The following is a 138,229-nucleotide window of genomic DNA, read 5'->3' as shown; positions in this document are numbered from 1 at the left end:
GATTTCTAACGTGCATAGTGATCCAAGTCTTGTATAAATATGATGTTTCTCATCCTTTTTTTTTTTCTTCAAAACACCCAATATCAGAAAATGAATAATATCTTCACCTTGCATTTGTGTATTTCAATGGTGAGAAGCCGTCACTTCAGTTTAGGGTTTTCGAGGACATAGCTCGTGCCGACCTGATATCCTAACTGAACACTGTGTTGCGATATTCAAAAAATTGACGTGCTGTCGAGCTCGAGTATCGTTCTCCCTCGTTTGACAGCGATGGGAAGATACAGTTCACTAACTTCAAACTGAAGACGGATGCAGATTTAGAGGTTATGTGGAGTAATTTTTGCCGATATAAAAAAATGGTCTGGTTAAAGTGGATGTGAAGATTTCAAGATTCGTCGAAGATATTATAACATTTTGCAACGTCCGGATACCCATTTATAGCGATGTGTAACATTAATTTTTCGATTATCAATTATTTGTGTAATGTTGTGTGTTTTAATGTAATGTCAAGTTGTTATGATTATCAGTTATAAATTTTCTCTTTCTGTCTCTGTTTTTTATCTCAGACATATTTTCGAATATATATTTCCGAAGCGTATCAAATATAAATTTAAAGATACAACTTCGAATTAAAATTAAATAAAATAAAAAAATGGTACATTCAGAAATGCATCTCCAAAAATATGGCGTATTTTTTACTTTTCATTAGAGACTTCAAAGAACATAAAAGATATTCACAAATCGGATATGAAATGCCTAAAAAATGTTCAAAGTGTCAAGGAATGAATTAGGGACAAAAACTGCTTTCTTTCTTTTTTTTTTCTTTTTTTCTTTTTTTCTTTTTTCAAAGGATATAATTTTCTTAGATTATGTGTTTGATTTATGTGGTTAGATATTTTCTTTGCCCCATCATCCTTCAACGTTTATTTCTGAGTAATGATTATTCCTTATCATTTCGTCTATAACCAGAGATATTCATTGCCAGAAGAGCTCCAGCATATGGCATGACTATTTTTAACATATAGATGGTAGTGATTTTGACCGACTAGGGCTTGCGTTTTTGTGTTAACTTTCTCGTGCCAATGCTAAGCAAGAATCTCATATGCAAGTTTTTTCTAATAAAAAACAGATTATGTTCCAATTATAGATTATAAATTTTATTACATCCCCAATCATAGCTATCAAAAAAACACATTTCCAAACAAATATTTAACTCCTTTAAAAAATTAATATTATTAACTAGAGCAATTAATTTAATAAATAAATTACAATCTACAAGTTAACCATTCAACAAAAATTCACAGAAGATATCTAGTTTATACCAAAAATAAATAATAAAAAAACCCTTAATCACTTATACAAGGTACCTCCACAAAAATACCCACCCACTCAAAGCAGAACCTCTAGTTTTCTACCAAAGAAAGCAAGAAAAATTATAACCTCAAATTTGTCTAGACATTACACATCAGATGACCCAATATAAAGTTTCAAATGTCCTTTATAGCCCGATAGAAGACAAATCATGCAAATGAATGGAAAAATATAAATCACAAGTAGAATCAGGACACTTCTATCCTCTTATTTCCATCTGAACCAGTATAGAAATTTACACTTCCCTTCCTCTGCGTATCTTGTAGGAAAAAAGCAGGTTTATGTGCCAGGAGCAGTATTGGAATCATCAACACTACCAGCATTACCATTTCCATTGTCACTACCATTCAATTTGTTGTAAAATTCCAAGCCATACGCGTGCCCCATTTTCACACGTTTGGTTTCCAAGTATTTCCTGTTTTCTTTAGTTATAAGTGATAACAATGGGATCCTACCAGAAATTGACAAACCATAACCTTTGAGCCCAACATATTTTGCCGGATTGTTTGTCATCAGCTTCATAGAACGAACACCCAAGTCCCTCAATATCTGCAATTACATTTTCAAATTCTAACCGTTTTGAGTGAATGAGACTAAGTAAAACATCTAGTTCTGTTGTATGTAAACTAACATGCCAGAGAATTTCCATGAATTGAATACGGTAAAATAATTGAGTATTAGATGTTCAATATTCAAGTAACTAATGGTTTAAATTATAATTACCTGTGCACCAATTCCATACTCTCTTGAGTCAACAGGCAATCCCAACTCCTCGTTGGCTTCTACGGTATCCCTTCCCTCATCCTGTAGGTTATAAGCACGAAGCTTGTGGCCTAATCCAATACCCCTTCCTTCATGTCCACGAAGATATACTAACACGCCTCTACCAGCAGCCTCAATCTGTTGCATTGCAAGAGCAAGCTGATTTCCACAGTCACACCTGGCAGATCCAAATATGTCTCCTGTGAGACACTCTGAATGTACTCTCACAAGAACATCACATCCATCCCCAATGTCACCCTGGTAAGAAAGAAAAGTCCAACTATAACATAGGCTAGAATGTTGAGTATTGAATCATGCAATGTACAAATTTAAATTGGAATAGTTCTCCAATTGGCAAATCCTTCAGGCAAAACCTTAAATGTTAAAATAAGAGATATACGTCAGTTAATCACTGAAGGAAAAACACACACTGATAATGTCAGCTATAAGATAATAAGTAGACTGACATCCTAACTTAGGTCAGAATTATAATTCAATTTCTGGGGGAAACATTCAAATCTGGAGAGATGGCTTGATCCCCGAGACTGCCCAAGATTTCACTCAGTTTTGTGTGGACTTTAGAGCGGCCTAAACTCAAAGCTTACCTATTAGTGGACCATGGTTCAAGAAGCTCTTTACCTTTTTCTTTTTCCATTTTGAAAAAATCATGGATATTCATCTGCCTGCTCATGCATTCTATATCATATTTATTTTGTTGAAGCCAAAATATTTTGGATCAGAATTGTACAAAGCCATTAGGACCACTATGCAGAATTTCAAGTTATCTAACAGGAACCCAAAATTAAGATAAATGGAAAATATATTCTTGATTGAGTTAAGAACTAATGATCCCTATAATCCTAGAGCAAGTGCTCCTCAGAAGAGAGATGATTCTCTCTCTGCCCAACCCAAAAGGTTTCTAACATAAAATATACCCTATGAATTCTCTCTTGCCATTTGTGTCCTTATATAACAACCCTTCTCTTCTAACATAAGCAGGTATAATCAATTTCGCTTCTAACATAAGCAAACATAAGCAGTTATAACCAATTTCACCTCTAACATACTAAGCAGTTATAAGTTATAACCAATTCTTATTCAGCCTCTTTATTGGGCTAAGGGCCAAACCCAGTATCCTATCACTATCTCATTGGCAAGTTTTTTGGGACTTATAGTTTTGGCAGTTGGCAGACTAATTTTAAGTAGCTCAATATCTTAGGTTTGTTCGGTTCAACGTAGGGGAGGGGAGGGATTTTAATGGAAGAGGTGTAAAACTATATTCTTACCATTCTAATATTAAAACAGATTAAATAAAGGGGTGTACAAGTCCAAAATTGTAACAAGTTTTCTCTCCCCTCCAAATCCCCCCTTTTGGAAGAGAGTTAGGATTGGCTTAGAAGGGATTTTGATCCCTTTCCTTTCCTTTCCTTCTATTCCTCTCAAACCAAACACACCCATAGGGAAGTCATTTCTTTTAAGACATTAGCTTTAGCTTCTGTTCGCAAGGTACTGATTTCATAACAAGGTATACATTGGAATATTGTGAATTCAAAACATAGGATTGAACTCAAGTATGGAAAACAACAGCATCAATGTGTCTCAGAAAAAATTTCCAAAATAAATAAATTATACCCTTGTTATGTTTAGTTTTTTAAAATTTTAACAGCCGCAAACAAATGTAACAATAGGTCATTATCTATATATTATTCCTAAAAAAGGTGGGATTGAATAATATAAAATAATGCACTAATGCAGTGCTGAATGCTTAACATAGAAGAAGTGCTGATTGAACTAAATCATACTGCCCTACCGTATAGGTATCTCTCCCATGCTTACACTTTTTCATCATTTAGTAAAAATCAAAGTCAAACTAACTAGAACTTCATTTGTATTGCCTTCCATGTATATAAATCCATATAAATTCAAGATTTCTCACCTTTACCATCGCAATATGCTCCATCCCGTCTAAAAGTGACCTATAACAGTTAGCTGTGAATGGCCCCCACATTGTGGGTATTAGTGCAGCACCAGCGCGTTCCACTAATTTATCTCTCTTTCTTCTATACCTGCCAGACTAATAGGTGTTAATCCCCTTGATGAGTAACCAAAAAAGCAACAAAAGTATCCAGGAAGGAAAAAGAAGGTAACGGAGAACTAGGTAAGGAACGAAAAAAATTAGAAGTGTAAAAAGGTAAAATAACCATAGAAATTTTTAAGGTGCTAAAAGGAGTTTTTTGTTTAATAGCTGGGATGCAGGGAATGTAATGGAAGATAAGCAAATTAGGATTTCAATTTTTATAATGGTAATTGAAAAATACATACAGTGATTGCACAGATTAAAATTGACTGATAGCAACCAATAATATTATAAGTACTAGTACCACAGAACCCATATTGATGAATTTGTAGTTATGCAGCTAGGAGGTTTAAAAGACAAATTACAGTACCAGACGTAAGGGACTTAAATTATGGTAGGTGTCACCAGGGACGGATCCAGAAAGACGATAGAAGGGAGGCCGAAATTTGAACTTCGTCCATTATAAGGTCATACTCATATCAGAGCTGAAACCTCATGGATGTTTGGGAATACTAAATAATAAGAGTTGTTTTTTATTTTTGATATTAAAAAAAAACAACACTTGGTAACATTATTATTTAGATAAAGGGAAATGCTAACCAGTAACCAGTGCCCTCAGGGCAATGGTTAAACATTCTAAAATAGTAAATTTATCTCGGTAATCCGCGCATTTAATGTCTTGAAAATTGAAATATTAAAATTTCTATAAAATATTTTCTTTTTTTAGAATGCTTAACCATTGCCCTGAGGGCACTGGTTAGCAAGACCCTTAGATAAAACATTATTTATCACATCAATAAATACTACTCTCACCGTCCCACCCACAATGAGTGACTCATTTGAACATTTGACATTGTTTAAGAAAAATGTATAAACGAAAAAGAAAAAATAATATTTATTTTTATTTATCATATTAAAGTTAACCCAACATAGAGTATTGGTATTAGTTATGGATGTAAGAGTCAAGAGGAGAACCAAGAGAAGAAACAACAAGGAGACTCCACGGATCAAGTGGTGGCATTTAAAGGTGAAAAATAGAAAATTTTCCAACACAAGATCTTTGAGGGAGGTTTCAGGCAGCCCGTAAAAAGTGCAAATGATATGTGGGACAAGATGGCACAAGAGATCAATAAAGTAGCAAAAGAGACGTTGAGTCTTTATTTGCTAATGGTTGAGTCTTTATTTGCTAATGGTTGAAAACATTGATCATATTTTGGTTCCGTTGCTTCAGCTCTCTATTAACATCTTTGCCATCATTTTATTTCTCTAAGTATGTAATCTTTGTATTCTTCAATGGTATTTGATGAAAGGGAGGGAGGGGTCAGGACTCATGCCTACCCTCCCCTTAGATCCGTCTCGGGCTGTAACTGAAAGTAAAATATAAACAAAATCTACAACATAAAATTCAAGCAATGTATTTTACTACATCTTTCCAAAAATGCTACCACATACCTTATCAAGTCAGCAATAGATATAATTTTCAAATTTTCACGCTCAGCAAATTGGCGAAGCTTAGGTAATCTAGCCATGGAGCCATCATCATCCACAACCTCACATAGAACTGCAACAGGATCCAAGCCAGCAAGTACTGCCAGATCAACTGAAGCTTCTGTATGTCCAGCTCTCTTCAAGATACCACCTTCCCTGTATTTTAGGGGGAAAATATGGCCTGGGCGGTTGAAATCACTTGGTTTTGAATCTCTGGATGCAAGGGCCAAAACTGTTGTTGCCCTATCTTGAGCTGACACCCCTGTGGAGGTACCATGTTTGGCATCCTACAAATGTCATGTAAAAAGTTGATACATAGCAAATTACATAGATAAATTCCTGAATTACATAGGGAAAATCAATCTACGACAATTACAGTTTATTAAATTTCAATAACTTTTAATGACAGGATATTATTCTAGCATATAAGTAAATGTCCGTTAAATACTGGGAGACAAGAGATACTAAATGCAACAAAGTGAAGTAGCACTGAATTTTGGTCGAACTTAATGCCTACACAAGTGCAGCTAAGATGAGACAAATTATTTCCTAAAGTATACAATACTATAAGGTCAGTATATACAGTTTTTAGAATATGTAACAATGGAAGACCAAGATCAGAGAGATACAAAAGTAACTCCAGATAAAAATATGCACGCACCAAATTGTACATACCACAGTCACAGTGAATGCTGTGCGGAGTTTCTCATCATTATCCTGACTGCTGACCATCAAAGGAAGCTCTAATCTCTCTAGATCTTCCTCTTTCATGCTTATACAAACTATACCTGTCCCATGCTTCACAATAAAAGCCATAGCCTCAGGTGTTGCCAACTGTGCTGCCATTATTAGGTCCCCTTCATTTTCTCTATCCTCATCATCTACAACCACTACCATCTGAAATACTAATGTCAGTTAATAACATAATAAAGCTAAGTAACAGAAACCAAAACTTAGAAGTTTTAACAATACAAGCCTTCCTTGCATTATCGATTAAAAGAATACCCAGAGAGAAAGTAACAACCTTTCCATTACGAATGTCTTCGATGGCCTCGGGAATGGAAGCAAAACCTTTAGTTGGACTATCCGAATCAAAGTCATCGTTATCATCAGCAAAACCACTGCCTGTTAAACCCGTGTCTACTCCCAGTATTCCAAGTGCTACTGGATCAGGTTGTGCCGATTCCACACCAACCATATCTTCGTCTTTTAAGTCTCCTCCTCCAGACGTCAATGCAGCTTTAATTCTACTTACAGCATTGAGACATGAAGAGAATTTAGAGCTTAGCCGAACAAACGCCAAATCTGAGCCACGCATGTGTAGCTTAGATGAATTTATACTGCTCAACTGATTGAACAATTTGAAATTTTTGCATGCCCTATATTGAACAAACAGGAGACAAAAACTACAATTAGTAATTGTTATATGTTAAACATAAGGTCCATATACTACAATTAGGTTTGAGCTTCAATTCAACCAGTTCCCAAATTGTGAGCAAAATTGAACCTAACAAAGCGGTTTCAACAAAACTAAAGATAAAGCCTTATACTTTTTATACGCCATAACATCGTTTCTATAAGGAAATATAATTGTGTGAAAATGAAGAGATATTGAGAGGGTGGAACTGACCGTGGACGCGAGAGAGAAGGTGTGGAGAGATTGAGAGAAGAAGCCATGGTTTGGCGGTTAGGGTTTCAGCGAAAGTGATTTATCGGGTTAGGTAATTTGGTTGGTGCTGCATTCTGTGTTGGATTGGGTGGGGGACGAGAGGAATAAAGAGTCGTCAAAGATGATGACATTTACTGCAGTCATAATCGGAAATTAAAAGAATTGGCAAAACAAAATAAATGCAATTTCTTTTGGTACAATGCAATTTCGGACCTGGACCCTGACAATTAGGGTGACAAACGAGTATGTCCGCTTTACAAAAGTTCGAAAAAAATAAAATGAGTCGGTCATAGTTAAGAGTGCGGACCTAAAATTTTGTTTTATCTATAATAAGATGAGGGCGGAGTGCAAAATGTCTGTAGGCTTTGGACCTTTTAAGTCTAAAAATGAAATTTTATGTAAATGTTTGTGCTTGCATAAGTCTCGAAAAAACGGGGCGGGACGGACGTATTAGAGGTGGCGAGCCTAAAATCTTGGATCGTCCCTGCCGAAAAGTGTGAGAAAAACGGGCATGCCCAACAGGCCGGACCCATTTTGCCACCCCTATGGCCGCCCCTCTCCGAATTTAAGAGAAAAATTGATATAATCGAGAGTGGGGGTGGATGCGAGCAATTTTTTAATTTTTAATCACTGTAGCGGGGCGGAGGATGCTAGTACTTACCCGTATTTATCACGCCATGCCTCACACCCTTAATCTTAAATGATCAAGCATCCTGATTATTTTAAAATATCAATTATTTAGTTTAATTATTTATTTTTATTCTTATGAAAATATATGCATTTTAAAAAAAACTATAATTTATGCAGGGGCAGGGAAACCCATTTCTTATTTAGAGCGAGAGCGGAGGACAATTATTATACCGATTGGGTTTGAGGGCGGGGACAAGGTTGACTCTAGGAGGTAGAGGCGGGGTTGGTAATGCTTAAACCCGCCCCGCCCCGTCGTCTGTTAGAAGTTGTAATTCAATATTTTGTAAAAAACTAGGATTCGACTGTGTTGAAGAAGTAGGAGTCAGTTGTATTCGACAGATTCAAATACAACATTTAGCTGTTGTGTCGAAGTTAAAATATAACTCAGTATGTTTTGGGGCTTGGGTTGTAAGTTTAGGCTTGAGCCTTGATCGCCTAAAAATAGGTATGCTATGTAATAGTTTTGTACAATTACACTCCTAATAGAAATAATAAGTTCAGTTTACAGTTTTCTCACTTTTCTCTCTTCGTCTTCTTCTTTCATCTTTTTTGAAAACTCTTTTGTCCCAACAAATTAGTATCACAGAGTCCGAGTACCGACACTTGAAGCAAATGCGGATGATGAACAAAAGATTGCACACAAGGATAAAATGATGAAAGATGGAAAAGTTTTGTTCTTGATTCACTGGTGTGTGGATCCTAACGTGTTCGAGAAGATTATTGAAGAAGAAACGTCTAAAGGAGCGCGGGACAAGTTAGAGAACTTATATGGCAAAATTGAAAAACTAAAAAGGATGAAGTTGCAGAGGTTGAGAAAGCAAATCGAGATGACTCAGATGAAGGAAGATGAATCATTCTTGGAATACTTTCACGTGTGATGCTGTTAACAAACCGGATGAAGACATGTGATGAATCAATCAACAATATCTAAATCATTCACATTCTCCTTACCCTTATTACACGAGAGCGATCACAACCACCAAAACATTTTAAGCTCTCCAGTTCCAGCTTAGCAAGTGTGAGCTCAGCAAGTAGTTGAAACAATTATTGACGGTTAGCATCACCAGATTTCTGCAAAATTGAGTTACTTGTGGATGAAGCAATGTAATTCTCTCATTGTAGACATAGCATACACTAAACCAGTGACTTCATGATTGTACAAATACTTGTTCCTATTACAATAAATACTAAAGGATATTATGTCTATAAGTTGTACATGTAACTCAAGTTCATGTTAACCAAAATTTGGAAGCAGATTGGCTGAGTTACTATTACATGTTTGAAGTATGCTCTATGATTGTATTAGTCACCGCCAAAATCTCTATGTTCTGAAGGTGGACGTTTCAATCTCTCAAATATATCATCAAGAGATTCGAACGAAGATTGCGAATTTAGATACGATGTCTGTGTACTATTACTAAGAGGAAGGAATCTCTTGGAGTCAATGTTAGATTTCAAACTTTTAAATCCATTCACCATTGATTCCCATTTTGTGGCTACCACAGACGATGGCGCTGAACTAATGTCCTGAAGAGAATCATTAGCATCATTTGTCAAAGAGGAAGATTCTCTTTCCGGGGCGAAATCTTTACTCGACCCTTCTTCGTTCGGGTTTGTCCTTAAGGCTGAATACTTTCTGCCACCAATTCTTTTACTCATGTCAATCTGATTTTCTTCATTTTTAGCCTCTACCATGATGCTCGTTTTTTCTTCGCCCGAGGTACTCTCGTCCAGAGCCTGTGAAAGTATCATAAAACTAGACTTGAGACTGTTTCTTCAAATCTTTGATAAGATAGTTGTTACCTCTTTTTTTGCATTACTAAGATTTGAAAAAGAAAAATGACGAAAAAAACAGTGGTTTTCGATGTGTACCTTGGTTCTGTTGTTGACAGACTCGACATCCACACTTACGCTGAAACTTCTAGCTAAAGGGAAAACAAGTTCACCAACATTGTGTCCTTGCTGAAGAAGATAACGCTCTGAGGACAAACGAGACGGTATTTAAACCTATTCAGGACTAAAATGGTACAAAGAATTTGGTAATGAAAAGACTTGAGCATACCTTTCTGCAAGATTATTACTCCAGACGGGTCGAATCCGTCCATATCTTCTGCATCTTCATTATTAACTTTGAATATTTTCCAACTCCCACAATAGTCGATTATTCGGTTAAAGAAATTGCCCGCTATTAGCGAAGTGTATATAACCATGATAAGCGGGTAAATTTTGTTGAATCCTTTGCCAAAGAAAGGAACAGCATCATCAATGTTTCCCATTTTCTGCACAAAATATTTGTATCACTGATAGAGAAAACATCAATGTTTGTAGCACAATAAATGAAGCTGGAGAGAAAACAGTAAAATACTTTTTCAAAAATGGTTTTTCTACCCCCGCCGATATTGATGAGATTGAGAAAGTTGTATGAAATCGGTGCAGCATATCTTGCCACCATCCTGCAAGAAGATGTGCATTGCATAGAGAAGAAATTTAGTATAACCATAATACGCAGGAATGACTAAAAAGATACATACATATATACTAAAATAGCGAAAACTTACGAGCATATCATAAGCAAGCTTACAGAGCTTGTTTGTCTTGGCGTCAATGCGTAAAACATCAACATTCCAATTTTGAACAAGGAATAATATGTACAAACACACATATACATCAAAGGGACAAAAGCAGCTAACTGAACAGAAGAATCAAACAATCAGAAACATGAAGAGATATAAGAAAAATGTGTAGCCTTAACAGAAAGGTCTACAAAACTCACCTGCACAAGCACTTCTTTCTGTCCTGCAGCATGTACTAGGATAGAGAAAAGTGATAAGTCAACTCCACTCGGTAGTATGGTAGCCTCTGCTAATAGAATGAAAAACGACATGAAGCCTAATATAACAGCCAATGATTTCTCAACTTGTTTCTTTAATATACACCGCCATAGAAACTCTGCGATAAATCAACATATTTCAGCTATATAAAATTGTTCTCTCTTTGGTTAAAAAAAATTTAGTACGAACAAATATATGGTGAGTACCAATTGTATCCAAAACTGCACCTACTTTGCCTTTTCGTTCAGGCCTCAAGCATGAAATATATTTCCTGCAAGATTGGAATAGAACATATTTAGATAATGACAAAGCAGCACTATTACTTCATAGATATAACACTTGAACACATATTTTCTTCAACCAATGAAATTTGGGACTATAGTTCATATAAAAGTGGTACAACAACAATCGGGAATATTGGGCCCTTCTCCTCCCCACAAACAAATATGTGAAATTCAAAATGATGAGAAGATAAACAATGAGAAAAGGAAATGTAGATTAGGAGCAAACCATCTTGTAGCATCACGACTGTCACAGTTCTTTACGGTATCCTCCAGCTCAAGGGCTTCTAGGACAAATTTGGTATATTCACTGTAAATAGTATTAATACCAATGTTAATCATAATACTTCAAGAAAACATGTTTAGTACATGAAGAGAATTGTATATACTAAGTCCACCAAACATACGCTAATCATTACATGATCCTTGGTTTTGATAGAACTCGGAACTCAGTACGAACTTTGATAGCAAAATAGATCAGTGTCTACCTTCTATATCGATAGTACTGCACACGAGCTCTTCTAAGACGACGTCTTAGTGATGCCATTGATTTCTCATCTGTATCATAATCCATGTCTTTTTCTCCTAGTGTCCCTCCCTGTGGTTTGAAGGAAGGATCTTCTTTCAACTAGAAAAACAAAGACTCAATGTTACATAAACACCTAGCAATAGAACATTTAGAATTTATAAATACCTGAAAATACTATGAAATCATAAACTTTACCATCTGTTGCATCATTTTGTCAATTATATTCATGTAGGGTCTCAAAGAGTCTCGCTTCGACATTTGCTTTGATGTCGCCTGTGTGATCTGACAATGGCACACCATCAAAAATCATATCTGCAAAGAATAAAGGATAAAAAAGAAAGTATTTCTTTTTTTCAATCAAATGCAGATGTTATATGTTCTACTAGACGCTTACATACACCGAACTTCAGAATAAATAGGAAAAGTCAATCTAAATCATCGATATGCAAGATGAAGTACACTAACGATATGCGAATTTAAGTGGTAAATTGTTGTGATATGACAAAAGTATGGATGACTTACAACGATGGCATTTGAAAAATCTTGATGAGCGTCATCTAGTTTGACAGCCATTTTTGCAACTTTGTGGGAAAGAAATTTTTGCTGAATGGTCCAATCTGCATTTAACCAAATACCCTTTGGAATTTCACTCATACCGAATCCGAGTAAAAATGCACCAGTAACAAGTCCAAATGTGTTAGAGCAAGCCATAGCAAAACCCATAATGCTACCAGTCCTGCAAATTATTAAGCATAAAGTTAGATATAGGGTAGGTTAACTTGCAAAGATTTGAAAAATCTCGCAGGGTATAGCATGGTTTTAAATTGCATTCTGCAACCGCAATTGAAGATGAGTGGTTCACAATCAATGATTCAAGTAAAAAGAAAGAGAAGCGAACCAAAATTTGTTAAGAGCAATTAGCAATATCAATCCAGAAAGTGCAACAGAACCAAGGGAGAGATAGAAAACAAGGTTTCCATGTAAGCTTGTTCTTAATCTTGCTTTGACAGTAAAGTCTCCAGCATCTTCATAACCCTGAATAAGGGGAACCACAGCCCTGTTTAGAGAAATAATTTAATACAAAACTATGAGTTTCTTTCTCTATTAACCTAGTTTCCATAAATATCCTAAAAGATGAATCACATCATATTCAAATTCTAGGGTTATATAAAAGGGAAGAAGAAGAAGGAGAACCTTACCATGTAAGCAAGAAGGTACTCCAATATGATAAGCTCCATAAGAAGGAAATGACTCCATTGTAATTACCATTTAGCGTCTAACAATCAATGAAAACAAATTAATCAATCAAATTAAAGCAATAAGGTGTATAAGTTTATGAATAAATTGGAGAAATACCGTCCATATGTCGGCCGGGACAAGGATGATGATGGAGAGGGAGCAGAACCAGGTATAAGCAACGGTGAAAAACACATATTTAGGTACATCAGGTCCAGAGAAATATCTCAATGTAAAAATCACCATGCCAATTGTCATTGGTAATGAGAACATATAGAACACCCTCATTTTAATTTATGCTTTTATTAAATGTTACACTTTCTTTTCAATTATTATTAATATTATTCATTCATATATGTAATGTAAAGCAATTTGTACAACCTTTTTTTCCCTTTCTTTGAAGAACATTACATTAGAAGATAGAAATTCAGAAAAGGGAAACCAGAGAGACTATGGTGAATGTGAATGTCTGATAAACTGATCACGGAGAACCGGTCAAAATGACCCTATTTTCACTCAACATTTTCTAATTCTTGTCTTGATGAATCAATAATACATTTTAAAATAATCCTATTTTTATACAATTGTTACTACACTTTGATGACATATTTTCTTCATGATCCAACACATATATAGCTCTTGTGCCACATTGCGCCGCGTCCTTGATCCTCTTGAACAAAATCATTGCTTCATTTAATTTCCTTTTACCAAAACTCTATGCTCATCTGAATAGTATCCTGTTATTAACCATTCTAGCCAATACCAATCCAAAAGCCAATGCGGTACCAAATAAAGCATGCAACCTCACACAAAAGTACTTGGCCATGAAAATCTTGTTCTTATCCTGCAACAACACAACACAATACAACCTAGTTTTAATATTAAAAAATATAGAGAATAACATACTATTATTACAAAGACTCACTACATTCTTTCACTTGCCTTGTGATTGTCTTGGACAAATCTAACTACCAGGTTTCCGACCGGTAATGTCAATGCACAAAGGAACTAGTACAACCATAATTCATAACCAAAAGATTAAATCGTAAGTTCATGCCCCAAAATAGCAACTATACGTGCAAAGAAAGGAAGAAAGCGTAAAATTACTCACAATACTAGTAAGAGGAAGTGTTCTGCTTATACCAAAAGCAACCAAAAGAGCATAGAGCATAAAGATTGCCACTTTCACTACCTCTGCACCTCTTTCAGTGCCAAGTCTAACCAAAGGCGATAATTTTCCGACTTCTTTGTCTCCATCAACCTGTATTATCCAGAAAAAAAGGTCACATACTTGAAAGTACTCTCATAATTGGAATTAAGAAATAACAGTACCTGATGGAAATGACTGCAAAAAAGGATAAGAGATGTGGTGAAGCCAACAAGGATTGATGCTGAAAAAACTGTTCCACTCAACGGGAAATGGTTCGTCACGCTACTAAAATCATTCAAAAACAGAAATCAAGCCATGAAAAATATATATTACTATAACTCTAGTCAGGTAACTGAGATAACCTTGCACTGCCTTGTACTAAATAAAAAGCAGTAGTGGCAAAAGGACCAAATGCTGCAAAACACAATGGCTCTCCCAGTCCCTGATAGCTTAACCGAAATGGTGGACACTACAAAAGCAACGCGTTGAATTCATAGTTAGCTTATGACTTATGACCGAATAAGTTCTCCCTAAAACAACACAATTCCAATATCAGCAGCAATTTTACCTGATATATGTAGCCACAAATAATTGCACAAGTAAGGAACAACACTGAACGCACGTTTCCTGCCTCAACAGCAGCCCAAGTCAGGCCAACGAAGCCGAGAGAAAGGCATAAGTAAGCAACAACAAAGATTCCTGTACGGCTTTCCGAATTCAACAAGCCAAGTTAGTTTTAATTTTTTATTTATTTCAAACATGTGCAGAAGGAAAAGAAAACAGGCAAATACCAAATACAAGTTTGAGAGAAACTAACCTTCCAACCAGGTTTACAACTGATTCCTTTTTGTTCTTGTCAACTCCAGTGTCAAAATCATAAACATCGTTGCTGCAGTAAACACATACGGAGTTACTATCAGTGATTCGAAAATGAAAACAGCATCTAGAAAAGCAAGAAGTTGGCAATCTACCTTAAATTGAGCCAGGTAATAACAAGAACGGAAGAAGCCAAGAGAACAAAATAGCATTTCGCCGAGAAGATGCCTGTCTGTAAATAAGCTGCTGCACTTCCTACCTATTTGTGGATAATAATGATATCAAACAAAACCGTAAACACCGGTGCATAGCTTAAAATGACACGAATTCACAATGCAATAAAAGTATATATAGAGTTTAGTTGATTGAGAAGCTCACAGTGAGAGGGACTAAAGCGACAGAATAAATGGGCAACTTGATAGCCCTCCAAATCAATGTTTCCATTGAAATGTCCTGATCAACTTCTTCAAAGGTAGAGGAAGAGGACAATTCTGCTCCTCCTGCACAACACACATGTAGGGTGTAGTTTTGTCTTCTTTGAAGTTGAAATCTCCTATGTAAGACTTTTTGCATACTAGTACTACATTTTGAGCTTTTGGAAACTAAATGACACCTGAAAATGAAAGAACATGACATGTTATATTGTATGTATATGATTGTTTGCATACAGAAAGGAAAGATGAAGAGAATGAAATTGCCTTTTGAAGTAGTTAAGTTGGTTGTTAAGGAAAAGAGGAGCATGTGTGAGGTTACAGAACGTAGCAGCCATTGAAGCACCTCCTAAGATTACTCATGTTTTTTTAGAAGGTGTGAAAATGGAGATATGATATCCTCTCAACTACAATCCATCCGTGTATGTATGTACCACTAGGATAATGCCACCTAAGATTACTACAGTGATAGTGTCATCCATCACAAATCACAATAGTTGTATTTCATTTATTTAAAATAGTTACATATACATTTTTAATATTTTCTATTTTACTGAATTTTAAAAACACTCCTATCATATATTTTTTTTCATAGAAAACCATATATTAGACACGGTTTATTTTGTAAAAGTATGTTTGTTTTTTTGAAAGTTGTGTTAGTTTATTTAATTGATAAAGAGAAAAATAAGCTATTAAGGTAATTTGTTAGGTGTATTATAATGTCAAAAATAGTTATTTTTATTATTTTTTATAGGTGTATTATATCTAATGTGTAATTTTAAAAAAGATTAATTGTTATTCACTCTCAGTATAAAAAATTTTACACAACTATTTATAATTATTACATTAAAAAATATATTTAAAATAAAAGTCAAACCTGATTTATGACTGGCGATTATCATTTATTGACGGTATAAAATTTCTTTATATTATGTATTTTAATTAAATTTATTTTAAAAATATTTTTTTCTTATCAAACAAAACTAATAGAAAAATGAATATGGAAGATATTTTTTCAGAGTAAATGGTGTTATAAATTTTTAATCGCTATTTTATTAGTTTTTTGTTTTACAAATAAAGCATATACAAAATATTTTTTACTTGTTTTTTTCCCACTAAAGTTAATCTTGTTTGAGACATAATCAAACATTAAATTAAATGGAAGAGATTAAGAAGGATACAAAACTCTATAACTTGTTATTTAGTAGGGATGACAATTTAACTCATATTTTATCGATATTTGAAAAAAATTTTACAATGGGTAGGGTAAAAACCTGCAAAATGGATACGAATACAGAAACAGATAATTATCCATTAAAATAAGCGAGTATGAATATGGACACGAGTATCTTACTACTCACACTGCCCCATACCCGCACTATATATTTATATAATGTCATTTATATTATTATATAAAAATACATGTTTATCAATTTCTAAAAAATATATCGCTATTAAACTATTACACATTTTAATAAAAGTGTCTATTTATTTCTTAACTCAACAATAACATCTATAATTTTTTATATGGTTAAAAAAATTTAAAATTATATGATATTTTGTAATTGATCGATTTAATTTTATTAAATCCGGGGGTAAACGGGTACGAGTACGGGTATTACAGTACCCATAGAGTATGGATACGAGTATTAAGGTACCCATAAACTACGGATATGAGGATGAGTATTATAGTACTCTGCCTAAAACCTGATCATTATCATCCCTATCATTTAGTAAAAAGTTAGATACATTTCTTATCTAGATGTTACAAGAAATTTTCTCTGGTCTAAATTATGTTATTTTACCGAATTTTTTTCAAATAACCAGTTTTTTCAAAAAAAACATTCCTAAATAACCACAATTTCAAATAATTTCTAGAACTAACCACTTTTCAAACAAAAAAAAAAAATCGCTACACAGAGGTGTAACTACTCTGTGTGGCGCATGCATGCATTTTAAAGAGGACACGCCACACCGGATGGTGCACGCTCATCTGTCATGCCATGCAGTGTGGCGCATGCATGTACAGCTAAAGTGCAGTAGTCATTCTGTGTGGCTACTCAGTTGTTTTGTTTTTTTAATTATTAAAATAAAAATTAATTAATAAATGAAAATTAAAATAAATTATAATAATAATACTTGAAAAAAGAAATTACACAACGGTTGGATATTTGTTTACCTACCCCGCCCCTGTCCACCCAAACGTCCACCAGTAAAATAATAACGAACCCATATTTGCCTTTGAGGCCTTTGATTTCCCTAAGGTGTTTGGGATCAGCTTTGAGTCGCTTGAGGCAGATGTGCTTGATGTGATGTTCCTGGGACATAGTTGGATCATACAACTCCTCGACCATTTCTCCCTAATTTACGTTGCTTCCAAAGAGGTCGGTGCCCATGTTGTTGAAGTTGGGTTGTGTTGGTTGAGTTACGTGTAGGTAAGGTGGGTGGGGTGGTTGGTAGAATTGGGATGTTGAATCATTGTGGAAACAAAGTAATGGTTCTTGTGGTGTTTGAAAGACATGTAATGGAGATTTAATATGCTTTGTGGTACACATGATCATGACATGTGTTCCAAGTTAGCTGGTTATCCCGTTGCTTGTCGCCTTATGGGCAAAGAGAAGGGAAACATTTCTGACATGACATTGAAAAAGGTGCAGCTGAAAAATATACTTGCAACTTTGAAACAGAAAGACCTCAAAATATCTGAAATATCAAGCAAGTATACAATATTCGTGCCTGAAACAACAAGGTGAAAAGAGGGGATAAAATTGAAATGCAACAATTGTTGAAGCTTATGGATGATAACGATTATGTATCTAGGTACCAAGTGTGTGAGGATGGAGAAACCATTCGAGATATATTTTAGACTCATCTTGATTCCATAAAGTTGTTTAACACATTTCCTGGTGTACTCATTATTAATTCAACATATAAGACCAATATATTGTTGGAAATTGTTGGTGTTACTTTTATGGAAAATACATTTTCCACTGAGTTTGCATTTTTTAAAAGAAAAAAAGAGAACAATGTTACTTTGGCCTTTGAAATAAGTAGGACAATGTTGAAGGACAAAGAAAACACACTGATGATCATTATCACTGATCGCGATACCAAATTGATGAATTTTGTTGCAAAAATGTTTCCTTCATCATATGCACTACTTTGTAGGTATCACTTCACAAAGAATTTGAGAAGTAGACTTAAGCCTATGGTAGAGACCAAACAAATAAAGTGTGAAGATGGAAAAATGATGAAAGCTAGTGTGATATATGAAAAAATAATGGAAGATTGAAATGCTATAATAAATTCTTCTATGAAAGAGCTATATGTTAATTTTATTATACTTTTCAGGAGGATGTGTGAGAAATATCTAGATTTCTTGAAATATGTTTAAAGCACAATTGTGGACCAAATGAAGAAAAATATTGTTTGTGCTTGGACCGGTTAGGTTAGGTACTTTGGAAATACAATAACTAGCCGAGTTGAATCATACACAACACTATATGGAAAAAAAGAACATTTTGATGCAATTCATGAATATCTTATTTCTTTTGTTAGCCGTCCGACACCGGAGGAAAAATGGATATGATTCCTTGAAATCGGTCGTCTTATAGCAAGTGCATATAATTGGGTGTGTATTAATCTGAAAAAGATATGGTTTCTTGAAAACATTTTTTCCACTTCGAAGTGCCCCACCTCAAAATACAACCAATCAAATTATGTGTATTAGGTGATTTTCTAAATCACTGCGTTTTGTTCAAGCTTATTTGAAAATGGGATGCCCTATACCACTAACATCACCTAAGTGGACATTTCATTCGACAAAGAAAACTGAAACCTGGCCAAATAATTTTTTGGATAGGATAAACCAAGACGGAACCACCCATAGATATCGGTTTAGGTGGTGACGCATGTTTTGATTCATTTTATCTTTTTATCTAACAATGTATTTAGGCGATGAAACATGTTTTTAGATGTAATGTTGGATTGATATTAACAATGTAAACTTGATACATTTTAATGTATATTTCAGCTTCTTACATTTTTCAACATTTTTGTCCTTCTTAATATGTTTTGTTTCTATAACAGGTGCTTGTGTGATCAATTAAAGGTGAATTTGGAAATAGATTTCTGGGGCACCCTAATTTTTTTAAAAAGGCTAATAGGGGTTTGCATTTACGAGCTTACCCATATTATTAAAAAAAATTATAGTAAGAGTTTATTCAGATATATATTTCCTGATGCACCTAATTTTAATAAAACGAAATAGGGTGTATCCGGAAGTACACCTTCGAAATAACCTTTGAGACAGGATTGGGGTTTCTAAGTTCCATATTGAGCTAAATCTTGTATAAATATGAGTTCTATTATACCTGTTAGCACAAACACACAACACATACAAAATGTCTCAATATGCATATTTCATTTTTGTCTATTTCAACGGCGAGAAACCCTCTCACTAGTTTAGGTTCACAGAGATCATCCATCTTATCGATCTAAAATCTATAATAGAGAATATGTATCCAGACAATCGAAGAATTGTGAAGCTCTATTGTCGTTTACCCTTAATTGACAACGAATGGAAGATACAATTTAGCAAGTTTGACCTGCAGACAAATGAAGATTTAACTGTTATCTAAAGTAAATTTCACCTTTACGGAACAAAAGTCCGATCGGGGTGGATGCGAAGATTGCGAGATCAAAAATATTTTGAAGTTGTTGAAACGTTCTACTCGATGATGATATGTATTGTTATATTTAAGTTAACTATTATCTAAGTAATATTTCATTTGTAATGTATGTCATAATAATGATTGATGTTAATTTATCTTATATTTTTTGCATCTTTTTTTGGTGTTTTTGACTCTAACAGTTTTCAAAAATACTTCTCCGAATTCATTTGAGGTTTAGGTACGTTTGGGTGTGCCAAAAAATGTATTTTCGAATTTGAGGGGCATTTTAAGATTTTTACAAGGGTGCATGAGTAATCATTAGGGTGGGAAAAGTAACCCCCCAAAAAAATATGGACATTTCTTAATCCCCTCCATATATTTCTAGACACCTTAGAAAAATTTAATTCTATCTCTTTCAAAAAAAGATCGAGAGACATTCTTAGACATGGCAACTGAGCGGGTTTAAGCATTATTAGTCTTGCCCCTGCCTCCGCTCTCAGTCAGGGATAACAATTGACCAGACTCCTTAATTAAAAATTGTGTTTTTCCCGCATTCACCCTGTCCCCAGTTAAATCAATTTTTCCTATTAGATTCGGAGGGGGGCGCCTGAATCCAACCGAGTTCAGATTTTTTTTTGTCATGACTAAGCACTTGGTTCAAAAGCCTTCTTCCAAACTCGGGTTGACTTAAGTAAGATATATTAGTTTGAAAAGCCCTTTTGTTTTTTCCTTATTCTTAGACTAAATTATTTTTTCTGCATTCCATTAGCCTATTTTCTCACCACAATTTAACAACTATATAATTGTGTTGCTTGTATAATAATTGTCTAATATATTGAATTTTAGTTTACTAAATTTGAAGTAAATCCGCTTTGACTTGCTAACTTATCTAGAACTCTATATATTACGTAGGGGTGAGGTTAGAGGTAGTACTACAAAAGAATAAAAGTGTGCGGCAACAACAGTTGTTCATTTTCTCTCTATCTTGAAAATGCATAAAATATATTTTGGTGTTGTGCGTCCAATGAATGTATTTTGTACCATTCTAAGCTCATGTTCTACTCTCTTGTCGTGCCTTCCTAGGAAAATAATCAATTCCAAAAACAGCTATATTTCTCTCTGATATCAGTGACCATTGTTTAAATCGCCATTCCTTTTCATCATGCACTATATTGTACTTAATCATCACTACTACCAGAAAACATGACTGTAACTTTGACACCTTCACCAAAACTATATACTCCTTTTATCTTTATCATAATTCATACCTTCTTTTTCAGTTCCATGATCATAAATGGCTACCCTTTATCCACTTGTTCAACTTATTAAAAGTGGTGATGATGTTCTAAAGTCAATAGAAATAATGAGTGCAAATGCTGAGGGAAAGAATAAGGAAGGAAGCATAACAGTGACATGGGAGAATCTTAGAGTCACTGTTCCAAATGGAAACAAAAGAAAACCTATTCTTGAGGGTCTTACTGGTTATGCTCAACCCGGAAGACTTTTGGCTATAATGGGCCCTTCTGGCTCTGGAAAATCCACACTTCTTGATGCTTTAGCAGGTTGTTATAGTAAATTTAAAAAAAACTACTGATTTTGAGAAGTTTTTGGTACATTATAAGTTCCTTTTGGAGATTACTTCTTAAACAAGCAATCTCGCATGTTTATGTTCCTATGAAATTACACTTGCAATACTTTGTACATTTGAAAACTAAGTTTCTTTCTTTTGTTATATCTATAATATAATTGATTTTCACTTGATATAATCGATATGTGACAGGAAGATTAAGCTCAAACATGAAGCATACAGGAAAAATTCTAATCAATGGCCACAAACAAGCACTGGCTTATGGAATATCAGTAAGAGAAATTCCCAAAAAGTTACAAAAGTCCTGCAAATAAAATTGTTTAATTAAAGAAGATTTATTAACATCTTCATGTGAAATCAGGGCTATGTAACACAAGACGAGGCTATGCTGTCAATGTTAACGGCCGGAGAAACTTTATACTATTCAGCTCAGCTTCAGTTTCCAGATTCTCTGTCCATAACAGAAAAAAAGGAGCAAGCAGATCTTATACTCAGAGAAATGGGCCTAATAGATGCTGTTAACACAAGGGTTGGAGGATGGAGTTCTAAAGGTCTAAGTGGAGGACAAAGGAGGAGACTTAGCATTTGCATTGAGATTCTAACGCGACCGAGACTTCTCTTCCTTGATGAACCGACGAGCGGACTCGATAGTGCAGCTTCATATTATGTCATGAGTAGGATTGCGCGGTTAAATTTAAGTGACGGTGTTCGAAGGACTGTTGTTGTATCCATCCACCAACCTAGCAGTGAAGTTTTTGAACTTTTTCATGACCTTTGTCTTCTGTCTTCTGGTGAAACTGTATATTTTGGTCCATCCTATGATGCAAATCAGGTTAGGAATTGAAATCCTTGTAGCACATATTGATTTCAAGTTGACAAAATACATATATAGTGACACTTGATTCAGTGCAGTTTTTTGCTGCAAATGGTTTTCCTTGTCCAACACTCCACAATCCTTCTGATCATTACTTAAGGATAATAAACAAAGATTTTGAAACGGTAAGCAACCTCTATAGTTTGGCTATTATGAATGGAAAATTTGGAACTTACATATGATTCACTGTATTGATTATAGGATGATGTTGAAGAAGGCTTTGGTAAGGGAGTAACCACAGAAGAAGCAATTGATATCCTTGTAAAGTCTTATAAATCATCTCGAATTAGAAAAAAAGTTAAAAAAGAAGTTGCGAAAATAAGTAAAAGTGTAAGATTCATGTTACATTCCTCACTCCCTCCCACTAACATCAATAAAATTTTTTTGCTAAAACCAGGACCTTTTTAAGGGCGTGCAAGGTGGGCAGGGCCTAAAAGTTGACACGGTTAAACTATTGCTGAAAAGGGTCTCATTAAATATTTGTCTCAGTTAAACCGTGGCAAAATAGGGCCCAAATTTCTGTCACATTTAAACTGTGACTAACCTACATAATGCCTCCGAAAACTTAACATGACCCTGGCCAAAACCAAAAGACTATTATGAATCTATGATTTTTTACATGAAAGACTAACATTTTCTGCATGTGTTTAGGACTCTGGTGCAATAGGGAAGAAGAGGACTCATGCTGCATTTATCACTCAATGTCTTGTTCTTATAAGAAGATCTTCTCTGCAATTGTTTCGAGACGTAGGAAACTACTGGCTTCGTTTAGTTGTCTTTGTTATAATTGCTATAAGCATTGGTTCTATCTTCTATAACATTGGTTCAGCTAGTGGATCAGGATCAATTCAGGTAAGATATAGATTAAGCAATAAGTTTAGTTTTATTAAACAAATTTGGTAGGTTATAATAGCACATAACTAGTTGCTAAAGTTTCTTCATGCATGAATTTTCAGGGTAGAGGTTCATTGCTCACATTTCTTATTTCAGTTCTAACTTTCATGACCCTTGTTGGTGGATTCTCTCCTCTTTTGGAGGAAATGAAGGTAAATTTACTGATACGCGTCAGACACCAGATACCAGACGCTAATATGTTTAGCAATATCCGAAATGATTCTTTTTTGCTTTGATCTATCAGGTATTTGAACGAGAGAGATTGAACGGACACTATGGTGTAACTGCATTTCTGATTGGAAATATATTCTCAGCTGTTCCTTACATTCTAATGATCTCTCTAATTCCTGGAGGAATAGCATACTACCTTTGTGGAATGCACAAAGGACTAGAACACTTTGTATACTTCATTTCATTGCTATTAGCCATTGTGATGTGGGTTGAGAGTCTCATGTTGGTTGTTGGAAGCATATCACCAAACTATGTAATAGGAATGTTCATCACTGGTGGAATTGAAGGACTCATGATACTAACAGCTGGATTCTATAGATTACCAAATGAACTACCTAAACCACTATGGAAATACCCTTTATACCATATATCATTCCTTAAGTATGCATTTCAAGGATCATTCAAGAATGAGTTTGAAAAGTTGAATGTTTCTATGGAGACCAAAACTATGAGTGGTAGGGAAATATTGGATGAGACATGGCATGTTGAAATGGGTTATTCTAAGTGGGTTGATCTTGTTATCATGTTTGGTATGATTGTGTTGTATAGAGTTTTGTTCTTGGTCATTACTAAGAGTAAGGAGAAGTTGAAGCCTTTTGTTGCAGTCATAAGTGGTCTTTGAGAGTGAAGTTTCATTTGTCAATGATGAATGAAGAACAAAGGAGTAAATACTCCAATTACTTTCTGAATTCTGACAAATATGATTGTAGATACGTATACTAAATCTTATGTTAATTTTTAAAATTTTAAAAATGTTTGTCTCGTTAATCTTTCTTTTTAAAGATGAATGAAAAAGTTCACATTTTGCATGATAAAAATAAATATATTCAACCCAAGAACACTTAGATGAAATAACCGATGTCTCTTTTAAGTTTAACATAAAAAAAGCAAAAATTACATATTATGCATAACAATACTAAAAAGAGACAGGAGAGCGTTGATTGTTATTTATCAAGTGTACTAAATCTCGTTGCAAGTAATTAAAAATGTTCGGACCTACATATATTGTTTTACTTTAACAAACTAATTAATGTGCTATAATAATAAAATTTGGGGTTTTTCAAATTTTGAATTGATAAAAATGCGTAAATAAAATAATGAAATTTTTTTAAAATTAAAGGCGATTAGGTTTTGTTTTGAATTCTTTGAATGTCGTTGTTGATGTTGGTGTCTATTTGTCCTAAGTTGATTTATCATAAATTACGATGGTTTAACCAGCTGTTATACCCAATCTCTTTGTGTATAATTCACTATTATAAACTACAACTCCCTAATCCCTTATATCAGTTCAAAGTTAAAACAGACAATTTGAATCTTTAACCCTTTAGATCACAATTTGTAATTTCTTATTCCTAATCAATTACTAAGTTGGACACTTAATCTAGTTTAGAATCATATAGTTAGGGTCAATAATCCCTACATAATTCTAACACATCTCCGAGCTCTAGGTTCAACCTTGTCTTTCCTAATATGAGCATATGCTACACATCCAAATACTCTAAGTTTGTCGAGGTCTCGTGGATGATCTGACCAAACTTCTTCAGGTGTCTTCATCTCCAAAGGAGTCGAGGGACACCTATTTATCAGGTAAGCTGAAGTCATGACTGCCTCACCCCAAAAAGCCTTCTTTAACCCAGCACTAACCAACATGCACCTCACTCTTTCCAAAATAGTTCGATTAAACCTTTCTGCTAAATCATTTTGTCAGGGAGTACTTGCAATAATTTTGTGCCTTGCAATACCAGACACACCATAATAGTTGTCGAAAGTTTCATTGCAAAATTCAAGATCATTGTCAATCCTCAACCTCTTGACTTTTCTTCCAGTTTGGTTTTTGACCAGAGTCTTCCAACTTTTAAAATTTTTAAAAGTTTCATCCTTAGCTTTCTAAATGAATACCCACAAATTTCGTGAGTAATCATCAACTATGGATAGAAAATATCTTGCACCTAAATATGAAGGATTCCTTGTAGACCCCCAAAGATTAGCATGAACATAATCAAGGGATCCATGTGTTCTTTGTTTACCTCTATTAAACTTCACCCTACAGGATTTACCAAATACACAAGGTTCACAAAACTCTAGTTTTTCGACCTTGTCACCACCTAGCAGATTTTGCTTTCCCAATTTGACCAGGCCTTCTTCACTGACATGGCCAAGTCTCATGTGCCATAACCCGGTCTTCGACACATGTTTTAAGGATTCTACATCTGCTAAAACACTTACAACCTCAGCCTCAAGGGTATACAAGCCTTGCCTCTTGATGCCTCTCAAGACTTCCTTCGTCCCCTTTATTACCCTTAGGATACTTTAGTCTCCTTTGAAAACATATCCTTTCATGTCGCATTCACCAAGAAAAATTAAATTTCTCTAAAGATCGGGTACATATTTGACACCAGTAAACAACTTTATTGACTCAACATGAAGTTTGAATTTGACAGGCCTAGTTCCTGCAATTTTGCAAGCTTTGTTGTTTCCCAGCAACATTGATCCCCCATCTTGATCACATAATTCCTCAAACACATATTTGTTTGGAATCATGTGACAAATACAACCTGAATCCATAATCCATTCCTTGCTAGAATTTCTGCTAAAAACCACTAATACATTAGATGATTCATAATCATCTTGAACAATGGTTGCATTGCCATTATCCTTGCCATCGTCATAACTCTTCAATCTGTCAGGTCACACTTTTCTAGTATGACCTTTCTTTTTATAGTGGTAACACCTGTCATACCCTAATTTTGAACCCCCCTTAGATGTCACATCATCTGACATGTCACAATCTCCCAGTCAGATTAGCATGGATACCCAGAACAATCACCTACTCACTAGGTATTCTATTAGGGCTCCCAGTATGTTAGATTCAGGAAAAGGATCAATCAATGGTCAACATGATCCTCAAACACAATCATAGGGCCCAAGATGTTTCATCCATCCACCTATGATCTCCCATCCCCAAGCATCAGGCCTCAGATCTACCCAGGTCACCAAACTAGGGTCTTAAGCTTATCAAGGACTAAAGTCAGGGATCACTTTTGGGAATACTTGCAGAGCTTCAGGATATGATCTAAGAGATCCCATCATATTCAAATAATACCTATATCAATATCCAATGGAATTTGTACTTCAATTCAAGATCCATAGTCATCAATTTCACCCGGTCCACATTTAGGGTTTTTGACCTAATTCTTCTAGACAGTTGACTTTTAATCAGGACATGGCTCCACAACTCAGACCATGATTCAAAGACCTCTAATACTTCAATAAAATCCATTCACTTCATTTATTCGAGGAGGAGGGCTTGACTCATCACAAAAATCCAAGATTACCCTTCATCAGGAAAAAGTCAACTATACAAGATTGGCTTTAACTTTTAAGAAATTTGGTCAACCATGGACTTTTAAAGATCAATATCATCAACATATGATTATTAAATTCTTTTGACCAAGAAAAATCAAGAAAAACCAATCAAGAATAAAAAAGTCAACAAAAGTCAAAGTTAGGGTTTTTCAAGGGCATTTTGGGAACTCAAGATTTTGCCTACACACTCAAAAATCTCAACATGAAAGTTATAGGTCTTGAAAAAAGAAACAACTCTTCAAGTTTGAACTTTTGGCAAAAAATCAATCATTTAAGAGTTATGGAATCAAGAAGCCAAATTAATCAAGACTTCGAAAAAATTTTAAGTGTAAAAAACCTAATTTTTCTTCCAACTTCAGGGCCAGTTTTCACAAATTTTCCAAGTGATTCTGAAGAAACACTAAACTAATGAATTGAAGTATATACCAAGGGATTTCCAAATTATGCTCAACCATCTCCAAATTCATTTTGAGCAGAAAGTTATGCATGTTCAAAGTTGGGCATTTGAAGTTGTTTCAAGCCATAACCAATTTTTGCATCTTACCAATTTTATGCAAATGCTCCTACTAAATGGTTATACATGACACCTAATACATCAGTAGAGATGCCATGTAATCATTTTCATTATTACATAAGGATTGGGGAATATTCCCAAAAACAAGAACATGTGATTATGTAATGATTATTTTTGGGAAATTTATGGCCAAGTGGTGAATCATCAAAAGAATATCTTCCCAACCAATTGGAACACATTTCTGCAACAAAATTGTCCCCTAAAATCAAGCAAAACCGAGGGCTAGGGAGTGGTATCAAAAATCCATCATTGCATTTTGGATATTCTTTGAATTCCTTCATAGCCAAGTAACTCAAAGTGACTTCACTAAGTTAGCTCACTCCCTCAACTATTCTGATCACTTTGCCTATATATATAGAAGTGCTCTCCTCAGTATTAGACACACCAAAGCAACTATAATCCTTTCTTTCTCCTTCTCCCCCTCTTGCTTAATGTTTTCTTAGGCTCTTTGGCAAGAAGAATCGAATTCTTCAAACCAAAGCTCTTCATTTGAAAGTAAGCCTTCTAACATCTCAAGGAGGTTCATTAGAAGTGATCCAAGCACCTGGAGCACTTCTAAAAGTGGAGAATCACCATATCCACTTTCAACTTGGAGCTTAAGCAAGTAGAGTTGTGTGAGCATTTCAGAGGGTGTCAATCAAGTCTAAGAATTCCAACACGTTCCTTGGGGTGTAGTGAATGTAACACCCCACTTTTCCCAATTATAAATTACGGTAAAATAGTAATAATATTATCAGAGTAATTCAACACAAGTGGAATGTCACACTTTTCCAATAAACCAGAAACTAAAGTCTCAATACTTTATTTATTCGTTTCTCACAAAAATCAATAATACAGCGGAAATAGTTTTTATTTAAAACAAATTATGGCACACTTGCCACTAACAAATAAAATCCACCTTAACTTGTGGTTCTCCAAAAATTAGAATTTAAAAGCGATACGTAACAAAATTCAATAAAATAACATTTGAAATAAATTCCCAAAAATTCTGGTGTTACGTATCAGAGCGACTCCTAAGACTTGATCAAGCAACACGTACTCTACGTACAGATTAAGTACCTGAATTATTTGTACTTCCGAAGAAGCACAGACACAGCAAACAAGAAAGAAAGGGGTGAGAACTACATTCAATAAATAATGGTGAATAATACATGCTAAAGAGTAGTACTCACACCTATCACACAATATCACATAATCATAATTTAACAATCAATTACAATAATGCAATATGACTCCATGTCTTGACACAAATGCATGTGGTACCAAACTCGGTTCATTCAATCGAACCCGATTCACTAAGGAATCCGGATAATTCACATACACTCCACTGAGCAACGAATTATCTCCACAACGACTCCACAAGTGAGTCCGGACCTACTAGGCACCTACCAAAGATCTTCACCTAGCAGTCTCAATGCGATGATATGCAATGCATCAAAAACAATATACATATTAAAATATACACAATATGCATACTACACGATCCGCCCGATCCACGACCCCCCTGATCACTCGTAAGCAACACTTACCGTAATTCACATCGGAATTACAATCGCTGTCCAAATACAACACACAACCAATAATAGCATTATTTCGACTAAAACTTATTAATTTGTCAAACCACACCTGGACTGATATTCAATACTGATAATACACTTCCACTGATATTATTTTTCTGCTAAAGTAATATTGCTGCTAGTATAAACCAACTTCCATATTTCACTGCTACTAAATATTATGCTAGATATGCAAATAATCTCTATAACTTAATGTTATTAATTCAGCCCCTTAACAATTATCTTTAATTCCAAACTCTTCAAATATTATCCTATTAATAATATTAAGCATTATATATTATCATGTAACTTAATTAGGAAAATGACTTCTAACTAAAAAATCATGTTTCCTATAATAAATAATTCTCATGGCTAACTGGTACATTAGTGAGATAAAACAACACATTACATTAGTATAATCAAAGCAACACTATTTATATAAGAACTAGTATGGGGCGGTCATCCCATTTATGGGGCCTCCATCTCCAATGAATTATATTTCCTATTAAATTAATCTCCTAAGGTTAACATATATATTAATGTGATGCACTTACAGTAACTAAATCAAAACAAAAATACAATGAACTAAGTGTGGGGCGCCCACCCCTTGATAGGGGGCCCCATCCCAAATGCACACCATGGAGCGGCCCTCTTAACCATATGGGGTCTCACCATTTTTTTCCAATTGCCTTTAACATCCAGTAAATCCTAGAATCTCTACGATCAGTTTATTTCCTTAATTCTTATTAGTATCAATTGCCAACATATGATTCCCAACAATAGCATAATATTTTCACAGACACCCTATCATTGACACACAACATTTCCAGAGCACGATTCACAATGGATTCACAACAACAACATCAAACAGTATGACCACAAGAAGAATACAGATTTCACACCATTCAATTCTTCGATTATACAAGTTATTCAATTCAAATCAAACATTCATACCAGACAAAATTAACATATGAAATTCCTACGAGGGAAAGGACCCCTCACTACCCTCTCATGATTAAATCACCTATAATGAACTGATTCTCCCCCCTTACCTCGATTCCGGAAAGCTTGACTCAACAATGGTGAAACCCTCTTGCTTGGCCTCCTTGCTCCTCTCCTCTCAATGTTACGGTTTTTGATTCTCAATGAAAACTAACTTCTCATATCTACCACTAAACCCTTATACTCTTATTACTAAAATACCACTTCTACCCTTAACCACTAATGACTTAGTTTCTCCATTATATTAATAACAATAATATTATTAATAATAATACTAATAATATTAATAATAGTAATAATAATAGCAATATTATTAATACTCTCACTGATAATTAATCTATCCAAGTCTAATATTACTAAATTAATATTATATCGACATTTCTAATTTATCCGTTCCGGTAAGGGTACTTCGCCTACGCGCTCGATCACACACCCAAAACAAGGACAAGCAATTAAAATATAACGTACTGACTAAATAATTTAAAATGGGGTGTTACAGTGAAGCTATCCAGATACTTACAACACATCTGTAAGTACAGAATCACCATCTTCCATTTTCACTTGGAGCTCAAGCAAGAGGGGTCGGTAAGAACATCTCAGAGGCTTTCAAAGGGAAATAAGCATTCAGTTAGCATCAGTGAGCTTCCAGGAAGCTTTTGCAATCATCAATTCATTACTGGGAGTCGTCTTCCATAACCACGATCTCCACTTTCAGAGGTAAGTTTTTGAACTTCATCTCTTTAATTCATGCATCTATTGCGTTATAACTTAATACCAGTTTGTTCAACATCATCAGAGGATTAAAAACCTTCTATCACCATTCATTTATTCATCGTATTCATCATTTAATTTTAATATTAGAGTTTATGTGTTCTTAGTTTTTATGCTAAAATTCTTTAGATATACTTAGAATAATTAACTTTTGAGCCCATGATCGTGTTCCTCGTCCAAAAACGAGCAAGTTTGATATTTGAATCGTTCAATTTGGTTGAGAATTGAGAGAGATAGGATCTTCAGGATTGGATGATGAAAGGCTGAAGACGAAGATGGTCATGGCGCGCCATTTTCGAATTTTCATAAACGCGTTTGATATATTTTGAATATTATGCGTGTTAATTCATGAATGCATCGTTAGCTCACTGGGTCACCAGCGTGCCTCTAGTACCCTCTTGCCCAATGTTGTCAGAATCGAGATCTTACGTAAAATCGGAAGAGGATATCAAAATCGTAAAATATAAAATCGTAATTAAGATCGAACGATTCTACTCACTTATTTTTATAGAATCGATAGGGAAAAACAAAATCGTAAAACATAAAATCGTAATCAAAATAGTAAGATTTTACCAAAATAAAAATAATGCTATATATATATATATATATATATATATATATATATAAAATAAAAACAAAAAAAAAAGTGGTTATTAAAATATCAAAAAAATAAAATTGAAAAGTAAAAGAAATAGCAGAGATATGTGTGGTGGCATGTTTGTGCTGTCGTGTCAGTCACAAGAGAAAGGTTGATTTGTGATAAAGCTGACCTATTATGTGCTAATGTAAAATTATGTATGTAAAATGTTTTTTTTTTCAAAAAGCAAAAACAAAAATAAACAAGAAGATGAAGAACAAATCAAAATATGAATGTTTTAGAAGGTGAAAACACAGTAAACAAAGATGAAGACGAAAACGAAAATGAAAAATGCAGGTGAAGACAAAACGAAGTTTTAAGCTTCATTACGAAATGAGCAAAAATGCAAAAGGCCATAACAGAGAAACACCGGGTTGCAAACCGGGTCAAATTGACCCGGGTAATTAAAGCTCGGGATTATGAAATATTTCTAAGAATTATCTGATTTCACGACCTGTTTACCAAAACCGAGATTTATGCCACAATTTCCGCTACTATACGATCTTGCTTGCGATCCAGATCGGTGGAGGTGGTTGAGATCGCAAAATCGTGCGATTCCACGATCTGGATCGCGATTTTGATAACATTGCTCTTGCCATAAGGTCTGGGGTTCGATCCCCCCTCAGACCCCTTTTGCTCATTTATTTTCCAAACATTTTGCAAAATGATTTGTTTTCAAATATTATGAAATGTTTCCATTCCTTTGACACATTAGGAGTGTAGCACAGTTGGCTTTGATTTGTGTTGACCTCCCATGTGACACGGGTTCAAACCATGCTACCAACAAAATCAACCATTTATGCTATTTTTCTTCATTTTTTTACAACTTCACTCAATCATTTCACCTATCAAAATTAATCATTTTCACTTGATTTTTCGTACACTTTTCATTTATCATACCTATTCTATGAATATCTAAAAAAATATTATTTATTTGGTATATTTTTATTAGGTTTAAAATGGTATTTTTAAGTATTTTTAATACTTTTAAAATATGATTTTCTTTATTCTTCAAACCTAATCACTTTGTAAATATTTTGTGTTCAAATCTTGTTCATTTTCAATAAATCTTTTGGGCCTCTAATAGAGTGTAAGACCAAACCCTTTTCATTTTCAAATTTTCAAAGAAATTCAATTTCATTTTTAATCAACTGTTTTCATAACAGTAATTAATTCAAATCTTTCGGGCTTCTTGAATATTAAAGAGTGTAATACCCAACACCTTTTTTGTACATACAGTTTTTAAATCCTTTCTTTTCAAATAAACAGTAAACTCCTCATTTGTTTTTTTCAAAACTTTCTTCTCGGTATTGAAGGGCATTATTCCCGGTGAAACTCTTCATATACCTATGTGACCTAGTGTCCACCTTCACTTCTTCTGTTTTCAAAACAAAATTTCAAAACTATTTTCAATAAACAAATTCAACTATTTTCAATCAACTCTCAATCTGTTTTCAAAACAACTTCAATTTCAAATCAATTTCATATGGGCCTCTCCTTGAGTCTATGTCCCAACACCCTTTTTCTTTTTAATACTGTTACCAATAAACAACCAAGCTGATGGTAAAGCTTTGTACATACATCTTTCAAAGGCCTCATCTTCATCCAGGTTAGGCTTTACAGCTTTCAATTTACAACTTTCATTTAAATCCATGTCAAATATAGACTGTATATACACTGTTTAGAACTCCGTCTGAGAAAAACCTTAGGATAAATAAACTGTATATATATTATAAGACTATGACCTAGGATTGAGAACGTCTTCCCGATGAAGGCTCTTTCCTAATTAGATTTCTGTAGTTCAACCTCAAGATGAATTATTTCCGGTGAAACATCTTGAAAAAAGCCTTAGAACAAAAATAGGGCACATCTATCCAAGAGGAATTATTCCCGGTAAAACCTCTTACCCATTTTATTAGAGCCAAACTAAGTTCAAAGCCAACATAGCTTTCTCTTGTATTATAACAAGGACCCTCGATGACCCTCGATTAGCCTCCTCTTGGGCTTACAATCTAAGGACCCACAGGCTTCTTAAAAGCATATCTCACAGCTTTCTCTTGAGCTTGTATACAAGGACCCATCAGGTTTCTTATAAACATAGGAACAGGTCTTTAGCTACCTTTTAGCCTACCCTGGTGAGATTCTTCTATTCTTCAAACCAAAGTTCAAACAAGCCAAGTATGTCTCAATCTCAGTATTAGGTTCACCTTTTGGAATAAGAGACATGGACAATCTCTATCACCCATATTTTCAATCTCCAGTAAGTCTTCTCCTTAGTAGAGTCAAGATGTCATATATGTTTTCCTCAACAAGATCAGCCTTAATCTTGGGCTTTAAACAAGAAGTATAAATCAATAAATCCCTTGGAAAGGGTCAGCCTCCATCAATAAATTCATAAGTCCATAAATCAATAAATCCCCAGTAAGGCCAACCTTCAACTCTGGGCTTTCATTCATCAATCCCTGCTCAATAGGAGCAAATTCCCCAATAGGGTCAACATTCATCAATCTCTACCCAACAGAGTAATCCTGGGTAGAGTCATTCACAATTCTGGGCTTCATACAGAACACAAATTCCTTCAGTCAAAGTCAATCCCTAGTGGAATCATCTCCCAGGGTCAATTAAAACTCTTTTAAGCCTCAAGCTTGGGCCTTGTACCAGTTAAAAAGTCTAAATATTTCTTACAGAGGTGAGACATGATTCATCTCTATATGTAGATTTTTTAATTGTTATACCACATTCAAACATAACAAACATCATTTTCATAAAAACATCTCCCATTTAGATTGATATAAGACTGCATGCTCTGTTGACTTCACGTCCAGACTGTTGTCTTTCTCTAATGGTTGAAATCTTTTACTTTATATATGATACTGGCATACTTACACACACACAAGTAAGGTCCCTCTCTTATCATAAAGTAAACCTTTCATTATGATTGTTCTTTCATAATAAGATGATACTGGCGTACTTGCACAAACACAAGTTAGGTCTCCCCCTCTCTTATCATGAAAGAACCCTCATTTTCATTCACTTTTAAAATGTTTGTGGTAAAACAATTGAAATATATCTCCGTTAAGATGACGACTTGTCTCTTTTCTGCAAGCAGAGATTTAATTCAAACTTCAACCTTGAGTTCAAACAAGGCACCCAAAATCAATTCATTTCCCTAATTAGTTTCTTGAACTACAAAAAGCTCTGACTTCCATTAGGGATATGTAGGCATTAGATTCACAAGGAACCTTAGCGAGCTAATAAAAAACCAAAAAACAGTCAGTTCATCTGTCTTTCAATTCAATTCAATTTTCTCTCCTAACACAAAGGAAAAACTTTCCCAATCAAACAACAAACACAAACACATAGACACAGAGAAGGTTCCCATAGAGTACTACGGATATGTAGGGTGTTTAAAACCTTCCCTATGTATAACCGACCTCCCGGACTCCAGAACATCTGTTTAGGTGAAATCCACACACCTAGAAAACTCTTAGGGTTTATTTGAGATCTTTTTCCCCTTCCTCCTCGTAGGATAATTAAAAAGTTCGCGTGCTATCGTAGGAATAATTGAAATAAAATTCCTCCCACAAGGGCACCTCTCTCCTTCCAAATTTCGCTCGAATGGTCCGGCGTGCCTTCCTCCCAAGTGAAACGGGGAGGTAAAAAAAATGACACCACAACACCTAATAGAAGGGGCATCACCACCATAAGACTTCTATGGACCTTTAGCCTTCTTCGAGGATTTTCTTTTTACGGAAAATCCTTCACCAACAGGTGATAGCTTGTGCTCATTCCTTTCGTTTAAATGCTTCAGTACAAGGCTGATTGAAATTTTTCAAAGGTCAAGGACTCTTTTCCATGCAAGAGGGTTTCTTTGAAGTGAGCATGATATCTTGGTAAAGCACATAACAACAACAATGCTTGATCTTCATCACTGACGGTAGCCTCAATATTCTCTGAATCAAGAATTAGGTTATCAAACATATCAAGTTGTCCAGTCTAGAATTTTACTTCACTCATCTTGAATGAATATAGAGCTTTCTTCAGGTAGAGGAGATTCACGAACGATTAGTTCATGTACAAACCTTCGAGTTTCGTCCACACACTAGTTGTCATCTTCTCCTTCAAAACCTGTTGGAGAACCTTATCAACAAGGATCAATACGATGGAGTTGTGGGCTTTCTCAATCATTGTCGTCTTCTCCTTCATCGTTAGGGCAACATCAATCTTTTTCGATCCTTTCAACGTTTCTAACAAACCCTGTTGAGCTAGAAGGACTTGCATCTTCAAGCGCCATAGACTAAAATCATTCATTCCGGTAAATTTCTCAATCTCATACTATGTTAACGGTATCATAGTCCACGCTCACCGCACCAATTTGTTGTGAAAATGATGCCCAAAACAAAGTATGATTGATTTCTTTATTAGAAAGAAAACCACAAAATGAGAAAAGAGATAAGAGAGAAAGGAAAGATGATTTAAAGTGGTATAAAACCTTGGATTCTTGATTCAATTACACATTAGAGAATAATATTTACAATTGAATCTCAACCACACCACTTTCTCCTCCTAATTAGAATTACTAAGAAGTGAGTAATAGTATGCTATTTAAAAGAAAACTAAACCCTAGCTTTCAACTAATATACTAAATAATTTGGGCTACCAAACATACTCAATTCAACATGCTAACAATCTAGCATATTTAGACAGCTACACTAGCTCTTCGACTTCGACAGAATTTGCTACAACACTACCTTATAACCCATAAGCTACAAATATTATATTTATCCAATAGGGCGGACACAAACATCATATTAGCTATCTCCATGGATATCTATTTACATCCCTATGTCCATCTAAGGCTAGTAAATTAGTTATCTTCTTTGAGGCTACCATTGTTTCATATAATATTTAAGAATCCATGTAAATCTTTGAACCATTCATACAACTTGTGAACATTTCTACCCCTGTATTACTTGTTGTTGGTATATCAAATGTGAGTATGAGTTTCACAACGGATAAAAAAGTGAATGTTGAATATTATATAAGTGAGAAGAACCATAGATCCAATGGCTTAAGGTTTTGGGTTAGTCTGTGATGTCTCTCTTACTTGTGTGGTTGCTCCTAAGCCCGATGTGATGATCCTCGGACACCCTCATGATCCAACAATGGTATCAGAGCCTGATTCGACTACGACTCCTTGTATCGAAAGTCTTCCTAACAAGGGTGTTCAGGCAGCGTGTTTCGTCCCGTTGACATGGATGAAAAAAAACTTTCATTTGAGAGGGAGAACGCCCATATAAAAATGGACGGACTCACACTTAGTAGGGATATCATATGAAAAAGTGAATGTTAAACACTTTATAAGTGAGAAGACTTATAGACCAAATACTTTAATATTTTGGGTTAATATGTGGTGCCTTTCACTTATATGATTGCTCTTAAACTTGAAGTGATGATCCTCGAATTCCTCATATGACATGACACTTGTTTCGGGTTGTGTTGGAGTATTTAGTTATTTATTGGTGTAAGTTGCAACAAGTATTCGTGAGCTGGGCATTTTAATTAGAAAAAATAATTTTATGGACCAATTTTATCCCCCATCAACATTCTTGAATGGATTTTTTATTCATTCAACTGCCGACTTGATGAGATAATGGACGTTGCAAATCATTAAATAAAATAAAGTTGCCATATTTTAATTTATGTTTCTATAGTAGTCTTCAATCTCTTCATTATTTTGTCAAAGCCATGTGCCAGAAACACTACTGGCCGGTATGAAAATAAAGGCACCATTTTAATTTTGATATTCAAACACTACTGGATTTTTTTAATTATTTAAAATAAAGGCCATTTTAAGATACAGATAATTTATTTATTTATTTATTTCATTTTAAATTTAATTATTTAAATAAATAAATAACCATACTTATTATCAACTTACTGACATTTATATCAAAATGCATTTTTTAAAAGACAAAATTTAGGTACATTTTTAGGTGGGGTTTTTACTATTTTCCAATGAAAATATGACAAATATACTTAAATATGATTTAGTGAGTGAAAATATGAGAATTAGCATACGTGCCACAGAAAATTATACACTTGTCATAACTTTATTGAAAAATAATAAGAACCACACCTAAAGAATTATACCTAAATTTTGTCCTTTTTTAAAATTTACATTAGAATGCATTTTTAAAATGCATTAACTTCTTTAAAAATTTTAAAGGTGGCAATATCATTATAGTATTTAAAGAAGTTAAAATTTTAATTTATTTTTTATTTATTTAAATTTTAAATTAATTATTTAAATAAATAGATAATCATACATAATTGCACACTTATTATTGATTTGCGACATTTATATTAAAATGCATTTTTTTAAAATGTATTAATTTCTTTGAAAATTTTAAAAGTGGCAATATTATTATAGTATTCAACGAATTAAAATTTTTTATTTAATTTATTTAATTTAAATTTAATTCATTTTATTATAGCCTTAAATATTTATCATTTTCTCCTTTTTTTTAATTCATCCTTTATATATATTTAATATAATAAAACTTTATAAAGTAATTTATAGTCTCTACTAAAAAAATATGAATTGATCGTGTTAAATAATTTTACATCATTATGCATTTTTTTCAAATCATACTTACATTGTCTTTAATCTCATATACTAACTATTAAGATTTTTTTCATCATAATTTATAAAATATTTAATTTGAAATGCACGGATAACATACGTAATTAGTATCCATATAATGAATTTGAAGTAAAAGTGTCAATCTGAACCAACAAATACCATACTAAGACGGGAAAACTTACAAACACCGTACTAAGACGGGAAAACCAACAAACACCGTACTAAGACGGAAAAACCAACAAACACCGCACAAGACGGTGAAAACTTAAAAACACACAAAAGAAGAAACAAATCTATATGGATAACCACTTATTTAAATATAAAGAGAAAGAAAAACGGTGTTAAGGGGGTAATTTCTAGCCAAAAATGGCCAAAAATCACTCCTATGATTGAAGAATAATATAATTAAGAGTTAAAAACACAGTTTTTAGGCTAGTAATAAGAGACTTATAATTAACTTCTCTGAAAATTTTAAAAGTGGAAATATCATTATATCACAGTGCAGATACCACATGATATGTTAATTCCTAGCTTTGGCAATCCACTTTCATCTATTCTAGAAAGCAAATATCCAAATATATTACACAACTTGAATGATCCATCTTTTTTTCAAGAGAAAGCAATATTAGCTCCTAAAAATACCATTGTCGACGCCCTTAATGATTATATGTTGGATTTAATACCTGCAGAAGAAAAAACTTATTTGAGTTATGATTCTCCATGTAATGTTAGGTCAGACATTAACATGTCAGATGATGTGCATACTCCTAAATTCTGAACACCATTGTATCTTCTGGACTACCAAATCACAAGTTGAGATTAAAGTCGGAGTCCCGGTAATGTTGTTGAGAGATACTGACCAGTCAATAGGATTGTGCAATGGCACCCAATTGATAATTACAAAAATGGGAAGATATGTCCTTGAAGGTAAGAATATATCAGGCAACAATGTTGGTCATACAGTTTTTATTCCAAGGTTATCATTGACTCCAAACGATAAAAGAATCCTTTCAAATTTTAACGTTTCTATTGACTGTTTCTTTTGATATGACAATCAACAAGAGTCAAAGTCAATCACTTAAATATGTGGGAGTATATCTTTCCTAGTCAATTTTTTCTCATGGTCAATTATATGTTGCACTGTCAATAGTTACTTCAAAGAAAGTTCTAAAGATATTGATAACCAACGACAAAAGTGAAGATACAAATATAACTGAAAATGTGGTTTACAAAAAAGTCTTTCAGAATGTTCCGTAGTTAGTTATTTAGTTATTTCTCGATATGTATGTCAATTCATTTATGATATTAAAAATTTTCTAAATTTAAAAGTTGTTCAATATTTATTTATGTTTCAAAATTTATTTTATTTTATTTTATTTTTGATATTTAAAGCTATTTTAATTTCATTATTTCAATGGTTACATTATAGACATTATATATAACATATTAAAAAAATCTATGCATCGCACGGGTCAAAATCTAGTTAAATAAAATAAAGTTGCCATAATTCAAAGCAACATTTTTCCTAGGTTCTAAATTAGTGGAAAGGCCCCCAACAGTTCACGCTAGCTAGATTCCTTGTCTTAAAAGATGGAGCACCTCCTCATCCTTAATTGAATTAGCATGCAATTAGGACCAAAGTGAACACATTATAAATAAGCAAGTTGACGAAGAAGAAGCCAGGGGAATTTGATACTTAGCAAAAATAATCTTCCCTTCTTTCTTGGTACGATTATCCATCAGTAGGCAGGTCGACAAGTTGTTTCGAGCATTTATGTGAAGTTTCATCCTGACACAACACTCCCAGAGTGGTCTAGATCTTTGACGAAACCAATCAATCTCTTATTCAGATACAAATCTCCTGTGAAAGGTTGTCCCCTTTATAGACGTACAACTCATTTGCCATTAGGAAATGACCTTCGTTCCAATACTTGAGGAACAAGTTGATGCACACGTCGCCCCCTCTGTCCCTGGCGACGCACACTGTTCCATAATCTTGCGGACATAGGGGAGACTAAGAAAAATTGGTATTTGAAATGCTTCAATTTCTCTAAAAAAGCACTAAAGCCCCGAATAGGTTGCACTAGGTGAATCAAACTCGACCCCGTGCCTAAGTCGCAGGACCGTGTTGAACTTTGAAAAGGTGGAAGAAAAGGGTCAAAGTAGGTCTCCCATTTAAATATTCACACCAATATTGGAAGGCTTTTACATACGCCTAACTCGCGGCGTGAAGATGCGACTAAGCAATGATCAAATATTTAAGGACTTCCATTTTGAAACCATTAAAGGGAAGTTAGAAACCCATGATTGAAAAAACACACTCATAAAAAGGATGATACAATCACCATTCTCGTTGCAGATTCTTTCATTTTCACTAGGGGTCAAGACACCCCAATCCGAATATGAACTTATATCCAGAAAGGCTCAATCAAGACCACCCTCTAGAGAGAAGACATAAACAATTGAATAATAGAAAGGTTATACCCATGAAGTACGAACATCTTCTTTTGACTTTTGACTCATAATGGATACGATTTTCTCCAAGCACGCTAAAATGGAAATGTCGAAGGAAAAGAAATACCAATGAAGGGGGTAAGACACCTCTTCAAGAATCGTGTGATGGCATACAACGGGGAATATACCTTATCAACGCCTCAGATCACCTACACGCAACACTTAAATGTTTCATTTCTCGAAGATCATTATGAGTGTGCCTCCAAAATGACATTTGAAGCATGGGACACATTAAAGGCGCAAATTCCTAAGAGACTATAATGTCTCATCTTTACTTTCCAAGTAAGCTCAAAAACGATTGACGAATGAGGCGAATACTATAAACCCTTGCACAATCCTACAAAAAGAAAGGCTTGAGGGGAAACTGTTACAGGCTTACTAGAATGATCATCAACTGACCACTCTGGGGGGACTTCAATTCTTCTGAAGTACTTACGGCGCAAAGAATTTTGGTACACTATTTAAAACCGAATCTCCATCCAATCTTCTCCCTCACATATTTACTTGAGAATTGAAGTGCTAACTGTGCCGGTAAGCCCATCCTCCACTACATCGGAAGCTCGGATCCACTGTTATCCATCGCAACCGTCAATTCTCCAGCCAATTGTGATTCCACAACGAAATAGTTTTACAGTTTATTATTCTTATTTATAGTTGGAATAGAGAAAAAATGTGAGAAAGAAAATATAAAGGCACGGCCGGAGCAGAGATGTGTTTTATTTTTTCCGTATCTAAATTTAAATTCTATTTAAATATTCGTTCTCTATTCCAAACTCAAATATGGATAAATAATTAAACATAAAATTTGATTCAGTATAAACATCATAAATAAAAAATTAAAATAATTTTATAAAATTTCAAATATATATTTTAATTAGTAATGTAAAACCTAAAATATCAATAAATTGCTTAGTCAATTAATATTCTAAACTATAAAAGATATTTAAAATTATCAATGAGATAGATTTAGAGACGAGTTCAAAATGAGTACTAGGGTTTTCGGTCTCGCTTTAACCCATTTTTTAAAATTTAGAAAATCCAAACCCAACCTTAAACCAAATTAAAATGAATTTTGTCCATTAAATACAAGACATATTTGTACGAATGAGAAATGCTAGCAGCACTCTCTTTTTAACACTCTCAACACTCACTTTTTTATTGGTTGAAATATGTGAGTCCTACCACTTTATGTGGGATCCATTTTGAAAGTGAGAGACTCACACATGTTTCAACTAATAAAAAAGTATGTGTTGAAGAGAGTGTTGAAAATAGAGTGTTGTTAGCACTTCTCTTGTACATATTTTGTCGTGAAGTCTATGCATGTCAAAATGAAGCAAACACTATCACTATACAAAGCTTACAAGGTTTTGGGAATCTTATAACCACATCAACTCAATAATTAATTTATGCATTAATAACTCTTTTTGTCATATTGTTTTAGTTTAGATACTTCACAAAGTCTTCGGAGTTCATTTGGTGTGCAGTATATGATAGAGACATGATATGATATAAATCAGAATAAGGATATGTTATAATACAAATAGGATAAGACTTATCCTATGATATGTTTGGTTCACACAAGATATCAATATATATATATATATATATATATATAATTTGATAAAAATAAAATTAGTTTTCATATTTTTTAAATTTTAATAATTATTTTATATTTTAATATTTTAATTTATTAGATTTTAATTTTTATATTATATAAATTTAAAAAATTACCCTTATGACAACCATACATATAATTTATTTAATTTTTATTTTTATTTTGTCAAATTTATTTTTTTTTATTTTAAATTATATTTTAAGGGTAAACTAGTAAATTATTTTCTTTTCATATTATGCTCGATTCTAACCCAACATATTTAGGATAATTTGAACTAATAAGACAGGATAAGATAAGTGTCATGATTAAAATAATTTTGTAAGTTTGAAATCCTTTAATTTGTTTTAACAAAACTAAATGTTTCTAATTACTTTCTACACCAAATCTTTGTTAGTTAAACTTGGATGTCACTATAAAACGTATACAATTGCATTGGGTCACTACAATGACACTGAACTAATTTGCCTGGTCCATTAAGGATATTCTTAGTTTTGCGGTTTCATGGTTTTCTAAGGCTGTTTTTATTGACAAAATGGATTTCTAAATATAGATAATGAGTTGGATTAGAGAAATGGAGGAAACAAGAAATTGATCATAAGTGAGACAATAATTAAGAGAGGTAAAGATAAATGAAATATTAAAGAGAGGTGTAAATAAATTTTATGAAATTATGAAATTGCAGTTGTAATGTGATTTTTATTTTTTGCCGCAAAATAATGAGATTTACTTGTGATTTTCTGGGACCGAACCAAAACTGCAGTATCTGGCAGCAATTAAGGTGAAAATCAATGTATCAATGAACACTGTCTTCTGTAGTATCTTTCACCAATTTAAGGTGAAAATCAATTGCATGGATGAATACTGTCTTCTGTAGAATACCTGTCAGCAATTTAAATGGCAAAAGAATACACTGAATGCGTGAATGCAGTATAATTCAATTGCATGAAATGCTGGTCCCCTAAAATCAATTGCATCAATGAACAATCTCTATAGGGAACAGTAGACAGTAGATAGAAAATTTTGAATTCACCTCCCAATTTATTTAATCATAAATGAAGCCCATGAAAAGTTCAGTTAGCAGTAATTGCTGGGGTAAACTACGATCTACTTTCCTAGAATGTTATGTTGAATTGAATGTCAATAACTATATAGAACAAGATCTTGGATACTTCAAGACAATTACAATCACCTCCCATAAATAGCTGCTTGTTGATTGAAGTTGACATTGCTGGTCCTAATTTAGTCCCAAAATTGAGAGGGCGGTGGACATCAACGTACGAGAACCCATTTGTTCTATCGTGCACAATAAATAAGAGCATGGTGCATTTATCTTTAGAGTTGAAAAACTTTCTGCAGAATAAAATAATTAGTTTTTTTTCTGTGCTGTCGTGCATAATTAATAATAGCATCATGCATTTATCTTCTGACCAGAAATTTATCCATAAATAACAACTTGTAATAGATGCAAGATGTGCACATGTTAGTGAAGTTGACATGGGTGGTAATGAAGGAGAAAAAGGTAGCATTACTGTGACATGGGAGAATTTGGAGGCCATTGTTACAAATGGAAAGAATAGAAAACTAATTCTGCAGGGACTTACTGGTTATGCCCAGCCAGGGAAGCTTTTGGCTGTCATGGGTCCTTCAGGCAGTGGCAAGTCAACACTCCTTGATGCTTTAGCAGGTTATTAGATCAGTACTATAGTACTCTACTGCAATTTACATGCATGTGTGACCAATGAGTATCTTTTATGAATTATACCTACTAAGTCACTAAATTTTAATATTAAGTTTTTTTAAACCTTCAACTCTGTTTGGAAATTGCTTGTTGAAAGACCAAGTTTTATTGATGTTTGGAGTTTGAACATAAATGAAATTACCCTAGCATAGCATCAGTTGAAGCAGAGCATAATTCAGAGTTGCATGTTATTTTTAGTTTGCTGTGATTGGAAGCTAGTTATTCGACAATTATAATTTGATTCTACCAATGTTGCAGGAAGATTGAAATCAAACATACAGCAATCAGGGAAGATTCTAATCAATGGCAAAAAACAAACACTGGCTTATGGAACATCGGTAAGACAAAATTCCTGAAAACTACTCCAAGTACTAAAAAAAAGCAACAATCTTTTGGTAGAGAAAAATAATTGTATTAGAACGAAGATAGATTAGTTATTATTACTGACCTTTTTGACACCATGCACCATGTAAATTCAGGGCTATGTAACACAAGATGATGCTATGCCGCCAACTTTAACAGCCAGTGAAACTTTATACTACTCAGCTCAACTTCAATTTCCAAACTCAATGTCCATAGCAGAGAAGAAGAGACAAGCAGATATCACACTTAGAGAAATGGGCCTGCAAGATGCTATTAACACAAGGGTTGGAGGGTATGGTTCTAAGGGCCTAAGTGGAGGGCAAAAGAGGAGACTAAGCATTTGCATTGAGATTCTAACACACCCTAGACTTCTTTTCCTTGATGAACCAACGAGTGGACTTGATAGTGCAGCTTCCTACTATGTTATGAGTAGAATTGCAAGTTTAAGTCTAAGGGATGGTATTCAAAGGACAATTGTTGCATCCATCCATCAGCCTTGTAGTGAAGTTTTTGAACTGTTCCAAGACCTCTGTCTTCTTTCTTCTGGGGAGACAGTATATTTTGGTAAAGCTTCTGAAGCAAATCAGGTTAGGAACAAGTTGATAAGATACATAACATAGTTAGCACATATTAATTTCAAGTTGACAAAATACATATATAGTGACACTTAATTCACTGCAGTTTTTTGCTTCAAATGGTTTCCCTTGCCCAACTCTCTATAATCCTTCTGATCACTACTTACGGATCATAAACAAAGATTTCGAACAGGTATTTATGCAAACCCTGGGTCTTATTAGTGATTAGTATTAACTACTTTATAATGAAAGAGATTTTGCAGTTATATATATACAATATCCATTACATTAGATGGCACAAAACAATTGAAAACTGGAAAAATAGTGAATTAATCTACTTGGTTTTCAGGACATTGAAGAAGGCTTTGGTAAGGGAGTCATTACTGAAGAAGCAATTGGTATCCTTGTAAAAGCTTATAAGGCTTCTGAAATGAAAAGTCAAGTTCAGCTTGAAGTGACAAGAATTAGTGAATGGGTAAGTATCAGAGTACATTCTTAATTAGTCTTACACTAGAAAAACACAGAATATAACGTACTTTTCAAAGACAACAATGAGCACAACTTTTACCGTAGATCACTTTGGTAGATGGCTCAGTATGAACCAGTACCTAAAAACCGTTTGAAACTCCAACGACGACAAACACCGTCTTCAGAAAGTAGAAGTTCCGGTATCCTCGTCCTCACGACTTAGACACTGAGGACTTGATCAGCGTCGGTTTGATAAATACAAGGGAAAACAAATATAATATGGATGAATGCGAGCTTCTACTTCTAATAGGCGTTGTCGATAGTCATTAGAGTTTCAAAGGGACTTTTAAGTATTGATCCATGGTAATCAGATATCAAAGTGATCCACCATAGAACATACATAAACTATATCATTTAACGTTTCACTTCATGAAATTGTACGTACTAGGATTTGGGTGCAATAAGGAATAAGAGGATCCACGCTCCATTTCTGACTCAGTGCAAGATTCTTATAAAAAGATCTTCCCTGCAACTGTATCGTGACATCAGCAACTACTGGTTACGTCTTGTTGTCTTTATTGCAATAGCTATAAGCCTAGGCTCTATCTTCCATCCCGTTGGCTCAAGTCATCGATCTATACAGGTAAAATAACACTTGATAATGAAAGCATGCTTTAAAAGAGAAAACTATTAATTATATACTGTAAATAATCATGAATATTAAGTTAATGAAAATGCTAGAACCATATTCTTTAAGGTCCCACTATTTTTATATAGATCCTAACAAATTCAGTGGAACCGGTCTCAATTTTAACCTCTTAAAATACTGTGTTAAAAGAAGTATGTTCGAGAATATATTACCAGCACAGCACTCCCTGTGATTTATAAATTTGAACCATAATTGTAACCCCGTACATGGCATGTTTCAGGCCAGAGGATCGCTACTTTCATTTTTTATGTCCGTCCTGACTTTCATGACACTAGTTGGTGGATTCTCTCCCTTGATTGAGGAAATGAAGGTAAAACTGTTATCTTTTCAAATTGAAGCTTCACAATTGTGACCTCTAGCAGTAGACTACTGTATCCACATTCTAAAAGAACTTGATTCATCTGTAGTAAATGAAGTGTAAAGAGAGTAAATCAAAGATTGTTATTTCAACTAATTCATGATATATATGATGCACATGCAATATACATATTTTATTTGTTAATCAATTGTTCATAATACTTTCTTTACACTGTAAAGTGTGTAACTTTGGGTACAAATGCATCTCTAATACTGTATTCATTTCTAACTAAAAAAGTTTCCTTCCACCATATAGGTGTTTGAACGAGAGAGAATGAATGGGCACTATGGCATTACTGCTTTTCTCATTGGCAACATATTATCTCCTATTCCTTACATGTTAATGATCTCTCTCATTTCTGGGGTAATAGTGTGTTACCTTTCTGGACTACACAAAGGAGTAGAGCAATATCTATACTTTGCTTCTATCCTATTTGCCATTATGATGTGGGTTGAGAGCCTTATGATGGTTGTGGGGAGTATCGTCCCAAATTTTGTGATGGGAGTGATTATTGCTGGTGGAGTTGAAGGACTTGCAATTTTAACAGCTGGATTCTATCGACTTCCTGATGATCTTCCAAATCCATTATGGAAGTACCCTTGCTACTACATTTCCTTCCTCACATATGCTTTTCAAGGATCATTCAAGAATGAATTTGAAGGCTTAACATTTGTTTGGCATCAAAATGGAGGTACCATAAAAGTTAGTGGTAGAGATATATTAACTGATACATGGCATGTGCAAATGGATCATTCTAAGTGGGTTGATCTTGCTATCATGTTTGGAATGATTGTTGTTTATCGAATTCTATTCTTGGTCATCAATAAGATCAAGGAGAAGTCAAAACCTACTGTTCGTACCCTACATGGACCCAAAGCAAAAACTTTCTCTAGAACCAATATGGATGATCTCTAAATAACGTTCTACATAGATCATATGTATTTTCCTTGTATTTTGGGTGTGGGTTGTATAGCTCAAGTAATACAGAGTGCTATATATTTTGGGTGTGGGTTGTATAGCTCAAGTAATACAGAGTGCTATATTTAACTTTTAATGATTCAAACCAACAATTTCCCAAGTTCTATGATACTGAAGGGCAATTATTTATAATCATCGTGTTAAGAGTTTTACATCGGATAATATATGACCTGAACATGTGTTTATAAGTGAGGGCAATCCTCACCCTACAAGCCGGTTTTGTAGGGTTGAGTTAGGCCCAACCACATTTCTTAACATGATATCAAGAGTCTCGTTTAAGATTCGGTGGACCACCTGCTATCAGGTTTCTGCTATCGGACCACCTACCATTTTTTTCCACGTTCCAGTTATCTAATTTTGGGTGTGAGGGAGTGTGTTAAGAGTCACACATCAGACTATATATGGCTTGAACATATGCTTATAAGTGGGGGCAATTTTCACCCTATAAGCCGGTTTTGTAGAGTTGAGTTAGTCCCAACCACATTTCTTAACATGATATCAAAAACCTCGTTTAAGATCCGGTGAGCCATCTGCTATCAGGTTTTTGTTATCGAGCCACCCACCATTTTTTCCACCTGCTATCCAGTTGTCTAGTCCTAGGCGTGAGGGAGTGTGTTAAGAGTCTCACATCAAACAATATATGACCTGAATATGTGCTTATAAGGTTTTGTAGGATTGAGTTAGGTTCAACCACGTTTCTTAACACATAGTTTTGAATTTCAACACCTTAAAAGAAATTCACACAATAACAAGATCAAATTACGAGTTTATCATTCAATACCAGACCAACCAACCTCGACATTACCTTACCCACACTCAGCAACATATAACTTAATTACAAAACTTTAAAAAAAATCAAACAATAAAAGGCATTCCCATCATTTTAAAATCCTCATTGAAAAGATTATACAAAACGGTACAACAACAACAATAAACCCTTATCCCACTAGGTGGGATCGGCTAAATGAATCAACTTTCATCATAATGATCTATCAAAAACCATACTTCTGTCCAAATTATTAATTTCGAGATTTGTCTTAGTAGTTGAAAAGAACTTACATGTAACAAAAATGGGAGAATAGCTTCACCATGCAATGAAGGAAACCTAAGCTCCAACTTCTCATAGCTCGGTTTGATGGGAACGATAGAAAGTTAAATACCTACTAAATGTCAATATTTTTGTAGTATATAATGTTGTAAACCTAAGACACCCACTATGTTACATATATGATATATTTGACTTTCAAGAGTTAAAATGTTTTAATCAAATTTTATGTTTTTAATCCTTCATTGATCAGCACTACTTGATGCATCTCTAACTCTTTTAGATTGTATGTGAGATTTGTCCGAAAGAATGTATAAGGTGTGCAAAAGTAAAGAACAAAATTCTTGTGAAACATACATGTATGTCAGATAGGTGTCGGACACTGATTCAAAGAGTGTCAAAATAAAGAAAAAAACATTGTTTAGAACACTAGTTTTAGTTTTTCGACACATACGAGTGTCATAAAAATGTCGAATACCGACGTGGGTCAAATACCATGACACGCTAAATAATGTACCCTAATATATGGAACATCTGCTGGTCCTAATTTAATTCAAAAATTCAAAACATGGCAATCGCTCACATCATGAGGAAGAAAAGGGTCCTAATTTAAGTCAAAAATTGAGTGGGTGGAAGTCTCAAATTCATAAGCCTTCTGTTCTAGCGTGCACTAGTTGAAAAGCTTCTTTCACTCAAGAATAATTTGTTATCTTCTAACGATAAATTTATCCATAAATAACCATTTGTAATTAATGCAAGATATGGACATGTTGAAAAGCTTCTTTCATACTAAAATAATTTGTTATCTTCTGACCATAAATTTATCCATAAATAACCATTTGTAGTTGGTGCAAGATGTGCATAAGTTGAAAAGCTTCTTTCATGCTAAAATAATTTGTTATCTTCTGAGCATAAATTTATCCATAAATAACCATTTGTAATTGATGCAAGATGTGCACAAGTTGAAAAGCTTCTTTCTTACTAAAATAATTTGTTATCTTTTGACCATAAAATTATCCATAAATAACCATATGTAATTCATGCAAGATGTGCACAAGTTGAAAAGCTTCTTTCATACTAAAATAATTTGTTATCTTTTGACCATAAATTTATCCATAAATAACCATATGTAATTGATGCAAGATGTGCACAAGTTGAAAAGCTTCTTTCATACTAAAATAATTTGCTATCTTTTGACCATAAACTTATCCATAAATAACCATATGTAATTGATGCACGATGTGCACAAGCTAGTGGAATTGACATGGATGGTGGTGATGTGGGAGAAAAGGGTGGCATTACTGTGACATGGGAAAACTTCAAGGTCATTGTTACAAAGAATAAAAAACAAATTCTGCATGGACTTACAGGTTATGCCCAGCCTGGGAAGCTTTTGGCTGTAATGGGTCCCTCAGGCAGTGGCAAATCCACACTCCTTGATGCCTTAGCAGGTGATTAGATTAGTATTAGTAGTCTATTGAATTTTTTATACATGTGTGACCAATGAGTTTGAGTCCCATAGCATATTATTCTCCTCATTCATATCCTTTCTTTTATGTCTTATAACTATTGACTCTGTTTGGGAGTTGCGTGTTGAAAGACTAATTTTATTGATGTTTGGACTAATGAAATTACCCTAGAATCAGTTTATGTGACAGAAAAAGGAAGCGTATCATACTTCAGAGGTGAAAGTATCTTCCTTTTTCTTGAAACTAAATTTGTAGTATTTTCTTTTTAAGGCCAGAGGAAGTAGTATACTTGTTATTTGTAGTATGTTGTGATTGGGAAGCTTGATATTCGACTAGTATCATATGATTCAACCAATTTTGCAGGAAGATTGAGATCAGATATACAGCAATCAGGGAAGATTTTAATCAATGGAAAAACACAAACACTGGCTTATGGAACATCAGTAAGACAAAAATCCTGAATACTACATCAATCCAAAAAAAAGCAACAATCTATTGGTAAAGAAAACTAACTGTTTTAGAAAGCAGATAGATTAGTTACTAACCTTTTTCTCACCATGAAAATTCAGGGCTATGTAACACAAGATGATGCAATGCTGTCAGCTTTAACAGCTGGAGAAACTTTATACTACTCAGCTCAACTTCAATTTCCAAACTCAATGTCCATAGCAGAGAAGAAGAGACAAGCAGATATCACACTCAGAGAAATGGGCCTGCAAGATGCTATTAACACAAGGGTTGGAGGGTATGGTTCTAAGGGCCTAAGTGGAGGACAAAAGAGGAGACTAAGCATTTGCATAGAGATGCTAACACGCCCTAGACTTCTTTTCCTTGATGAACCAACTAGTGGACTTGATAGTGCAGCTTCCTACTATGTTATGAGTAGAATTGCAAGTTTAAGTCTAAGGGATGGTATTCAAAGAACAATTGTTGCATCCATCCATCAGCCGAGTAGTGAAGTTTTTGAACTTTTTGATTACCTTTGTCTTCTTTCTTCTGGAGAGACAGTCTATTTTGGTCCAGCTTCTGAAGCAAATCAGGTTATGAACTAAAATCCTAGTAGCACATTGATTTCAAGTTGATAAAATACATATAGTGACACTTGATTCAGTGCAGTTTTTTGCTTCAAATGGTTTCCCTTGTCCAACTCTCTATAATCCTTCTGATCACTACTTAAGGATCATAAATAAAGATTTTGATCAGGTATTTAAGCAAACCCTCGAGTCTAAATAGTATTTATTTGAAAGCATTGGGAATTTTAGAAGTATTATAAGCAACAACAAAATTAAAGAGAGTTACCAAAGAAAATTAAGAACTGAAAAAATAAATTCCATCTCTAATTTCTGTCACCAAACTATAGCAGAATTAGAGATGGATTTCATTTTTTCCCTTTCTACACACACACACACACACACACACACAAACTTTTCTAGATTAGAAGGCACAAGAGTCAAAACAGTTGAAAAACTGAAACATAATGGATTAATTTACTTTGTTTTCAGGACATTGAAGAAGGCTTAGGTAAAGGATTTATTACTGAAAAAGCAATTGATGTCCTTGTAAATTCTTATAAAGGGTCTGAAATGAAATTTCAAGTTCAGATTGAGGTGACAAAAATAAGTAAATGTGTAAGTATATCATCATGCATTCCAAAATTAGACTTAGACTAGAAAAGCACAATATAATGTACTTTTCAAAGCCAACAATGAGCATAAATTCTACTCTAGACCACTCTGGTAGATGGCTCAGAGTGAACTGATACCTGAAAACCGTTTGAAACTCCATCAACGATAAACACCTCCTTCTGGAAGTAAAGTTCTGGTCTCCTTGTCCTCATTAGAGTTTCAAAGTTATTTTAAAGTATTGATCCATCATTATCAAGGTGATCCACCACAGAACCCACCTAAACTGTAAGATTTAACGTTTTGTTTTATGAAATTGTGCGTACTAGGATTTGGGCGCAATGAGGAATAGGAGGACGCATGCTCTATTTCTGAGTCAATGCATGGTTCTTATAAAAAGATCTTCCCTGCAATTGTATCGTGACATCAGCAACTACTGGTTACGTCTTGTTGTGTTTATTGCAATAGCTATAAGCCTAGGCACCATCTTCTATCAGGTCGGCTCAAGTAAGAGATCTATTCAGGTAAAATATGAAATTATAATGAAAGTATACTTTAAAAGACAAATAATTATTAATGATTAATGTAAATAAGCCATCAGTATTAAATTTAATGAAAATGCTAGAAATATCTTTTAAGTTCCGCCAATTTTAATATAGAACCTAATATATTTAGTAGAACCAGTGTCAATTTCAACCTGTAAAGAATATAGTTTTGAAAGAAGTATGCTAGAGAATAAATATAATGCCAGTATTCCCCGTGATTTATAAATTTGAACTGTAATTGTTTTCTCGTATTTGGCATGCATCAGGTCAGAGGATCACTACTTTCATTTCTGATGTCTGTCCTAACTTTCATGACACTTATTGGGGGATTCCCGCCCTTGATTGAGGAAATGAAGGTAAAACTAGTATCTATTGTAATTGAAGCTCCAGTGCATTGAAGTCTAGTAGTCACTATTGTATCCAAATTCTAAAAGATTTATTAAGATGTAAAGAGAGTAAATCGAGAAATGATTTTTGTACACTTTCAAGATTTTTTAAGATGCAAATGCAATACTCATATTTGATTTGTCAATCAATTGTTGATAATACTCACTTTACACTATAAAGCGTGTAACTTTGCGTACATATGCATCTCTAATACTGTTTTCATTTCTAACTAAAAAAGTTTCCTTCCACAATATTAGGTGTTTGAACGAGAGAGAATGAATGGGCACTATGGCATTACTGCCTTTCTCATTGGCAACATATTATCTCCTATTCCTTACATGCTAATGATCTCTCTCATGTCTGGGGTAATAGTGTGTTACCTTTCTGGACTACACAAAGGAGTAGAGCAATATCTATACTTTGCTTCTATCCTATTTGCCATTATGATGTGGGTTGAGAGCCTTATGATGGTTGTGGGAAGTATCTTCCCAAATTTTGTGATGGGAGTTATCATTGCTGGTGGAGTTGAAGGACTTGCAATTTTAACAGGTGGATTCTATCGACTTCCTGATGATCTTCCAAATCCATTATGGAAGTACCCTTGCTACTACATTTCCTTCCTCACATATGCTTTTCAAGGATCATTTAAGAACGAATTTGAAGGCTTAACATTTGTTTGGCATCGAGATGGAGGTACCATAAAAGTTAGTGGTAGAGATATACTAAGTGATACATGGCATGTGCAAATGGGTCACTCTAAGTGGGTTGATCTTGCTATCATGTTTGGAATGATTTTTGTTTATCGTATTCTATTCTTGGTCATCAATAAGATCAAAGAGAAGTCAAAACCTATTGTTCCTACCGTAAATGGAGCCCAAGCAAAAACTTTCTCCATAACCAATATGGATGAACTCTAAATAAGGCTCTACAAATATCATATGTATCTTACTTGTACTATCATACTATGGGTGTGGGTTGTATAGTTCAAGTAATATATAGAAAGCAACAAGCATCATTATGTTATGATTGTTATCACCATTGTGACATCAGAGAGTATAAATTTGCGAAATCATGCAGAATATCCCAGCATCTACACCAAAATGCTTCATGTTATTGACCTAAATAAATAAAAATAATATACCTCGATGGTTTGATGCAAAACACCGGAGAATTGTGAACAATGATTATCAATCATCATCCCTTAGGGTTCATATTCAAATTTCAACACCTTAATAACAGCAAGTAATACCATCATGTATGATTTCTAAATTCTCATTGAAGAACTCATTGTTCAAAGTAATAGGTGAGAAGAACTCACTCACATGCATCAAAAATGGGAGAATAGCTTCTCGTTGGAATCATGAGTCACAAGTTTCTTAAGCGCGTGTAACAGAGGAATGAGTTGATCCTCTCTATCTCTTCTATCTTCCTCTGCAAATGGGGACGGATAATCGAAATCTCTATTTTATTTTATTTTTACAAATCATCGATTCTAGTAACACTCTAAATGCAATTTTAGTTTTTCTATTTTATTTGAAAGTTTCTCAACCAATGTCACAGAACTCTTATACACTATACTTATATTTGGTAAGACATGTTTTCGAGTTTATAGCTTATGTCTTATAAGCTCATATGATAATTTAGACCTGTTTGGTAAATGTCTTTTCATCACGAGCTTATAGCTTATTTTACTAAGTTATAGCTTATTTTTGAGACGTTATTTCAAATAGCGTTTTAGCTTATGTCTTATAACTTATTAATTTTTTTTTCATTTTTTTATCCATATTATTTTAATTAAAATCCATTTTTAACCCTTATAATTTATTTTAATTTAAAATAAAATAATTATATATTAAATATCTTTTATGTCATTTTACATTTATAAGTTAATTGAACCGTTAATTTTACCAAACACTTCAATTAGCTTATAAGCTATCAGTCTCAACCATTTGCTATAAGCTATAAGCCATCAGTCATCAGCCATCAGTCATAAGCTATAAGCTATCAGCTAGCTTATCAACCAACTGTTATTTTTACCAAACAGACCCTATGTAAATTTTCATTTTTGTCTTCTATTTTCGTAGAAGCACATTCGAAAGAACCATATTTTTTTAAAAAAATTGATTCCTTCCGTAGATGCCTGCGTATAAAATAAAAGAAAAAACAGTTAATTTCATCTAATTTTCATTTTAATAATACTTCCGTAGATGCATCTACGGAAGGTGGTAAAATAGAGTGTTTCGTAGGTGCATCTACGGAACAGTCTATTTTTTTTTAATTCATATCATTTTCATGAAGAAACTCCATGTTTAAAGACATACATTTTCAAATTCAGTAATGCAATTTAAAGACAATAGTAGGTAGACTAACAAAAATACAATATATAAATAATGTCGGTCAAAGTGTCGAGTACATCATCAAATACAAACAAAAATAAAATATGAATACATCGTCAAATATAACTACTGAGTATGTCGGACGTCCTCCTATGTACCATCATGCGCATCCCCTCCGAATCCATGAAGGGATCTGCTGGCTCTACCCCTAGCATCAAGTGTCCCACGGATCCTGGCACGATGCCGACAGTACAGAAATGCACTCTCTAACACCCTGATCATATCATCTAGCACACGCCTAGAAGCAGTACCCTCAGGGAATAAACCCTCTACAATGGCTCCGATGCCCCTGTCAGCTATCTAACGACATAGAGGAAGAAGATCCTCAGTGTGGTCCAACTGAGCCTGTTGCGCACAGAGAATCTCCTCGTGGACTGGTCTGGGAGGACCTCCCTCTGCAGCTGGAAGCATGTGTGGATGTGAGACTTTATAGTACCATGTGATGTACCCCTCGACACAATTCCAGTCGTACTCTGCTAGCGTCGCCCGTGCCTCCTCATGGACCATGTGATGCTTCCAGTCTGCAAAGACCTCATCTAACTGCCTGCGGGTCATGGCGATGGGAGCTGAAACATGAGGATCGCGAGGTATCGCCTGCTCATATCCAAATTGACGCATGACTCGCTCCAGAAGGTAGCGTACAACAATGGTCGAGCTAGCGGCCAACTATCCAGAATACAGACATATCTCGTCAAACAAAACCGCCACCCGGTGCTCATCATAGCAGTTGTATCTGATGTCCTCAATGGCCATGTGGTCAAGAGAGCGCCTGTAGGGATCCGGCACATGGTTCCCTCTAAGGGGGGTGAAAGCACTGGCACATGGCATGACATCTGTGTACTCCTTTACCTCTCCTCAGCCAATAATGTCTGGGAAGTGCTGTAGTATCCGACACGATTATTTTCAAGTACAATAAAAACTATAAAAAAGTAGAAAAGTGTAAAATTATTACCAGCAAAAGAGTACAGCTGTCTGCAACTGTCCTTGCCTTCCACAGGCATCCCTAGTCAATGTTAATTGTACGCCAGTTAGGGGTGGAAACAGGCCAGGCCGATAACAGGGACCTACAGGCTAGCCTATATAGCCTCAGGCCAGGCTACACATTATTTTTAAATAGAAAAGGCATATGCTTTTTTATAAGCCTATTTAGTTAAAAAGGTCGGGTCTCAGGCCCTAAAAAAGTCTTTTAAGCCTATCATGCCGACCTATTTAAATATATATGAATACTTTTTTATTATCATTATGTTATGTTTTGTACTTTGAATTGAAATACATTAATAAAACTTGGTTATCTCGAAGAACTTGTGAAAATAAGATGAAAACACCCGATGAACATTGTTCGAACTTGTGAAAATAAGATGAAAACACCTGATGAACATTGTTCTCATAAGTTCTTTTAGTTAGTTAATATATTTAAACATTATTTTAATTGCTTATTTATATATGTCTAAAACAAATTGGCTTTTATGTAGGCTAACAGGCTAACCAGGCCTTCGAAAAAGCCAGGCTTAGGCCTAAAAAATAAGCTTACGACAGGCTACAAATCAGACTTAGGCTTTTGTTTTTTTTGACAGGCCAGACTTAGGCTTGGCAAAGCCTAACTTGGCCCAGCCTATTTCCACCCCTAACGCCAGTACAGCCGCTCCCCAGTTGTACTCATGGATATGTGTTATATCTGGTAAGTACGTCAGGTAGACGACTTTTGTAACACCCCCACTTTCCCATATCGAAAATAAACGAATTATAAATACATAAATAATCAGAGTAATACGAGTAGGATGTCACATCTTCTAAACAATTCAATAAAACATCACTTTATTTAATAGTTCCTCATTAAAATAGAATATTCAACACTGCAGCAGGATTTAAAACATCTTATTAATTCTCATGGCACCACGGCCTCAACAAATAAATTATATCCACTAAACAGGTGGTCCAACGATAGTATCAAAATCAAGATACGTAACAATTTAACATTTAACTGAAAAGAAAACAAAGCACAGCGTATCCCAACATTCCCGTGTTACGTATCAGAGCGACTCCTAACACTCGATCAGGTAACACTCGACAATCCAAGCACTACTCTGGTACCTGGTTATTTGTACTCCCGAAGAAGCACAAACACAACAACAGAAAAGGGGTGAGAATTACATTCAATAAATGCACGGTGAAATATCACATGGTTAAGGAGTAGTATCTACACCACGCACAAACACAATCATAAACAGATTCTCACTCCATCAATTACACAACAACATCATTACACGACATTTACAGTCAGTCAGATGAATGAAAATGCAACTATCAACTCTACATGCATGTGGTACCAACAGAGCATAAGCCCTCAACAGTTGCCATTATTTTAGAGGCGATAACAAGGCATAAGCCTTCAACAATGCCAATACAGGCCAACAACAGAGCATAAGCCCCCAACAACATATGTATGCAATATGGAAATCCAATCAACACAATTCAACAACACAAGGCTTCAGCCCTCAACTCGTTGCCATTTAGGCCATCACCCAGCTCAACAACATGCAACTATAATTTCATTATTTTGTAGTTACATTCACAACAATCAACACAACTTATCACAATATTTTATGTCCAAAACATAACTCTTACGGTCTCTTTATGTTTACCTAAGTCCTACAATCTAAGGAACTCAGAAAAGGTACTCATCTCACTCAAGAATTAGAAGAAAATCACAAAAATGGAAATTTCTGCACAGTAGCGTAACCATACGCGTATCGCTATTCCATACGCGTATGCCCCTTCCCTATACGCGTTCCATACGCGTACCACCAGGACCAGTTTTGCACTAAAAAAAATTCCCATACGCGTATCACTCTCCCATACGCGTATGGCCTCCCTTCCATACGCGTACCATACGCGTTCCACCAGAAGTTGTACTATGCTGGGACAGGGCTGCGTATCATACGCGTATAGCCCCCTGGGTGTGTCCCTCATACGCGTATGGGCCCAACCCATACGCGTATCATACGCAAACTAACAGGAAAACTGTCTTTCCAAGTCTGCACTCGCACCAGTTCGTTCACACTCGTTTTCATCACTTCCAGTCTGCGATTTCATGTCCTAAACATCATATTTTTCACCTATTAACTCACACCCTTTATCTAGGTTCATTAACCTGTTATGCTACATCAATTTTAACATGATAACATTCAATTTCTACTCATCAGATGGGACAGTTTTACATTCAGGTTCAATTCCTCTTATGAACACAATAACAACTCAACTGACACTCAAATCCACACCATAATTCATCAATCCAAAACAGAATTTCGTCCACAATCATACAATACTCATTAGTCATGAAGAATCATCATACAAGTCAAATCAATTCACACATCAAAGAAGAAATCAAACATATAAAGTGTGAAACCTAAAGAGGGAAAGGAACCCTCACTAACCTCTCATGTTGTAATCACCATTTAAAGAACCCATTCTCCCCCTTTACCTTAGGATTGAGCTTTGATTTCTTCAACAATGGTGGAAGTCTCCTTCTCTCTAGCCCTAGCCTCTTTCTCTGTTTTCACGTTCTTCACAATTTTTGCCAAAAGAAACTATTCCTTCTAATTTTTCTTTATTTTTATTAATCTCTCACTAATCCTTAATTTGCTACTGGGCTTACTACACACCCTCCCAATTACTAATCACTACTTGACCCAAATAACTAATTAATCATTTTACTACTTACTAAATAATTATTAAACTAATTTAATATTAATTAAAATATCAGTTTAAGCACCAAATACATCAATAATTACGTAATGAAATAAATATCGAAAATTGGGGCGTTACAACTCTTCCCCACTTACGATATTTTCGTCCTCGAAAATCTTACCTCGTTCAAACAACTCGGGATAAGAGTCCCGCATCTTGCTCTCCATTTCCCACGTCATGCTCTCTCCGATAGTCCCCGTCCAGACTACTTTCACCAGCGGAATATCTTTACCTCTAAGGGACTTTACCTCACGATCTGCGATCTGAATCGGCATCGTCTCTACAGTAAGATTCTCCCTCACTTGCACATCATCCATATGAATCACGTGAGATGGGTCTGGAATATACTTCCGAAGTTGCGACACATGAAACACATCGTGCAGATTTGAAAGGTTAGGCGGCAACGCCACCCTATAAGCGACAGTACCAACCCTCTCCGAAATCTTATAGGGACCAATAAATCGTGGAGTCAGCTTCTTTGACTTCAGGGCACGACCAACACCAGTCACAGGCGTGACTCTTAGAAACACATGGTCGCCCGATTCGAATTCTAACTCCTTCCTTCGCCTATCATGATAGCTCTTTTGTCTACTCTATGAAGCTTTCATCTTTTCCCGGATTAACTTTACCTTCTCTGTAGTATCTCGTACGATTTCCGGTCCAAGTACTACGCCTTCGCCGGACTCGTGCCAACATAGCGGAGTTCTACACCTCCGACCGTACAACGCTTCAAAAGGGGCCATACCGATACTAGAATGATGACTGTTATTATAAGTAAACTCGATCAATGGAAGATGAGCGCTCCACGAGCCTCCTTGTTCGAGAACACACGCTCTCAACAAATCCTCTAGAGACTGAATAGTCCTTTCAGTTTGACCATCCGTCTAAGGATGATACGTCGAACTCAACCTCAACTTAGAACCCAAACTTTCTTGCAAGCTCTTCCAAAAATCAGAAGTGAATCTCGGATCTCTATCCGACACGATGCACAAGGGAATTCCATGCAACTTCACAATCACTCTGACGTAGATTTCGGCTAACTTCGCCACCAGATACGTAATGTTAATAGGTATGAAATGGGCTGATTTCGTAAGCCTATCAACAATCACCCATATTGAATCGTGTCCACTCGCAGTATTAGGCAGCCCCGTTACAAAATCCATCGAAATGCTATCCCACTTCCATTCTGGAATTTCTAACGGTTGCATCAACCCTGCAGGCTTCTGGTGTTCAATCTTCGATTTTTGACAAGTTAAACAAGCATATACAAATCGTGCCACATCCTCTTTCATTCTCGGCCACCAAAATATCTTCTTCAAGTCTTGATACATTTTAGTAGCTCCAGGATGAATACTCAAGTTACTTCGATGACCTTCTTCTAAAATCATCCTTTTCATATTATTGTCGTCAGGGATACAGATTCGATCCTGCAGTCTCAATACTCCTTGCGCTTCCACCTTAAAATCACTCTTCTCGGATTTGCCACAACCAACTATAATGTCTACCATTTTCACATCCAATTTCTGAGCCTCTTTGATACTGTTCAGGAAGTCATTATCAATTTTGAGCATTCCCAACTTAACACTTTGCGGGGTCACTTCACAAATCAAGCTCATATCTCAGAATTGTAAGATCAGTTCTAATTTTTTAACCATCATAGCCGACATGTGCAAGGTTTTTCGGCTTAAGGCATCAGCCACAACATTTGCCTTACCGGGATGATAATTCAACCCGAAATCATAATCTTTCAACAATTCTAACCACCTCCGTTGTCTCATGTTCAGCTCCTTCTGGTCAAATAGGTATTTCAAACTCTTATGGTCACTATAGACTTCAAATCTAGAACCATAGAGATGATGCCTCCAAATCTTTAGTACGAAAACAACAGCAGCGAGCTCTAAATCATGTGTAGGGTAGTTCTTTTCATGAATTCTCAGTTGCCTCGACGCATAAGCAATTACCTTACCATTCTGCATAAGTACACCACCTAAACCCATCAGAGAAGCATCGCAATAAACTACAAAAGGTTCTCCTGGGTTTGGTAATGTCAAAACCGGAGCTGTCGTCAATCTCTTTTTCAACTCCACAAAACTTTCTTCACATTGTGCATCCCATATGAACACTTTACCCTTACACGTCAACTTGGTTAACGGAAGTGCCAACTTAGAAAATCCTTCAATAAACCGTCTGTAGTAACCGGCTAAGCCTAAGAAACTTCTGATCTCAGTAGCTGACTTTGGAGTCTCCCACTATAACACAGCATCTACCTTAGATGGATCTACAACAATGTCACTGCCAGATATGACATGTCCCAGAAAATTGACTTCTTTCAACCAAAATTCACACTTGGACAACTTCGCATACAATTTCCTTTCTTTCAACACTTGCAATACTGTCTTCAAATGATCGGTATGCTCTTGCTCTGATTTAGAATATATCAAAATGTCGTCTATGAACACCACGACAAACTGATCTAAATACTCATGGAAAATACGGTTCATATACTCCATGAATACTCCTGGCGCATTCGAAACACCAAATGGCATCACTGAATATTCATAATGTCCATATCTTGTCCTGAATGCTGTCTTCTGAACATCTTTATCTTTAACCTTAATCTGATGGTAACCCGACCTCAGATCGATCTTGCTAAACACACTCGCACCCACCAATTGGTCCATCAAATCATCTATTCTCGGTAGCGGGTATTTGTTCTTAATCGTTACTTTATTCAGCTGTCTATAATCTACGCAAAGTCTCATGCTTCCATCCTTTTTCTTCACTAACAGCACCGGAGCTCCCCACGGCGATACACTTGGTCTGACAAACTTCTTCTCCAGTAAGTCTTCTAATTGCTTCTTTAATTCCGTCAACTCATATGCGGACATCCTGTACGGTGCCATAGAAATAGGTCTGGTATCAGGTACAAGATCAATCGTAAACTCAATTCCTCTTTTTGGCGGAACATAAGGAATCTCATCGGGAAAAACTTCAGGGAATTCGCTTACCACCGGTAACTCATCGATAATGTTCTGATTCTCGATTGACAATGTTGCCATCAACGAGAACATCTCTACTTCTTCCTTCAGCAATTGTCATACCTGCTTAGACGACACTAAACCAGCTTATTCTTCAGCAGTTGAAAATCTCACAGTCTTGTTATAACAATTGATATGAGCATAGTTATATTCTAACCAGTTCATTCCTAAAATTACGTCTAACCCGGCTAACGGTAAACATAATAATCAACAGCAAAGTCCCTGCCGAAGATCGACAGCGGACACTTCAAACAAACAAGAGATGTAGTCACAGATCCTTTAGTTGGAACCTCAACTACCATCTCGCCATTCATCGAAGATAGCATAAGACCCAATCTTTCAACACATTCAGCAGCAATAAAACAATGAGTAGCACCAGTATCAATAATAGTAATTAAAGGCATACTATTGATGAAGCAAGTACCTCTAATGAGTCTATCCTCAGTGTTTGTCTGAGTACCAGCCAATGCGAACGCCTTACCACCAGCTTGTGCCTTCTTTGGTTTCTGACATTGACTTCCAATGTGTCCTTCTTCGCCGCAATTAAAACACACCACTTCTTTATGTCTGCACTCAGACATCATATGACCAGTCTTGCCACAACGAAAACACTTTTTAACGTCATCAGTGCAGTAAGTACTCTTATGACCAGCCTTCCCACACTTAAAACACACAATCGGAGCACGAGCACCTCCCCCACTTGTTCTCTGGCCCGGAGCAGCTCTCTGTTTTCCCTTGCCAGCTGGAGTGTCATAAGGCTTGCCACGTTGCTGATTCTGCCTGCCTCTTCTATCACTAACAATCTTATAGTGAGCAGCATTATCTTCCTCAAAGATTCTGCAGCTGTCTACCAAGTTAGGGAAAACGCGGATCTGCTGATACCCTATAGCTTTCTTGATCTCAGAGCGTAACCCATTTTCAAACTTAACGCATTTTGAAAACTCTGCACCCTCTCCATCATAGTATGGATAAAATTTGGCCAATTCAGTGAACTTAGCAGCATAGTCAGTCATTGACATGTTCCCTTGTTTCAGTTTGTGGAACTCAAATTCCTTCTTACCACGGATGCTCTCAGGATAATACTTTCTCAGAAATTCCCTTCGGAACACATCCCAAGTGATCTCTTCACCTGCAACTTCTAGTCTCTGACGTGTTGCTAGCCACCAGTCGTCAGCTTCGACTGCTAGCATATGTGTCCCATAACGAACTTTCTGTGCCTGAGTACAATCCATTACACGAAAGATCCTCTCGATCTCTTTCAACCACTCTAAGGCTCCATCAGGGTCATGCTTGCCTTTGAAGACCGGCGGGTTCTCCCTCTGGAAGGTAGCCAAACTGCAAGACCCAGCATTCTCACCAGCATTAGGTTGATGTTCCAGGGCTTGAGCCATAGCCTCCAAAGCAGCAGCAATCGCAGCATCGTTTCTCCCAGCCATTTCAACTAAACACTGCAACAGAAACATAGTTAGATAACGAGTTTTAACCACACTCGATTTGTTAACGACTTAACTACTTGGTCGGACGGACCGACCTGCTCTGATACCAATTGTAACCCCCCACTTTCCCATATCGAAAATAAACGAATTATAAATACATAAATAATCAGAGTAATACGAGTAGGATCTCACATCTTCTAAACAATTCAATAAAACATCACTTTATTTAATAGTTCCTCATTAAAATAGAATATTCAACACTGCAGCGGGATTTAAAACATCTTATTAATTCTAATGGCACCACGGCCTCAACAAATAAATTATATTCACTAAACAGGTGGTCCAACAATAGTATCAAAATCAAGATACGTAACAATTTAACATTTAACTGAAAAGAAAACAAAGCACAGCGTATCCCAACATTCTCGTGTTACGTATCAGAGCAACTCCTAACACTCGATCAGGTAACACTCGACAATCCAAGCACTACTCTGGTACCTGGTTATTTGTACTCCCGAAGAAGCACAGACACAACAACAGAAAAGGGGTGAGAATTACATTCAATAAATGCACGGTGAAATATCACATGGTTAAGGAGTAGTATCTACACCACGCACAAACACAATCATAAACAGATTCTCACTCCATCAATTACACAACAACATCATTACACGATATTTACAGTCAGTCAGATGAATGAAAATGCAACTATCAACTCTACATGCATGTGGTACCAACAGAGCATAAGCCCTCAACAGTTGCCATTATTTTAGAGGCGATAACAAGGCATAAGCCTTCAACAATGCCAATACAGGCCAACAACAGAGCATAAGCCCCCAACGACATATGTATGCAATATGGACATCCAATCAACACAATTCAACAACACAAGGCTTCAGCCCTCAACTCGTTGCCATTTAGGCCATCACCCAGCTCAACAACATGCAACTATAATTTCATTATTTTGTAGTTACATTCACAACAATCAACACAACTTATCACAATATTTTATGTCCAAAACATAACTCTTATGGTCTCTTTATGTTTACCTAAGTCCTACAATCTAAGGAACTCAGAAAAGGTACTCATCTCACTCAAGAATTAGAAGAAAATCACAAAAATGGAAATTTCTGCACAGTAGCGTAACCATACGCGTATAGCTATTCCATACGCGTATGCCCCTTCCCCATACGCGTTCCATACGCGTACCACCAGGACCAGTTTTGCACTAAAAAAAATTCACATACGCGTATCACTCTCCCATACGCGTATGGCTTCCCTTCCATACGCGTACCATACGCATTCCACCAGAAGTTGTACTATGCTGGGACAGGGCTGCGTATCATACACGTATAGCCCCCTGGGTGTGTCCCTCATACGCGTATGGGACCAACCCATACGCGTATCATACGCAAACTAACAGGAAAACTGTCTTTCCAAGTCTGCACTCGCACCAGTTCGTTCACACTCGTTTTCATCACTTCCAGTCTGCGATTTCAGGTCCTAAACATCATATTTTTCACCTATTAACTCACACCCTTTATCTAGGTTCATTAACCTGTTATGCTACATCAATTTTAACATGATAACATTCAATTTCTACTCATCAGATTGGACAGTTTTACATTCAGGTTCAATTCCTCTTATGAACACAACAACAACTCAACTGACACTCAAAACCACACCATAATTCATCAATCCAAAACAGAATTTCGTCCACAATCATACAATACTCATTAGTCATGAAGAATCATCATACAAGTCAAATCAATTCACACATCAAAGAAGAAATCAAACATAAAGTGTGAAACCTAAAGAGGGAAAGGAACCCTCACTACCCTCTCATGTTGTAATCACCATTTAAAGAACCCATTCTCCCCCTTTACCTTAGGATTGAGCTTTGATTTCTTCAACAATGGTGGAAGTCTCCTTCTCTCTAGCCCTAGCCTCTTTCTCTGTTTTCACGTTCTTCACAATTTTTGCCAAAAGAAACTATTCCTTCTAATTTTTCTTTATTTTTATTAATCTCTCACTAATCCTTAATTTGCTACTGGGCTTACTACACACCCTCCCAATTACTAATCACTACTTGACCCAAATAACTAATTAATCATTTTACTACTTACTAAATAATTATTAAACTAATTTAATATTAATTAAAATATCAGTTTAAGCACCAAATACATCAATAATTACGTAATGAAATAAATATCGAAAATTGGGGCGTTACAACTTTTGTGTAAGTCGAGTTCGTGTCCACAAAGAGCTGAGTGCCTATCAAATATAGGAAGTAGCATCTCAGCGTCCGCTCTCTGTGTGTAGCCTGCTCCAACTCATGCCCCTCAGCCTGCAGCTCCGCAGTGAGCTCCGCATCATACTGTCTCTGCAGGAATCTAAACCTGACGTGGGCCCCTCGTGTCCTCTCCACCTCCTCAAGTTCGTCATCGGGATCAACCCCTATATCAACAATCAGCGTCTATTGAGCTTCCGCCTTCGTCAGCCTACTATGACAAAGGAGGGAACCCTTGTTGCACCGCAATTTTTGACCACTGAGATTCCACCATATTTTAAAAATTAAGATCATCATTTTCATCCTAATCATCATGAATTTATTATTCATTAACCCAAAAATACAAAAAAAAAAATTGCTGTTTGTTACTTGTGTCCCAAGACAGAAGACTGATCAAGAAGAAATTGAGCAAATTAGGGTTTTGAGACCCACGGGGAAATTCAACATTATTCTATGATTCAAAGGGTTCTCCAATCAATACCAAGGTCCAAAGATGGGTCAATGCAAGATCAATCACCTTCAAGTTCATCAGAAGCTCAAATTAGGGTTTTGACCTAATTTCACTAGAGGGTTGACTTTTAATCAGGAGATACTTCCAAGACTCAAAATATGATTCAAAGGCATCCTAATCAACATTATAGTCCATCCATATCATTCATTTGAAAAGGACAGCTTGATTCATTTGGAAATCACAAAACTGCAGTTCATTTGGAAAAAGTCAACTGTGCAAGTCAACCTTTGACTTTTGAGAAAAATAGTCAACTATGGACTTTTAAGGATTCAAATCATCATCATATGGATATTGAAGACATTTTGTCAAATAAAATTCAAAGAATTCATCAAGAATCAAAAAGTCAACAAAAAGTCAAATTAGGGTTTTTAAGTGTATTTTGACCTAATTCATGGATCTCCAAATTTTGCTTACACACTCAAAAATCTCCCAACATGAAAGTTGTAGATCTTGGAAAAACAAAAAACCTATCACATTGGAACTTTTGGCTAAAAGTGATTATTTTGAGAGATTTTGGATTAAGAAGGTTTATGTTCAAAAAATTTAGAAAATTTTTAAGTGTTTTCACCTAGGTTTTTCTTAACTTTATGACCTTTTTTCTCCATGATCCAAAAAGAGTTTGAGGAAAATTTCAATAAGTGAATTGAAGTATGTAGCAAGGGTTTTCCAAAGATATAAGTAGCATGAAAATCCATGGCTCCATCCATGAGATATGATTTTGTGAAGAAGGCACCATGAACACTTGAATTCAAGAATGAAGATGAATAAGTTATGAACCAAAACCATTTCAAATGCACAGATTCCTTTCTTGCAGCCCATATAACTTGTTGAGAGCACCATAATCAGAATATTACACTTGCTTTTGAGCTATAATCCAAGTGTTTAAGACATTATCCAAGTGATCATTCCATTAATGGCACAAGGTTAACACTTTCATTCTAGTAAAGTTAGCTTTATGCACAAAGTCCACTCCTTGAGCCACTACAATGTCTCTTCTACCTCAAAAGCAAGTTAAAACCCACAATCAAGCCTCTAAGATCAAATCAAAACTTTGCAAGCATGCTTAAAGCTTTGTACCTCACCATTGAAACCATAACTTTCTCATTTCTTCACAAACAAGCAAGATGGTACAAGATCACATGTGAGCTTCAAACTTCTGAGTTTTTTTCCCTGCACAAACCCTAAATCTTGCCTATAAATAGAGAGTATCACTCCCTTGATCAATTACACCAGAATTCTCCAAGTCATACCTCACTTGAAATTCTCCATTTTTCCATCTTTGTACTTTTATAGTGATTCTGAGTTCTAAGAGTTCTGGGTGTCAAACAAGAGTTTGAACAACTTCTAAATACCATTTAGAAGCTGTCCATACCTTCCTTAACCTCTCAAAAGCTTCCAAACCAAAAATCCCATTTTTCACTCCATTAAAGCTTTCTTTAAGCTCATCACTAGCCAAAACACAAACCAAACACCTACCAACCAAACTAACCATCCAAATAGCTTCTATTTATCATTTGGAAGCTATCCATAACATCCAAACACTTACCAAAGGCATTGAACGAGAAATCACATTTCAAAAACTCCATTAAAGCACCTTTTGAACCAAAGTTGCCAAAACCAAATTCACTCATGCGTTTTCAGGCCTTTTGTGTTAGATAGCTTCCATATCACATATATAAGCTATCCAAACACCTGTTTTAATTCTGTAACACCTGGAAATAGGTGTTCCAGCCATAAATTTTTCTTGTTGTAGGTGAAATCGAATTTTAAGTTGCAGGCACTTGTAGAACATTGTGAGCATTCCAAAAGCTTCCTTGAAGGTCCCTAAAGGTGTCCAGATTGTTGCTACACTTCCAGAATCATTCCAAGTAGAGTTTGATCTCCATTTTTAGAGGTAACTTTCTTGAATTCGAGCTTTCTCTTTTGTGCCTTGTTTGTTGTGTTTCTTGATACCATTGTGTTCAGAAACATGTAGGGAGTAATAGCCCTAAACTTTTGGGGCTTAATTGTTTGATTCAAGCATTTAATTTTAAATTTGATTTTTAGGGTTCATTGTTTAAATCCAGAAATTCACATGTTTGAGTATGAATAAATTATTGTTAATGGCATGGTTAGGTTCGTAGTTGAATTCTGAGCATGTTAGTGTTTTAAATTTCTGAAATTGATGCACATTTGAGAAAGTTGGAAATTTAGCCATGGTGTTGTTGTTGTTGCTGTTCGTCACGAGGAAGAAGAAGATGGTGATGGCGCCATCTCTTCAATTTAAAAAAATGACTTCTCTTTATTTTTATTGCAAGGTGTATTACTAATGAATACATCGTTTAGTACAATTGGCAAGGCTTGTGTGTTTGTGTGCACATCCATAGGGTATGGGGTTCGAATCCCCCTCGCCCCAGACCTTTTTGCTATTTTATTTTTTTATGTTTTCACAACTTGTTACATGTTGTATTGAACTGGACTCACTATATTGACACCACGCGCGCGCAATTGGGTTGGCTGTAGTTTTGTGCATAGCATTCTAGGTCCTGAGTTCAAGCCTTAGTTGGACCAATTCTATTTTTTTGCAACTTGTTTATTTTGGTTTTCTCACAACTTTGAAAAATCCTTAAAAATAGAAAAATATTTCTTTTTGACCCCTTCTTTTTTATGTGATTTATTTATTTCATGTATTTTAATACCATGTTAAAAAATCCTAAAAATATTTATTTTATCATCATTTTAAAATTAATCAAAAAACATGTCTTTTATGTTTAAAAATCAATTAAAAATTGTTTTGTTTTGATTATTTCTTCAAATGAACTTTGTGTATTTTTGTACATATTTGTTTAGGGTTAGAATAAACTGTCTTTGACTTTCTTCATGTATCCTTAGACCATTTCTCTTAAAGAAATTGATATTTAATAATTAAAATCAATTAGGTTTAGGAGTTTATGATTAAACCCTAATTCAAAAAAACCTTAGGTTTAAAACCCTAACCAAAAAAATTTGCAAGATGTTGATATTTTCTTATCCATGTTTATTTGTACATACTTGTTGATTTCTTTTAATCCATGCTTTGTACTTAATTGTTATTATCGCTTATATGTTTTGTTTATCTAACCCCATGTTTATGCATCATACTAATCATTCATCATTCATACATGATTTTGAATCCAAGGGTTTAGATACATCCATCTCTCTTACTTATAGATTATCATACTCACTTGTTTGTTCTTGTGTCAGATGATATCACACACACACACACTTGAGGCTTTCATTGTTAATTGCTTAAGTTTGTTGCTTTGTCTAAAAGGATGGGAATGGTATTGACTAAATTGTCAAAGGTACTCCAACTCTTTTCCAATCTCTTTTACTTTTTTGTTAAGTATTTTAAAGCTTTTCACTTGCTTATGGTTTTGTACTGTTAAAGCTTAACCAAGCCCTTTGTTTTTTAAACCTTGGTACTAAGAGTAAAATTATTCCCGGTGAAACTATTCTTAGTCCATTGACCTTTGTATTGTTAAAACTAGGTATTTTTTTTGAAACCTTGGTGTTAAGAGAAGAATTTTTCCCGGTGAAACTTCTCCTAACCCATTGACATTGTATTTTAAAGCTTGGTCCCTTTTTTGATTTATTTTAAATTTGTTACGTATTTTAAAGCTTAACATTTTAAACTTATTAGGTATTTTAAAACCTAATCCCCTTTTTAAACTTGTTAAGTATTTTAAAGGTTAACCCTCTTTTAAAAAAAACTTGTGAGTATTTTAAAGCTCACACCCAAAAAGATTTTGTCCACTTTGGACCCCCTTTTTTTCCTTTTTTAAAAGAGGAACTATAGAAGCTCTGACTTCCCTATTGTTAAAGGGGTATGTAGGCCTAAGACGCGATGTCTTATCGAGCTCACTTTCAAAACATTCTCTTCCCATCCCCACCCTATATTTCAAACAAGTTTTTCACATAGGTTTTTCACAAAAAAGGTATTTATAAACAAAAGACAATAACACAAAAACAAAGAGGTTCCCATGGAGTACCATGGATATGAGGGGTGCTTAAAACCTCCCCCTTGTATAACAAACCCTCCATAGCCAAAACTCTGATAAGTTTATTAGTTTTGATTTTAAAAACTTCTGTGGGTTTTATTCTCTCTTTCACCCATTCCTTTTTGGAAACAATAAAGAGCGGTGGCGACTCTGTTTAAAAATGAGCTAAGTCTTCCCATGACTCTAGTCTCACCAATTTTACCGCTACACCCTGATAGGAAGATGAACTAGGCATGTCACATCATCTAGGGTGATGGTAATCTCATCGTGGGGTAGATGAAATGAGGATGTCTCAGGATGCCATCTCTCCACAAAGGCTGCAAGCATACCATTATGTATGGTATCGTAACCGAGCATGCAGAGGTCCCTCATGCCTGAAGCGCCAGTACCTCTTGAAACCATGTCTCGTCAAGTTTTGCGAGATCTTTAATCTTCCGCCATGGTTGTAGAACCTCTGGGATCCCTACTCTGAAATTTTTAAAAACTTAAAACAGTTAGTAATAAGCAAGGTAAAAAATGACGCAAATAAAAAGTACTTGACAAATAAAATGTACCTCTCCATCCCATATACGTCTAGTTGCATGCTCGTCATACTCTGTCAAAAGGGATGCGTCTACAGGACCCCCAGGGTACCAAATAGGCTCCGACACATGCTCATCCCCGTGGCCCTGCGTAGGTGGCACATCAGATCCTGCATCAGGAGTAGAAGTAGAAGTAGTGCCACGACGACGTCTGCGGGGTGTTGGCATCTGTGAAGAACCCTCAGGATCGTCATGAGGCCTCCGTGGTACAGTAGTAGAGGGGGCAGGAGATGGTGAAGGCCCGACGGGTGAAGGATCAGGTCCAGTTGAAGCAGGTGATGGAGAAGGTATGGCTGAGGCAGGTGTATGAGATGCCGTAGGTGAATCAGGTGGAACAGCTACTCCATCAGTGACCTGAGATACCACATGTGACCGTTCTCGTCGAACGGATGCGTGTTGCGCGGTCCTCCCATGAATGTCTCTATCCGGGCCGTGGGTCATAAATCTACATTATCATACAAAAAAGCTCGATTTAGATGCTAAGTATTTATAAATAAACATCAAAATAAAAACAGAAAATTACTCTTCCGTAGATTCATCTACGGGAGTATGTTATTTACAAAACACTGGATTTTTCCGTAGATGCATCTACGGAAGTACCTTTGTTTCAAAAACATTGGGTGTTTCGTAGATGCATCTACGGAAAGCCCCAACGTTCATCTCTTCCGTAGATGGACCTACGGAAGCAACTGAAACTCAGAAACGCAACAAAGGCGTCTGAGTCAGTCCAACCACTACAAAACCTATTTTTGGTGGCTTGATCATTTGTTTAAAACGTCAAACAAACCCTACATTGTCTCTAAACACTATTGCTAAACCTATCAATTCGTTTCTACTCCTAAATATCACATTCCAATTCAATTTCAAAACTACTCTAAATTAAATAAAAATTAAAAAAAACTTACCGATTAAAGTTGATGTTGATGTTGCTAAACCTTGTTTGAAGTTGATGTTGACAAGAGATTTGAAGTAGAACTTGAAAGAGATTTGAAGTTGAACTTGAAAGAGATTTGAAGTTGAGAGAGTATGAGGAGATTTTGTGTTTGTGTTTGAGTTTGAAATGAAGAGAATGAGGGAGGGGAAAGGTCTGACACGAGCTATAACACCAAACCTTTTTGTAGATCCACATACATAATACTTCTGTAGAAGCATATACTGAACAAAACAACATTAAAACAAAAAAAAGTGCTTCTGAAGATACATCTACGGAAGCATGAGGGCAAAATAGACAATTCGGTGGTGCGTAAGAGGGTCATGAGGTTGAGAGAGAAATTCTTTATTTTTATTTTTTAAATTTTTAGTCTCTTTGAAAATATTTAATCTTCTAATTCTTAAATTATTTTTTTTTATCCCTATCCAATTTTTTTTACGTGAAACTTCAAATCAATATTTAAAAATTAGACTGAACCGTCCGGTTCAACTGGTTTGATCAAAAATCGGAGATGGTTTCAGTCTGGTCATCTTTGTAAAATTGCAGGTGGGTCAAAATCAGAATAAAACTGAAAAAATCGGATTGAACCGTTCAAAACCGTTCATACGAAAGAACCGAAGCCAATTTATTAAACTGTTTGGTTTAAAGAAATATTTTTCATTGACCAGTTTAAGTATTTTTTTAATAAAAAAAATTAAATGGATTAATACGTGAGCATCATTATTTAAAGTATTTTTTCTTCACCAAAAAAAATTATCCTTTAACACAAAAGAGCAACACAAATTTCTAAGTTATGTTCAATTGAGTCCTTATTTTATTTTTTTATTATTTCTTTTAATTCCTAATATGTTTTAAAATAAATTGAACTCAAAATTAATTAATATATTATTAATTTCATAATTATTATTATTTTTAAGAATTGATTGATTAATTATTATTTATAATGTTTATATTTTAAATTGTATTCAGGGAGGGTCAATATTTGTTAGCTAAGTGAAACAACCAAAGAGCCACAATTTGTCTGGTTAAATTTAAGGGAGCTTTTACGGTTTTGATAAAGTCATTTTAATTGGTCAATAGAATATTAGTGAAAGTTGAGAAAAACACAAGAAGTGGGGTTGAATTGAGTTTTCAATAATTTTTCCTTTCTTAAAACTTTTACGGAGAACCTTGAGAAGCTCTTGTTTATTAGAAGCTTTGCATTCTTATTTATCAGAAGCTTAACATTTCTTAGAAGCATTCCACCTTCTTAGAAACTTAAGTATCCTTAGAGCTTCTCTCTGAATGATGATCAAAATCTAATAGACAGAAGTAAATAACACATTCGGTTTATACTAGTTCACTTGAAAATTATCAAGCTAGTCTAGTCCACCTGCCAAGGTGATTTTGCCTTATTCAAGGTCTTAATTCATTATAACCAATCTGATTACAATTGCATGGGCTCTCCGCCGATGACTAACATAGTGACCGACCCTGTTAGTGATCTCCTAAGAATTCTGACCTACCCAGTCCCCTGAGAGATATAACGATCATTGACTTCTTAAGACTCTGATCTACCCGGTCTCCTGAGAAGATTTCACTATGACAACCTATCACAGTCTTCTTGAGTAATTTTGACTAACACTATAGTCACTCAAGGATCATTCAACATATAGTTGAGAGTTTGTGTTTACATATTTTCTTCTTACAAGCAGATTACACACCTTTGAATTACAAGAGATGTCCACACAAAACGGTTAAGCAAGTTATGAGCAAAAACTCCTTGCTTTTACGATGATTCTACAAAGATGAAAATGATTACAATTTAATGTGGCATCTTGTAGACTTCTTTCTTCTCTTCTTCTATTTGATTAGCTTCTGCATATAAACTTAGGCATTAGCATTAACTAATTTGCCTAGTAGCATTTTGAATTAGTATAAGCATCATCTTCTCTTTTTGTCATACGCTTCTCAAGTATAAGCTTCTGAACATTTGTCTTCTTTTTGCATGTGTTGATTCTTGTCAAATTGTGTTGATTGAATTCCATTCTAGCCAAACAAAAATTACCAACTACAACTACAACAGCCGTTATAGCGATATGAACATCAGATGCATCAACAATAATAATAACATTAATAGCGATACCAACGGCACCAATGGAAATACCCTTGCTACTACATTTCCTTCCTGACATATGCTTTTCAAGGATCATTCAAGAATGAATTTGAAGGCTTAACATTTGTTTGGCATCAAGATGGAGGTACCATAAAAGTTAGTGGTAGAGATATACTAAGTGATACATGGCATGTGCAAATGGGTCACTCTAAGTGGGTTGATCTTGCTATCATGTTTGGAATGATTTTTGTTTATCGTATTCTATTCTTGGTCATCAATAAGATCAAAGAGAAGTCAAAACCTATTGTTCCTACCGTAAATGGAGCCCAAGCAAAAACCTTCTCCATAACCAATATGGATGAACTCTAAATAAGGTTCTACAAAGATCATATGTATCTTACTTGTACTATGGGTGTGGGTTGTATAGTTCAAGTAATATATAGAAAGCAACAAGCATCATTATGTTATGATTGTTAGCACCATTGTGACATCAGAGAGTATAAATTTGCGAAATCATGCAGAATATCCCAGCATCTACCTCAAAATGCTTCATGTTATTGACCTAAATAAATAAAAACAATATACCTCAATGGTTTGATGCAAATTACAGGAGACTTGTGAACAATGATTATCGATTTTCATCCCTTAGGGTTCATATTCAAATTTCAACACCTTAATAACAACAAGTAATACCATCATGTATGGTTTCTAAATTCTCATTGAAGAACTCATTGTTCAAAGTAATAGGTGAGAAGAACTCACTTACATGTATCAAAAAATTTTAGTCTCTTTAAAAAAATAATTAATCCTTTAATCCTCATTTTTTTTTTTAGGTTTTTTTATCCCTCTCCACTTTTGTGTATTTGACACCTCTGCTTTTGAGTATATGGCATTACGTGATTAAATATACTTATTTAAAAGGGAAATTCTTTAAAACCCATGAATTTAAATTGGATACAAATACTTTTAGGTCATGGTTGAATTATTTTTTATTGAACGATTGACTTTTTTTTTTTTTTTTTTTATAAGCTTTTGTACGATTGATGCTTTATGGAGGATTTCTTTACACTAATGTAATGTCATAAGGTTGAAAAAAAAAATCAAATTGCCACATTTTAAAATGAAACTAGTTACATGCTACATTCTACATAGAAATTCACTTCGGATATAAATCATAAATGTATTTTTGGTTATTTCCACTTCTATTAGGGCTTATTCGAATGATCCCAAATATTTCTTTAGCTCACATAGTTTTAAATTTTAAATTTATACTAATATTTATATTACACGTCTGCCAATTGATCATAAGAGTTGACAAAGCTTTTGACGATGTCTCGTGATTCAATCTTCTTCCTGACAAAGTGACAGTCTATCTCAATATGTCTGGTCCTCTTATAGAAGACTGGATTTGAAGCAATGTGCAATACAACTTGATTATCACAAACAATTTCCATTGGTCTTGATTCTTCAATTTGAAGTTCCTTGAGCAACTGCTTTAACCAAATGAGTTCACATGCCATGGCCCTATATTCCGCCTCGGTGCTTAATCTTACAACTATATTTTGTTTCTTGCTTTTTCAAGATATAAGATTTCCTCCAACAAGTACACAATATCCAGAGGTGGATCGTCTATCAATGGGTGACCCTGTCCAATCAGCATCAGAGTATTCAACTATCTGAGCAAGTCATTTATCTTCATACACAAGACATTTTCATGGAGCACATTTGATGTATCTCAGAATCTGAACAACCGCGTCCATGTGTTTGTGGCAAGGAAAATTCAAGAACTGGCTTACCACACTAACTGCAAAAGAAATGTTTGGATGAGTGACTGTGAGATAATTCAACTTTCCAACCAATCTCCTATACCTTCCTAAGTCAGACAGAGGCTCCCCCTGATTGGATGAGAGTTTGACACTTGGATCTATAGCAGTATCAACTCGTTTAGCATTCAACAAACATGTTTCTTCCAAAATATCCATAACATCCATAAAGGCCTTGAGAAAATCCGAGGCCAATCATTCGTCCTGAAATCTGATCCTGCAGGCTAACATTAATATTAGTGAAGGAGGCAATACAATCAAGAGAACGAGTTAAACGACTGAATGAAAGTAAATTAATTGGACAATTAGGTACATAGAGAACAAAAGTAATAGAGAGAAGGTAGAATTTGAACAGTGCCAATTCCTTCGGATCGGGTTTGAGAACCATTGGCAGAAGTTATAGTAGGTAAGAAACTAGAGGTAGAGAGAGAAAAGCAAAGATTTTACTACTGGTAACATGATTAGAGGCATCAAAATCAAGGACCCAAGGTCCAAGAGAAGATGATTGAGAGAGACAAACAGATGAATAATCAGTGTGTGCAAACGAAGCAGTAAAATATGAGTTCTAATAATTCTGATACCACATGAAGAAATCTTCTTAGTTAGGCGTAAAGTTCTGAGGAGTAGCCATGAGTATCTAAAGAGAGAAAATATCACGCGGACCGGGTGAAAGGCTATGTTTGAACTGAATCACAATTTTCCGTGAGTAAAAAATAAATCTGAGACCGGATCTGGAACAGTTGCGCGGTGGCGAATGAGGCAGTGAAAAAATTATCGGGATCGGAAGAGGCGCTTCTGCCGGCAGAGTTAGTTTGCCGGAAGGTCGCCCGGAACAATAATGACGGCGGCGGTGGGCGACGACATTGCGGTGATGACCGGAGAATTTCGAAAATTGATGTCGAAATGAGTCGCGACAGTGTATGGAAGACAATCCAGAGTTATGACACGGTTTGTCAAAAACTTCTAACTGACAGTGGGTCAACCGAGTAAAGTACGATGAAAAGTACTTCTCACTGTAAAAGACATTTGAATAAATCATGTGTTTTGAAAAGTACTACAGAGACTGTATTATATATAGAGATGTTGCAGTTAATTACATGATATAATAGATGTGAGACTATTCTATATACATATATTCTTAACAATATATAAATATATATATATATATATATATATATATATATATATATATATATATATATATATATATATATATATATATATATATACTTTTGTAGTATATAAGGTCGAAAACATAACACACCGACTATGTTACATAAATGATAAATTTGACCTTCCTTTATCTATTTATTATTAAAAGAGTTAAAATCTTTTAATCAAATTATGTTTTTAATCTTTCATTGATCAACACTACATTGATGCATCGGTAACTCTTTTAGATATATCTGAGATTTGTCAAAAAAAATATATAAGGTGTGTCAAAGCAAACAAAAAAATTTCTTTTGAAACACTTCTCTAAATTATTTCACATCTGTTACATATATGTCATATAGGTGTCGGACATTGATTCAAAGAGAGTCAATGTAAAGAAAAAACCATTGTTTAAAACACTTATTTGCGTTTTTCAACATGTATGAGTATCATACGAATAGCTACATATGTCAAATACCACTAAATAATCTACCCAAATATATGGTGCATCTGCTGGTTCTAATTTAATTCAAAAACTGAGTGGGTGGAATGCTCAAATTCAAAACATGGCAATCAGTCACATCATAAGGAAGAAAAGGGTCCTAATTTAATTCAAAAAATTGAGTGGGTGGAAGACTCAAATTCATAACCCTTCTGTTCTAGCGTGCACACTTAAATAATTTGTTACTCCTATCTTCTAACCATAAATAAATATTTGTAATTAATTGCTGACAAGTTGAAAAGCTTTTTCAGGCTAAAATAACTTGTTATCAACTGACCATTAATTTATCCATAAATAACCATATGTAATTGATGCAAGATGTACCCAAGTTTAAAAGCTTCTTTCATACTAAAATAATTGGTTATCTTTTGAACATAAATTTATCCATAAATAACCATTTGAATTGATGCAAGATGTGCACAAGCTAGTGGAATTGACATGGATGGTGGTGATGCGGGAGAAAAGGGTGGCATTACTGTGACATGGGAAAACTTGGAGGTCATTGTTACAAAGAATAAAAAACAAATTCTGCATGGACTTACAGGTTATGCCCAGCCTGGGAAGCTTTTGGCTGTAATGGGTCCCTCAGGCAGTGGCAAATCCACACTCCTTGATGCCTTAGCAGGTGATTAGATTAGTATTAGTAGTCTACTGAATTTTTTATACATGTGTGACCAATGAGTTTGAGTCCCATAGCATATTATTCTTCTCATTCATATCCTTTCTTTTAACTATTGACTCTGTTTGGGAGTTGCTTGTTGAAAGACTAATTTTATTGATGTTTGGACTAATGAAATTACTCTAGAATCGGTTTATGTGACAGAAAAAGGAAGCCTATCATACTTCAGAGGTGAAAGTATCTTCCTTTTTCTTGAAGCTAAATTTGTAGTATAGTTTTCTTTTTAAGGCAAAAGGAATTAGTATACTTGTTATTTGTAGTATGTTGTGATTGGAAGCTATTTATTAGACAATTATAATATGATTCAATCAATATTGCAGGAAGATTGAGATCAGACATACAACAATCGGGGAAGATTTTAATCAATGGAAAAACACAAACACTGGCTTATGGAACATCAGTAAGACAAAAATCCTGAGTACTACATCAGTCCTAAAAAAAGCAACAATCTATTGGTAGAGAAAACTAATTATTTTAGAAATCCTGAGTACTAACCTTTTTCCCACCATGAAAATTCAGGGTTATGTAACACAAGATGATGCTATGCTGTCAGCTTTAACAGCTGGTGAAACTTTATACTACTCAGCTCAACTTCAATTTCCAAACTCAATGTCCATAGCAGAGAAGAAGAGACAAGCAGATATCACACTTAGAGAAATGGGCCTGCAAGATGCTATTAACACAAGGGTTGGAGGGTATGGTTCTAAGGGCCTAAGTGGAGGACAAAAGAGGAGACTAAGCATTTGCATTGAGATTCTAACACGTCCTAGACTTCTTTTTCTTGATGAACCAACTAGTGGACTTGATAGTGCAGCTTCCTACTATGTTATGAGTAGAATTGCAAGTTTAAGTCTAAGGGATGGTATTCAAAGAACAATTGTTGCATCCATCCATCAGCCGAGTAGTGAAGTTGTTGAACTTTTTGATTACCTCTGTCTTCTTTCTTCTGGAGAGACAGTCTATTTTGGTCCAGCTTCTGAAGCAAATCAGGTTATGAACTAAAATCCATGTAGCACATTGATTTCAAGTTGACAAAATACATATAGTGACACTTGATTCAGTGCAGTTTTTTGCTTCAAATGGTTTCCCTTGTCCAACTCTCTACAATCCTTCTGATCACTACTTAAGGATCATAAACAAAGATTTTTATCAGGTATTTATGCAAACCCTCGAGTCTAAATAGTATTTATTTGAAAGCATTAGTAATTTTAGAAGTATTATAAGCTACAATAAAATTAAAGAGAGTTACCAAAGAAAATCAAGTACTGAAAAAATAAATTCTATCTCTAATTTCTGGCACCAAACTATAGCAGAATTAGAGATGGATTTCATTTTTTCCCTTTCTATTTCATCGCTAATGTAATTTGTATATAGTAATATTTTACAGATATATATACAAACTTTTCTAGATTAGAAGGCACAAGAGTCAAAACAGTTGAAAAAATGAAACATAATGGATTAATTAACTTTGTTTTCAGGACATTGCAGAAGGCTCAAGTAAAGGATCTATTACTGAAAACGCAATTGATGTCCTTGTAAATTCTTATAAAGGGTCTGAAATGAAATTTCAAGTTCAGATTGAGGTGACAAAAATAAGTAAATGTGTAAGTATATCATCGTGCATTCCTAAGTTAGACTTAGACAAGAAAATCACAATATAATGTACTTTTCAAAGCCAACAATGAGCATAAATTCTACTATAGACCACTTTGGTAGATGGCTCAGAGTAAACTGATACCTGAAAACCGTTGGAAACTCCATCAACGATAAACACCTCCTTCTGGAAGTAAAGTTCTGGTCTCCTTGTCGACACGACTAAGACACAAACTTGATCAGTGTTGGTTTGATAAATATAGAAAAACAAATATAATATGGGGGACCATGAACTCCTACTTTCAATGGGCGTTGTCGATAGTCATTAGAGGTTCAAAGTTATTTTAAAGTATTGATCCACCATAAACGCTTATCAAGGTGATCCACCACAGAACCCACCTAAACTGTAAGATTTAACGTTTTGTTTTATGAAATTGTACGTACTAGGATTTGGGCGCAATGAGGAATAGGAGGACACATGCTCTATTTCTGAGTCAATGCATGGTTCTTATAAAAAGATCTTCCCTGCAATTGTATCGTGACATCAGCAACTACTGGTTACGTCTTGTTGTCTTTATTGCAATAGCTATAAGCCTAGGCACCATCTTCTATCAGGTCGGCTCAAGTAAGAGATCTATTCAGGTAAAATATGAAATTATAATGAAAGTATACTTTGAAAGACAAATGATTATTAATGATTAATGTAAATAAGCCTCAGCATTAAATTTAATGAAAATGCTAGAAATATCTTTTAAGTTCCGCCAATTTTAATATAGAACCTAAAAAATTTAGTAGAACCAGTGTCAATTTCAACCTGTAAAGAATATAGTTTTGGAAAGAAGTATGCTAGAGAATAAATATAATACCAGTATTCCCAATGATTTATATATTTGAGCTGTAATTGTTTTCTCGTATGTGGCATGCATCAGGTCAGAGGATCACTACTTTCATTTCTGATGTCTGTCCTAACTTTCATGACACTTATTGGGGGATTCCCGCCGTTGATTGAGGAAATGAAGGTAAAATTAGTATCTATTTTAATTGAAGCTTCAGTGCATTGAAGTCTAGTAGTCACTATTGTATCAAAATTCTAAAAGATTTGGATTCATCATCAATAAATAAAGTGGAAAGAGAGTAAATCAAGAATTGAATTTTTGCACACTTTCAAGATTTATTAAGATGCTCATGCAATACTCATATTTGGTTTGTCAATCAATTGTTGATAATACTCACTTTACACTATAAAGCGTGTAACTTTGCGTACAGATGCATCTATGCATCTGTTTTCATTTCTAACTAAAAAAGTTTCCTTCCACCATATTAGGTGTTTGAACGGGAGAGAATGAATGGGCACTATAGCATTACTGCTTTTCTCATTGGCAACATATTATCTCCAATTCCTTACATGCTAATGATCTCACTCATTTCTGGAGTAATAGTGTGTTACCTTTCTGGACTACACAAAGGAGTAGAGCAATATCTATACTTTGCTTCTATCCTATTTGCCATTATGATGTGGGCTGAGAGCCTTATGATGGTTGTGGGAAGTATCTTCCCAAATTTTGTGATGGGAGTGATCATTGCTGGTGGAGTTGAAGGACTTGCAATTTTAACAGCTGGATTCTATCGACTTCCTGATGATCTTCCAAATCCATTATGGAAGTACCCTTGCTACTACATTTCCTTCCTCACATATGCTTTTCAAGGATCATTCAAGAATGAATTTGAAGGCTTAACATTTGTTTGGCATCAAGATGGAGGTACCATAAAAGTTAGTGGTAGAGATATACTAAGTGATACATGGCATGTGCAAATGGGTCACTCTAAGTGGGTTGATCTTGCTATCATGTTTGGAATGATTTTTGTTTATCGTATTCTATTCTTGGTCATCAATAAGATCAAAGAGAAGTCAAAACCTATTGTTCCTACCGTAAATGGACCCCAGGCAAAAACTTTCTCCATAACCAATATGGATGAACTCTAAATAAGGTTCTACAAAGATCATATGTATCTTACTTGTACTATGGGTGTGGGTTGTATAGTTCAAGTAATACATAGTGTCATATGAAATTTGTAATGACGCAAAGCAACGATTTCCCAAGTTTTATGATAATAAAGGCAAATTCATAGCTATATTTGTTGATAGCATCTAAATAGAAAGCAACAAGCTTCATTATGTTATGACTGTTATCACCATTGTGACATCTATGAGACATGGAGAAATTTTGACCAACCTGCCAATAACATATGCACAACTTCCCACCAGTTCATCAAAGGCCGGCCTTCCACACCCCCCCCCCCCCCCCCCCCCCCCCCCCCCCCAGCCTCTAGTTCCCTTCCCCTTGCCATGAAACTATGTATAATTGATGCACAAAATATTGAGCTGAACAGTCTCAGAATCTCATAACTTAGTAAAGAGAGTTTCGGACAAACAAACATAACATGTATTCTAAGAAAATTTCTAACAAACCATAGTCCAATGGATCCTGAAACTATAAATGTAACACTGTAATAGAGTAGCTCATTATATAGTAGCTTATTATATAAATGCTTTTGTATTATCTTTCTCTTTCTTTTTGTTATGCTGAGCTGTCAGTTTGTTACAACTGCATCAGCTAGTTTGCTAGTCCTACTTTGCTATATATAGCAAAGCCCTTTGTATCGTTCAAATCATCCAATACAATGAGATTTTCTTCTCTCACTTCAATTCTCTCTCTTATACCTAATTCCATCATGGTATCCAGAGCTTGATTTTTTTTCGATCCATGGAATCTCTTTTTCCTTCTTCTCAGGTGAAGCTCTCTCACCTTATTTCCGTTAAGCTTGATGACAAGAATTTCAAACAGTGGAAGCAGCAAATCGATGGCGTTGTTCGTGGTCATCGTCTCCAACGGTTTGTTACAGTTCCGGTGATTCCGCCACCGTCTCCCTCAGATTCTGCATCTCACAGTGCGTTTCTTGAGTGGGAACAACAGGATGCTCTCATCTGCACCTGGCTTCTCTCTACTATCTCTGATGCTCTTCTTCCTAAGCTTGTTGAGTGTAAGCACGCGTGGCAAGTTTGGACGGAAGTCCACCGTTACTTTGATACTCTTCTCTCCACCAAAGCACGTCAGCTCCGGTCGGAACTCCGTCGTCTTACGAAAGGAACACTCACGATTGAGGAGCTCATGACTCGCACACGTGAGATCAGTGAGTCGCTGGTCTCGATTGGTGATCCCGTTCCTCTTCGTAACCTAATCGAGATTGTTCTTGATTCGCTTCCTGAGGAATACGACTCAATCGTTGCCGCCGTTAACAGTAAAGATGACGTAGGTTCTCTGGACGAATTGGAGTCGTCTTTACTCGCTCATGAGTCGCGTTTGGAGAAACATCGCAAGGCTGCGATTACAGAGCCGGCGACGGCGACGGTGAATCTGGCTCAGGCGACACCTTCCCCTGCACTGGTCGCCTCCGATCAAGCTGTATCTGACTCGTTTCCTCAAGGAACAAGTCATGTCACCGCTAATGCTGAAAATCACACCTATGGAGCCCGTGGTGGTCGTTTTGGTCGTGGCGGTGGTCGTTTTGGTCGTGGTGGAGGTCGTTTTGGAAAATCCACATGTCAGATTTGTCACAAACATGGTCATGATGCTTCAGTGTGCTACTATCGCTATACAAATTCCAGTGGTGCTGGTTATCCACAGCAAAGAGCTCCATTCAATCCATTTCTTGTGGCTCCTCGAGGTGTCTATCCTGTTCAGTTTGCGTATGCCTCTCCTAGAGCTGCACCTCCCAGATCCTCTGCACCACAGGCCTTTTATGCAGGCACTGAAGCTAGTAGCACCAATCAATGGTGGTATCCTGACTCCGGAGCTTCTCACCATGTCACTCCTGAGGCCTCTAACGTGTCTGACTCTACTTCTGTGCCTGGATCTGACCAAGTCTTCATAGGAAATGGCCAAGGTTTGTCTATCAACTCTGTTGGTTCTATGTCCTTTCCCTTACCTCACAAACCTCACCTATCACTTACCCTTAGGAATCTCTTACATGTTCCTCACATCACCAAAAATCTTATGAGTGTGAGCAAATTTGCTCAAGATAATGCTGTGTTTTTTGAATTTCATCCTAAATTCTGTGTTGTCAAATCTCAGGCTACTTCTGAAGTCTTACTCAGTGGCCTTGTTGGAGATGATGGCCTCTATAAATTTCCCAATCCTGCTGCTCCTCAACTGTCCAAGTCTCTTCACACTTGTAGTACTAGCTTTAGTTCCCCTGCTATTAGCAGCTGTAATAATTCAAATTGTATGACAAATTCTGTGTCTCAATGTACTGAGCCTTTCAATAGTAATACTACCAATATTATGTCTCAATGTAATGAATCTTACAATAATAATATTACAAGTTCTTCTTTCAGTCCTTCTCTAAATTCTGCCACTACTAGCACTGTTTTATCCTCACCACACTCAAATAATTCCACTTCTATAGCAACAAATAAGTATGTTCTTTGGCATACTAGACTGGGACATCCTAATCATCATGCTCTCATTGAAGTTTTTAAACTATGTAAACAGTCTTTTCCTCTTAAACCACCTGCAGATTTGTGTCATGCATGCTGCATTGGTAAATCTCATAGATTACCATCCTCCTTGTCTGCCACTGTCTATTCTCATCCTTTTGAGCTTGTCGTGTGTGATCTTTGGGGTCCTGCCCCTATGCAATCATCAAGTGGCTATTCTTATTTTCTAACATGTGTTGATGCCTTTTCAAGGTTTGTTTGGGTTTTCCCTCTCAGACTTAAATCTGACACCATGGTTCAGTTTATTCAGTTTAAGAAAATGGTAGAACTTCAGTTCAACTGTCCCATAAAGTGTGTCCAAACTGATGGAGGTGGAGAGTTTAGGCCTCTCACCAAGTATCTCACTAATCTAGGGATTGTCCATAGGTTCACTTGTCCTCATACACATCACCAAAATGGCCTTGTTGAACGCAAGCATAGACACATTGTTGAGACTGGTCTCACTCTCCTTGCTCAATCCTCTCTTCCTTTAAAATTTTGGGATCATGCCTTTGTTACAGCTGCGTATCTTATTAACAGACTTCCCAGCCCCACCCTTGACAATGTTTCACCTTATTTCAAATTGCTTAACAAACCTCCTGATTACTCCAATCTTAAAGTCTTTGGCTGTGCTTGTTATCCTTTCCTCCGTCCCTATAACACTCATAAATTAGCCTATAGGTCTCAACAATGCATATTTCTTGGATATTCCACCTCTCATAAAGGCTACAAATGCCTTGCTTCAGATGGCCACATCTACATTTCTAAGGATGTTATTTTTCATGAAGCTAATTTTCCTTATTCCTCTCTATTCTCTCCTCCTTCCAAGTCTGCCTCTTCTTTTCTTTCTCCCAATGTTAGCTCTGTCCCTCCTGTATCTATTTCCTCTGCTAACAGTCAATCTCATCTCCCTTCATCCTCTTCCAATTCCTCTTTTACTCAGCCTGGCAGTACTAGTGTCATTCCCAGTTCTCCTTCCTCTGAGCAGTCTGATGCTCAGTCTGATAACTCCATTCAGCCCTCTGGTCAGCCTTTTTTCTCTTCCAATCAGCAACCTGTTTCATCTGTTCCCCAACCTCTCACTGCCATTCCTCCTGTCCCTTCTCCTTCTCACTCTCCAGCTCTAATTCTTTCTGACCTGGCTGAAGCCAGCACCATATCTCCTTCTTCTTCTCATAATAGTTCACCTCCAGCTGACCCTAGCCCTAGTCCTAGTTCTGCCAACACTACTCTCCCTTTTATTCATCCTCAAAACATCCATCCTATGCAAACTAGAGCCAAAAGAGGCATTACTCTCCCTAGACTTCACCCTACCCTACTGTTAGCTCACATAGAACCATCCTCTGTTGATCAGGCCCTGGCTGCTCCTAATTGGTGTCAGGCTATGAAAGAAGAGTATCAGGCACTGCTGAGAAATCAGACCTGGACTTTGGTGAAAGCTCCTGTTGGCAGGAAACCAATTGGCTGCAAGTGGGTTTTCAGAACCAAGGAAAATCCTGATGGTTCCATAAACAGGTACAAGGCCAGATTGGTGGCCAAAGGTTTTCATCAAAAGGCTGGCAGTGACTTTCAAGAAACCTTTTCCCCTGTTATCAAGCCTGTAACTGTCAGAATTGTTCTCACTATTGCAGTTACAAACAAATGGACCATTCAGCAAATTGATGTTAACAATGCTTTCCTCAATGGCATTCTTGAAGAGGAAGTATTTATGCAACAGCCTCCTGGTTTTGAAGCAGCTGACAGGACTCTAGTGTGTAAATTGAACAAGGCAATTTATGGTTTAAAACAGGCTCCTAGGGCCTGGTTTGACAAACTCAAGAGTGCTTTAGTTCAACTTGGTTTTCAAGCTAGCAGATGTGATCCTAGTCTCTTTTTGCTACATCAAGGCAAGCTTCAGATTATGATTCTGGTTTATGTTGATGACATAATCATCACAGGTAGTTCTGCTTCCTTTATTGCTTCCTTAATCAAGCATCTCAATGACAAATTCTCTCTCAAACAGCTGGGACAACTTGATTATTTCTTGGGCATTCAAGTTACTCATCTCTCCAATGGATCTCTGCTTCTCTCTCAAACCAAGTACATTACAGACTTGCTTTCCAAACTCAATATGCTGAATGCTAATAGTATGCCAACTCCCATGGTCTCCAGCAGTAAGTTATCTAAAGTTGGGTCAGCTGCTGTGGATGATCCAACCCAATTTAGGTCTGTTGTTGGTGCCTTGCAATATGCTACTTTGACTAGGCCTGAGATATCTTTTTCTGTCAACAAAGTTTGTCAATTTCTGTCTAATCCTTTAGAGGATCATTGGAAGGCTGTCAAGAGAATTTTAAGATATTTGAGTGGTACTTTACACCATGGTCTTCTCCTTCAACCTGCCTCTGTCCAGCAGCCCATGTCCTTGTTAGGATTCTGTGATGCAGATTGGGCATCAGATCCGGATGACAGGAGGTCCACTTCAGGGGCCTGTATCTACCTTGGTCCCAATGCTGTTTCATGGTGGTCCAAGAAGCAACAACTTGTTGCCAGATCCAGTGCTGAAGCAGAATATCGTAGTATGGCCCTGTTAGCTGCAGAACTTCTTTGGATTCAGTCTTTGCTCAAGGAACTCCACTGTTCCTCTCAAATGCCCAGGATCTTGTGTGATAATTTGAGCACTGTCACCCTTGCTCATAATCCTGTTCTCCACAACAGAACTAAGCATATGGAATTGGATGTTTTCTTTCTAAGGGAAAAGGTGCTCAGCAAGAATCTGTCAGTAGCTCATGTTCCAGCCCATGATCAGTGGGCGGATATTCTCACTAAGCCATTGTCTGCTGCCAAATTTGTGCCGCTTCGTTCTAAACTGCGTGTGTTGGACAAGGCTGGTTTGACAAAACCACCAGCAGTTTCTAAGGGGGACTAATAGAGTAGCTCATTATATAGTAGCTTATTATATAAATGCTTTTGTATTATCTTTCTCTTTCTTTTTGTTATGCTGAGCTGTCAGTTTGTTACAACTGCATCAGCTAGTTTGCTAGTCCTACTTTGCTATATATAGCAAAGCCCTTTGTATCGTTCAAATCATCCAATACAATGAGATTTTCTTCTCTCACTTCAATTCTCTCTCTTATACCTAATTCCATCACACTGGACATTCATAATATCAATTATATATAATTTCTCTTAACAGAAATACATAGACGAGTGTTCATATTTACATAATATCTAATATATAGGCAGGATAGATATACATATACTACAGGGTTATAGCTCTCTTCAACTATTTGAAATCCACTAAGAGTTACAAATTTCAAAAAGGAAACTAAGAAGAAACTATTTTGCTTGGATAAATCCTCACTTGAGTTCTTCATATTAGTTGCACAGTAACAATAAACTTAAATAATGAGATATAAAACCTCATTGAGAAATTCTTTAGTCAATGCTATTAGATGGCTTAAATCCATGTTTTGAACTCTATGGTACCGGTATGGTTGGGTTATAAGTTAGAACTAAGAACTCTACAGTCCAACGAGGTTTTTCTCGAGTATGACACATATCACTCCGTTCTCATGTCGAAGAGTGTTTGTATCATTCCTCCCTTATCAAAGAATGCTATGTCTTTATATGTGTCTAAATTTGATGTTAATATGTTTCCATTAAAGCATATTTATCAATTGAGATTGTAGTGAAGGTAAAATATGATTTTTCAAAGTTCTGAATTGACTCATATATAAGAAATAAACAACCCTCAAACCTATTTAGGTTTAACTAAACCGATTCACAAAGTTAACAACTGCATTTTAATTGATTCACAAAATGCTTTTCAGTTCGTGAACGGATTCAGAGAGTATAAATTAGCGAAATCATGCAGAATATCCCAGCATCTACACCAAAATGCTTCATGTTATTGAGCTAAATAAATAAAAACAACATACCTCAATGGTTTGATGCAAAAACACAGGAGACTTGTGAACAATGATTTGATCAATCTTGATCCCTTAGGGTTCATATTCAAATTTCAACACCTTAATAACAGCAAGTAATATCATCATGTATGATTTCTAAATTCTCATTGAAGAACGATTTTCCAAAACGGAAAAACCAAAAATCAAAGTAATAGGTGGGAAGAACTCACTCACATGCATCAAAAATGGGAGAATAGCTTCTCGTTGGAATCATGAGTCACAAGTTTCTTAAGCGCGTGTAACAGAGGAACGAGTTGATCTTCTCTTCTATCTTCCTCTGCAAATGGGGATGGATAATCGAAATCTCTATTTTTTTTTTAAGAGAATGTAAGTTTTAGTTCCTCGCAAAAACTTTAGAAGTCAAATTAGTCTTAAAAAAAAAGTAGTATTTATTAAATCTCTTATACTCCCTCGTCCCATTTATAAGAAAAGATTCTCTTTTTTAGATATATTAAATATAAATAATATATCTGGACAACATACTATTTAGATACATTATTTATTCAATGTATCTAAAAAGAGAATCTTTTCTTATAAATGGGACCAGAGGTAGTAAAATTTAACTGACTCTTATTAGTCCTTCTACTAATATTTTTTTCAAATCGGTTTTTTTCTTTGAACCGTGACTGGACTGCTAGCGAAAACCCATTTTACTCCTCACAAAAAAGGAAAAGTACAAATTAGTCCCTGAAAAAAAGTCCCTATTTAATTCTTTACAAAATTTAATTAAGCCATGTTAGTCCATCTTTTAATATTTTTTTAAACGGTTTTTTCTTATTTTCTTATTTTTAAACCGTGTCTGGACTATTATTTTACGACCTTTGATTTAAAATTACTTGTGAAGAAATTGTAGATAATTCATCGCAGTACCACAATGTTCTTTTCTTTTTTTTTGGGTTTCAGACTTATGGGTGGATAACTACGGTTTTTCTTGTTATGTATTCTTGTGTATTGGGTGTTATTGTTTCTATTGTTAATGATCATTTAGGAAGGTTTAGTTCTGCTGCTGTGGTGATTTAGGCTAATTTTTTACTTTTGTAAATAATACTTGTGGCGAAAATAATACACATGATATGTTGGAAAAAAACTCAGACTCTGAAGGCCATGTGCAAAGGAACTTAGGGTCTGTTTGGTAAAAATAGCGGTTGACTGATAAACTAGCTGATAGCTTATAGCTTATGACTGATGGCTGATGACTGATGACTTATAGCTTATATCGGATGATTGAGAGTGATAGCTTATAAGCTCATTGAAGTGTTTGATAAAATTAGCGGTTCAATTAACTTATAAATGTAAAATGACATAAAAGATATTTAATATATAATTATTTTATTTTAAATTAAAAAATTATAAGGGTTAAAAATGGATTTTAATTGAAATAATAAGGATAAAAAAGGAAGAAAAAGTAATAAGCTATAAGACATAAGTTAAAACGCTATTTGAAATAGCGTCTGGAAAATAAGCTATAAGCTAGTAAAATAAGCTATAAGCTCGTGATGAAAAGACCGTTACCAAACGGGTCTAAATTATCATATGAGCTTATAAGACATAAGACATAAGCTATAAGCTCGAAAATATGTCTTACCAAACAAAGTCTTAACCTCTGACCCGTACTCAATTTCTGAAAGCAGGTCTATCTTGTTAAGTCCAGTCACGATTTAAAAATAGGAAAAAATTCATTTGAAAAAAATATTAAAAGAGAGACTAACATGGCTCACTTAAATTTTGTAAGGGATTAAATAGAGATTTTTTTCTTAGGACTAATTTGGACTCTTTTTTTGTGAGGGACTAAAATGGGTCTTCATTGGCAGTCCAATCACGGTTCAAAAGTAAGAAAAAAACCGGTTTGAAAAAATATTAGTAGAGGGACTAACATGGCTCGGTTAAATTTTGTAAGAGATTTAATATAGACTTTTTTTTCTCAGGGACTAATATGATCTCTGCCGTTTTTGTGATGGACTAAAATGGACCTTCACTCTTTTTTTATTTATTTTACAAATCATCGATTCTAGTAACCACTCTAGAGTCCAGTAACAGTTACACAATTTGACTAAGAGATTTTCTTTACATACCCCTCTATGGGGAGAATCGAAGGTGAAAACCCAAAAATATCACCCCTACTTTGAAAAATTCATTTCTAAAATCATTGTTTTTCCAAATTTTTTCAGAATTCGGAAATATTTTTATACTAAATATAACAAGTATACTGTACTTTCATACAGTTTGATTTTTCTTTTATCTTTAATAATTATATAAACAGTCCTTGTTGTATTTTATATGGTCTAAGTATAAGGGTAAAAAATTTGGTGTAAAAATAACAATCTTCAACTAAAAAAGAATATAGTCTAACCAAATGGTGAATAATGACCTCCATAGGTTAGTTGTACATGTGTTCTATTGCGACGAGTCCAATAGTTTTTTTTTTTTTTTTTTTATAACAAATTGTTAAGAATAAACTAGATTACTTTTTCTCTAATATATATTTTTCTCTAGAACAAATATTAATGCTATGTTTGGTTTCGCAATGAGTTTTAGAGAATCACGATAAAAAATTATGTTTATTCAAAAACAATCTTTTGTAGTTTCACTAAATCACGGCTGGAACATGTCTTAGATGTGCGTTTGATGGCAGAAAAGTCAAACCAAACAAATACTAAACTATTTTTTCAAATTTAAGTGTGAGATGATACAATGGTTAAACTTAAACATTGCTCTTTTTTTACTCAAATAAATAAACAATCGTCTTGTTTCTTCCTCATTATGAAATCATGAAAATATAATAAAATTAAGAAATCAAATTAAAAGAAGAAAGACATCATTACAATTGTATCTAAATGTGTAATTCAACGAGAATAATACAAATATAAATATAAAAATAGAAACAATAGTGACACACTGGTAAGTAGAACGAAAGAAAAAATACAGACTTTCATACACCATACAATCCAATAAATATAGCAATATCATTACAACCTCGAACAATTTAATCACACACGATAAAGAAATGATGCAATGTCTATTGCACGCAAAGATAACAAGCGAAGAAGTGTTTAAGGATTCGAGGTTGAAGAAGGTGGTGGGGAGAGAAATGGGATGGAAGGGAAAGTGGTTGGGATTGAGGTGGGAATGTTGGGAAGTGAAGTGACTGATGGCAATGGTGGAATGTTGAGAGATGGAATATTTGTAGGAAAGGTAGGAAGTGGTGACATAGTGAGTTTAGGAAGAGATGGAATGGTAGTTGGCACTGGCAATGGTGGAAAACTTACTTGAGGCAATGTTGGAATTGAAGGCAAAGGTGGCAATGTTGTTGTTGGTTTTGGTAAAGTGGGAATGTTAGGCAAATTAGGCTGTTGTGAGGTTGTTTGCAAAAGATGGCGGGCTTCTAGGCACATGCTTGACATTGTCACAACAACAAGTAAAGTTGTGATGTAGGATTTGATTGAGGCCATTGATAACTTGATTAATTTTATAGGACTTTGTGGAGTATTTCTGAAATGAGAGAAGTTGGTTTGGGATTTAATGAGTAGTAAAGGGATAGTTAATGATCTTATATAGAGTAAGAGATATTTGGAGGAAGGGTATTTGTTAGAACCATTTAGAGCTTTTTCAATCTTATGTTAGTTCAACTTCCTAAGTTCCACTTTGACTAAGGCATTTGGTGGTTGGCCTAGTAGATTACTTATATATATAATTCGAATATATGATATTTTTACGAATTTGGCGACCAAGAAAAAAATGTAGTTGCAAACACTTTGTTTTTTTTTTTTTTGAAAAGCAAAAGAAAACTATATTATTTCAGGGCATAAGCCATGCCAAAGCTCACAACATGATCCATATCAGTAGCTTTAGCTACACCAGTACAGGGCTAACAAAACAAAAAAAACCATATCCCCCTTTACCTAACTTGTATCAAAACCAAGACAGCAATACTAGTTACACCATTGCATGTATAAAGACAAAACCAGTCACATCCTTTTCTAGATTAAGACAATCCTACACTTCTATTTTTCAATCTCATTACCACTGAGATGGATTTACAAACATCCCTAAATCCATTAAGATTCAGAGGTCTCCATACATAAGTAGAAGCCTGCATCTATAGACTACCAGCACTGCCAAACTAAAGCCGGAACAGCAGTCGAATACGTATGCCACAGCAGTAACAACACAACTCCATACCACCAGTTAGATCACTTCTTGCTAAAATATGACAACATTTCAAAACTGTAAAAACAGACATATTTTCTGGCAGCCAACAGCGACCTCTCCTCACGAGCTCAAAGCCTGTGTCACTTAATTCTCCATCCCAGACATTCTTTTGGTTTTGTCACCCATTGATGAACATCGTAAGAAAATCCATTTAGATTTGCTTTTAGCCATTGCCACGACAAAACCTGTATACCTTCAATTAGACTGTTTTTTCTGTTTTCCCCGTTACCGAATATCATCTCGTTTTGCCTCTTCCAGATAGACCAGATGCTCGCATACCATATGACTGAGAATCTTTCTTGTTGGACTCTTCCTCCCTTGCTAATACCTGTAAATTGGATAAAATTCTGCATAGCGGAATTATGTAAAACAAAAGTAATGTCGAGCCATCTTAGGACCTCGCTCCATGAATCCTGGGCTAGCGGACATTCGAAGAAAATATGGGCAGTATTTTCCTCTACACCACAGCCGTACGGACATGAATTTTGAGATGCTACTAGGATGCCTCTTTTTACTAAATTGTCTTTGGTAGGAATTCTGTTGCGCCAAATTCTCCACACCAAAACCGAAACTTTTAACGGTACCAATTTGTTCCACGCCATCGCCAACTCCCTATCCTCCTCACCAACAGTATTTACCCCTTTCATGATCTCATAATATGCATCTTTGACATTGTACCCATTCTTATACCAACTCCATTGATCTCTAGAGTTAATTGTCAAAGAGATACTTTGGATCCACATTCTCATTTCCTCCTCTAACCTTACCTTCCCTTCATCTAGAATTTGGCTCCATCTTCCGTTCCATATCAGCTTTCCATTTACATCTTCTGTTAAATCACCCAGCCTATGATCCTTATCCAAAGCCAGCATATACAGCTCCGGATACATACTCTTCATGCTTTTTCCATCCGCCCACGGATCTTCCCAAATTGATGTCTCCATCCCATCTCCTACTTTTCTGGATAGCCTATTATCAAACCAACCATTCTCATATTTTCCCACCTTCCTATCCACATCAGACAGATCTCTCCACCACAGAGATTTAAATCTCACATTCTTGGTCCCTCTAACTCCATCACCTCCGTATTTACATTTTAAAACCTTAACCCAAAGCGAGTTCTTTTCCGTCAAAAATCTCCATTTCCATTTTCCCACCAGGGCTAAGTTGAATGCCTTAATATCCTTTATTCCCAGTCCCCCCTCTTCCTTCCTTTTGCATACCATATCCCATTTCACCCAATTTACTTTCTTTGTCTCTACCCCACCACCCCATAGGAAATTCTTGAACATGGATTCCAATTTGACTATGACACCGTTTGGCGCTTTGAAGAACGATAGGTAGTATACCGGTAGCGCAAACAACACAGATTTCAACAGAATAATTCTACCTCCGATAGAGAGATGTTTATTGTTCCATGACGCTAATCTACGTCTTACTGTATCTATCACAGGTTGCCAAATTCCTTCCCGTCTATGATTCCCACCGACATAAATCCCTAGATATTTGAAAGGAGTTCCCCCAGTCCTGCAATGTAGTACAGACGCAGCCTCCTCCAACCATCCATCTTGAATGTTCACTCCGATTAGGGAGCTCTTATGAAAATTAACCTTCAGCCCCGACACTAGTTCGTACAATTGAAGTGTTGCTTTAATTGCCCAAACATTACTCCAACTTTTCTTTCCCACTATGATAATATCGTCAGCATATTGAATATGTGAGATTATCACTTCCCCACCTCCAACCACATATCCTTCAAAAAGCCCCTTTTTCATACTTTTTTCCATCATAAGGTTGAATCCTTCTGCCACCAACAAGAATAGGAATGGAGACAACGGGTCCCCTTGCCTTAGTCCCCTACCCATCGAGAATTCTTTAGTTGGACTTCCATTCACCAGCACCGATACTGTGGCTGAATGAAGACATTCCATAATCCACTTTCTCCACTTACAGCAAAAACCTGTCCTCTCCATCATAAAGTCGAGAAATTTCCAATCTACCGAGTCATATGCCTTCTCAAAATCTACTTTGAATATAAGAGCTTCCTTTTTCCTTCTTTTAGCTTCGTCTACTAACTCGTTCGCAATAAGAATACCGTCGCCTATCTGTCTCCCTTCTAGAAATGCGAATTGAGATTCTGATATGACTTTGTGTAACACTTTCTTCAACCTGTTTGTGAGCAATTTTGCTAATACCTTGTACATACATCCGATTAACGATATTGGTCGGAACTCTTTCAACTTTGTAGGATTCTCCACTTTAGGTATCAAGGTTATAAAGGAGCAATTGGAACCTTTCACCAATTTACCATTGGAGTGAAATTCTGTGATAAACCGAACGAAATCTCCCTTGATTACCTCCCAAAATTCTTTGATAAATTCAAAGTTTATGCCATCCGGACCTGGACTCTTTGAACTTTCGCACTCCCATACTGATTTTTTAATCTCTTCCTCTGTGAATTCAGCCACTAAACCATCATTATCTATCTCATCAATTTTCTTGAACTCGAAGTCTCCTAGTGTTGGCCTAACACCCTTCATTCCTTTGAACCCTTCCGAGAAATAATTAAGAACTTCCTGCTTAATCTCTTGTACACCTGTTATTTTCCCGTTTTCATTCTCAATACAGTTTAGCTCATTAAACTTCCTCCTATTTGTCACACATCTATGGAAAAAATTTGAATTCGCATCTCCCTCCTTTAGCCATCTCATCCGAGCCTTTTGCCACATGATGCTTGTCTTCATCTTTGATGTTACAAACAGTTTAGCCGAAGCCTCCCTTTTTGACATAATCTCTTCGTTGGACAGATCTGCTTGTTCGCTCTTTATCTCTAAAGCATTCACCTTCCTTTTTTCTTCTTCAATTATTCCATCTAAGTTTTTCATATGCTTCAAACTCCAATCCTTGATGTGACCTTTAATCAATTTGAGTTTCTCTTTTAGAACAAATCCGCCCCACCCGTGGACCTCCATTGAATTCCAGGTTTCCTCAACATACTTGTGATAACCTTCTAATTCCCTCCAACAATTGAATAGACGGAACGGTTTCGGTCCCCAATTTATCTCTTTCTCGGTGATCATTATCGGACAATGATCTGAGAGGCCTTTATCTAAGCATTTTTGGGAGACATTCGGCCATTGCAAAATCCAGTTTTCAGATAGTAAAAATCTGTCGATTCGGCTCATCGATGTTCCCTCCAAGTTAGACCATGTGAAGCGTCTACCCTTTAAAGGAAGATCCACAAGATCTGCTTCTAGAATAAAATCCTCAAAGTCTGACATTTCTTCTCTTCTTTGAAATAATCCAATCCCCTTTCTTTCGACTTCTACACGTATCGCGTTAAAGTCTCCGAACACGCACCATCTCGCTTCTGGTTTTGATCTTATTAAGTCGCTGAGATCTTTCCATAACCTTTTCTTGCCGTTAGTTTCACATGGAGCGTATACATTTATTATATTCACGGCAACATCATCCACCCCCCATTTTCCTTCTACTCCTATGAAAAATTCACCATGAATTTCACCTGTTTTCTTGAAAGACTTTGTGCTCCAAATCAACAGAAGTCCCCCAGATCTTCCTACAGCCTCCTTACACATAAATCCACACTCTTCCTGACCCCACATATAAACACACATTTTCCTCTCTACCTCACTCATTTTAGTCTCTTGGATACCTATTAAATCTGGTCTATTTTGTTGAATAACTTGATGAATCTCTTTCTTCTTTACCTGTCCTCCTAGCCCCCTAATATTGTAGCTAACGATATTCATGATTAATATAATATCCTCCTTCTTCTCTTCCAACACCCCTACTTATTCTTTCTTCCTCCTTTCTCTCCCTACTCCAGATTTCCTCGACATCTCCTTATCTCTATCTTCATTAGCTGCTATCCTTTCTACTATTCCTTCATCTCCCCCATTATTGAGCACCCCTAACACCTTACCAAAGTCCCAAATTCCCTTTGACACTAACTTAGTTTCTCCATGAGCAACTGTCCAAGATTTTATCTCAGTTCCCAAGAAATTACACTTTGTAATATCTAAGAGTTGGTAATCTTATTTGGGTTCACCCTTAATTAAGAGCTAAAATCTTAATACATTTTTCCATTCCGTGAAATGCATTATTAACCATTAAAGATAATTATGTTTAATAATATTAATGAAAAGTATGTTTGAGGTTTATTTTTAGCGACCGTGAGACTTATTAAGCCAAAATCATTTTACAATTTATTTTTATGTAATTATGAGAAAAAAATTATTTTTATGAATAAAATTATTTTTAGAAACTGAATCTTTAATGTCTATTAGAAAAATGAAAAACTAATAGAAAAATATTAATATTCAATTTAAAAATTCGATTTTTTTTTTACAAAATTGGTTTTAAATTAAAAGTCTATTATAAATTTAAAATCTATAACCAATTATAAAACGTTGTTATGCATATAACTGATTTTATAATAAGTTTTGTAAAAATAAAATCATTTAGATTGATTATAATAATCAGTTATGATAAAAGTTATAAAATGGTTATGGATTGGATATATGAAAAAACAAACCATTAAGGCATGAACATCCCTACGTGAAAGTTTTTTTTTTGATATTAGGGAGGGCCAAGGCCCAAGAAGAAAAACTACAAAGAAGAAATTCTAGGACTAGCTACACAACTACTATCCTTCTCCAAATCAGATAACAACCAAGGAGGAGGATGCCTATAAAAAATAGTATCACCTCTCAATTTCTTTCCCTCGCGAGCAAGCAAGTTTGCACAGCTATTAGCCTCTCTATAAATATGCTTAATTTCCACCGCTTCAAAAAGAGAGAGACTTCTAACAATATTAGACACTAAACTCTCCACCATCTTGTTCTTGTTTCGCTTATGCATCTCAATGCAACCAACAGCTCTTAAAGCATCAGATTCTATCTCCACTTTTAGATAACCGAGCTCAAGCACCAACTTGATGCCTAGAAAAACACTCCAAAGTTCAGCCATTAAAGGGCTGCAAGAACCAATGCAGTTGGAGAATCCGCCAATCCACTTACCATGGCTATCCCTGATAATACCACCACTTCCAGCTAGCCCATTCTGGTCATGCGCACCATCTGTATTCAGTTTCACAAAATCATGTTTTGGAGGACACCAATGAACAAGCTTAACAATATGATTTCTCTCCATGATCATGTTTTTGTTGACCATAGCCTTCTTGTATTGATTAACCTTCTCCATAATCACTGCTGTCGCACAAATTGGCCTATTAAATGTGGCATCATGCTTTTCCTTGTTCCTCCATTGCCAAAACGTGTGGCATGCAATCGCCCAAATATCTCCCCAATCGTTGCTGCCATGAATATCACTAATGATATTCATCTTTATCCAGTCGTGCCAGCCTGCAATAAAGAAGTTAGATTTAATAGAACTAGGAACTATGCAGTTCCAAACACCTTTCACAGTGATACAATCTCGCAGAACATGAAGAGAAGTATCCTGCGCAGCACCACATACGAAACAACCATCCAATCCGAAGCCTGACATACTAATACGATTCTGCGTGAGCAAACGATCGTGTTGGAGGATCCACACAAAAGATCTAACTCGCTCAGGGACATTCAGCTTCCAAATTGTATTCCATATCTTGCTATCCTCAATTTCATCATTCTGATCCAGGAACTCATAGAGCTGGTTAATATTGACATTGCCTTCTTCATCAGTGGTGAATACAAGCTTATCCCTCCCATTATCACTTGAGGGAGGAGCAATGGCCGCAATCTTCAGCTTTAAGTCATTTGGAATCCAATTGAGAAGGTTCCAATTCCATCCACCCGCTTCGTTAACTAAATCTGCCACTCTCAGATTGCTCGCACCTTCAGGAATATTGAGATTCAGATCAGCCACACGAATGCCTCTCTCAATCCAGATATTCTCCCAAGGATTGGTATCAACTCCATTGCCAATCCGCCACACACTCAGCTTGGCCAGCCCTTGCGATGCTTTCACTATATCTTTCCATAAACAAGAGTCGGACGCCTTCGCTTGGAGATAGTCGACGTTAAGCACCACATTATATTTCTTCTGCAAGATTTGGCACCATAAGTCATCATCACCATTTAAAATTTTGCATCCCAGCTTCATCATACAAGCAGTATTCATGCGCCTAAGATCTCTCAAGCCAAGCCCTCCATCACTTTTAGCTTTTGTAACATTATCCCAGCTTACCGCGTGATATTTCCTATTCGAATCAGAGTCACCCCAAATAAAGCTCCTTTGGATTTTCTGAATTTCATAAATGCAAGCTTTCGGAATAAGATTTGTCATCATAGGGTAAGTAGGAATAGCTTCAATAACACTCTTGGCGAGAGTTACTCGACCAGCAAAGGAGAGATTACGAGCTTTCCAACCTGCCAGTTTGTGAGCCACCTGATCAACAACGTATTGATAGTCCTGTTTTCTATTAGCTTTCCCTTTGAGAGGAATACCAAGGTACTTGCCGAAGCTCTGCGTTTCTCTAAATCCAGAAATATGAATTAGATGGTTTCTAATGCGGCGAGGGACATTATCACTGAAAAGAATACTAGATTTCTCAGCGCTAATCTCCTGGCCCGACATTAAGCAAAAGGACTCAAGGGTAGCCTTCACACAATTAAGTTGCGCTTCATTTGCTTCCCCAAAAATCAATAAATCGTCCGCAAACATCAAGTGCGAAATAGAAACTCCATTTCTCCCAAGTTGAAACGGTTTCCAATGTTTCTCATTAATCTCATGCTCTATCAAATGAGATAACTTGTCCATACAAAGAACAAACAGGTAAGGTGACATAGGATCACCTTGACGAATTCCGCGTTGCGGTCTGAAAAAATCATTCTTGTTACCGTTCCAATTAATATTCGTCTCCACACTAGTCACGCCATGCATGATAACATTAGCAATGTTATTTGGAAGTTCTATCTCCTCCAAAATCCTCCATAAAAACTCCCAACTTAATTTATCATAAGCTTTTGATAAATCAATTTTAATGGCAAAATACCCTTTCTTGCCTTTCTTCTTCTGCATAGAATGCATTATCTCTTTGGCAATGATGATGTTCTCGTGGATGGATCTCCCGGGAACAAAACCGGTTTGCAACGGGGAGATAATATGAGACATAAGCGGTCTAAGCCTTGCAACAATCACCTTACTAATAATCTTATAATTGGTATTGCAGAGAGAAATAGGTCTGAACTGAACCACACTCGTTGGGTGATCCACTTTCGGAATGAGACAAATATCGGTTTTATTAAAGTCAGACATACTACTAGGATTCTTCCAAGTATCTTTCACAAACTGAATTAGCTCCGCTCCCACTGTATTCCATGCTTTCTGGTAGAATCCGGCTGGAAACCCATCTGGCCCTGGGGCTTTCCAAGGCTTCATGGAGAAAAGAGCTGTCTTAACCTCATCTTCACTAACATCCACACTCAGCATATTCATATCTGTTTGGTCCAGGCGAGGAAAACTGATAGCAGATTGACTCCAATTGCACAAGCCTTGAGATCTAGTAAAAAGCTTCTTATAAAACTTAGTAACATGCTGTTTCAAACTATCATGCTCACTAATCCACGTTCCATCCTCATCCTTGAGAGTTATAATTTTGTTCTTCCTCCTCCTAGCCAAAGTTTTCATATGATAATACTTTGTATTACGGTCGCCATCTGCCAACCACATCGTTCGAGAACGTTGAAACCACATCATTTCCTCTTTATTCAGAATGTCACTAAGCTCCTTCTGCAGCTGCTTTTCCAGCTTCCTCATACCCCCGTAATTATCTCTCATTTGCAGCTTTCTTTGGACTCCATCTAACCTTCTTAAAACTAGCCTCTTCATTCTTCTGATTTGATCAAAAGATTCAAATTTCCACTTATCAATACCAATCACAATACTATTAAGATTAGACATCAGAGGCTGCTCCTTCTTCCACACTTCTTTCAGCATCTTTTCGTACGTATCATGCATGAGCCATGCAGACTCAAATCTGAACGGCCGCTTCTGATACACACGGTTCTCCTCATGCAGATTTATGAGAATAGGGTGATGGTCGGAGAACTCCACCCTCACCAACACTTGCACGTAAGCATTAGGAAATAGGAACTTCCACTCGTCATTGCTCAAGGCTCTATCAAGTTTTTCGTAAATTCGTTGCCCCCCATGGAATATTGGACCTCTCCAAGTAAATTTTGGCCCTCGCGTATCAAAGTTGCTGATATTGCAGGCTTCAATTCTATCCCTCATTCTATGGCAACGTTGAATAGAAGCTGGTAATCCACCCTTCTTGTCATTTACATTATCAATGTCATTAAAATCACCGGCAATCATCCATCCTCCTGTAACATTTTGCGCAATGTTTATCAAACTATCCCATAATAACTTCTTACAGTTATCGTTAGGGCTCGCATAGACAGCCGTTAACCACCAATCATCCACGTATTCCATGCAAACTTTGGCATGAATAAATTGGCTATTAATGTCATGCACATGCAGTTGAACATTATTAGACTTCCATGCTAACACAATACCACCAGCAAATCCTCTATTATCAGAGCTCTTCATCATGTCAAAACCAAGTTTCATCATCGTCTTCTTAAGTTTTAGCGGATCACATCTAGTCTCCATGATCACCAATATGCTAGGGTTATACATATCAAGATATTGTTTGCAGTATCTGAAAAAAGCTTTATTAGCTGCTCCTCTACAATTCCAACACATGATTCTTTTATTTGGACACATCATAAAGACAAAAGTACAGAATGGGGCCTCCAACAATCAAGGAGTTTCCTTCACTACTTCGACATTCTCTTCCACTAAAGCGGAAGCATTTGTTCCACTATCTTCTAAATGCTCTTCAGACTGTTTCATTAGTTGAGTTTCTCTCATTGGGTAAGAAAAACTACTGAGTCTGGCTCCTTCTAAATCAGGTGGTTCATCTACCTCAATATCTCCTTCCTTCGCACCAAGGTCCTCCATCTCTGCTGTGTTGTGAGCAATGGTATACTTCTTCTTTAATACATCATTCTCCTCTTCACATGTTTCCTTTGTGTTCCTTCTGACTAAACTAAAGAGATCATATGTCTCTGTCTCTTTTATATCCCCTGGTTTGAATCTAACAAACATATCCTCCACACCTGATTTACTGATTCCTCCTGTTTTCTCCTTTAATTGTATACCTCCACGTGTTGCCAAAGAAAGATTTTTATTTTTAATTCTCGGTTTATTCTTCTTCGAACCTAGCCTTTGACCAATCGCAAATGTTTCTGACTCCTGGGCCCCAGCATTAATCTCCAAACTCATGAGGGAATCAAGTATTTTCTCTTTATTTTTTTCCTTCGTACTCTCCACGTCAGCACCATCATTATTCTTATTTATTTCTTCTATATTTGGAACCTTGGCCATAATGGGGTTTTCATGCACCTTCATTATGGTCCCATCATTATCCATACTGAGATTATTCTTGTCTTGATTAGTAATAAAACCAGCATTATCTTCATTATCCTCATTTTCCAAAATTAGAAAACGGGATCCCCCAGCATTAAACTTCCCATTAAAGTTCGTCGGAGTTGTGTTTTTCCGGCCATCCGCCGGTTTCTTCCCTTTTCTTTGTTTCTGAACAATTTTCCAAGGGCCATTTTCCACCTCATGCTCTCTATGACCGCCTCCATCTCCTGTAGTTTCCTTCCCTCCATGTCTCTCTCCATTACTACTTTCTCCTGACAAATTCTTCCCTTTGCTATTGACCGAGCAGCTTTCTTTGTAATGACCGTACCGACCACAAACAAGACAAAGTAAGTGGAGACCTTCATATTCAATCTTGTAGCAGCTTCCTTGGATCCTCAACATAGCAAGGAGCGGTTTCGCCAGGTTCACCGTAACACAGATACGCGCATACTTGCCCCTCTCCTGCTTCGTTGTTGTCTTATCAACCTTCACCGTCCTACCAATACGATTACCAAAACATGTTAATGCCCTAGCATCATAGTACTCTATTGGTAATCCGGCAATTCTAACCCACACCGCCACTTCGTTAATGGATTCAATTTCCGGTTGGAAATTCGGCCTCCATTCTTTAACCGTCAGATAGTGATCGTAAATGAACCACGGCCCATTAAGCATTGCCGCCTTCTTATCATCTTCATGCGAGAACGCCACAAGAAAGTAGTCATTGCTCAGATCAATGATACTAATGATGCCTTTACGTACCCACATCTGGTTTAGTCTGTTCTCGAGAGCCTTATATCCAATTTTCTTCCCTAACAGTTTGACTATCACACCTCTCTTCCATGGTCTTTGAATTCTCTTCTCCTCCTTCTCCGAGAAAACAAAGTTAGGGCATTCATATCCACCTATCAGCTCTTCCTCCACCCTGATTTCCCCATACTCTTCCTCATTAACTCCCTTGCCTTCCTGCTCCATCTCAGAATCATCCTCCATAACGTCTCCACTATTCCCTGCCATGATATCTCTGAACGAGATGCCTTTTTCAACCAGTTGGCCCACCCCTTCTTTGACTTTTTTGGTGCTTCGTTCATGGAGATCCAGTTCCGCCGTACTCTTTTCCACGCTTGTCGGATTAGTATTGCCTGTTGCCGTTGCATGAGAACTCACAAACCCTAGCAGAGGATTGGAGTCCATCGCAAAAAATTCCCTACGTGAAAGTTGTTTTGATATTTTCATATTTTATTTTTGAAATTTAATTAAACCCAACTTTTAGGACATCGATTTTATGTAATTCAGAATTGAACAACCAAAATTCGAATAAAGCAATTATATAGACGATATCTTAATTCATCTCATAATACTCTTAAGTATTTAGTGCAATTTCATTATGTTTTCTATTTTCGGAGATACATATCATAAAGCACATTTTTTTGTCCAAATTTAATTTTTTTCAGAGTTATATTTACGGAAGTAGTTTAAACTAGTGAATGTTGAAGGAAATTTTAAAATAATTCAGTTAGGAAAAGGTTTCGTATATACATTTACGGAACAAATGAACCTTAAATAAAAAAGAATGTTTTTGAAGATACACCTTTAAAAACAAATAATCTTTTTAAAACGCATATGCGAGAATCCCAAATGGTGAGATGGGATGAGTGTTTCTCATTATATATGGCTAAAGTTATTTTTTGGCCTTTTAAATATCGTTGTTTTTGCGAGATTGGCTTCCCTTTTCTAAACTATTTTTTTTCTCTTAAAGTTTTCATTCTTTATAATTCGGTAAACCACATCCATAACTAGTAAATCACCCGTACTGCCGCACGAGTACATTTATTTGATATTATATATATATATATATATATATATATATATATATATATATATATATAATTTGTTTAGATATTTATAATATTAAATGATAAATATAATTGTATAAAAAATAATGATATTCATGCATTTGCATAGGTTAAAATAATTTTGTATGGTGGTTTTATACTCAAATGCATATTGAAAGCAATATTTATAAAAAGAATTGCGTGAATTTAACTAACCGTGTTCCGTTACAAATTTATTTATCATGATATAGATTTTATTTAAATAAACATGTAGATATTTTATTGATAGTGCCCGTGAGAAAAATAAAAATTTTGACATTTGAAAATAAGAATTTTGTGTCTCAAATAAAAACAATTGTTAAATAAAATATGTATTTTGCTGATAGTTTTCAGTGAGAAAATAGAAATATTGACATTTGAAAATATTTTTTTTAATAATTATGAATAATTTTGACATTTGAAAATAATATTTTTTAATAATTATGTTAATTCAATTTATTAATTAATTTATGTTTAAAAAATAAAAAAGAAAAAGAAAATTGAGAGAGAATATTAAAATGAAAGTGAAAATATTGGAGAGAGAAAAAGAAAATGATAATTTGAAAAGTGAAAGATTGGGGACATGTGTTGCATTTTGGTTTGTTTGGAAGTTGAATAAAATGGTTGGATTATGAAAAGACAATTTAGTCTTTTTTGCTTTGTAAATTGTTGGAACAAAAAGGGTAATTTGGGTAGAATGATGGACTTATTTTTTAATAGCTTGATAGTAGATAGATTTATGTTGAGGTGGCATTATTTATTGACATGGTACACAATTTCGGAGAACACACTCGAACAATAACGTCCCTTCTAATATTGGTCAAGAAACCAGTCATTAACAAGACACTTATTCACAAAGACACTTAACATTTCATCTAAAAAATTATGTGTGCAACACTTCAAATTGTTCAAAGAAAAATTATGTGTGCAACACTTCAAACTGCTCAAGGAAATTATCATATACTTTCTATCTAATTTCTTCTATTCACTCTTTTAAATATTTGTCTTCTTTTTACATATTATTTAGTACTTTAGTCACAAGATTCATATATTACAACTGTGAGATATTGGATCGAACTCTAGTATGGTCGAAGGATAGTTTCTTGGTTCGACAGGATTAAGCATGAAGTCGAAGGTTGTTCACATGCTTGTGTCGAAGATGCTAGGGTTGTTAGCATGTTAAATTAGGTTTAGTGTTTAAACCCTAATTTGTTAAGTGAGCTTGTTTATTAAGTTGGCTTGTGTAATGGGCCTTGTGGAAAAGCCTATTAGTTAGTATGTTAGGTTTTATTATAAATAGCATACTAGTCTCTCATCATTGCTAAGCTGCAAATCCTAATTTAGGGTGAGAGAGGTTATTTGTTATTCTTGTAAACTTGTAATCTTGCTTTAAGAGAAAGTAAAAGAATAGCAGTTATAACCAATTCTTGTGTTCTTCTTTTCTTCCCTAATTCCCTATTATATTTTGTTCTTGACATCGTTTTTCACAACAAATTGGTGCGGTGAGTGTGGAGAAGATGTCGTCAACAAAGTATGAGATTGAAAAATTTACTGGAGTGAATGATTTCGATCTGTGGCGCTTGAAGATGAAAGCCCTACTGGTTCAGCAGGGTTGTTTGGAAGCGTTGAAGGGAGAGGCAGCCATGAATGATGCATTAACGGCAGCGGAGAAAACGACTATGATCGAGAAGGCACACATCATAATTTTGTTGAGACTTGGTGATAAGGTTCTCAGACAGGTATCAAAGGAGACGACGACATCAAGGTTATGGGCGAAACTTGAAAGTTTGTATATGAGCAAATCGCTGGTAAACCGACTCTACCTGAAGCAGGCTTTGTATTCATTCAAGATGGTTGAAGACAAAGTGTTGGCTGAGCAGTTGGATATGTTCAACAAGCTGATTCTTGATCTTGAAAATATCGATGTAAAGATCGATGATGAAGATCAAGCGTTGTTACTATTGTGCGCTTTGCCTCGATCACATGCTCACTTCAAAGAAACTCTCCTGTATGGAAGGGAGTCCCTGACCTTTGAAGAAGTTCAATCAGCCTTATAAAGACTTGTTCGATGAATTATGTGATCAAGATGGTGGATCAGTATTGCTGGGAAACAACAAGGCTTGCAGGATTGCAGGTGTTGGATCTGTGAGGTTCAAACTCCATGATGAGTCAATAAGGTTGTTGACTGAAGTCAGGTATGTTCCTGATTTGAAAAGAAATCTACTTTCTCTTGATGAATTCGACAAGAAAGGATATGTTTTCCAAGGAGAGAAAAGTATCCTAAGAGTCATGAAGGGTTCGAAGGAAGTCTTGAGAGGCGTGAAGAAACAAGGCTTGTATACCCTTGAGGCTGAAGTTGTAAGTGGTTCGACAAATGTTGCATCCACGAAACCTTTGTCGAAGACAGAAATCTGGCACATGATATTGGGCCATGTCAGTGAAAGGGGTCTGGTCGAATTTGGGAAACAAAATCTGCTTGGTGGAGACAAAGTCGAAAAGCTGAAGTTTTGTGAACCCTGTGTACTTGGAAAATCTTGCAGAGTGAAGTTCAACAAAGGCAAACAAAGAACACATGGATCCCTTGATTACATCCATGCTGATCTTTGGGGGGCTGCAAGGTGTCCATCACATTCAGGAGCAAGGTATTTTCTATCCATAGTAGATGATTATTCCAGAAAATTATGGGTATTCATCCAGAAGACTAAGGATGAAACTTTTGAGAATTTCAAAAGTTGGAAGACTCTGGTTGAAAATCAAACTGGCAGAAAGGTCAAGAGGTTGAGAACCGACAATGGCCTTAAGTTTTGCAATGAGCCATTCGACAGTTTTTGTGCTGCCTCTGGTATTGCAAGGCACAGAACTACTGCAGGTACTCCACAACAAAATGGTTTGGCTGAAAGATTTAATCGAACTATTTTGGAGAGAGTCAGATGCATGTTGACTAGTGCGGGGTTAAAGAAGGTGTTCTGGGCTGAGGCTGTTTCGAAAGCAACATATCTGATAAACAGATGTCCTTTGACAGCGTTAGATATGAAGACACCTGAAGAAGTTTGGTCGGGACATCCACCAGATCTCGACAAAGTGAGAGTATTTAGCTGCGTAGCCTATGCTCACATTAGACAAGACAATGTCGAACCTAGAGCTCTGAAATGCATGTTCATGGGATATCCTGAAGGAGTCAAAGCTTATAGGCTATTGTGCCTAAAGCCAGGTCACAGGAGGTGTATCACCAGTCGAGAAGTAGTTTTCAATGAAGCTTATTTGAGTTTGACAACATCAAATGCATTCTTGATAGCATGTTCATGGGATACCCTGAAGGAGTCAAAGCTTATTTGAGTTTGACAACATCAAATGCATTCTTGATAGCAACTTCAAAATCAAGGATCCAAAAGTCCTGAAACATTTCCTTGGCCTTGAGGTGGCACATTCAAAGAAAGAAATTGTTATCTCACAAAGAAAGTACTGCCTATATTCATTAAAGGATACATGTTTACTAGCATCAAAATTTGTTCCTACACCCTTGAATCTGTCAACAAAATTGCATCAAGAAGGAAGCAAAACTTTTGAAGATGTTACCTCATACAAAAGACTCATTAGTAGTTTGGTATACTTGAATAATACAAGGTCGGGCATAACCCTTGCAACATAACAATTGAGTCAATTTCTCCAAAATCCTACTCAATTGAACTATCAGAAAGCTTATAGAGTCATCAGGTATTTGAAGCAAATCCTAGCAGAGGGTTGTTATTCTCTATATATTCTAATAGGCAAATTATAAGGTATTCTCATTCAAATTGGATGTGATGCATTAATTCAAGGAAATCCACATCAAGGTGTATTGTTTTTTCATTGATTCATCTCTTGTATCTTGAAAAGCAAAGAAGCAACAAACAATATCTAGGTCTTTTCTGAAGTAGAGTGTAGAGCTCTTGAATCAGCCACATAAGAATTGGTTTGACTCCTCTACATTCTAAGAGATTCACACATTACATGCTTCAATCCACATGTTCTGTATTGTGACAACCTTCACAATATGGATGACAGGGATCACTCCTTTATGCTCTAGTCGATAGGGAGTGAAGAGGTAAAGCATGAATGAGCTCTTACAAAATAAAGTATTACAAGGATCCTTTTGTATCTGTGTTTTTACATCAAGAATTTTCTCCAGATGAAGAGGTATCAATGATACTTTTGACTTCCCAAATAAAAAAAAATTATTGGAAGGTTGGAGTCCTTGCTTAGCCGAGCTGGAAGCTATACTCTAGGCGGACTCAGAATCCTCTTATTTTTCTTCCAAGAATGAGCAAAATGCATCACACATAGCATCAAATCCTATTTTTCATGAAAGGACAAAACACCTTAATATTGATTATCATTCTAGTAAGAAAGAAAATCCAACAAAGTATGTTGAAATTGTTGCATATACCTTCCCAAGAGCAACTAGGATATTTCATTGCAAAACCTTTAGCTACAAATTCAATTGCTTAAGTTTAAGGGAGAGTGTTGAAAAAATAAAACATAAAAGCACTAAAGTGATGGTGTGTTCAAGACCACTTGCAGTTTATAACAAACTTTCCTTTTTTAGTAACAGGTTTTCAAAAAATTGTTAGAAAGTTACTATTTTAAAAAACTAGTTAATTTTTTTTTTGATAAGCCAAGATGAAATATAACAAGCACATGGGGTGCTAACCCATGGATACAAAAGAGAAAGAAGCAAAAACACTCTCACCCCCTACAAAAGACCACACCAACCCACAAGCACTAAACAATCATAAACAAGAACCCGGATTATTACACCAATCAACCCACATAATAGAGTCTCTACCATTAAATGAAGTAAGAAACCACTCCCAAGTGAGAACTTTAATCATCCCAAACACATCAACATTAGTCACTACAACATTATTAAAAACCACCTCATTTCTACACTTCCAAACCCCCCAACAAAAAGCCATACCAAAAAGCCATCTAGTGTGGGTTTTGAATTTAAATCTACACAAGGACTCCAAAAGACAAAGACGGTCAAAGAGAGTACCCGAAAAGGAAGCCACATCAAACCGGAGCCAACCACAAAGCAAGATCCACCATTGGTTAGAAACCGTGCAAGAAGCAAAAAGATGCTCCGAAGTCTCCTCCTCCAAACCACACAACGGACACAACAAAGCCGACGGATCAACCAAAATCTTCCTTCTAGCCAAATTAACTTTGGAAGGCAATCTATCTAAGAGAAGTCTCCAACTAAAAATTAAACACTTACTTGAAATCTTAGTTTTCCAAAGCCCACTCAAAGCCTTCAAAAGCTAATGTATAATTAATCTATGTTATTTCTGATCTAAACTCAATACCACAACGGCTAGCTTCAATCTCAATTCTCTCTTTTTTATTTTTGATCTTTCTTTCATAATAAATTCAATGTTCTAAAATCCATCTCCCAAAATCTTCTTTTCATCTCTCCAATCTCACAAACTGATTTAATTATTTGATCAGAAATTTAATAAATAAATTCATATTTAGACGTTACATGATTAATATTCACATCCAACGTGCCAATCAGGGCCGGCCCTGGGCCAGAGCAAGCAGGCTCACAGCCCAGGGCCTCAAAATTTTAGGGGCCTCAAATTATAGATTGGGTGTGTTAAAAATATAAAATATGTTAAGGTTGTATATAGTTATTGTTCTGTTCAATATAGCCAAGCGGAAAAGAATTTTCTCATATACCAACAACTAGTGTGCTCGAATCCTGTTCACTTTTTTTTCAATTAATTGTTTCAAACCATCCGTATCCAACATTTTACTCTACTGTTCCACCATTTCACACCTTTTTATATATACTTCTATATAACTATAGTAAAATTATTTTAAGTATTCTTTTAAAAATATATCCTAAAAATTTAAGTATTATTTAAAGATATATATTAGAAAAAACATATATTAATATATTTTGTACTAAGACTATTTGTATATGCAAGTGAATATTATTTGTACATTTATATATTTTTTATCTGTGTGAACAGACAAATATGATTGATCCAATAATTCTCATATATGATAAAAACTCGATAAATAAATAAATTTTACACACAAAAATTATGAAAAATAATTTTATGAGACGATTCTAGTTTTGATTAATTGTTCATTTTTTTGTTAGGGCCCATTTTATTATTTGCTCCGGGCCTCTAAAAACTCAGGACCGGCCCTGGTGCCAATTAGTATATATTTTCCCAAGAATGTTATTAAGGGTGCTAATTTATATTTGCACGAGGGTTGGATGTCAATAACATATAGAGCGCGATTTTGGATAATATATACTTTTTTTCTTTAAAAATATTACAATCAACATCCATAAGATATATCTAATAGACGTGCACATATTCCTTTTATTTTTAAAACAACTATACTACCCGCTCTTATAACAACTATACTACCCGCTCTTATTTGTAAGAGAAAGTGGGAATTTATCTGCCCCCTCCAAATTATATTATTCTTCAATTCTTTTATTCCAATTTAATTTCTGAAGAGATAAAAAGAATTTTTGGACGAAATTTTCGGTATATTCTATCAAATTTTCAGTACCGGAAATTTTCGATAGAACTTACATTTCCAGTATGTTTCAATATCAGATTTTTTAACGGTTGAGATTTTGTCGACACTTTTGAAGGATCCTGAATGCATCGAGCAACCGCACCGACTCTATTAATGGTCTGTCCCGCAATAGAACCGTTCTTGCCTCTGGTCCTCACTGCAAAATTTAAATATATAAGGAAAATAGCTTCTTTTTTTATAAAAAAAATTGAAATACCAAAAATTTCAAAATTTCCGGTATGATAATACGCATCAAAAATTTCAAAATTTCCGAGTAATATTGGTAAATGATAATACCGAGAATTTTTAAATTTCTGGTAGAAAATACCAGAAATTTTGAAATTTTTGGTACAATATTTCGAAAATTTCACAATATATTGTAAATCTTATTTGTTTTCGTCAAATTTTCGGTACACCTTCGAAATTTTCAGTATCGTCAGAGAATTTGAAAAATTCGATTCTTCCCTTAAATTTGTGAAAATATGATAATAAAAATTGGTTGGACAATTTAGTGTTTTGATAGATTTGGGGATGTCATGCATAATTTAGGGATGACAATATAAATTCTCCAGAAATTAGACTCACCCGATAAAATGATACTCACACCCTTCTTATATTTGTATATTTCACAAAAATTGAGGAGATTTATTTGTCATTTAGAACATTATATATATTGTTTAACGAAGTAACACTTAAATAACTAAATGGGTGAGGAAAAACATCTCATGAAACTTAACTAAATGATTCAATCCATTATAGCTCATTCAGACACAAAACTCAATCAATTAATCATCAACAATTAATATTTTATAACAAGTAATCATAATATAATTTTTTAATAATTCATTATATTGTTTTATATTTAATTAATTCAATTATTAATCGAACAATCTAACCCTCCATGACTTTTGCGAAACTATGTAGATTAAGAAAGATTTTACAATCTCATATTCAGGTGTTTTGCGTTTGTCTGATTTTTATTTGATGAAAATAAAAATTCAATTATTTTAAATTTAGATGTTTTCCTTACAATTGTATTTTCAAAGTGTTAATAAAACAGACAATTTTACAAAACATGACATATGTTTTGACAAACGAAGAACACATATGTTTTGAAAAAAGAGTGAAATACTAAGAACATTTTATAAAAAAATTTGACCTTCCGCTATTAACGGGTTGTGATTGAGCATTTGCAATCCTCTCATGACCATTAATTAGTTAGGCATGGAGGAAAATGAGTGGCTTTATAAAAGTATGAGTTTCTCCTTTGATTATTTCTTTGGCAGAATCCTCCTTTGAAATTTCAACCTTACTCGAACAATTGTTTTAACTTATATTGTTTCTACATGTTACGTGGCTTAAATTGGTGACTTGGCTATTATAAGAAGTAAGAAAAAGTGATGGTGGTGACTTGGTTACAAAAAGTTAGAAGAAATTATGGTTGCGTTTTAGGTCTAAGTACAAACAGATGAAGTGGAAACAATAGTTAAAATAACAGTATCGATCCAGCACAAGTTTTATTTCATTTTCAAGTCAAAAATTGTAAATAGTCATGAGCAGAAAATAATAATAATAATAATAGTCTGTTGTCATGAATTGAAAATAAATAATAATGATCAGAAACTTATCCATAAATAAGCATTTGAAATTTATGCAAGATGGCGCAAATTAGTGGAGTTGACATGGGTGGTCATGAAGGAGAAAAGGGAGGCATTACTGTGACATGGGAGAATTTGGAGGCTATTGTTACAAAAGGAAAGAATAGAAAACATATTCTGCATGAACTTACAGGTTATGCCCAACCAGGGAAGCTTTTGGCTGTAATGGGTCCTTCAGGCTGTGGCAAATCAACACTCCTTGATGCATTAGCAGGTGATTATTCAGTACTATAGTACTCTACTGCAACTTACATGCGCGTGTGACCAATTAGTATCTTTTATGAATTATAACCACTTCTAATAGCATATATGTTATTTGTAGTTTAATGTGATTGGAAGCTAGTTATTAAACAATTATAATATGATTCAATCAATATTGCAGGAAGATTGAGATCAAACATACAGCAATCGGGGAAGATTTTAATCAATGGCAAAACACAAACACTGGCTTATGGAACATCGGTAAGACAAAATACTTAGAATACTACATCAGTCATAGAAAAAACAACAATCTATTGATAGAGAAAAATAATTGTTTTAGAAAGCAGATAGATTAGTTTCTGTTGCTGACCTTTTTGACACCATGTAAATTCAGGGCTATGTAACACAAGATGATGCTATGCTGTCGAATTTAACAGCTGGTGAAACTTTATACTACTCGGCTCAACTTCAATTTCCAAACTCGATGTCCATAGTAGAGAAGAAGAGACAAGCAGATATCACACTCAGAGAAATGGGCCTGCAAGATGCTATTAACACAAGAGTTGGAGGGTATGGTTCTAAGGGCCTAAGTGGAGGCCAAAAGAGGAGACTAAGCATTTGCATAGAGATGCTAACACGCCCTAGACTTCTTTTCCTTGATGAACCAACAAGTGGACTTGATAGTGCGGCTTCCTACTATGTTATGAGTAGAATTGCAAGTTTGCGTTTAAGGGATGGTATTCGAAGGACAATTGTTGCATCCATCCATCAGCCTAGTAGTGAAGTTTTTGAACTTTTTGATGACCTCTGTCTTCTTTCTTCGGGGGAGACAGTCTATTTTGGTAAAGCTTCTGAAGCAAATCAGGTTATGAACTAAAATCCTTGTAGCACATATTGATTTCAAGTTGACAAAATACATATAGTGACACTTGATTCACTGCAGTTTTTTTCTTCAAATGGTTTCCCTTGCCCAACTCTCTACAATCCTTCTGATCACTACTTAAGGATCATAAACAAAGATTTTGAACAGGTATTCATGCAAACCCTGACTCTAAAAAGTGTATATTTGAAAGCAATGGGAATTTTAGATTAGAAGGCAGGCACAAAACAGTTGAAAAACTGAAACATAATGGATTAATCTATTTTGTTTTCAGAACACTGAAGAAGGCTTTGAAAAAGGAATTATTACTGAAAAAGCAATTGGTATCCTTGTAAATTCTTATAAAGCATCTGACTTGAAAAGTCAAGTTCAGATAGAAGTGACAAATATAAGCAAACGTGTAAGTATCATAGTATATTCCTAAGTTTGACTTAGACTAGGTAAACTAAAAATATAATGTATGTTTCAAAGCCAATAATGAGCATAATTCTACTCTAGATCACTTCGGTAGATGGCTCATTGTGAACTCGTACCTGAAAAACCATTGAAACTCCAACGACGATAAACACCTGCTTCCAGAAGTAGAAGTTCTTGTCTCCTCGTCCTCACGACTAAGACACTGACTTTATCAGTGTTGTTTTGATAAATTCTAGAAATGAATATAGCATAGAGGACCGAGAACTTCTATTCTCAATGGGCATTATCAATAGTCGTTGAAGTTTCAATGTGATTTTTAAGTTCTGATTCACCGTAACCTCATATCAAGGAGGCAACAGTAGAACCCAAATAAACTAGAAGTTTAACGTTTTGCTTCGTGAAATTGTACGTACTAGGATTTGGGTGTAATAAGGAATAGGAGGATCCACGCTCCATTTCTAACTCAGTGTATGGTTCTTATAAAAAGATCTTCCCTTCAATTGTATCGTGATATCGGCAACTACTGGTTACGTCTTGTCGTCTTTATTGCAATATCTTTGAGCCTGGGATCTGTCTTCTATCGCATCGGCTCAAGTAATCAATCTATTCAGGTAACATACAAAATGATAATCAAAGCATGATTTGCAAGAGAAATAACTACTAACTATGCAATATAAATAAATAATCATCAATACTAGAGAATATATTAACACCACTCCCTGTTATTTATAAATTTGAACTGTAAAGGTATCCTTGTACATGGCATGTTTCAGGTCAGAGGATCGCTAATTGCAGTTTTGATGCCAGTCGTGACTTTCATGACACTTGTTAGTGGATTCTCTCCCTTGATTGAGGAAATGAAGGTAACATTGTTATCTTTCGTAATTGAAGCTTCACTACATTAAACTCTAACAGTACTATTGTGTCCAAATTCTAAAAGAATCTGATTCATCTATGGTAAATAAAGTTTAAATAGAGTAAATCAAGGATTGTTATTACAAAAATTCATGATTTATCATCATGCACATATTCACATTTGATTTGTTAATCAATTGTTGACATACTCGCTATGTACTCAAAAGTGGGTTGCTCTTCCAACCCTCTATGTCACAGCAATACCGATTTGTCACAGTAACGCCAAAGAAGATGATGCTCCTCACAAAACGGGCACTTCCATCCTTAACCATCACTTTCCTTTTGTTTTGCTTTTGTTGATTTGTCGGCTCCATCAAACTATCCTTGCCTAGTGAAAATGCAGCCATTGTGGTTACACCATCCTATCCAGCCCTGCATCATGTCACTTATAATTAATGCACCAATCAGAGTATTGTGACAGAATAGTGGCAGCCTTTCCATCCTTCTAAGGTACCACACTTAATGTCAACTTCATAGAAAACATGGTTGTAGTTCTCCAATCACACTCTTGGACCACCAATAGGAGAATTTCCCCCTAATTATGTTATGCTAATCCAGTCAAAATCACAGCAAATCAGACAGGATTGAACGATTGCCACTTGATGAGTGTAGCACGTACAAAGTTTTGGTTTGAATTTGACTGTATTGGTTTTTATTTTTTAAAGATAAAAATCATATTTAAATTATTATTTTATCTCTAACCAAAAGAGTTTCCTTCCACCATATTAGGTGTTTGAACGAGAGAGATTGAATGGGCACTATGGCATTACTGCTTTTCTCATTGGCAACATAATATCTGCTATACCTTACATGATAATGATCTCTCTCATTTCTGGAGTAATAGTATGCTACCTTTCTGGACTACACAAAGGACTAGAGCAATATCTATACTTCGCTTCTGTCCTATTTTTCATTATGATGTGGGTTGAGAGCCTTATGATGGTTGTGGGCAGTATCTTCCCAAATTTTGTGATAGGTGTGATCATTGCTGGTGGAATTCAAGGACTTGCAATTTTAACAGCTGGATTCTTCCGACTTCCTGATGATCTTCCAAATCCATTATGGAAGTACCCTGGCTACTACATTTCCTTCCTCACATATGCTTTCCAAGGATCATTCAAGAATGAATTTGAAGGCTTAACATTTGTTTGGTATCAAGATGGAGGTACCATAACTGTTCGTGGTAGAGATTTCCTAATTGATACATTGCATGTGCAAATGGGTCACTCTAAGTGGGTTGATCTTGCTATCATGTTTGGAACGATTGTTGTTTATCGAGTTTTATTCTTGGTCATCATTAAGGTCAAGGAGCAGTCAAAACCTACTCTTCCTAGTCCTACCATAAAATGATGGACCCCAAGCAAAAACATTATGTAGAACCAATATGGTTGAATCCCAAGTAATACGGGATATGACAATATCATGGAAAACAAACATCAAGTCAAATGTACCTTAAAATATCATACTTGTATTTTGTGTGCTATATTAAATTTGTAATGACACAGCAACAATTTCTCAAGTTCTACAATAATGAAGGCAAATTCTTCATATCTATATGTGTTGGAAGCATCTAAATAAAAAGATAATGTGTATTTAGAAAGTAACATGTTTCATTATGTTATGATTGGTATCACCACAATGACATCTATGAGACAGGGAAAATTTTGACCAACCTGGCAATAAAATATGCACAACTTCCCAAGCTTTTATCACCAAGGCCGGCCTCCCACACCCCCAGCCTCTAGTTCCCTTCCCCTTGCCATGAACCTATATACAATTGATGCACAAAAATATTGAGTTGAACCTAAATCGTACCAGTGAACAAGAGACAAAGTTGGACCAAGAACCGCAAAAAAGAAGAAAAAATTATATTACAAACTAGAAACTTAAGACCAGAAATGATGAGAATAACAAGACAAAGTGACCAGAACAAGATCACACAGTACTGTTGCACAAGGAACAAAGAAGAGTAACATCCACTACTGTTGCAGTAGTGGGCGTACTATTATGTTTTTTGAAACAAGACCAGAGGACTGTTCAAGAGCTCTTGATACGATGGCAAAATGAAATTTGGCCTTGATGCCTTCTCTCATTCTCTATGCCTCCATAAACAGTGCTGACTCAATAACTACGATTAATGAGATAATCATCACTACTAATTACAAATATCATAGTTTTAAAAAGCATACCGGTCTAATCGGTCCATCCAAGAACCAAACACATAACCAGTCCGATCAGACATGTAAACCGCTTCTACAACTGCCATCGTTACAAAAGGAAAGAATCATACATAGTTATATATACTAATAATATTAAACTTCGACTTCAATAGTAATTGGTTATATTTTGGTTTTTCAATACCTATAAAATAAATTTACCATTATATGTACTTTAAATATAAATATTATGGGTAAGATTTTTTTCAGGTTTTGTAAATATAAACCGGATCAATAGTCATGCACTCCAATAAATGACCCACTGGTTCAATCACTGAACCAGTGCTCTGACCCGTTCAAGTTTTTTTTTTGGTGATACCCCCGTTCAAGTTTTAAATTGACAGATATATTCGGATTTGAATATTATATGGATAGGACTAAAATAACTAAACATTAAAAAAAGAAAGGAAAACTATAACGAAATCAAACGAAAAAATTATATACAATTAGTAACTTCTTAAATTATCCAAAATATAATAGGAAACTAATAATGACAACAGATTTCCTTATTGATGTATTTATGTAGTTAGTTGAAAGACTTCCTTCACACTACATAAATGTGTTATCTTATGATCAGAAACTTATCCACAAATAACTATCTGTAATTGATATTGAATTATACAAAATATAATAGGAAACTATTAATGATATATTTCCTATTGACAATGTATTTATCTATTTAACTATTTAGTTGAACAACTTCCTTCACAATACAATGTTATCTTTTGATCAGAAACATATCCATAAATAACCATTTGTAATTGATGCAAGATGCGCATAGATTAGTGGAGTTGACATGGGTGGTCATGATGGAGTAAAAGGTTGCATTACTGTGACATGGGAGAATTTGGAAGCCATCGTTACAAAAGGAAAGAATAAAAAACATATTCTGCAGGGAATTACAGGTTATGCCCAGCCAGGGAAGCTTTTGGCTGTAATGGGCCCTTCAGGCTGTGGAAAATCAACCCTCCTTGATGCATTAGCAGGTGATAAGATCCGTACTATAGTATTCTACTGCAATTTACATGCATGTGTGACCAATGAGTATGAGTCTCATACCATATTATTCTTATATACTTGTATGTATTAGAACCACTAAGTCACTGCCTTTCAATTATAATATGATTCGAGCAATATTGCAGGAAGATTGAGATCAAACGTACAGCAATCAGGGAAGATTCTAATCAATGGCAAAAAACAAACACTGGCTTATGGAACATCAGTAAGACTAAATTCCTGAATACTACACAAGTCCTAAGAAAACAACAATATTTTGGTAGAGAAAAATAATTGCTTTAGAAAGTAGATAGATTAGTTTCTGTTACTGACCTTTTTTACCCCCGTGAATATTCAGGGCTATGTAACACAAGATGACGCTATGCTGTCAAATTTAACAGCTGGTGAAACTTTATACTACTCAGCTCAGCTTCAATTTCCAAACTCAATGTCCATAGCAGAAAAGAAGATACAAGCAGATATCACACTAAGAGAAATGGGCCTGCAAGATGCTATTAACACAAGGGTTGGAGGGTATGGTTCTAAGGGCCTAAGTGGAGGCCAAAAGAGGAGACTGAGCATTTGCATTGAGATGCTAACACACCCTAGACTTCTTTTCCTTGATGAACCAACGAGTGGACTTGATAGTGCAGCTTCCTACTATGTTATGAGTAGAATTGCAAGTTTACGTTTGAGGGATGGTATTCAAAGGACAATTGTTGCATCCATCCATCAGCCTAGTAGTGAAGTTTTTGAACTTTTTGATGAACTCTGTCTTCTTTCTTCCGGAGAGACAGTCTATTTTGGTCCAGCTTCTGAAGCAAATCAGGTTAGAAACTAAAATTGTTGTACCATATATTGATCTCAAGTTGACAAAATACATATACGGTGAACTTGATTCAGTGCAGTTTTTTGCTTCAAATGGTTTCCCTTGCCCAACTCTCTACAATCCTTCTGATCACTACTTAAGGATCATAAACAAAGACTTTGAACAGGTATTTATGCAAAACCTGAGTCTAAATATTGTATTTGAAAGCATTGGGAACTTAAAAGGTATTATACACTACAATATAATAAAATAGAATTAGGTAACAAAATTAAGTATTGAAAAGATAAAATGCATCTCTAATTTCTATCATCGGAGTTTAGCAGAATTAAAGATTGATTTCATTTTTTCCTTCTCTAAATTTCCGTCGCTAATTTAATTTGTATATTATGATAATTTACAGTTATATAAATACAAAATCGAAAATCCTCTAGATTAGAAGGCACAAAACAGTTGAAAAAACTGAAACATAATGGATTAATCTACTTCATTTTTAGGACACTGAAGAAGGCTCTGGTAAAGGAGTTATTACTGAAGAAGCAAATGGTATCCTCGTAAATTCTTATAAAGCGTCCGAAATGAAAAGTCAAGTTCAGATTGAAGTGACAAAAATAAGTGAATGTGTAAGTATCATAGTAAATTCTAAAATTAAATTTAGACTAGAAAAATACAGAATACAACATACTTTTCAAAAACAACAATGAGACAAGTTCTGCTGTAGATCACTTTGGTAGATGGCTCAGTGTGATTTGAAACTCCAACGACAACAATCGTCATATTCTGTAAGTAGAGATTTTCGTCTTCTAATCCCCGTGACTAAAACATTGGCTTGATCAGTGTCGATTTGAAAAATAAAAGGGAAAACAAATACAATATGGAGGACCATGAGTTTCTACTTCCAATGGATGCTGTCGATAATAGTTAGAGTTTCAAAGTGATTTTTAAGTATTGATTCACCATATTCACTTATCAAGGTGGTCCACCGCAGAACCCACCTAAACTGTAAGATTTAATGTTTTGCTTAATGAAATTGTACATACTAGGATTTGGGTGCCAAGAAGAATAGGAGGACGCACGCTCCATTTCTGAGTCAATGTATGGTTCTTATAAAAAGATCTTCCCTGCAATTGTATCGTGACATCACCAACTACTGGTTACGTCTTGTTGTCTTTATTGCAATAGCTATAAGCCTGGGCACTATCTTCTATCATGTTGGCTCAAGTAGTAGATCTATTCAGGTAAAATACGAAATGATTATGAAAGCATGCTTTAAAAGACAAATAACTATTAATGATATGATATAAACAATCATCACTATTAAATTTAATGAAAATGCTTGAAACATATTCTCTAAAGTTCCGCTAATTTTAATATAGAACCTACAAAATTTAGTGGAACCAGAGTCAATTGCATCCTGTAAAGAATAGTGTTAAAAAAAGTATGTTAGAGAATACATTACCAGCATTCCGTGTGATTTATAAATTTGAACTGTAATTGTTTTCTGGTTTGTGGCATGCTTTAGGTCAGAGGATCGCTACTTTCATTTTTTATGTCAGTCGTGACTTTCATGACACTTGTTGGTGGATTCTCTCCCTTGGTAGAGGAAATGAAGGTAAACTTGTTATCTATTGTAATTGAAGTTTCAGTGCATTGATTTTTGCACACTTTCAAGGTTTATTATGATGCATGAGCAATATTCATATTTGATTTGTTGATCACTTGTCGATAATACTCACTTTACACTGTAAAGTGTGTAACTTGCTTGGGGTACAAATGCATATGCAATAATGTTTTCATGCCTAACTAAAAGATTTCATTCCACCATATTAGCTGTTTGAGCGAGAGAGAATGAATGGGCACTATGGCATTGCTGCTTTTCTCATTGGTAACATATTATCTGCTATTCCTTACATGCTAATGATCTCTCTCACTTCCGGAGTAATAGTGTGTTACCTTTCTGGACTACACAAAGGACTAGAGCAATATCTATACTTTGCTTCTATCCTATTTGCCATTATGATGTGGGTTGAGAGCCTTATGATGGTGGTGGGGAGTATCTTCTCAAATTATGTGATGGGTGTAATCGTTGCTGGTGGATTTGAAGGACTTGCGATTTTAACAGCTGGATTCTATCGACTTCCTAACGATCTTCCAAATCTATTATGGAAGTACCCTTGCTACTACATTTCCTTCCTGACATATGCTTTTCAAGGATCATTCAAGAATGAATTTGAAGGCTTAACATTTGTTTGGCATCAAGATGGAGGTACGATAACCGTTAGTGGTAGAGATATACTAAGTGATACATGGCATGTGCAAATGAGTCACTCTAAGTGGGTTGATCTTGCTATCATGTTTGGAATGATTGTTGTTTATCGAATTCTATTCTTGGTCATCAATTTGATCAAGGAGAAGTCAAAAGTCAAAACCTATTGTTTCTTTAATAAATGGACCCCAAGCAAAAACCTTCTCTTCAGCAAATATGGATGAACTCTAAACAATGTTTTGTGTACATGACAAGTCAAATGTAAAAATAGTATACTTGTACTTTGGGTGTGAGTTGTTTAGCTCAAGTAATAAAAAAGAGTTCTATATTCAATTTGTAATGACTCAAAGCATATATTTCCCAAGCTATATGGTAATAAAGGCGAATTCAGATTTATATTTGTTGGAAACATCTAATTCAAAAGATAATGTTGTATAATTTAGAAAGTAACATGATTCATTATGTTATGATAAGTATCATCATCATGATATGCATGAGAAATAGGGAAAATTTTGAAAACCTGTCAATAGAGTCCCCAATTCATCAGAGGTCTTCCACGCCCACAGCCTCTAGTTCCCCTGTCACGAATCTATGTACAAAGCACACGGTATTGAGCTGAACATTCTCAGTATCTGATAACATAAGTAAAATCAATTTAGATTCTAGTGAAAACAAAATATCTTATGAAAGAGGTACACCCCGTACACGACACCAGTAATAATTTAAAAAATTAAATATAATCACAAGTGTCAGTGTCGGTACAAGACACACTATTTGCTACATAGAAAGTATATCATTTTTCAAAGTTATGAATTGATTCATAAACTACTAACAAAATTGATTGATATGAGAAATAACTCTGAAGTCAATTTAGGCGAAGTTGAAACGATTCACAAAGCGCTCAACAACAGGTTAATTGATTCACACAGTATTCATCCGTTGATGAATCGATTCAGATAGTATAAATTTGCGATAGTATACCTATATTGTGAGAGATTTTGTTGTCGATCTTCTCTTGTATTTTCTTCTGCAAATGTAAAGGGTTAATAGAAATCTCTATTTTCTACCGGGTCGTTTATTCTAATTGCACTTTAGCGCCCGTTTAATGTTTTTTTCTAAAGATAACTAGTAAAAAAAACCGTGCATACCCACGGTTTTATTCGGTTATGCGAATTTTGGATACATCATTTATTTTAAATAAAAATGTTAAAAAAATAAAAATTTAGATAAATAATTGTTTATTTCATATATAAAAATATTTATATTAATAATAGATTTTTCCCGTATACCATTTTTGGATTAAAAATATTTATTCATAAATATTATTTTCGTATATAAATATATTTAAATCAATAATAGATTTTTTCCGTATACAGACTTCATTGTTTAGCTATCATTTACAAAAATATTTGGATCAAAAATATTTTGATAAGTTTGATAAAATATAAGAGTTGTATTATTTTAATAATAAAATTAAGAACTTTATGGTACAAAAACAAAAAAAAACCACAATTTTAATGTGGTGGCAAAAAATCAAATAGGGGTATTTTGGACTTTTCCACAACCATTAATTTTCTTATATTATAGATTGATAGATTTTTTTTTGGAAGAAAGAAGTGAGAAAGTGATGAAAGAGAAAAAAAATAGAGAATAGAGAGAGATTTGATAAGTTTGATAAAATATAATAGTTGTATTATTTTAATAATAAAATTAAGACCTTTATGGTACATAGACCAAAAAAACCACAAATTTAATGTGGTGGCAAAAAATCAAATAGGGGTATTTTGGACTTTTCCACAACCATTAATTTTCTTATATTATAGATTCTCTTATTTCTTACTATTTTTCAATAAAAAATATGATAAATATATTTAAATATTATTTAATGAGTGTAAATAGGAGAAATTTGTATAGGTGTAAGAGAATATTAAGATCCACATTTAAAGAATTATACATAAGTTTTGTCCTTTTATTTAATAAGCATTTTGTATTAATAGAACATCTGCTAAATTCAATCTGTGTTTTAAAAATCGGATTGGACATCAAATCGGTGAGGATTATCGGTTTATTAGTCGAATCACTGGATTACTGGTCGAACCGCATGACTAAACCGGGTTAAACCGGATAACTCAATTGAATAGACTGAACGTTATAAAAAGATTATATATGTATAAAACATGAGGAACCGCATGATTCAGTCTCTACAAAATATAACTAACACTTAATTTTTTTGAAAATATCATATTATAAATAAATTCACAAGTTTATAATTTAAATTCAAATTTTAAATATAGGTATCACACATAATAAAATAGTACAAAATTAGAAAGTATAATTGCAAACAAAGCTTAATCACAACATAATCTAATTGAATAATTTATAACAAAATAATTTCATTGTCTACAAAATTTAATTTCAAGAAAGGAAAAATTGTTTCAATGTTGTAATCTCATTCTTCAATATCAAAATCATCGTTAACAAAATCAACAGCATCTGCAACATATTTTTTATTTTTTTATTTTTTTAATTTTAATTTTTCATTAAAATAATCAAAACGACGTCAGTTTTAATTTTTTAAAACAAAAAATATATATAAAAAAAATGCACTTAAACCGCCAATACAGAAAAACCGTCGATTTTTCTAATTTTAGCGATTTACACCGATTTTGACCGGTTCACACCGGTTCAATGACATATCTGATCCAGCTATTAAATCCGATTGGTTACCTAGCCAGTTCTCGGTCCGACCGTCCGGTCCGGTCCAGTTTTTAAAACACTGAACTCAATTTCTATTATCGTATATCTACTATCATAATAAGAAAACTAATTCCTATCATAATTACTTACATAACCTAATTAAAATTAGGATAATGGCTTATTTCATGCCCTTTATTATGAAGTAGAAGCAATGCATTAAGATTTCACTAGACGAACCAATCATCTTTTGTGATTTCATGTCCTGCACAATGCATTTGTGATCAAAAAATTGTAAGGTGCAGTGTAGAGTTTTACACATTTTAGAGACAGAAATGAGATTAAGAGAAAATTCAGGAATGTAAAGCACATTAGTGAGGTATAGATGCGGAGAAAAGACTATAATACCAGCATATCTAGCTATGACTGAGTTGCCATTTGGTAGAATAACATTAACAGGTGATATAGAAGATTAAGTTTGAAAAAATCTAAGAGAAGAGCATACATGATCATTTGCCCCTGAGTCTAGCAGCAAAAAATTTAACAAATCAAGTTGGAAATCAAACGAATACCTGATTTTGACTCATGATTAATGGAAATTTGGTTAGAACTAGGGACATGGTTAGAGGGTGTAGTATGAGGCATCAAAGTAGAGTTTTAAAGCAAGCTAATTAACTGAGTAAGTTGATCTTGAGTAATACTAGCTTGAACATTCGAAGAACTACCACCTTCAGCATTCAATTGTGAACAATCTTCTGGACCAGAAGAATTAACAGAATTGGTGGACACATTCTTTTTACCAAAATGAGGTGGAAATCCATGCTTCCTATAGCATACATCCACAGTGTGACCAGATCTATTGCAATGAGTACACATACGAGTCTCTTTCTTGAAACCAGAATTAGATTTGTTACGATCGTGAGCTTTCTTTGAATCGTATGCATTGACAAGCGTGTCAGGTTCATCAAGCGATATTGCAGCATCGGGTTTGGGAAGTAAAGCTACATGATTACTTTCTTCTTGAACTACCATTGAGTAAATGCGATTAATGGAGGGTAAAGGTTCCATAAGCAGAACTTGTGATTTGATAACAGAGAAATGATCAATCAAACCTGTGAGGAATTTAATGATTTGGTCTTCAACATGAAATAATCTGGCAGAATGCATTGCTTCACATCTACATTGTTGCATGCATGTGCATGCAGGAAGAGGACGATGCGAATTCAGTTCTTCCCATAAACCGCACATGGAAGTGTAGTAATCAAGAATAGATTTTTCACCTTGTTTCATGGTATTCAGTTCAGTGCAAAGAGTAGCAACACGAATTCAGTCGGTTTTAGCAAATCTTTCTTTAAGATCAAGCCAAACATCAAGAGAGTTTTCTAAGAAAACGATAGTTTGTGCAATAGGTTCAGAAACTGAATTGAGAAGCCAAGAATGAACCAGATAATTGCAGCGTTGCCAAGCAGCATGATTGAGATCAGTGAATGATGGAGCTTCAATTGAACCATCAATGAAAGCCAATTTTTTCTTAGCTCCGAGTGCGCATTGGATTGATCGTGACCAAGAAAGGTAATTAGAACCAGTGAGAATTGGAGTGATTTTAACGGAATTTAGACCTTCACTAGGGTATATATAATACATAGAATCAACATCATTATTGGAGAAAGGTTGATTGCGTGAAGGAGCCATGAGAGAAAGGTTAAGAAAGGATCAGAGAAGAGGAAGAAGAAGATTTGCAGAAAAAAATAAAGAAGAAGAGGAGGAGGAATTATGTGTATTGTTGTGATACCATATTATGAAGTAGAAGCAATGCATTAAGAGAGAAAGATAGAACAATTCCTCATGTATTGATCTTGGTTATGATGCAGTATTTATACAATAATTAGAGCATTGTACACAAGCTGTACTATATGATAACTACTTATAACTACCTAACTGAATTATGACGAGGTAGTTATTACAGTTAAGACCCTTCAATGTAATTTCTCACACATATTATACATCAAGACTCAATTAATTACAATCATTATTTACTTTTATAATCTTCAATTCCAATTCAATATATTTTTCATTTTCCTAGGACATATGCACTACTTTAGTCGGCTAAACAGTGTAATTTCTCAAGAAAGACGTAAAGTTTTTTTACCTTACCAATGCAATCCTTAAAATAAACCCAACCAATATAAGTATCCTTCATAGTACATGGAACAATTCATCTTAAACATATTCAGTTTCAGTTTCTTATACAATTGGAGAGGTACATGCTTTTCGGCTTCTTATATGATTTCTGTCGATTCATGCTTTTTCGTTTTCAATATAATTTGCACCTCTATTTATTTTGTTTATTGATTCAGTATAATTCATTACTGATACATGCATTTCGTTTTCTATTTCATCTACACATGTTTTTCTTCTGTTTACAGTTCGATTTTTTGTTTTAATGGCTATCTTTTATATTGGTATTCATGGTTTCATGTTTTTAATAAAGTATCAGTAATATCTACATCCCAATACAATCATCTGATGTTGTTTATGTTGTTTTCAAAATCATATGCACCTGCTTTTCTTCTGTTTACGGTTTGAGTATTGGTGTTTTATGTCGATATGTTCTATTGTTATTTATGGTTTCATGTTTTAATGAAGTTGTTTCATCTCCATCATGATTCAGTCATCTGATGTTGTTAATATTGTTTTGTATGCAGTGGAAAATGTCTCGATATATCGTGCACTTTGTCCAATTTATGCATTACGATTTATTAGGAAAACTTAGACGGGGTTTTGGATGGCCCTTGTCAGAGTTTTGTTGTCTATAACAGATTTGTATATTATGTTCGTTGGTTAACTTTGATTTTATGTCGTTGTTCTTACCATTTCATTTGCACTTATATAGGATCAGAAGCCATGTTTGTTAATCTTGGTCACTTCTCGCAACTATATATCCTGATTTGCTATTTTAAATCTGAGGATAATTTAACAGTTTGATAAAAAGATAAAAAGAAAAGAAAACACACATGAATATGTGACTCAAAAATTCAGATACAGTCCCACCAGGTGTGCCAATTTGTTTACGCTGGAAATTCGTAAACAATCCCTAGTCTTCCAAAAACGAAAGTTATTGGTTACTCGCAGGATCGACTAGATTGATCCTAGGACATAGTCTGGTTTTTGAGATTTTTTATGTTCGTTTGTTACATATCTCTCGATTGTTTAGTTGTTTTGTAAGTAAAAGGTTTATTTAAAAGACAGTAAAAAGTGCAGGAAAAGTAAAGATAATTTAAAGGGCTTCGACTCAAAATGTAAAAAGAAATTAAAAGACTTTTGATAAAGTAAAAATAGGAATAACTGAAAATTTGATTAAATGTTGGTGAATCATACGTACATTTCTCAGCACTCGTTTCTCGATATACCTAGTACTTTGAGTAAAATTAAGTATTTGTACATATTGAACACCCTAAAATTTAACGCTAAGATTCTAATTTATACTAATTCGATCCTAACGGCCTTTTCCTAATGGAATGACACGTCTTTCGTTTGCATGCTCCTCGATCTCTAAGGCTTCCACACGTCTTTTTTGGAAAAGATCAATAATTTTAATTTTAATCTTATTCCGTTCAGGGCGCCAAACTCAATTAACGTGACCATCAGAGCTTATCCTATAAATCTCCAAAATTAGGGGTGTTCGCGGGCCGGTTTGGTTCGGTTTTGAGAGAATCTGATACCCAAACCGATTAAAATTAAATGGATTGGTTTGAATTGGATTTATAAATTTTTGCGATAAAGCCCAAACCGAACCGATCCAAGAAACAACGGATTGGTTTGGATTGGATTGATCGGGTAGAAAAAAAATAAAAATATATTTTTAAAAAATAACTTATTTACAAAAATTAATTTTTCATAATATTATAAAAAATATAGTATTAATAGTGTTCAAATTTAAATATTATACTAGAAATTTTTATCTAATAAATTCAAAAATATCTAACAAGAAAAATATCTAAGATTAAGACTTTTGAATCTATAACTAGTCACTTGAATTAATATGATAATGAATGTGTTTCATAACTTTATGTTCATTTATCATATTACACTATCAATTTTCTAATAACAAATTAAAATAGCATAATTTGTCCACACACAACATTTTATTTTTTTCTTATTGAAGTTGAATGCTTGATAGTAATTTTTATGATAATTAATTATGATTGGTTTGGGTTGGGCTTGCGGGTAGAAAATTGAAAATCCGATGCCCGAACCGATTGTCATTAGATTTCATTGGTTTGGTTCAGTTCTTGCCCGAACTAAAAAAATGTCCAACCCAAACACTATGGTTTGGTTCGGATTCTGGTTTGGTTCAGATTTACCCGAACCAATGAACACCCCTATCCAAAATATTCTAAGTCTTTATCTTTGCCTTCGAGGATACCTTCTTCGACTAGCACCTTGACAAGATAAAAACCTCTTCATACGCTTGATATTTCTGGATTTCATATCTCTCCTTGAAATAACTTATTTCTAATAATCTTCATCTTACTTTACCCGTTGAAATTTTATGAAGTTGAGAGTTCGTCAAATAAAGAATACATTTTTTTTAATAAGCAATTTGTGCCAAGTCGGATTTGAACCTGAGACCTTGAGGGGAGCACACCCTCAAGACCCAAACTTTTACCACTAGGTCACACACACACACATAAAGAATACAATTGACATCGCGATGTTATTTCATACATGGATAATGTTTTTGAACAATAAGTGATAACATATATGGATTAACGTTTAAAATTAACATAGCTGATAATTGACACACATGTAATTATGGGCCCGTTTGTTTCAATTTTTTTAAATAGTTTTCATAGTGTTACATTTTTTAGTTTTAAAAAATTTTACAAAGAATTTTTAAAACAAAACTTCAAATAAAAAATGTATTTAAGTTGTTATTTTTAAAATGTTATTTTAGATATTTCATCATTTTATTATAATTATTTTTAGATATCAATTTTTTTTTTAAAAAAATCACTTATATTTGAGATACATCTTTTTTTAAAATTATGTTTTATACTATGTTTCAATTTTAAATTATGTATATTTATGTTACAGAATGACAAAATTAATCTTTAAACTTATAAAAAATAATTAATTTTTATTTTAATATGTTTTTTAAAAAAATTATCAAAAAATATTTATTTTTTAAAGTTAAAACAATCGAATCCTATATTTGTTGTGATTTAATTCCAATATTTCTCTAATTGTTCTAACTTTATTTTACTTTGTTATTTTAGTTTAAGAAATAAACTTAAAAAAACTTTGAAACCTTAATTATTTAAAAAGGTAACTTTTACTCTCTATCAAATCTAACGTCAATCACCACTGAACCAACTTACGATGGTAAGATACGATAATTTTACTTAAAAAATTTGAAGGATTTTAGTTCAACAACTAACCACTTATGAGTGGTTAACCAATATTCGCATAAGTGTATAAAAAGAGACGAACATGAAACATATTTCAGTTTTAAAGTTTAGGATAGCTTACTAGATGCTATCTTCTCAAAAGTTTAGACTAACAATTCAAATTACTAAAAAGTTATTACTACAACCCACCAATTACAACCCACCAATATATATGTGAAGTTGACACTACTTCTCCATTTCTTACACAACCAAACTACAATAAATAAAAACTTCACTAGAATCATATAGTTCACATCTATATCTATATAATGCAAAGTTGATATTTCTTCACTTCTAAGATCACACGACGTGCTCATTCAAAGGAGTAGTATCAGGCTTCTCAACATGTATCACTGTCTTGGAAGACTCTTCCATCCTATACAACATTGATCCAACAATAGGTTTCATCTTCTCTGTACCTTTGATGATAAAAAGAAACAAAACACGGTACAAAACAATCATCCCAAACATAATTGCAAGATCAACCCACTTTGAATAACTCATGTCAATTTGCCATATCTCTGTCAAAACCTCTTCACCAGTCATGTGGATATTTACGCCTTGTGCATTTGGACCATCAAATCTTAGTCCTTCATACTCATTCTTGAACAATCCCTCAGTTACATATGTGTGAAATGCCATATAGTGGAATGGATATCTCCAAAAAAAGTTGGGAAGATCATGTGGCAATTTAAAGAACCCTCCAACCAACATCATGACTCCTTGAATTCCAGCACCCGTTACGATTCCCATTAGATAGTTAGGAACAATGCTTGAAACTATCATCATGAGACTCTCAACTAACATTAGACTTGAAAATAAAACACTAGAAAAGTAGAAAAAGTGTTCATATCCGTTTTGAAGACCACATAGGTAGTAAGTTATAACCGATGGAATTATCGAAACCACTAAAATGAATGGAACCGATGAAAATGTGTTTCCAATCACATATGCTACCACGCCATAATGCCCGTTTTGTCTCTCTCTTTGAAATACTTTCATGTCTTCCACAAATGAAGGAAATCCACCAATGCTCATGAAAGTTAAGAATCCAGAGATATACGAAAGAAGCGAACCACGATCCTGAAATTATAATTTAGATATAAATTCATATATCCATATATATAATAAAAACTTTACAGAAATAGCAAACAAACAGACAACAAAATCATAGTTATGAGCTCTTAATCTCTTACCTTAATTGAGGCATAACTTGTATCAAAATCATAGAAAACAGTTCCTAAACTCAAGGCCAATGCAATATATATCCCTAAACGTAACCAATAATAGCCTAGATCACGAAACATGTTCAATGATGATCGTTTGATAAGAGCTAAGCATTGATTAAAGAATCCTGCATGACCTTTGTTCTTGTCCATTGGTTTCATTTGCTGTAAAATACACATAAAGTCAATCAATTAAATTTGATTTTAATGTTGAACTAATTAACCTTAAGTAACTATGATCTAGTAAGCCACAAAGTGTACCTTTTCGGATAGCATTGCTACTTCGTTGTGAACATCTTTGTTCATTTCAGATGATTTATATGAACTAACAAGGATACTAATTGCTTCTTCAATGGATATTTCTGTATCGGTTTCCTAAAAAAATTGCGACGTGTATTTCAAATATATTCTCTTACTATTTTTTTGAAGTATAATGCATTGAAGAGGAACAAAATCATGAAAAAACACGAATGTGTTATTGATGCTTGATCAACAAGTTACCTGATCAAAATCCTTGTTTATAGTTTTAAGTAAATGATCGGACGGATTTTGGAGAGGAGGACAAGGAAATCCATTCAAGGCGAAAAACTGCAACAAAATAAAACCAAATTCAATCATCATTTAAACTAAAATAAAAAAAAAAGTTTTTCTAATAAAGAAAATCAGATATCCACTGTCGATATAAGATTTTATACTGATAATCAATCACAACTCGCAAACATAGCAAGAGTTGTTGTTCTATGTTAGTGTAAGACACTGAAGATACATAACCATTAATCACGTATAAAAAAATGAGACAGTTACTAACCTCACATGCAGCCGAAGCAGGTCCAAAATAAACAGTTTTACCAGAAGACAGAAGACAAAGGTTATCAAAAAGTTGAAAAACTTCAGAACTAGGTTGATGAATAGAAGTGATAATAGTCCTTTGAATTCCATCTTTTTGATCCAAAGAAGCAATTCTTTTCATGACATAGTAAGAAGCAGCACTATCAAGTCCACTAGTTGGTTCATCAAGAAAAAGAAGTCTAGGACGTGTTAGAATCTCAATGCAAATGCTAACTCTTCTTTTTTGACCCCCACTTATTCCTTTAACACCCCACCCTCCAATTCTTGTGTTAGTAGCATCTTGAAGACCCATTTCTTTGATTGTAAAATCAGCTCTTTCTTTCTTCTCTTGTTTTGACATTGTGTTAGGTAATTGAAGTTGAGCTGAATAGTACACTGCTTCTTTAACAGTTAAGGTTGTTAATAATGTATCATCTTGTGTGACATAAGCCTGCATAGATTAATAAAAGAGTTAATAATTGATCAATATCATAGTCCTATTTTATTTGGAAGATTTTAATATTAATTAACATTGTACCGAAGTTCCATATGATAGTTCTTGTTTGTGACCATTGATTAGAATGTCCCCAGTTTGTCTTGTGTTTGTGGCTAGTCTTCCTGAAAAATAAAGAAAAATATATTTGTCTGCTTTTGTCGGTCGAACTTTAAATTATCAAAGGTGTGGTAGATTTGACACTAAAACTTAGATTCCAAATTATGTAACATCAACATTTCAAAACTAAATTGATTGGTCTCCATAAATTTGTGTCATTTTATGTCTATTATGAAACACATACTATATATGAGTCCAAAAAAAGTGAAACAAATATATGGTCCCCTACATGAAACATGGGTATACAAATATTTGTCTCATTTTAGGTCTATCAATGTCATAAAACAAATATAGTTGTTTTCTCTTTTGGAAATGATGCCGACTTCATTTCCCAACAAAAAAAAATTGTGTGGTAGGCCATAATTATTTTTATAATTGTATTCATGTTTTTTGATAATTAGGTTTCTAGAGCCATTGTTATTTTGATAAAGAGAAACTAAAATGTTAAATATAAAAAAATTCATCTCCAAAGTAACTCTTATTTCAATAAGTGCGAATGAACCTCTAATTTGACCCTTTTCTAAGAGATTTGTCTAAAAAATATAATTGGGTTGAAGAGAAAATATAATTGGATTGAAGAAAAAATAGTAATTTTTTTAAATATTTGTTTGAATTGTTCGAGTACTGTGTGTTATATGAGTGTCGGACACCGATTCAAAGAGTATCGAAATAAAGAAAAATAATAATGTTTTAAGGGTGACATTTGTTTGACTTTTCTGATACTTTTGTAAGAGTTTTCTAACAGGTGTCGTACAAGTGACATATAGGTGTCGCACAAGTGACATATCACTGTCAAATACCGGCGCAAGTCGGAAATTGCGACACGCCTTCTTTTAGAGGTGGTCGTGGTTCATAATTTAAATTTGATTTAGTAATTATAATCGCGATAAAAACTTTAAAAATAAAAAATATATATATGAACTAAATTATTATCGAATCATTTTTAGTAATTATATTTTTTTATAATTTTTAATGTTATTTAAATTTAATTAAATTTTTAAAAAAAAAATCTATAATAAAAATAGGGCCTAAGAATAGTTTGGGCCGACCCTAATCTTTAATCAAATTCAATGCGATAAAGAAGTCATTTCTAAATTACTAGGTTTCTAAACTCGTTTTTATCACGATAAAGAGAAACTAGAGCATCTGTTTGAAGAAATTATAACTTCTAAGTGACTTTTATTCTAAAATCACATTTTAGTTCTTAACCGAATTAGGTGCAATTAAAAGGTCCTTTTTTAAAAACTAGGTTAAAAATTACTCCCTCTTGTCTTATTTATAAAAAAAAACTTTACTTTTTAGGTTCATTGAAAAGACAATCTATATGACTCATATATTGTCTAAATATATTAATTATTCAATGTATCTAGAAAGTAAAAATTTTTCATATAAATAAGACCAGAGAAAATATCAAATGATTTGATTTTTCTTAAATACTCCGCTCATTCACACCTATCATCGATTTTATTTTTCTAAATCATAGAACTTATTCACACTTTAGTAGAATAACATAAATTAGGAGTTAAAATATCACTGATGATACATCTCATTCTCAAATAATTTAAATACTATGACTTCAGAAATTTACATATTTAAAAAAAAACAATATCTCAATCCACTCACTCTTAATCACATGACCAAATTTCATTTTTATTTTCTATTTTTGGAAATGGCGAAATTTCATTTTTGCCCTCTCTTTTCAGAGGTGTATTTTTGAAAATAATTTTATTTATTTAAACAACGTTAAAAAAAATTCTATAGATGCATCTACGAAACAATTCACATTAAATATAAAAAATGCTTTCGAAGATAAGCCTCCGAAAATAAGGAGTATTTTTAGAAACACATAGTGTGAGAACAAAAGGGTATGTTAGAATTTCTTAAAAAATGATCTTCCTATCACATCAAATTCAGTTAAACACTACAAATTATTTAAAAATTTCTTAATTGCATGTTCATTTGCACTTTATTTATATATTATGAATATTATTATAAATTAATAAAATTATTAAGTAGCTATTTAGTTATGAATTTAATGGGAATACACCGACGGTATAAAGTAGTTTTACACTGTCAATGAATTGTAACCGTCAGATTTTAAGTTATGTTTGATTTTTATTTTAATTATATATAAAATAATAATTATGAATGGTTATGATGGAATGATAGTGTAAATTTTTTTAAACTAACAGTCAATAACCATTAATAATAACTTATAAAATTATTAATATTATTTTACTATAAATTTATTAAATATTAATATTAGATTATTATTATTATTATTAACTAGTATGATTATTAATTAATTTGTTTTATTCTTTATAAAAAAAATTGATATTAATTTTAATCATTAATTACTATTCCTAATTATAAGATTATCTTGAGTTTTTTTCTTGTCCCTTTTATAAGACTCTCTTCAACTTTCAAAATATATTAATTATTTTTTTCAAATACACTCCTATTATATCACATCTTTTTCTGCAATCAATAATAAATACGCATGTACGAAAATCAATTATTTGTCTCTCCTAAGAATAAATTTGTAAAATTGTATAAATAATCAATAAATTTAATATTATAATCAACTTTCTTAATTAGCGTAATTTTATCTACGTGGTCTTATATTTAAGGACAGATGTAATAGTATTTAATTATTAAATTGTTATTATTACATCTTGTATTTTTTTCTTCAAAATATTAACTAATAAATTCATTTTTTATTGTTTTAACTAAAATATCAATTAATATAAAAGAGCTAACTCATCCTACCAATTGGAACTAAAATGACCTTTTAGATCAGTCATGTATGTTAGAAACCTCAAAGAATAAATATTTAAGGTTTTTCATTTTTAAATAAAATAAAACAACATCTATCAACAAATTTCTTATATTAAAAATAATAAATTGCTATTAATGTGCAGTTGGAGCAGCTGAATATTAAGCTGTCCATATTAACTGCATTCATTGATTGACATTCATATTTCTATTTGAGGTTTTATAAGTTGTTGGTACTTTAAATGTAAATAAATCTTGATGGCAATGGATGAACCTAGGACTAATAATTTAAATTTATTTAATTTAATTAGTACATATCAGTTGAAATACCTCATTCACTTTCTTTCTTTCTTTTTATATATTTTAATATAAATAATTTCATAATCCAGCAACTGAATTATTTTTTTTGGTATAAAACCGGGGTATCGTCTGTGGACCATATAGGCGGTAAAGCTCTCCCTCAAGAGATACCTCTGATTAAGCTGGAAGAGATCATTGCCATCTCACCCAAGTGCTCTTGGGTTTCAACTGAATTATTTTTTCCAGCATCCTTTTGCATTAATAAAGATTTTAAACTTAGATAATTTATATATAAGTTATGAAATGAAAGTACCTGCTAGAGTATCAAGTAGTGTAGACTTGCCACAGCCAGAAGGACCCATAATAGCTAAAAGTTGACCTGGTTTAGCATATCCAGTTAGTCCTTGAAGAATTGATCTTCTTCCATTCTTTCCCTTTGCTATTGTATTCACCCAAATATTCTTCCATGTTAAGCATATACCATGGTGGTTACCTTCTGGTATGGTTGTGGAGGCCTCAATGTCTAGAACTGATGGTTCTGAAGAGATTTTGATTTCAAAACTTTCAGATGGATGAAGGAAAGCCATGAGAATACGTGGTGGTTGTAGTAAAGAGGAGAGATAATGAAGAGGGATGTGTATCTGTCTGAAAACTCATCTCAATTATATAGACTTTGTTAATGTTTTTTTAAGAACATGTGTTTCTCATTTGTGAGTTTCTAATTCACGTGTTTCTTTTGAATAGAGAAATAAGTATGTTTTAAGGATATATATTTTTGGGTTAAATAGGTTTTTTGGTACTTGCGTAGTTATGTTATAAATATTTATAAATTTATTTTTATGTTTTATTAAAAAAAAAGTATATATTTTAGTTTCTACAAATTTTTTATACATACTAGTGTCTAAACGGGCACTCTCGTGCCTGTTTATCTGCTTTTTTTGGTACTTAGGTAGTTTTTATTTGTTTTTAATTTCAATTTAAATTATTTGAGGAATAAATTTTGAAATACACACTTTTATGTTTGTCTGTCCTTTTTGAAATATACACTGAAATGTATAAATATGTAAATGTCTTTTATGAGATTTTTATTGTAGATCGCCTTAAGAATAATAAAAGGATATTTTCATTTAATTTTGTTTTTAACTTACACTATTTCTGTAATAAACTTTGTCATATGTGTTTATATGTGTTTTTTGCTTGTTTATTTGTTGTCCTCTTATTTTAAGAAAATTTCTTTACCCACCTCCCTATGGGTGGTCACCTCCTGCGAAAAACCAAAACTACCCCTGCTTCGGAAGTTCATTTCCGAAAGCGTGTTTTTTAAAAAAATTGACTTACTTCGGAAGTTCATTTCCGAAACAATTATTTCGGAAGTTCACTTCCGAAATACTGCGATTTCTGCAGATTTATCAAAACACTCCCCCTCCCCCAATCATTTACCCTAAATCAAAACAAAAAGTGGCAGAGGCGAAAATTTGTGCAAACAGAATTCCAAAGCTGCATCAAGGCTCCAATCACACTGCTAAACAACATTCAAAAGCCCTCAATCCTAACACTTTGTAAGTTTTGAAATTTTTAGATCTATTATTCAAATGCATGTTATTTAGGGTTTTAATTGCATAAATGATATATGGCTAGGTTGTTAGTAGTATTTAGGTTGTTTAGAAGCATTTTGATTTGGTTTGAAGGTTGATTTAGGGGTCTGCCATGGAAGTTGCAGGAAATTGCATCGCAGGGGTGTTTCGGAAGTTCATTTCCGAAAACACCTCCATCCCAGTTTTCGGAAATGAACTTCCGAAATATATCAGAAGTTCAAATTTTTTTTGTTTTTTATTTTGTCTCGCATATTAATCGATTTCAATTGTTTACAGGAACATGTCTTCTAGAGAGGGCGCTAAGGGAAGAAAGGATTCTTCAAAGAAAGAGGTGAAAGAGGTGAAGGAGGTGAAGGAGAAGAAGAAGGTTTCGACCGGCTCTACTTCTCGTTCCCAGGGGGCCCGGGGCCCGGATGCTCAAGCTCAGTCTTCAGGCGTGAGAGTCGTGATCAACGCTGATGGTTCTGAGACTGAGTGGGATGAGGATTGGTATAATTATCTTCATTCGGAGGAGTTCGCTCGTCGGGAAGAATAACGTGTTTTTTTTTGTTTGATGTGTATTTTGTAACGCTCGTCGGGCAGAATAACATGTTTTTGTTTTGTTTTGTTCTGATTTCGGATTGTATCGCACAGTGTATTTGTATTGGATTTATCATGTTAGTTTTTGGAAGTGGTAACCGGGGTCGGAACATATGACGGATGAGGTGGATGTCTGGAGGAAGTAGAACTGGAGATACGTCCACCACGAGACAAAGTAGCCAATCAATGTAAGCTATAGTTTATGATTATCATCTGGGGACGTCATTTCTAAAAAATCAAGATTAAAAATAATAAGATTTTTTTTCCAATTTTTTGTAATGATGTCCCCTGATGATAATGATAAATTATAGCTTACATTGATTGGCTCCTTTGTCTCGCGGTGGACGTACGTCCGGGTCTTCTTCCTCCGAACATCCACCTCCTCCGTCATATGTTTCGGCTCCGGTTACACCTCCTCCGTCATTTGTTACTTTCAGTTGTACGTATTTTTATTAAAATAATAAATAAACCTTTTGAAATTTGGAAGCCTTTTTTTCTCCCCACCACTCTCTCATCCCCACCTACCCGTGTTTAACAATATGTAACTTTAATTTTATGTAATATTATCGTTGTAATTTTCACCCGATTAAATAAAGCGAATTGTTCATTTTCTTCTGTCCAGACCTATTTTCGGAAGTGCATTTCCGAATTCCTCCAAGGGGGGTGCGCTCGGAGATGAACTTCCGAAACACCACATTTTCTGAAAAGTGACTTTATTTCGGAGATGCATCTCCGAAATCAATATTTTATATTAAAAAAAACACGTTTTCGGAAGTTCATTTCCGAAAACACCTTTTTTCCAAAAAAAAGTACCGTTTCGGAAATGAACTTCCGAAACAAGGGGTATTGTGGTAAATTCACCAGGGGTGGGCAAGAAGGTTAGGAGGTGGGTGAAGAAAAAACCTATTTTAATTCTACCCCTCTCTCTATCTATCTCTCCCCCTCTCTCCCTCCCTCCGCCCCCTCTCTCTCCTCTCACCCACTCGAATTTTTTTTATAGGATATCTATATTTATGGAGCATGAGATACATTATACATATTTTAATTGCATAGGATTTAATTATTTACACTTGATTTGTTAACAATAGTAATGAACTTTATCAAAAAGACTATGGTAATTGACTTCCTCTCTTTCTCTCTTTGATTTAATTGTTCAAATTGAAAAGGCTCAACATCACTCAAAACTGAGAAATATATACAATACAACACAAACCCTGAACAACATAAATATAGAGCATTAACAACAAAAAAAAAACTTAATTTCAAATTATATTAAAAGAATTGAGAAATGTAAAAACAATAGAGAAAAAAAATTATAAAGAGTGTCAATTATAGGTATATATTTATAGATATAGACTGCCTTCCTCATCTTTGTGTTTCCTGATGATGAAAAATCATGGAACTTAAAATGTAGAATCATAAAAATTAAAATGAAAAAAATAAAAGAATGCGAGTCAATAATAAGAATATAAATTATGTCTATTTTCACCAATTCAAAGTATAAACGGTACAAACAAAAAGTACATGCAGTAAAGTGATCAAGAGAGTGAAGATAATGTTTCCCCACACATGTATTTCTTATAAGTATAACTTACAATTGATACTTTTTTTTACATATATAATTTTTCTTGATTTCTTGGATGATAAAAATGTTTTTTTTAGTTCCACCACTCAAATATATATAATTTTATACCCTGTTGTATCAATTTATTGAAAATCTGAAAAAGTGATCGGTAATAAATATAAAAAGAGATTAATTACTATGCACTATCAATGTAAAATTCTTTACACAATCAGTGCATCACAACCATTCACAATTTGTCAAAAAAAAAAAAAAACCATTCACAAATATCATTTTATAAAT

At 34.7% G+C, this 138,229-nt stretch overlaps 9 protein-coding genes, 1 long non-coding RNA gene and 1 pseudogene across 21 annotated transcripts; 5 read left to right on the top strand and 6 right to left on the bottom strand.

The window, feature by feature from the left end:
• Window positions 1-1,252: 1,252 nt before the first annotated feature.
• Window positions 1,253-7,500, bottom strand: LOC131603174 (bifunctional riboflavin biosynthesis protein RIBA 1, chloroplastic-like). The gene is made up of 7 exons (XM_058875448.1): window positions 7,329-7,500; window positions 6,723-7,077; window positions 6,374-6,595; window positions 5,663-5,985; window positions 4,070-4,199; window positions 2,095-2,391; window positions 1,253-1,920 (listed from the first exon to the last, which is right to left on the bottom strand). The coding sequence occupies exons 1-7, from the start codon at window positions 7,373-7,375 to the stop codon at window positions 1,651-1,653; spliced, it is 1,644 nt and encodes a 547-aa protein (XP_058731431.1). The 5' UTR covers window positions 7,376-7,500; the 3' UTR covers window positions 1,253-1,650.
• Window positions 7,501-8,243: 743 nt separating this feature from the next.
• LOC131603172 (uncharacterized) lies at window positions 8,244-13,222 on the bottom strand. 2 transcript variants are annotated; one of them, XM_058875443.1, is made up of 14 exons: window positions 13,055-13,222; window positions 12,898-12,974; window positions 12,597-12,755; window positions 12,221-12,434; window positions 11,894-11,980; window positions 11,658-11,797; window positions 11,399-11,479; window positions 11,095-11,159; window positions 10,831-11,006; window positions 10,616-10,746; window positions 10,423-10,510; window positions 10,120-10,336; window positions 9,930-10,036; window positions 8,244-9,794 (listed from the first exon to the last, which is right to left on the bottom strand). In XM_058875443.1, exons 1-14 carry the CDS (start codon window positions 13,220-13,222, stop codon window positions 9,360-9,362), a joined length of 2,145 nt encoding a protein of 714 aa, XP_058731426.1. In that variant the 3' UTR covers window positions 8,244-9,359. The 2 variants fall into 2 exon arrangements, with proteins under 2 accessions (XP_058731426.1, XP_058731427.1); XM_058875444.1 differs by having other exon boundaries at window positions 8,245-9,794; window positions 12,597-12,733; window positions 13,055-13,195.
• Window positions 13,223-13,252: 30 nt separating this feature from the next.
• LOC131603173 (2-carboxy-1,4-naphthoquinone phytyltransferase, chloroplastic-like) lies at window positions 13,253-15,756 on the bottom strand. 2 transcript variants are annotated; one of them, XM_058875446.1, is made up of 10 exons: window positions 15,599-15,756; window positions 15,279-15,513; window positions 15,056-15,159; window positions 14,902-14,973; window positions 14,653-14,791; window positions 14,447-14,553; window positions 14,267-14,369; window positions 14,046-14,195; window positions 13,877-13,942; window positions 13,253-13,778 (listed from the first exon to the last, which is right to left on the bottom strand). In XM_058875446.1, exons 1-10 carry the CDS (start codon window positions 15,667-15,669, stop codon window positions 13,656-13,658), a joined length of 1,170 nt encoding a protein of 389 aa, XP_058731429.1. In that variant the 5' UTR covers window positions 15,670-15,756; the 3' UTR covers window positions 13,253-13,655. The 2 variants fall into 2 exon arrangements, with proteins under 2 accessions (XP_058731429.1, XP_058731430.1); XM_058875447.1 differs by having other exon boundaries at window positions 14,267-14,366.
• Window positions 15,757-21,388: 5,632 nt separating this feature from the next.
• On the top strand, window positions 21,389-25,347 carry LOC131605732 (ABC transporter G family member 1-like). The gene is made up of 9 exons (XM_058878054.1): window positions 21,389-21,566; window positions 21,785-21,864; window positions 21,954-22,424; window positions 22,505-22,591; window positions 22,668-22,796; window positions 23,118-23,318; window positions 23,423-23,512; window positions 23,605-24,205; window positions 25,190-25,347. The coding sequence occupies exons 1-9, from the start codon at window positions 21,518-21,520 to the stop codon at window positions 25,345-25,347; spliced, it is 1,866 nt and encodes a 621-aa protein (XP_058734037.1). The 5' UTR covers window positions 21,389-21,517.
• A 17,836-nt stretch (window positions 25,348-43,183) lies between these two features.
• LOC131603170 (uncharacterized) lies at window positions 43,184-88,166 on the bottom strand. 9 transcript variants are annotated; one of them, XR_009284252.1, is made up of 10 exons: window positions 87,981-88,166; window positions 87,777-87,866; window positions 79,767-79,956; window positions 79,468-79,544; window positions 78,225-78,851; window positions 46,278-46,526; window positions 45,862-46,051; window positions 44,459-45,373; window positions 43,874-43,984; window positions 43,184-43,622 (listed from the first exon to the last, which is right to left on the bottom strand). It is a non-coding gene; the product is annotated as an uncharacterized LOC131603170 (long non-coding RNA). The 9 variants fall into 9 exon arrangements; XR_009284257.1 differs by having other exon boundaries at window positions 78,225-78,848; XR_009284254.1 differs by having other exon boundaries at window positions 79,468-79,956.
• Window positions 43,619-47,561, top strand: LOC131603166 (ABC transporter G family member 1-like). Its single transcript, XM_058875438.1, has 8 exons — window positions 43,619-43,956; window positions 44,269-44,348; window positions 44,490-44,960; window positions 45,055-45,141; window positions 45,298-45,423; window positions 45,865-46,059; window positions 46,346-46,435; window positions 46,739-47,561. Exons 1-8 carry the CDS (start codon window positions 43,767-43,769, stop codon window positions 47,396-47,398), a joined length of 1,899 nt encoding a protein of 632 aa, XP_058731421.1. The 5' UTR covers window positions 43,619-43,766; the 3' UTR covers window positions 47,399-47,561.
• Window positions 49,615-54,022, top strand: LOC131603167 (ABC transporter G family member 1-like). 2 transcript variants are annotated; one of them, XM_058875439.1, is made up of 8 exons: window positions 49,615-49,957; window positions 50,339-50,418; window positions 50,545-51,015; window positions 51,092-51,178; window positions 51,478-51,603; window positions 51,927-52,121; window positions 52,409-52,498; window positions 52,787-54,022. In XM_058875439.1, exons 1-8 carry the CDS (start codon window positions 49,771-49,773, stop codon window positions 53,444-53,446), a joined length of 1,896 nt encoding a protein of 631 aa, XP_058731422.1. In that variant the 5' UTR covers window positions 49,615-49,770; the 3' UTR covers window positions 53,447-54,022. The 2 variants fall into 2 exon arrangements, with proteins under 2 accessions (XP_058731422.1, XP_058731423.1); XM_058875440.1 differs by lacking the exon at window positions 49,615-49,957 and having other exon boundaries at window positions 50,353-50,473.
• On the top strand, window positions 77,402-81,306 carry LOC131603168 (ABC transporter G family member 1-like). The gene is made up of 8 exons (XM_058875441.1): window positions 77,402-77,675; window positions 78,050-78,129; window positions 78,249-78,719; window positions 78,796-78,882; window positions 79,208-79,333; window positions 79,770-79,964; window positions 80,252-80,341; window positions 80,647-81,306. The coding sequence occupies exons 1-8, from the start codon at window positions 77,489-77,491 to the stop codon at window positions 81,304-81,306; spliced, it is 1,896 nt and encodes a 631-aa protein (XP_058731424.1). The 5' UTR covers window positions 77,402-77,488.
• A 2,493-nt stretch (window positions 88,167-90,659) lies between the features above and the next one.
• Window positions 90,660-91,307, bottom strand: LOC131603169 (protein PELPK1-like). Its single transcript, XM_058875442.1, has one exon. The coding sequence runs from the start codon at window positions 91,253-91,255 to the stop codon at window positions 90,857-90,859; it is 399 nt and encodes a 132-aa protein (XP_058731425.1). The 5' UTR covers window positions 91,256-91,307; the 3' UTR covers window positions 90,660-90,856.
• A 20,140-nt stretch (window positions 91,308-111,447) lies between these two features.
• On the top strand, window positions 111,448-120,692 carry LOC131605731 (uncharacterized; annotated as a pseudogene).
• Window positions 120,693-128,502: 7,810 nt separating this feature from the next.
• Window positions 128,503-134,842, bottom strand: LOC131603165 (ABC transporter G family member 1-like). The gene is made up of 7 exons (XM_058875437.1): window positions 134,505-134,842; window positions 131,042-131,121; window positions 130,484-130,954; window positions 130,177-130,263; window positions 129,937-130,050; window positions 129,646-129,840; window positions 128,503-129,532 (listed from the first exon to the last, which is right to left on the bottom strand). The coding sequence occupies exons 1-7, from the start codon at window positions 134,776-134,778 to the stop codon at window positions 128,750-128,752; spliced, it is 2,004 nt and encodes a 667-aa protein (XP_058731420.1). The 5' UTR covers window positions 134,779-134,842; the 3' UTR covers window positions 128,503-128,749.
• Between the last annotated feature and the right edge of the window lie 3,387 nt (window positions 134,843-138,229).

Source organism: Vicia villosa, linkage group LG5 (genome assembly GCF_029867415.1).
Source record: "Vicia villosa cultivar HV-30 ecotype Madison, WI linkage group LG5, Vvil1.0, whole genome shotgun sequence".
NCBI lineage: Eukaryota > Viridiplantae > Streptophyta > Magnoliopsida > Fabales > Fabaceae > Vicia > Vicia villosa.
The sequence above is the reverse complement of the archived record's forward strand: the minus strand, read 5'-3'. Positions and strand labels throughout refer to the sequence as shown.

Bases quoted from the DNA above. Each gene is read 5' to 3' on its own strand.
- LOC131603174 (XM_058875448.1), bottom strand. From the start codon at position 7,375: ATGGCTTCTTCTCTCAATCTCTCCACACCTTCTCTCTCGCGTCCACG. The intron at 7,078-7,328 runs GTCAGTTCCACC...TGTTCAATATAG, and splicing joins CCTTCTCTCTCGCGTCCACG to GGCATGCAAAAATTTCAAAT. The intron at 6,596-6,722 runs GTTGTTACTTTC...TTAGTATTTCAG, and splicing joins AAGACATTCGTAATGGAAAG to ATGGTAGTGGTTGTAGATGA.
- LOC131603172 (XM_058875443.1), bottom strand. From the start codon at position 13,222: ATGAGGGTGTTCTATATGTTCTCATTACCAATGACAATTGGCATGGTG. The intron at 11,480-11,657 runs GTAGACACTGAT...TACTATTTACAG, and splicing joins CAGTACTATCGATATAGAAG to TGAATATACCAAATTTGTCC. The intron at 11,160-11,398 runs GTTTGCTCCTAA...CCAATCTTGCAG, and splicing joins AGTCGTGATGCTACAAGATG to GAAATATATTTCATGCTTGA.
- LOC131603173 (XM_058875446.1), bottom strand. From the start codon at position 15,669: ATGGCTGCTACGTTCTGTAACCTCACACATGCTCCTCTTTTCCTTAAC. The intron at 15,514-15,598 runs GCAATTTCATTC...TTTCATTTTCAG, and splicing joins CAACTTAACTACTTCAAAAG to GTGTCATTTAGTTTCCAAAA. The intron at 14,974-15,055 runs GTAGATTGCCAA...TGTTTACTGCAG, and splicing joins ATTACCTGGCTCAATTTAAG to CAACGATGTTTATGATTTTG.
- LOC131605732 (XM_058878054.1), top strand. From the start codon at position 21,518: ATGGGCCCTTCTGGCTCTGGAAAATCCACACTTCTTGATGCTTTAGCA. The intron at 22,425-22,504 runs GTTAGGAATTGA...GATTCAGTGCAG, and splicing joins CATCCTATGATGCAAATCAG to TTTTTTGCTGCAAATGGTTT. The intron at 22,592-22,667 runs GTAAGCAACCTC...TATTGATTATAG, and splicing joins TAAACAAAGATTTTGAAACG to GATGATGTTGAAGAAGGCTT.
- LOC131603166 (XM_058875438.1), top strand. From the start codon at position 43,767: ATGGGTGGTAATGAAGGAGAAAAAGGTAGCATTACTGTGACATGGGAG. The intron at 43,957-44,268 runs GTTATTAGATCA...CCAATGTTGCAG, and splicing joins ACTCCTTGATGCTTTAGCAG to GAAGATTGAAATCAAACATA. The intron at 46,060-46,345 runs GTAAAATAACAC...GGCATGTTTCAG, and splicing joins CAAGTCATCGATCTATACAG to GCCAGAGGATCGCTACTTTC.
- LOC131603167 (XM_058875439.1), top strand. From the start codon at position 49,771: ATGGATGGTGGTGATGTGGGAGAAAAGGGTGGCATTACTGTGACATGG. The intron at 51,604-51,926 runs GTAAGTATATCA...TGTGCGTACTAG, and splicing joins TGACAAAAATAAGTAAATGT to GATTTGGGCGCAATGAGGAA. The intron at 52,499-52,786 runs GTAAAACTAGTA...CCACAATATTAG, and splicing joins CCTTGATTGAGGAAATGAAG to GTGTTTGAACGAGAGAGAAT.
- LOC131603168 (XM_058875441.1), top strand. From the start codon at position 77,489: ATGGATGGTGGTGATGCGGGAGAAAAGGGTGGCATTACTGTGACATGG. The intron at 79,334-79,769 runs GTAAGTATATCA...TGTACGTACTAG, and splicing joins TGACAAAAATAAGTAAATGT to GATTTGGGCGCAATGAGGAA. The intron at 80,342-80,646 runs GTAAAATTAGTA...CCACCATATTAG, and splicing joins CGTTGATTGAGGAAATGAAG to GTGTTTGAACGGGAGAGAAT.
- LOC131603169 (XM_058875442.1), bottom strand. From the start codon at position 91,255: ATGGCCTCAATCAAATCCTACATCACAACTTTACTTGTTGTTGTGACA.
- LOC131603165 (XM_058875437.1), bottom strand. From the start codon at position 134,778: ATGGCTTTCCTTCATCCATCTGAAAGTTTTGAAATCAAAATCTCTTCA. The intron at 130,955-131,041 runs GTACAATGTTAA...TAATCTATGCAG, and splicing joins AACTATCATATGGAACTTCG to GCTTATGTCACACAAGATGA. The intron at 130,051-130,176 runs GTAACTTGTTGA...CAATTTTTTTAG, and splicing joins TAAACAAGGATTTTGATCAG to GAAACCGATACAGAAATATC.